Genomic DNA, 144179 nt, shown 5'->3' with positions numbered 1-144179 from the left:
ACATTACCTCTCGGCTCTTAAACTCAATCCCATGGTTGATGAAGGCCAATGCACTGTATGCCTCCTTAACCACACGGTCAACCTGCGCAGCAGCTTTGAGTGTCCTATGGACTCGGACCCCAAGATCCCGCTGATCTTCCACACTACCAAGAGTCTTACCATTAATACTATATTCTGCCATCATATTTGACCTACCAAAATGAATCACCTCACATTTATCTGGGTTGAACTCCATCTGCCACTTCTCAGCCCAGTTTTGCATCCTATCGATGTCCCGCTGTAACCTCTGACAGCCCTCCACACTATCCACAACACCCCCAACATTTGCATTATCAGCAAATTTACTAACCCATCCCTCCACTTCCTCATCCAGGTCATTTATAAAAATCATGAAGAGAAGGGGTCCCAGAACAGATCCAGGAGGTCAGTGACCAGATCACTGGTCACCGAACTCCATGCAGAATATGACCTGCCTATAACTACTTTTTACCTTCTGTGAGCAAGCCAATTCTGGATCCACAAAGCAAGGTCCCCTTGGATCCCATGCCTGCTTACTTTCTCAATAAGCCTTGCATGGTGTAACTTATCAAATGCCTTGCTGAAATCCATATACACTGCATCTACTGCTTTACCTTCATCAATGTGTTTAGTCACATCATCAAAAAATTCATTCAGGCTCGTAAGGCCTTTGACAAAGCCATGCTGACTATTCCTAATCATATTATACCTCTCCAAATGTTCATAAGTCCTACCTCTCAGGATCTTTTCCAACAACCGAAGTAAGACTCACTGGTCTATAATTTCCTGGGCTATCTCTACTCCCCTTCTTGAATAAGGGAACAACATCTGCAACCTTTCAATCCTCTGGAACCTCTCCTGTCCCCATTGATGATGCAAAGATCATTGCCAGAGCCTCAGCAATCTCCTGCCTCACCTCCCACGGTAGCTTTGGGTACATCTCATCTGGTCCTGGAGACTCGTTCAACTTGATGCTTTCCAAAAGCTCCAGCAGATCCTCTTTCCTAATGTCTGTATGCTCAAACTTTTCAATCCACTGTAAGTCATCCCTACAATCGCCAAGATCCTTTTCCATAGTGAATACTGAAGCAAAGTATTCATTAAGTACCTCTGCTATCTCCTCCAGTTCCATACACACTTTTCCACTGCCACACTTGATTGGTCCTATTCTCTTATGTCTTATCCTCTTGCTCTACACATGCTTGTAGAATGCCCTGGGACTTTCCTTAATCCTGCTCACCAAGGCCTTCTCATGGCCCCTTCTGGCTCTCCTAATTTCATTCTTAATCTCCTTCCTGCTAGCCTTATAATCTTCTAGATCTCTATCATGACCTAGTTTTTTGAACCTTTCGTAAACTTTTCTTTTCTTCTTCACTAGATTTTCAATAGCCTTTGTACACCACAGTTCCTGTACCCTACCATCCTTTCCCTGGCTCATTGGAACGTGCTTATGCAAAATGCCACACAAATATCCCCTGAACATTTGCCACATTTCTGCCGTACATTTCCCGGACAACATCTGTTCCCTGCCTGATAACTTCATATTTCCCCTTACTCCAATTAAACGCTTTCCTAACCTGTCTGTTCCTATCCCTCTCCAATGCTATGGTAAAGGAGACAGAATTGTGATCACTATCTCAAAAATGCTCTCCCACTGAGAGATCTGACACCTGACCAGGTTTATTCCCCAATACCAGATCAAGTACAGCCTCTCCTCTTGTAGGTTTGTCTACATATGGTGTCAGAAAACCTTCTTAAACATACCTAACAAACTCCACCCCATCTAAACCCCTTGCTCTCGGAAGATGCCAATCAATACTTGGGAAATTAAAATCTTCCACCATGACAACCCTATTATTATTACACCTTTCCAGAATCTGTCTCCCTATCTGCTCCTTGATGTCCCTGTTACTATTCGGTGGTCTATAAAAAACACCCAGTACAGTTATTGATCCCTTCCTGCTTCTAACTTCCACCCACAGAGACTCAGTAGACAATCCCTCCATGACTTACTCCTTTTCTGAAGCCGTGACACTATCTCTGATCAACAGTACCACGCCCCCACCTCCTTTGCCTTCCTCCCTGTCCTTTCTGAAACATCTAAAGCCTGGCACTCTGAGTAACCATTCCTGCTCCTGAGCCATCCAAGTCTCTGTAATGGCCACAACATCACTGCTCCAAGTATTGATCCATGATCTAAGCTCATCCACTTGAGGACGAAGAAATTCATCCTCATCTCTCTTCTAAAGGATGTCCCCACATTCTGAATTTGTGCTGTCTGGTCCAAGACACTCCGACTGTTGTAAACATCTTCTCCATGTCTACTCTATTTCGGCCTTTCCATATTCAGTAGGTTTCAATGAGCTTCTCCCTTCATTCTTCTGAACTCTAGTGAGTACAGGCCCAGAACCACCAAACACTCCTTATATGTTAACACTATCATTCTTGGGATCATTCCATGAACTTCCTCTGGACCCTGTTCATGCCAGCTAACCCTTTCTTAGATATAGGGCTCAAAACATTTAACAATACTCCAAGTACAGTCTGACCAATGCCTCCAAGGAATTGTTCTCATAATGCCTCAGCATTATGTCCTTGCTTTTAAAATCTACTCCTCTGGAAATCAATTCTAACACTGCAGTTGTCTTCCTTAGTACCAGTTCAACCTGCAATCTAACTTTTAGGGAATCCTCCACTAGGACTCTCAAATCCCTTTGCACTTTCGATTTCTGAATTTGTCCCCTTTTGGAAAACACCCTTATTCCTTCTACCAAAGTGAATGGGCATACCCTTCCCACACTGTATTCCATCTACCACTTCTTTACTCATTCTCCTAATCTGTTTAAGTCATCCTGCTGACTCACTGCTTCTTCAACACTGACTGCCCTTCCACCTATCTTTGTATTGTCTGCAAACCTACCCACAAAGACATAAATTCCACCACCCTGATCATTTACATATAATGTGAAAAGAAACGGACCCAACAGTGACCCTGTGCAACACCACAAGTCACTGTGGCCAAGCGGAAAAGACCCTCTTTAGGCCCACTCTTTGCCTCCTGACAGTTAGCCAATCTTCTAACCATGTTAGCTTCTTCCCTGTATTACTTCCCATAGCTGTTCCTCCCATCTAGGTGTGAAAGTGCAAAGTGCAATGTCAAAACTTACCCAGCAGTCTGAGTGAACCCACCAAAATGCATTTTTCTTGACTAATATGAGCACCTCCAAGGAACTGTTCTCATCATTATCCAATGAAACCTGATGCGATGGCTCCAAAAGAATAAGAAAAGGCTATTACAATAAAACTACATTGCTGATTCATCTGACTCAGAATTATCACAACCTAATTACTGATGAAATGAAGCTAATACATATTGGAGACTTCGAAGTTCTGTCAATTGCTTGACAGCAAGTTCCCTTTCCGTCTTTGACTAGAAAGGGTGTAGGAAACATTTAACTCCAGGCTCACTTCTCTTCATCAGTCAGCTGTTTTTTTTGGGGCAGTCCATTTCCAATCATCTATCTCTCTTTGCTATTTTGAGATTCTAAGATAGGATCAGCAGCTATGACATCCCTTGGGCCTGCTGTGCCAATCAGTGTAATTATGATTAATTTTATCCCAGCCTCAAGTCTGTTTTTCTCTTTGATCACCAACCCTTGATGCTTCTATATTCTGTCTCTCTCAGCTTTGGATACATTCAATGATTTTTCAATAACTCAGTAACTTCACTGCTATCTTCAACAGTGAGAAAATAGAACTCTGGTCAAGTGAGGGAGAGATATCTTCTTGCTGATACAGTCCATTCAGAGAGATTGAGAATGAGTGAGCATAAATAGTGAATGACTAATCAGGATGTGATAGTGCATTGAAGGTGAAGGCTGGGTGCTCCTGAAGATCGAGTGGATGTGAGGAGTGGACTTGTCTGTGGATACTTTACTTTACACTTTATGCTTTATTGTCGCCAAACAATGGATACTAGAACGTACAATCATCACAGCGATATTTGATTCTGCGCTTCCCGCTCCCTGGATTACAAATCGATCGTAAATATTAAAAATTTAAATTATAAATCATAAATAGAAAATAGAAAAAAGCAATACAAAGAGAAATTGGGCCTATAAGTCAAGTCAAGTCACTTTTTATTGTCATTTCAACCATAACTGCTGGTACAGAACATAGTAAAAATGAGACAACATTTTCCAGGACCATGGTGCTACATGAAACAATACAAAAACTACACTGAACTACGTAAGAAAAAACACAAAAACTACACTAGACTACAGACTATCCAGGACTGCATGAAGTGCACAAAACAGTGCAGGCACTACAATAAATAATAATAACTAATAAACAAGACAGTAGGCACAGTAGAGGGTACAATAGGTTGGTGTCAGTCCAGGCTCTGGGTATTGAGGAGTCTGATGGCTTGGGGGAAGAAACTGTTACATAGTCTGGTCGTGACAGCTCGAATGCTTCCGTGCCTTTTTCCAGATGGCAGGAGGGAGAAGAGTTTATAAGAGGGGTGTGTGGAGTCCTTCATAATGCTGTTTGCTTTGCAGATGCAGCAAACATAAGAATCAAAATCAATGTTTTAAATATTTCAGGTATTCAACACAGTTTCATGATTTGTACAGTTTGAATTAAACAAATTTGAGGTAATCATGGAATTACTGAAAACAGAATTGTTACTGCTCAACTACACACATCAAAGTTGCTGGTGAACGCAGCAGGCCAGGCAGCATCTCTAGGAAGAGGTACAGTTGACGTTTCGGGCTGAGACCCTTCGTCCTGACCAATTAGACCACAATGCCCAATTACATCCATGTGATCAATTAACCCATACGTCTTGTGGAATATTGGAGGAGACCAGAGCACACTGAGGAAACCCATGTGGTCACGTGGAGAAGGTACAAAGTCCTTACAGACACTGGCAAAATAGAACCTGGGTCAATGGCACTGTAATAGTGTTATGCTAACCACTACGCCACCATGAGTTCATCACTTGGATGGTTACATGAAGTGGACATTTAAACTTTATCTCACTCCTGTTTATTAAACATGAGTCTGGAAAGAACCAAGTCCTTTTAAAAGCAGATAGTTATCCTGCATTGGACAAGGTACAGTTAAGTTTAATTAGATCTTACTAAGTTTTGAATATAGTGAAGTGAGATTTGTATGATGACTAGCACGTGCAAGGAGGCTAAAATCTGTTTCTGCAGGCGGTGGGGGTGTTGGTGCTGAGAGGGAAATAATATCATAAGATTGTAAGACATAGGAGCAGAATTAGGTCATTCAGCCTATTGAATCTGTACCACCATTCCATCATGGCTGATTTATTCTACTCCCTCAACCCTACTCTTCTTCCTTCTACCTCTAATCTTTGACACCCTTACTAATAAGACCATAAGACATAGGAGTAGAATAAGGTGTGGGATTCGACTGTCTGGAATGAAAGTGGAATGCAAATTAAATTCAGGTACTGAAATCTGAAGTTGGCTGTGATCTGCACGGTTTCGGCTCCATACTTAGTTTGTTATCTTCCTGCTGTTTGTATGGGTTAGTGGTATGCAAATTTGCCACATTTGTCTGTTTTATAGGAATAAACTTCAAGTGCGTTTCATTATCCGTAAAGCACTTTGCAATATCCTGACACAGTGTGAGGTACAATATAAAGGCAAGCTCTCTCTTTTGCTTCCGTCTCTGATAGTGGCAGCATTTGATTACTATAAAAGCACAGACTAAAGGTGGAGGAATTAATAACCTGTCTCCTGATTCACCAGATTTTCAACATTAGAGGAAATGAAACCATCTAGTTATTTGAATTACTTATCAAGGTGGAAGAATGGCAAGATTGAAGCGCCTTTCTTCAAAATTAATCATTGCACTCTCACTTCAGATATAGTCCATTAAGTTACCTCGGTCAAAGTGCTTGATGTAGCTGATTTTAACCAAAAAATGAATTATGAGCTGAGTATTACTGAGATTAGAAAATACCTTAGCATCCTATCATTTCACCGGAATCCAACCTGGCAGAGTTCCAATCCAACTCTTAATGCATTTTTTTATCTCATTATTAGAGTGTGAAGTTTTATGTGGTGCAAAACAAATAAACTCCCCTGAACCTACAGATAAAATTCCAAGCTGGAATAAGTGTCAATATTTACACCTTCATTCATTTTGCTTTAAGACTACTGACTATATGGGTATGTTGGAGAGTGCTTCATTCTAAGCTGCTCTGAATCTTATACAAATCAGATTGTGTTTTTCTGTGTAAGACTATGATGTTTGTTTGAGGAGTCTGACCAACCTAAAAATGTCCTTGCATCCAACAACAACTCGGGAGATTATTGATTAACTTGAATTTGTAAAGGAACCTCATAAGTAAAAGGATAGAGTGCACAATAACAAAGGATAAAGCGCATGTGTAGATGTGAACTTCCCACTATCCAGGACACTTACAAAGACAGGTGTGTAAAAATGGCCTGAAGGATCATGGAGACCCGAGTCACCCCAACCACAAACTGCTCTGTCCGCCGGAGAAAGCAGGATCTCCCAGTGGCCACACATTTGAATTCCACGTCCCATTCCCATTCTGATATGTCTATCCACGGCTTCCTCTACTGTAAAGATGAAGCCACACTCAGGTTGGAGGAACAATACCTTATATTCCCTCTGGGTAGCCTCCAACCTGATGGCATGAACATTGACTTCTCTAACTTCCGTTAATGCCCCACCTCCCCCTCGTACCCCATCCGTTATTGCCCATCCTCTGGGCTTCCCCCCTCCCCCTTTCTTTCTCCCTAGGCCTCCTGTCCCATGATCCTCTCATATCCCATTTGTCAATCAACTGTCCAGCTCTTGACTCCATCCTTCCCCCTCCTGTTTTCTCCTATCATTTCGGATCTTCCCCTCCCCCTCCCCCTCCCATTTTCAAATCTCTTACTAGCTCTTCTTTCAGTTAGTCCTGATGAAGGGTCTTGGCCCGAAATGTCAACTGTACCCCTTCCTGTAGATGCTGCCTGGTCTGCTGCGTTCACCAGCAACTTTTATGTGTGTTGCCAGAAATTCCAGCATCTGCAGATTTCCTTGTGTTTGCGTTTTTAAATTCACCAACTGTTTCAGCTGCTACCATCCGGGAAACGGTACCGCAGCTTAAAAGCCAGGACCAACAGGCTCCGGGACAGCTTCTTCCACCAGGACATCAGACTGATTAATTCACACTGATATAATAGTATTGCTACGTTATATTGACTATCCTGTTGTACATACTATTTATTATAAATTACTATAAATTGCACATTGCACATTTAGACAGAGACGTTTTGTAAAGAGTTTTACTCCTCACGTATGTGAAAGATGTAAGTGTTAAAGTTAATTCAATTTGAATTTTTATTATTTATGCTTGCTTTAGTCTGTGGAGTGTTTTTATTAGTTTGGTAAAACCAGAAATTTTCTGTTATTGTTAAAAATGTACTATAATATATATCACTTTCTAGTCTCTGCAACATGGCAAAATATACTCAGTGGCCACTTTCTGAGATATACCTGCTCGGTAATGCAAAGGTCTAATCAGCCAATCACATGGCAGCAACTCATTGCATAAAAGCTTCAAAATTTGATATGCTACTGAGTGTATAAGACTGAAGGGGAAGAAAGAGACTGTGTGAAACAAGACATTATTGCAAAAGAAATTCGCAGGAATTAGACAAGTCCATAACTGTGGAAGAGGTGGTCCATCTTCGTGACTACATCAACGTGCTGGGTCATCCAAGATGTTAATCCCCGGGAACCTGAAGCTGCCTATTCTCTCCACCTCTGACCCACCAGTGAGAACTGGCACATACTCTCCTGACTTTCCTTTTCAGAAGTCAATAACTAACTCCTTGGTTTTGTTTGCACTGAGTGTTCATCGCCACTTGTGATTGGGCTGATGAATGACTGTAGTGTCATCGGCAAATAGGAGAGAGTTTCGGAGCTGTGCTTAGCCACACGTTTGTGAGCATAATGAGGGTGCAAGAATGAGCTAAGCACACAACCTTGATGATCAATGAGCAAGCAATGTTGTTACTCAATCAATATGTAGGAAATATCTTCCTAAGATCAGTGAGGAGGGTGTGAGGATGGCATGTTTTTCCTTATGGGTCATTGAATGGAAGGTTGTGCACAATAATTAGGAAGTACATAAATATGTTGTCTGGCATCCCGTTATCTACATTATCCTATATTCTTTTAAACACATACAGTGCAGCGTAAAGTCTATATATATAGACTTTATATAGACTTATATATAGAACACACACACACACACACACACACACACACACACACACACACACACACACACAAATATATAGCTATGGTGCCCAGGTTTTTGCATAGTACTATAGTAATTTTATGTATTGCACTGTACTGCTGCTGCGAAAAAAAACAAATTTCATGACAAGCTATATATGAGTGATGATAAACCTGATTCTGATATGGGTCTCTTCTGCGGACTGAGAGTGGCAAGGGGCCAGGGAGAGGGGAATCATGGTTGGGAAAGGGGGAAGGGAGAGGGGAGGGAGCTGGAGGGACATCCTGTAATGATCAATAAACCAATTGTTTGGACCTTGCCTGTGGACAGTGTGTCTGCACCCTTGCCACACCCACCCCTGGCACTCCTTTTCTGCCATCTGTCCCATATCCTCCTTGCGGTGCTCCACCCTTGCCATTCCCAACATCCTTTGCTTCCGCCAGATTTACAAACATGCTGTCCAGTCCGCACTAACAAATACATTACTCCGCAAAAAATTTAGGCACCCTAGCTGTACACACACGTATATACCTAAGACTTCTGTACAGTACTGCATGTAAACCACTGTATCATGCATCTTCTTCAGAAGAGAAAGTTCTTGTGAAAGCATCATGCTCCCGGACATCCAGATATGTCCGACAATTAAGCTGGACAACAGAAGAACACCCAAATTTTTAGACTGAACTGCAGATGGTTTTAGTGTATTCATTGAGACTGCACTCAGCTTCAAAGCACTGCAGTTTGTAAGTGAACAATGTGACCCATATGCCCGTGAGAAGCAGCACTATCAAAGTTCAAGGTTCAAGTTCAAAGTAAATTTATTATCAAAGTGTATATATGTCACCATATACTACCTGAGATTCATTTTCTTGCGGGCATTCTCAGTAAATCCAATGACCATTAATGAAACATTGCACCAACTGGGCATGCAACCAATGTGACAAAGACAATAAACTGTGCAAAGAAATAATAAATAAATAAATGTACAAACAAACAAATAAATACATGAACAAACAATAAATATCAAGAACATGAGATGAAGACCTTGAAAGTGGGAGCATTTCAGTGATAGGGCAAGTGAAGTTGAGTGAAGTTATCCCCTTTAGTTCAAGAGCCTGATGGTTGACGGTTAATAACTGTCCCAGAGCCTGATGATGTGAGTCCTGAGGCTCTTATACCTTCTTCCTGATGACAGCAGCGAGAAGAGGGCATGATTTGGGTGGTGGGGATCCCTGATAATCGATGCTCCTTTCCTGCAACAACGTTCCGTGTTGATGTGCTTAATGGTGGGGAGGGCTTTACCCATGATGGACTGGGTCATATTCAATACTTTTTGTAGGCTTTTCCATTCAAGGACATTGGTGTTTCCATATCAGGCTGTCATGCAGTCAGTCAGTATACTCCCTACCACACATCTAAGGAAGTCTGTCAACCTTTTAGATGTCATGTTGAATCTTCACAAACTCCTAAGGAAGTAGAGAGACTGCTGTGCTTTTTCGTAATTTCACTTATGTTCTGGACCCAGGACAGGTCCTCTGAAATGATAATACCGAGTAATTTCAAGTTGCTGACCCTCGCCACCTCTGCTCCACTGATGAGGACTGGCTCATGGGCCTCTGGTTTCCTTCTCCCGAAATCTTCAGTATCTTTATCTTCAGGATAATGGGAACCAGTCGCTTGGTGTTTAGCTGCTTGTTACATACATCTAGTATAAAAGTTACAGTGATTGTGAGGGAAAAGGGTCTTCTTTTCTGATGTGTTCAGCAAAATCATTAATCAAATGTTACAAAAATTATAACATCATTACTTCAAGTGGTATTGCCAGACTTTATATTTACTTCTTTGTCATGCAAAAACTCTTTTATATAAAAGCAGCTTTCAAACTAAGTCCACTTCAGTGTCAAATCAGCAATCAGAAAGCTTGTATTCCTTATACTCAACTGGTACTCTTCAGGAAGATGTCCACAGGAAAAGTTCCAAAACTCTCATTTCTTACAGAGAAAATACTGTATATTAAAAACTTCTCATGGGCAGGTTGCTTTCATACCTAATCATATTTATGCCCTAAGACATTACTTGTAAATTAATCCAGCTGCTAGGGATTTCTAAGTGAATGCTTTTTAAAGTTTGACCCGCATAATTGCCAATTGACACCTTGGTCTCTATGGCAATCATTTCCCTTCAACTGACGTGGAATCAGGCTGCCACAGACCGGTTAAGGCCCGTTTCCATGCAAACTACTCTAGAGTAGGTTACATGGTTTCTCAACATTGTGGGCCGAAGGGCCTGTAATGCACTGTAGATTTCTATGTTCTAAGCTATCTATGCCATTGATTTATTGATTAATTAATTTATTTATTCATTTAGTGGTACTGTATGGTAGCATTTCCTTCCTGGCCAATGAGCACACACCACCCAATTACCAATGAACACACTGACTCATATGTCTTTGGAATGTGGGAGGAAACCAGAGCACCTGGAAGAAACCCACACAGCATGGGGAGAGATACAAACTTCTTACAGACAATGTCTGAAATGAACCCAGGTCACTGTGCTGTAATAGCATTACACTAACTGCTATATTTGGCATCTTCACAAAAATTTTGTGCAGGTGTTTTCAAAATACATGGTGCCTGATACTTGACAAAGGTTGTCCTGAAATTATGAAGTGTGTTAAGTGTGCACTAAGGACAAGATCACTCTTGGAAAATGCTCCCCTATTAAGTGCAGAAAAATAACAAGTGATGCAAAATAAATCTAGTCTGACAAATTTTTAAACATAGATTGCATTCACTCCATCTTGAGATTTTGTAATCCTTTGTGTTAGCTGACTAAAGGTACGATGCAAGCTGCAGGTCTCCTCTGATGAATTAATTATCTATGGGAATTCCCACTAATTTTATTCATTTGCACATTTGCAAAGGCACGCTGAGAAGTGAACCTTAATCATTTGGATGCAAATCATCAGTATGTACGTTTGGAAAGGATTTGAAATACTTAATTTGCCATGGAATTGATAAATGCATTCCAGTTTAGCTGAAAAAATTGAATGAAATCAGGTCTGTTATAAGTTTCACATTAATTCCGTGCTGTAAAATACTTCTTAAAAAAGTATAAACATATTTTCAGCAGTGTCAACCAATCTTGGCCTTTCTGCCGCTCCTACATAAACCTCACAAACAAGAGAAAATCTGCAGATGCTGGAAATCCAAGCAACACACACCAAATACTGGAGGACCTCTGCAGGCCAGGCAGCATCTATGGAAAAGAGTATATGGTCAACTTTTCAGGCTGAGACCCTTCATCAGAACAATATTATCTCATTGTTCGTTTACTTTTCAAAGTAATTAATTTTTAAAATGTAGCCTTGTGTCAGATTTTGCATCTGATAATCTGAAAATAAATTTGTGAAGAAGCTGTGTGGGGAATAAAAACAGTTTTCAAAACATGTGTAATTTTGGGTACAAATTTCAGCAAAGTTACGCCCAAAGAGGATAATCAGTCCTTAGGTATTTTCAAGATGGTGCATGCTACCTGTGCCAATTTAGTTTTAAAGCCAAATTGTACCTTTGCGTTAAGATGCAGCTTCCCAGGATAAGAATGTGTTAAAATATCTGACAGCTGCAATTGAATAAATGTGTCAAGATAATGAATGTTCAATATAGTACCACTGACCTCAGATTTATTGTGTATAGTTGTACCATGCATCACTAATTTGGAGTGACAATCTCATTTTCATATTAAAAGGTGGCTTCCACTGATCTACAGTATTTTATTTCTAAAATAGGCACATTTTCAGAATTCTCTCAAGCTTGTTGATCATCAGTACAGATCTGTTATTACTGAAAAAATGATTTACATCAAATGTGGAACTTCCAACTGCGCTTCTCCTGATCGGCTCTCATAATTTCAGTGGAAGATCCTGACAAATATCTTTATAGAGCTTCTGCCAAATTTAGTGATCACCAGGCGAATTCCCTGTTAACATTACAGTTTAATGACCTCTCATCAGAATGGTCTGTTCTCATATAAACCGGAATGGCTGGTTAACTTAAATTGGTGAAGTTAAATTCAATGGTATTTTGAAACTGGAGAGATTCCCTGCTTTCCATGGCTAGTGATTGTAAGCCCTGTAGAAGGGCCTGTTCAATAGGATGGGATATCCCTCATGGTTTCTTGTGATTTCAAAGCCAAACACCAGGTTCAATGTTCACAATTTTCTTACTACTCTTTTGTAATTTTAGATTGTACTTGAAGGTTCAAGAGACTGCTAATGCTGGAATATGTAGCACATAAAGCACTGGATGAAATCAGTGGGTTAGGCAGCATCTATGGAGGGAAATGGGCAGCTGATTTATTTTATTTGATCATATTTAGAGATACAGCACAGAATAGGCCGTTCCAGTCCTCCGAGCCATGCTGCCTGGAAACCTTTGATTTAATGCTACCCTGATCCTGGGACAATTTACAACCTACCAGCCTGTATGTCTGTATGTCTCTGGATTGTGAGAGTAAACCAGAGCATCTGGAGAAAACCCATGCATTTCAGGGGGAGGATGTACAACCTTCGCCAAGATTGGACTGTGAACTCTGATGCGCCAAGTTGTAATAGCGATATGTTAACTTCAGGTGGAGAGGACCAGTGATTCCCAGCCTGGGGTCCACAGACCCCTCGGTTAATGGTGGGGGTCCATGGTATAAAAGGTTGGGAACTCCCGATCTGGACTGAAAGAAGGTGTGTGGGGAGACAGTCAATATAAAAAGATGAGAGAAAGCGATGAGGTAACAGCTGGCAGTCGTAAGTGGATCCAGGTGAGGGGAGTGATAGACAAATGGGGGGGGGGATAGGGAATCATATCAGAAGCAGGGATGTGATAGGTGGAAGTGACAAAGGTCTGAAAATGATGGAATCTGGTAGGAGAAGAAGGTGGAGCATGGGATGGGGGGGATGGAAGTGGGGAGTGGAGCCGGTGGGAGGAGTGTGTATGGGTGACAGCAGATGGTGATGCTGGGGGAGAAGAAAGAGATAGCGTGATGGAGAGTAGTGGGTGAGGAGAGAGAGAAAGAGAGAGAGAGAGAGAGAGAGGGAAAAGAAAACGTAAGGTGAAAAGTGGCAGTTCCTCCAGTATTTTGTGCATTGCTTCAGATTTTATTTATATCTGCTCTGATGAACCTTTTGTTATTCAGTGTCCGTTGCCATATTCTGTTTCACCGGCTTCAGCATCAACTTTATCATTCATTCTTTCCAGTCATTGCCCCCCCCCACCACCTCTGGCCACCCCAACCCCCACCACAGACATTCCTATTTTTTGTCTCCACCTGCAGGCACCCCCAATCTCCCCGACCATCATCCAGCAGATACTGAAAATCCAAAGTAAAACCTGAAAATACTGGGGAAAAAAACTCAGCCGTTCAGAACACATCTTGGGGAAGATAAATTGTTGACATATCTGGACCCAAGAGACTCTGCAGCTGCTGGAAATGTGAGCAACACACACACAAAGTGCTGGAGGAACCTAGCAAGTCAGGCAGCATCTATGGAGAGGAATAAACAGGTAAACAGTCAACATGTCAGGCTGAGATCCTTCATTAGGACAAGAAAGGGAAAGGGCAGGAGCTGAATAAGAAGGTGGGTGGAGGGGAAGATGTATGAGGTGGCAGGAGACCATGTGAGGGGGAAGTTGGGTGGTTGGGGGGGGCTGAAGTAAGAATCTGGAAGGGGATGTACTGTCGAGTTAAAGGGCTGAAGAAGGAAGGAATCTCTTGGGAGACTAGAAAGGGAAGGAGGGGTTGCACCAGAGGGAGGCGAGAAGGGGAGGAGAAGAGAAGGGGTGAGAGGGTAACTAGAATAGGGAATGGAAAAAAAGTAGAGAGTGGGAGAAGTGAGAAGTTACTGTAATTTAGAGAAATCAATGTTCAGGCTATCAGATTGGAGGCTACCTAGATAGGGTATGAAGTGTTGCTTATCCAATCTGAGTTTGGCCTTATCGTGGCAGTAGAAAAGGCTATGATTAGGCATGCCAGAATGAGAATGGGAAGTCAAATTAAAATGAGTAACCACAGGGAGATCCTGCCCTTTGCAATGGACAGAGCAAAGGTGCTCAACAAAGCGGTCCCCCAATTTGCATCAGTTCTTACTGATGTAGAGGAGGCCACACTGGTAGCATCAGATACTGCGGATGATCCCGATAGACTCCCAGGTGATGTGTTACCTCACCGAGAAGGACTGTTTAGGGCTGTGAATGGTGGTGAGAGAGGAGTTGTAGGGGCAGCTGTAGTGTTTGTCATGGCTGCAGGGAAAAGTACCAGGAGGGAGGGATGAGTAGACAAGGGAATCCCTACGGAAAGTGGGGAGGGAAATGAGTGTTTAGTGGTAGGATCCCTTTAGAAGTTATGGGAATGATGTGCTGGAATCGGAGGGTAGTAAGGTATAGGTAAGGACATAGGGAACCCTTTCCTGTTATGACAACAGGAGATTGGAGTGTGGGCAGATGTGCAGGACATGGTGGAGATGCAAGTGAGAGCAGCATCAATGGCTAACATTTCTGAATCTGAGTTCTGACAATTTCTTTGGACTTGAAACATTAACTGTTTCTCTTTCTATGGGTGCTGGCTGGGCTTCCATATTTTTCATTTTTACCTAAAATTTATAAGCTTTCCCAGTTTTAATGAAAGAGCTACAGTATTAACTCTGCTTCTGTATCCATGCGTATTGGCTGACCTGCTGAGTCTTTCCAAAACTTATTGACTCTTACAATGACACGGTAAAAGGCCATTTGGTCCCTTGGATATACAATAGCTACTAGGGAAGCAATCCTTTCAATGTTATTCCCTCTCACCTTTTCTGCCTGAAATATGGTCATTAACTTTTCTTTAATTCTATTTACTATCGCTTACACTGGGGTAACTTACTGTAACATATACTCTGGGGTCAATTAACTTACCGGCATGTCTTTGACAAGTGGAGAGAAATTGGAAAACTGCGGGAGACAAGGAGTCATGGAGAGAATTGTTAGCTCTGTACAGATAGCATCCTGTGCCAGGGTTGAACCGAGTCTCGGAAGCATTAATTGCTGTATGATCCTGAATTCCATTGGGCGGACATTATAAACTGCATAATGGTGAGAACTCAACCATGGTTCTTTTGCATGACAGCTCCCTGGTTGGATGCAAGTTGGAAAGTTATTCATTTGGCAATCTCTATCTGGAATGGAGTAACTGGGACCCTTAGCTTCAGCTCTCTCAGTGTCTGTACAAACCATCAGATTTAAGCTGGTTAGTTCCCAGGAAGTTAGGTTTTGAAACTTTGCCATCTTTGGATTGTACATCACTGGGATGTATTCAAATCACATTTCTAGCTCATTTGCATATGACTTATTTTGGTGATGTATATACACATTACTGCAGCTAGTTGGAAGGAAACATTAAAAATGTGCTATGTGCCGCATTCAGAATGTGTTGGTGTGTAAGTCAGATGGTGCCTCACATGTACAAACCAGAACGGAAGCTAACTGGCGAGCTGATTCTGCTCACATTACTTCACACGTTTTCAAAAACTCAGTTCTTATTGTACCTTTTAAATCATCAGGGTCATATTTTATCTGCGCCAAAATTACTGTCACAGTGTAGACTACACATTTCCTACACTTTGAACTGAAAAGTCAATGAAATAGATTGTCACTCATTTTTAAAATTCAGCAACAAATTGGAGTTTCTGGGGAGTGAACTTATTCTAGGCCGTTGCAAACACAAATAGGGTAGTGTGGTCAATTTTCTGTGAAACTCTTTAACATCATTGGCAAAATATTATTTCACTCCCTTTATCGAGTCACAGAGTCATTGAACAGTACAAGCACAGAAAAAGGCCCTTTGGCCCATTTAGTTCATGCCAAACTATTAATCTGCCTAATCCCATTGACCTGCACCCAGACCATAGCCCTCCCATCTATGTACCTATTCCAATTTCTCTTAAATGTTGAAATTGAACCCATATTTTTAAACTCTTGTTCATCTTTGGATGTAATTCTTGTTCAAACTGAATTTTAGTAGGGTACTTTGTACAGGCATATCACATTGTGCAATTATCACTACCAATCTGGAAACAAATTTTTCTTTGATTTTGGAGTGAGGCTCTCTGTTGCTCGAGGTTGACCATGGAAGTTACGCCCGATCTGTCTACATAGCATGCAAACTACTACACAAGCCAGGGCAGTATGATGTGGAGTACAAGCTATTGCCCATGCAGATGATGAATCCAAAGCAAGGGCAGAGACTAGTACAGTTCGGAACCAACAGCATCACAGGAGTTGCCAGTCAGCATTGAACTCAGCACAGGGCTGCCTTAGGGACTCCAGCTCTGGAAGCCCTCCCCATGAGTGGGTATAGCCTCAAGGCAGTGGAGGTTTGAGATCAGAGTTTTCCTTCTCCTAGATGAGCTGCTAGTCATGGCTGATGATCTCCATCTGCCTGGAGCAACTGGTTTTAAGGCACCAATAACTTACCTTTACTCCTTCTCCATTCAGTAGAAACAGCTCCACCAGCCTGAGTGCCTAAGCCACACGTGAAGGTCGGGAGCTGGATTTAGTTGTCAGAGGCTATTTGAGACGCATGCCAATGGGAGCATTTAATAGGTTGTGTGATCTTATACTCACTAACCACCCCCGCCCCTCCTCCCCCGGCAATGCAACCTAAAGGAACCAATTTTATTTATTCTTTGATTTTATTTGATGCATAATTCAAGTAATTATACATTGTGAAATGGAACTCAATAAAACCTAAATTTATGGCCATGATATGCATATCACCAGTTAAAGTTTATCATTTTTGGGGAAGATTGGTCTTGAAGAGGTGGGAAAGTAATTAGTGAAAAAGGAACAATTTAAATTTTGAAATCCTTGGACCTGCTGAATTTGAGTTGTATTTCAATATAAATGATTATCCACTGCTCTGAAGAGGTATAAAGTGGGTGTCTGTTGGATCCTGCCCCATTGTGGATACAGTAGCCTTTCTTCTGACCACTGAGTTAATGCCTTATACAAACAAATACAAACTTTTCCTTTGTTAAGTTTTGGTAACTTTATCTGATTGATTCATGCTGACATGTAGCACAAATAGATTTTGTATTCCCTTGCACTGATTTGGTATGGAGACCAGCACTTTGGTGTGAATAGTTAAACCAGTGCTTAGTGGAAAACATTTCTACTATACAGAATATTGATTATACTAATAAAGTTGAATATTCATTACAGAAGTGTACGAATAGCCACAGGTGAATTATCATGTTATAACATACATATAGCCTCAGAACATCACCCTGTCAGTTTTGTTCCTAATACATTACTCACTTTACACTCCAGTTACCTTAGGTATCCTTGCATCTTCTCTCACTGATCTAATACTAATGCCCTTTGTTGCTCTCAGAACAAGATCATTCACCACATTAGAGAGTAATCAACTCCAGGAGCTGAGCCAGTAAATTTCCATGCACTACCTTCATTTGAAGATATAGTTTGTCAGAACTTTGTCAGAAGCATGGTATCGGTGGAGGCTGGAATATAGGCTTGCAAGTTTCCCTCCTTTCATTCTCATTTAAATGTCAAACTCAATGACATGCATGACAGATTGTTCCTGCTTTCAGACACCAGCCATCTGTCTCGGCTTAGACATACTATCAAATACCAGCACTTCCTTTTCACTCTTTCATGTCTCAGGACAGCTGAATTCCAGTCCATCACTTGGACAGGAAAGCATGGAGTCACCTTGGTCATTTCAATGGAAGTGGTTTCCCATCTCTCGGGTTGTTACACTGTAGGAAAGGTAATCCGGACGCAAACACTGTAGCCTTGCACAAATGTCAGCTGTAGATAAATGAAAGGGGGTAACTGTTTGTGACATCAAGTCTTCAGGAAACATAGATGTTCTGTTTTAGATTGCTGTCTGTAATAGGCAGCTGTCAATCCCAGGGGACCATGAGTTTGTGCCTCTGGTGGACTGTGTCCTCTCCAGGGCGCAAGCCTGGGTGGGACAATTTGAAGAACCGGCTATTGCCCATGCAGCAGGTTCCCCTCTCCACATGATTGATGTAGTCCAAGGGAAGGGCAAGCGCCGATACAGCTTGGCACCAGTGTCGTTGCAGTGGTTGCCAGAGTGAAGTTATAAACAACATCAAACTGCTTTAGGGACCCAGGCTCCCGATTTCTTCCTTGGGGTTTACTACCGCAGCCTTTCCCATGGGTGGATATGGCCGCAAGGCAGCAGAGGTTTAAAATCAGAGTTTTCCTTCTCCTGAGTGGGCTGTCGTCCAAGGCTGATGAGCCCCACCTGCCCGAAGCAACTCATTTTGAGGTGCCAATGGTCCACCCTTGCCCCTTCTCTTATCAGTAGAAACAGTTCTGCTGGGCATAGTAGCTAAGCCACACGTGAAGGCCATGAGTTGGACTTGGTTGTCAGAGGCTGTTAGAGAGCACACCTGTTAGATTGCTGTCTGTAGTTCATATAAATTAGTGTGGTCTCACTGTAGGACACTTGATTGTATTTATTCTGTGCATTTTCTGAAGAATTGGAACAAAATAAGACACATCTTTGAGAGCTACCTCTCTTCCTTATGTATTCTTCTGTATGTTACTTCAATACAGGTTGTGGATACACAATCTGACATGCTGGTGACCAGGATGAGTTGGCAAAGAATTGAAACTGCATGAAGTACAAACTGCACAAATGTTGAAGTTGTATAAAATGTTGGTAAGGCCTGATTTGGAGTACTGTGTGCAGTCCTGGTTACCTTCCTACAGGAAAGATATAAATAAGGTTGAAAAAGTACAAAAAATAATTTTGCTGGGCCTTGAGGACCTGAGTTATAGGGAGAGGTTGAATAGATTTGGAGGTTATTTCCTGAAGCATAGAAGAATGAGGTGTGATTTGTTAGAAGTGTACAAAATTATGAAGGGTATTGATGGGTAAATACCAAAAGGCATTTTCCACCTAGGTTGGGTGAGACTAGAACTAAAGGTCATGGGTTTAGGGTGAAATGTGAAATATTTAAAGGGAACCTGAGGGGGAACTTCTACTCTCAGGGAGGTGAGAGCATGGAATGAGCTACCACTTTCACTGATGCATGCAGCTTCGATTTCAACATTTGGATAAGTATATGAATGGAAGGCTATGGTTCAGGTGCAGATCCTTGGGACTAGGCAGAATAATAGTTCAGTACAGACTAGATGGGCTGAAAGGCCTACTTCTGTGCTGTAGTGCTCTATGACTGTATGTATACTTTGATGGTGGGAAGAGTCTAAAATTCCAACAAGCAAATGTGAGGCAGTGGCATTTCTAACAAGGACAAGGGAAATAAAGTGCATTGCATGCTGATGAGCAACTTTAAGCCTATAAATTAAGAATGATGCAAAAGCGTAGCATGTGAATCGTTTGGTGGTTGTGTCGAACAGATGGGAATTTTCTACAGGATAAACAATGATTAAAACTGTGGATAAGGATGAAAGTGTGTCTGCTAAAGCTGAAGCTGGAAAAGGGTGTGCAAAAACATTTTCCTCTTAGAGCAAGGACTAGATACTTATGCTATTTGAAAATATGTGACATAATGCAATACAAAGATATTTCATTTGATGAAATGATAGAGGGATTGCAGAGTTGACTTTAATTTGGTACCTGCAAGGAACTTACAGGTGCCTTATGCTCAGAATTTGAAATCAAAGGTCAGACGAGACCATTAGTGAATATACAGCAGTTCTGATGACACTAGCTTAAAACTTTAATTTTGACACTTTCCTGAATAACGCATTGTAAAACAAGTTCACGTGCAGATTAACAGTTAAGTAAATTCAATATAAATAATACTTTCATGACCTTGTATGTAAAATTCCACTTTGATGGGGAGTGGCTTTCAAAACTACAAAATTCTTCTGGTGAATGCCTAATATCAATATTAATGTTGTATACAGGCAAATGGCAGGAACCTAAGATAGAAACTCTGATGTTAACCCTTAATGACATGAATGTCATTGGTACAAAAAGGGAGGCTGACAGGAAAAGTCTACTTGTTCATTTGGCAGTCAACGCGTTTCACTGGCATATCTGTGTAGGTATGATCTCCGTTAAAACCATAGTATCTTCAGTGTGTAAGGATTACAAGCCAGCATAGAGACAGCCAAGTAAATTCATATTTAAGATGGGAAATATAAATTGTACAATTTTGAAACTGATGAGTGATGGGAGAAGGGAGGCTCAGTTAACATGAATATCACCTGTGGCAATAATGGAAAGGTAGTGATTTTAAAATCAAAGTGAAAGAAGCACTAATTCTGCTGATAACAGCTGGGTTATGAGCAGGAGTATGTACACCAAGCAGCCAGCTAAGCCCAATTAATGTAAAGCAGACTGAATCTGAAGACACATTCTAGAAGTCAATAAAATTCCCAGGGCAGATATGTTGTACCTCCTAATGGTAAATAAAATGAAGCTAACCATCATAGTAACCGACCAAACAAAGAAATTGAACCCATTAGGAACAGATTGGCTCATAGAATCAAAATTAGGTTAGAAGAAATTAGGTTAGTGCGTAGGACAGCTCTTTACAAACTTGTGTAGACAAATTTGCAGGACATTAAACAGATATATTCAAGTGTTCATATGCAAGAACCCAAAGTGCACGTTCGTGTTAAACTAAATGTCAATCTAGTTTACTATAGGTCAGACCATACAAGGTCTTTGTATGGTTCTTTGTCTCGGCTTTTTATCTAGTAGAGGAGGAGTGGAACAGGTTCAAACAACACTGTTTTGTTCAAAACTGCACATAATTTTGAGCATATGAACTACATGGCACAGCAGGTGCAGTATCAGGCTTACCTTAAGAAGACACATATCAAATATAGAAAATGTAATTATCACCCTAAAGATAATAGAGGATGTTATTCCTGTACACAGTAGTGCAAATAATAGAAATTATGCAGGAAAATCCAGTATTAAGGCTGACAATGATTTTCAGCTTCACATTTGGATAAAAGTGGAAAGACAGGCCATTACAGATATCTACAAATCAAGACCACATCATAAAGAACCATGAGGAAGAATACTGAGCCTACATACCTCTCAGTATGTAGGCATTATTAGCATGATAGCAATGGCTGGTGGCTTTGTCTAGTTTATAGCACTGACAAAGATCTTGAAGAGCTAGCCTGCAAGTACAACTCCTTTAAAGACCGCAGATCAGAGACACTTAGCACATCTTTTCAACTGCCATTCAGTGAAGTTCACATCTAGTTGGAAAGAGATCACACTGTGTTTGTAGCAGCTCTCTACTTCTGAGGAGGACTCAGGTGATGACATTCCATGTAACAGACATCAAGCAGATCTCTTTGCTATTTCAATATCTTAAATGTGTCCTTTCTTGAAGATGGCATGATTATAGTATATATCTAAGGTCTACTGGTATGCTCTGCTCTTGTCAGGAATGGGAAATGAGGTAGCGATGGTATTTCCTCTCAAGCAAGCTATGAACCTTCAACAAACATGATGCTTGCTACTGTAGCTTTGTTGTTTTTCAGTTCAGGAACTTTTTCAACTTCTTGCTGCTTGAGATGTCGATAAGGATGAACTAGATAGCCTGCTGCAGAGTGGAGTGAAAAGCCATGGCTGGGAACTTCTTTGAGATGTTCTTTCCAGACAGCATTGGCTATTTTTCTGTCACTAATTAGTTCACCTGCATTCTTGGCTCTCAGTGGAATGGCCCTTGGCTCTTCCCTTAAATCTAATTTTTTTCCCAATTTAAAGGGAGGCCATTCAGTCCATTGAGAGATTATTGGCACTTCTATATTCCCACTAATTGATCTGAGGGCAAGATACCCAAAAGCAAAATGAGATAGTGAGCTTGAAGTTGCTTCCAAAGTAAATTGTAGGGTTTTTGAAGATAAAGCACAGAGCAGGACTGAAGAAAGTGGAGAGGTGACAACTACATCAACAACATCCATTGAGTCTCCAAGATTGACACAAATAACACCAGCCAATTTATGAAAACTGAGGAGATTTAAAAGCACTGTGAATTGGCTAAACTTGTAAACTTGTAAATGTTGCCAAGCTAATTTTATTATTTTTATTCTTTTAAAGGGGAAAGTAATGCAGCATATGAGAATCACATGACATATCAGGCTACGTATTGCCTGCAGTCAGAGAAGAATTTTGAGTAAGCATCTATAGTTCTAATTGTTTTTGCATAATGCTCTGCATAATCTGCTTCATTGTGGATCATAAGCTCCTAAGAGGCACTGTTGAATTTCAGAATGTGATAAAGGAATATATAGTCCGTGAGCCAGTAGGGTTGGTCGGTACCATCCAAGGGGAATAAAGCTCATAGTGATTTTTGGCAAGGTATACATCTCTAGAGTTAGAAAATATGTGATAGCATTGCACCAGTGGTAGCTTTATTACTCCAAATAAGTAATCACTTTTTGTATATATTCTATATTAACATCAGTACAGCAGAAAATGTTACCCCACCCCCCCAAAAGGTGAAAAACTTCATTTGGAGAGATTTCTGGAGTTGTATCAATGTCCTGATATTTTCCATATTGTTGTATCAAATCGAAACAATCTTAAGCTTTTGTCATAGCATATAGAATTACAGTACAATAATTCAAATGTGGGTTTCCACACAGCCATAACCTAGGCCCCATTTGGTTGTAAAATGAAAATATTTAATCAAAGGCTTTCCATAATTTGTTTTCCATACTTTCATAACCTATTAATAATCATAATAATTTTCCAAGTCTTCCACGTCTTCCACATCTTCGTCTGAATTTTCCACACTCTCTGAGGTGGATGCCTGGTTCTCACAGTCTGCCAGTCTACACATGTCAGTACACCTGAGGCCATTTGCAACACACATACACCTTGGGAGTGAACATTTTTTTGGACAGTTACAGGCCAGTAGATCCAGGACGGCATCGGGTGCTGGCTGGCCTTCCATGCAGTGCACCACCAACTGTTCAGCTTCCCCTTCTCTCTCCATCTTCCATCCTCTGCCAACAGGGCTTGGCACTTGTGGGTCCTTCTCCAGACATCTTCTCCATATACCAGCCTGGTAGTTGGCTCGCTGTGCATGTTTTGTTAAGCAGTCCTTGCATGGTGGGAGTTGATGACTTTCGATTTCACCTTTTTTGGCACAGAAAAGGTGATACCTGACCTCATTGACCTTGGTGGTCGATGCTTTTGGGGCATACAGGAGACATGTAAATGCCTCCAGTTTGTCCATCAGTTCTGGGGAGAGGTTCCATTCCTGACCCAACTCTAGGAATATGTCCTGAGTCTCCCTGTTGCTGGTTAGTAGTTTTAGTGCACTCGTCTTCCCTTTGCTTGCAAAAGCACTTACAGTATCACATCCTGTATATGCATGCAACCTGATGAGAGCCCTACAAGCCTCTATGCCAACAGTGGCAGCAACATTCCTGATGTCTACAAGCCTTGTATGGGTTCTAGTGCCACATTTCTGGAGCTTCAATGGGGCCTCAATCTTGTCACAAAATGCTAAAGACATGATAAAGACATCTGTGTCTTCTGAGCAGATCATAACAGATTGGTATCCCTCTCTTGTGGCATGGGCAGCATGGAGAAGTAGGCGGCCATCTGCTTCTTCTTGTTGACACTGAAGAGCTGACACCTTCTCACTGTCTTGAGGTGTGATTCTGTAACATTTGTCATTCACAGTTGCATACAGAATCTTCTCCTGTATGCTCTGTACTCTGCCTTCCTCCATTCATGGACGATGAAGCTAATGAGACTATTTTTGTTACCGACTTTGGTCAGGAAGCTCCTCCACTGCCTCACCATCTGTGTGCCTGTGATACCTTGCAACTCATGATCAGTCTCTTGACCCCGTAGAGATCTTTCACTATTCTTGATAGAGTTCTCCTTGTATGTGTCGAACACAACATCCATTCTGCTACTCTGACTGCCTTCCCTCAGAGCCATACCCAGAATTGTTGTGGCAACATCTCTGAAAGTAACTTGATCACCTTTCACTCTTTGGACCAAGTTCATTCCATCAACCACTGTAGCAGAGTTTCCTGGGAGTTGATCTACTACTGCTACATTTTTCTGCAAGGTTGAGGCTAAAGTAGCTTTATTTGTCTTTCTCAGCAATCTTTCTGGTGTAGATAGGTCCCAGGGCAATGGTCCAAGGGGATGAGAACGGATATCCTCCATACGTAGACTGTGCCCTTGTGCCATCACTATGATGCGTCCAAACAAAGACTTGTCTGCTTTCAAGATGATCGCCCTCCCATATGATTTCAGTTCTCTGTTCTTACACATATCACTGAATGTTTTCAGCTTGTTGGTTTTCATTGGGTCATGGAATTTCTTTGCTGGTTGGTCTTCCTCTAGTCTCTCGTCCTTGAAGGTTGCATAGCATCGCTCACCAATCTCATATGCCTTCATCAGGTCGAAGCCAATGTCCTTGGGGGCTGCCTTTGCCGTAGAGATGCTAATGAGGTCTCGCTTCTCTGCAAATGGGTTGACCCATTCATGTATGAGGCTAACCAGTGCTGAAACTGCTTCCTCATCTTTCTGGATTTGTGGCTGCTGTAGCTCTGCATGACAAAGCTCTGATTAGTTGCCTTGCACCATCCCCCTTAACTGTCCCAGGAATGCACTGCGGTGCTCAGCTGTTATGTAGTAACGCTTGACAGCTCCAGCATTCAGGCTGAATCGTGATGTGCCTCCAGGAGTCTGTGTGTCTCTGTTCACTGTGGCTTCAATAGCCTGGTCCACAGGGATCTGCCCAAAGGGGTTGTTACTTGACAGTTGCACTGAGAATTGGCCTGTCTTGAAGGCCTCACACACAGAAGGATTCTTCTCTGGGAGGTTCATCATCTGATCAAAGTTAGGGGACAGGTACCTGGCATAATTCATTTTAACATAGGCAAAGCATGATGGGATCATGGTTCTTATAGCATGGAGGTTACCATGCAAGCTACCACCACTTCAATGCTATCACATATTTTCTAGCAGTAGGAGTGTACACCTTGCCAAAAATCACTATAAGAATTATTTCTCCCAAATGGTACCAGTGGCCCAAATTTGGGGTCCTGGCTCACAGACTAATAATGAATTATGTGGAAAGGATAGAACATAGGAAAGTTTTGATTGGGAGATAGACTCTCTTTATAGCCTTCCACTTTCCAGTTCCTGCATAGTGTTTCACAGGTTCTTCCTCCTCTTCAGCTTTCCCTTTCTTTTTATTTTCCTGCTCAAGCTATTCCACCTTTGGCAACTTTCATTTGATTGGGAAACTGTTGGCCATGCAGATAAACAACATCAGATTTAATTCTTTGCTCCATTTACAGAGTAGCCCAGGCAACAGATCAGTTGCTCCAGGACATTAATGTTATATTTAATCAGAGTGTTTGTTGTTGCCTGTCACTCAGAATTTTGTTACTCCACATTTGTGCCCATGGTTTTTGACAGGGTCAAGGTTGGTTAATAAGGACATGCCTTGCAATCTGGTATGTGTTGATCTGAGTGGAGCACAAGGCTGTATGTGGTTTGGCACCATGTGAGAGCCTCATTGCCTTCTGAAGACACAAACTAGATGAGCATTTAGTAAATGGAAGCTCATCGTGTTGCAAAGCAGAGCCGGTTCAGGATGAGTAACCTGTTACTTCCCAGTTTCTTGGAATCAGAATCAGAATCAGGTTTGTTATCACTGACATACAGGTATGTCGTGAAATTTATTGTTTTGCGCAACACATATATAAAAAATAAGTTACAATAAGAAACACAGTAGATTCTGGTTAATTGGGCCATTGATTAATCAGAGCATCTGCTTATTTGGGACAACACTTAAAGAACCAAAACCAGTCGAGAAAGTGGCTGGGATTCCATTTGTTTATTTGGGACACTATGCTGCTTAATTTGGACAGTAGACTTGCTGAACAGTTTCTAACTAGTGTCACTTGTGTGGTTATTAGATACTACATCTTGCTTAGAGCGAACAGTTTTCAATTGCATTAGTTGTGTGGATTTGGTTCAAAAAAAGCAGTGAATTTTGCCACTGATAGTTGGTAAGAAATAATCAATAAGACAATTCAGAACTGTTTTGCTCATTGCAGTGTCAAACATTCAGGCCGGAGATGCTAGAAATGCCTAGGAGTGAAAATGAAGCCATTTCAGTACTTCAGCAAGTTAGGAACTACGGACAATTTGAATGTATCTTGAATATTACAACAAAAATGAAGATTTGGAGGATGCAATCATTGAAAGTATTGTATGAAGACAGTCCATTATCTGCACTAGGTGTCTATGCTGATTTTGTTCATTTTAGAATTTTAGAATTTATCTAAATCTTACAACCATCCCACAAAGTGAGGGAGTAAAAATCTTTGCGTTATGACTTCGTTGCAATGTACAGACATGTGAATTTAAAAGTCCAATGGCTTGTAGAAATAAGCTACAGACAATGCAAAGAACATGGCAGCACACGCTCGATGGGTTCCTCTGTTGATAGCTATTACGAACTAATACACAGTTTTATAGTACTGTAGTAGTATTGGTACTGTTCTAGTTTGTTATGCATTTCATTAAAATACATAATTTGTTACTCAGTTAAATAGTATTATGTCTTTCTTTTATACCTTTTTCACTATTTCCATGAAATTTTGGTCAATTTGAGCAGCTGCTTAATTGGCCAAAATGTACAGGCTCTGACGTGTCCCAATTTACTGGAATCCATTGTACATGTATATAAAAAAGTAAAGAAGTAGTCTAAACAGAGAGCAAAAGGCTAAGTAGTGTTTGTTCATGGTCTGTTGAGAAATCTAAATACTGACTGTGTGCCTTTAGGCTCCTGTACCTCCTCCCTGACTGCAGCAATGAGAAGAGGGCATGCCCTGGATGAGGGGGTCCTTAGTTATGGATACTGCTTCATTCTCTCCACCTCCCCCTTCACCTGGTTTCACCTATCATCTCAATACACACAAAATGTTGGAGGAAAATGAGGAGGTACCCGGAGTCCCTCTCCCAGTTGCTTCCACATCTACGAGATTCTCTCTCCACCGCCTCCAATGGAACTGTCAGATTCCTCCAGCATTCTCTGTAACGTTCCTTTGATTTCCAGCATCTGCAGATTATCTTGTGTTTGTGGTTCACCTACAGTATGATCTGCCTGCTTGTACTCTTCCCCTCCCCACCTTAACTTGCTTCCTCCTCCTTCCTTTCCAGTCCCGATGAAGAGTTTCGGCCTGAAATGTCTACTGTTCATTCCTCTCCATTGATGTGCTCTTGCCTGCTGAGCTCTTGCAGTGTTTAGTGTGTGTACGTTTGACTGCCACGGACCTTTTTAAAATTGACTTTTGTTTTTAATGCTCTTGTATTAGAAAGACTAATCTTTTTTCCTTCATTCAAAACATTGAGGGCCTTTGCTGCAGCAATGTTCCTAATTTTGGAGTTTCAGTGGTAATTACTGCAAAATTTTGCAAGTCAGAAAGAAAAGTCCATGAAACAAGCATGGTACACACAAACCCTTAATACAAATGTATTAAATGAACAGCTGCCAAATCAATAACAAATGTGGATCAAACATTCCTTATAGATATACTTTAAAGATGAGAGCATTCTGTTAAATACCCCTTGTGAAATTGCTTGCTAATTGTTGCAATCATTGTTTCTCAGTCTGCCTTTCTTCTGCATCAACACTTGTATCTAAATAACCCGGAGAGGGAACATACGACATCAAGTCAGTGAGAGCTCACTCAACTGGAGTGCATTGTTGAATTTGGACAATCTTGTCATGTGATTTCACTTTTCCTTTCAAAATTTTTATATAAATTTCAGTTGATTTAAGGAAGATAATTCAATCAAACAGAAAATATGAGAACATAATAGTCAACACACATCAAAGTTGCTGGTGAATGCAGCAGGCAAGGCAGCATCTCTAGGAAGAGGTGCAGTCGACGTTTCAGGCCAAGGCCCTTCGTCAGGACTAACTGAAGGAAGAGTTAGTAAGAGATTTGAAAGTGGGAGGGGGAGGGCGAGATCCAAAATGTTAGGAGAAGACAGGAGGGGGAGGGATGGAGCCAAGAGCTGGACAGGTGATAGGCAAAAGGGGATACGAGAGGATCATGGGACAGGAGGTCCAGGAAGAAAGACAAGGGGGGCGGGAACCCAGAGGATGGGCAAGGGGTATATTCAGAGGGACAGAGGGAGAAAAAGGAGAGTGAGAGAAAGAATGTGTGTATAAAAATAAATAACAGATGGGGTTCGAGGGGGAGGTGGGGCTTTAGCGGAAGTTAGTGAAGTCGATGTTCATGCCATCAGGCTGGAGGCGACCCAGACGGAATGTAAGGTGTTGTTCCTCCAACCTGAGTGTGGCTTCATCTTTACAGTAGAGGAGGCCGTGGATAGACATGTCAGAATGGGAATGGGATGTGGAATTAAAATGTGTGGCCACTGGGAGATCCTGCTTTCTCTGGCGGACAGAGCATAGGTGTTCAGCAAAGCGGTCTCCCAGTCTGCGTCAGGTCTCGCCAATATATAGAAGGCCGCATCGGGAGCACCGGACGCAGTATATCACCCCAGCTGACTCACAGGTGAAGTGTCGCCTCACGTGGAAGGACTGTCTGGGGCCCTGAATGGTGGTAAGGGAGGAAGTGTAAGGGCATGTGTAGCACTTGTTCCGCTTACAAGGATAAGTACCAGGAGGGAGATCAGTGGGGAGGGATGGGGGGGGACGAATGGACAAGGGAGTCACGTAGAGAGCGATCCCTGTGGAAAGCAGAGACCGTGGGGGAGGGAAAGATGGGCTTAGCGGTGGGATCCCGTTGGAGGTGGCGGAAGTTACGGAGAATAATATATTGGACCCACCACTAAGCACATCTTTCCCTCCCCCCCCGCTTTCCACAGGGATCGCTCCCTACGCGACTCCCTTGTCCATTCGTCCCCCCCATCCTTCCCCACTGATCTCCCTCCTGGCACTTATCCGTGTAAGCGGAACAAGTGCTACACATGCCCTTACACTTCCTCCCTTACCACCATTCAGGGCCCCAGACAGTCCTTCCACGTGAGGCGACACTTCACCTGTGAGTCGGCTGGGGTGATATACTGCGTCCGATGCTCCCGATGTGGCCTTCTATATATTGGCGAGACCCGACGCAGACTGGGAGACTGCTTTGCTGAACACCTATGCTCTGTCTGCCAGAGAAAGCAGGATCTCCCAGTGGCCACACATTTTAATTCCACATCCCATTCCCATTCTGACATGTCTATCAATGGCCCCCTCTACTGTAAAGATGAAGCCACACTCAGGTTGGAGGAACAACACCTTATACACCGTCTGGGTAGCCGCCAACCTGATGGCATGAACATCGACTTCTCTAACTTACGCTAATGCCCCACCTCCCCCTCGTACCCCATCCGTTATTTATTTTTATACACACATACTTTCTCTCACGCTCCTTTTTCTCCCTCTGTTCCTCTGACTATACCCCTTGCCCATCCCCTGGGTTCCCCCCCCGTCTTTCTCCCCGGACCTCCTGTCCCATGATCCTCTCATATCCCCTTTGCCAATCACCTGCCCAGCTCTTGGCTCCATCTCTCCTCCTCCTGTCTTCTCCTATCATTTTGGATCTCCCCCTCCCACTTTCAAATCCCTTACTAACTCTTCCTTCAGTTAGTCCTGACGAAGGGTCTCGGCCTGAAACGTCGACTGTACCTCTTCCTAGAGATGCTGCCTGGCCTGCTGCGTTCACCAGCAACTTTGATATGTGTTGCTTGAATTTCCAGTATCTGCAGAATTCCTGTTGAGAACATAATAGTCATATATTTCAAAAAGAGAACAGACAGTTTTTCTATGAAATTGAGAATAGACTTGTGAGGCAAGTCTGAAAGAGATGATTGAAACGCACATACGTAGGTATGAAGTTAATGCCTTTTTAATTGTAGTGCTGGGATCTTATTATCAGATATAAATAATGCTTCTGATTTCTGTAAATAACTATTGCAGGTGCCTACCAAGAAATTGGGTAAATAAAACATCACAATGATGTCTGGCTGTGGGGTACTCATTTTATACTCAGTGCGATTCAACCCAGCTTTTCTCAAGTATATTGAATGTCATTGATGTGAGAGAAAAAGAAAATAAAAATATTATTAAAAGTGACTGATTCTTATTGCTAAAATTTCCAAATATGTTATTTACCTACTGTAAAGATATGTTAGTTGAAAATATTGTTGTCAGATAGGTTGAAACATAATTTTGTGTAGAATTTGTTAAAATTTCAAAATCAAGGTAAATTTTTGTACACCACTTACAAAAGGATGAAGCCACCATCTTAATATTGGCTCTTAAAGCTTTCTTTATTTTCACTTCACCTGGCTGGCACTTCCTCTCAGCTAATTTCTAGCCTTCAGCTATTTAACTTCTGCATCTGGTCAAGGTTCATTGAATCAACAGATACATTTTTGAAGACCTGTGAGATGACCAATGTTCCTAAAAGAGGTCAAATTTTAAATATTGTCATGGTACCATCATGCCTTGCAGAGGTTCTTACTCAGACTGTGACAGCAGTTTGGTCACGTAGATGGTGGAGGAAATTGGCAGTCTGCCAAATGTACATGATCATTTGTGTTCATTGTTACTGTAATTAATTGTGACTGAATAGTTTACAAATGAAGTAGATCAGGAGGGATTGTGCGGCAAAAGCCTTTTACTTCAAGATGGAAATGACATTACTATATTTACTCAAAATTGCAATCATAGGTGTGTGAATAATAAGACTTAAGTGACTATGTTACTGTTTTATTCTGAGAACATAAATGTAGAACTACAAACGTTTGTAGGTACCCTTCTGCTGAGATGTTTCATTTGACTTTCATAATTTAACTAAGACCTTTCCAAAGTTTTCAGAAGGTGTTTTGTGAAGCCAACCCACTTTGTGATATTATAATGGAGGAAGAAACAGGTCAATGTATTTCTTTGTGCAGAATGATCCACGGGTCCTTTGCTACCCTGCTGAGAAGATTGTCGTTAAAAGTTTTTGCTTCTGCATTGGGCTTGACTATGTAGCAAAGAGGTCAGTGAAAAGGTTAGTCTATTTTCCAGGGAACTACATGGAGCTCTCTGCAACTTAAGTATGAGAACAGGAAAGGTCTGCACACATGAAATCACTGACGATAGAGGAATCCACAATATTAAGCTTTTAGCCAAACTGCAGCATTTAAGACAGGTGATATGATGGCTTAATGGATTTTCAAAAGATTCAGTTATGTCCTCAAGGGCTTCTATGACTCAATAGAAGGGATCACAGAGGTCCTTCTCAACCATGTGAACTGAAAGGGATCTTATTCCATGCAGGTGCTAGTGTGACACCACTCAAAAGATCCACTTGGTGCACCTTTGAACTTCTTTATTATATTTATGAGATCATTAAACTAGAAAGAGTACAGAGAAGATTTATGAGGATGCTGCCAGGAGTCGAGGGCCTGAATTACAGGAAAAGATTGGGCAGGCTAAGACTCTTTTCTGTGAAATATATGAGACTGAAGGGTGACAATTTAGAAATGTATAAAATGGTGAGGGATGTATATCAAGTGGACACTTTTATTGAATATCTTGTTGATATCAAAGCAGAACATTAAACAAGTGCAGACATATCTGCCAAGGTGAAATGTTTAAGGGGAACATGAGGGGAAACTTCTTCACTTCAGAGGATGGTGAGAGTGTAAGTGGAGGAATTGGGTTCATTTTCAACATGCAAGAGAAGTTTGGATAGGTATATGGGTGGGAGAGGTATGGAGGGCTACAGTGCAGGTGCAGGTTGATGGGACTGGGTGGAATAATAGTCTGGCATGGACTAGATGGGCTGAAGAGCCTGCTTCTGTGCTGTAGTGTTCTGTGACTCTATAACACACATGGTCCCTTTTCACAGGGAATGGAAACTAACAACTACAGGGCATGGGTTTAAGGTTAGGGGTGAAGGATTTAAAAGGGATCTGAGGAGAAACTTCTTCACACAGAGAGCAGTGCATTTATGCAGTATTGTGAGCAGTTTTGAGTCCTTTATCTAAGAAAGGCTGTGCCGACTTCAGACAAAGTCCAGAAGAGGTTTAGAAGGATAATTCTGGAATGAAAGGGTGAATGTATAAGGAGAATTTGATAGCTCTGGGCCTGTACTTGCTGGAATTTAGAAGAATGAGGGGGGATCTCATTGAAACTTTTCGAATACTGGAAGTCCTAAATAGAATGGATGTGGAGAGGGTGTTTTCTAAATTGAGGGATGGGGTTTGGGACAAGAGGCGTCAGAATAGAAAGACATACCTTTAGAACGGAGATGAAGGAGTCATTTCTTTAGCCAGAGGGTGTTGAACCTGTGGAATTCATCGCCACTGACTCCTGTGGAGGCCAAGTCATTGAGTATATTTAAAGCGAAGGTTGATAGGTTCTTGATTAGCAAGGGCATCAAAGGTTACAAGGAGAAGGCAGGAGAATGGGATTGAGATGTATAATAAACCAGCCATGATGGAATTGTGGAGCGTACTCCATGGACCAAATTGCCTAATTCTGCTTCTATGTCTTATGGTCTTATGGTCTTACATATGTAATGAGCTTCTAGGGAAAGTGATTTTCAGTGATTAGAATATCTTAAAGATATTTGGATAAATACATGAATAGGTGTTTTGAGAGGTATGGGTCAAACATAAGCAAATGGAATGGCTTGGTGTGCAACATGGTTGGCACTGACAATCTCCTTTTCTCCATTTTTGCACATTTACATCAATGGTAGAAACATGTTTGGTGAAGGGGCAAGCTCCTGTCCTATACCCTCTTCCCTTTCCCCCATTTTTCACTTTCTATTTCATTTGAAATCATCCAAACACTTAGTCCGGTGCCATCTGCTGATCCAAACCTCAGCTTGGAGTGCTTTGGCAATGATTTTAATGATGTTGGATTTCAGCGGCACAAGCTAAGTTTGTGACATTGTTGAAGATTAAAGAGAATGCAGATACTGGAATCTGGAACAAAAGTGAAATGCTGGAAAAATCCAGGAGATCAAACATCAGCCGAGGAGGCAAAAGGTGCAGAGTGACACTTCATGTTCGTGTTCTTGCATCAGGATTAGATGCAGTGTCTTGACCTGAAACATAAACTTATACAGCTGCTGCTTCATCTGCTGAGTTATTTTGTTTTGTGTGTGATATCTATCTCTTGTTGTCCAGCAGTCATTTTTCTATATGTGCTTCCTGGTTCAAAGAGACCGGGGAGACTGGACAGCTGAAAGATAAAGGCATTACTTGCCCGGGACTCTCATGCACAGCTGACTAAAGAGTCTCATGGCTGTACAGTGGATGCACATTAAAAGGTTGTAAGCCCTTGCAATTGAGCAATATCCTAATTATTCTGAGGTTGCCTGGCCTGGCTTGCATATGAGGTCATTGACACCCTATGGAAAGCCATCATGAGGGCCCATTTATTCTGACTTGCTTCTTCGCAGGTACCAATCACCTGCCAGATTAGTTCTGTACATTGACAGGTCAGAATCCTCAGAGAATCTGAGGGTAAATGTGCTGCGAGCTGATAGGTGGGTGAACCTACACATTCAAGCATCATTTTATAATTTGTGGATTCAACTCAGATAGTTCTTTTCATTGTTGTTATCCTACATGGAAAAACTAATGCACACCAAACTCTTTAACTTCAGCCACAACTCACACACTCATTGTTTGTTTTGTGCCTTGTTGATTTCATACACTGCTCACCCTGGTGATTGCTTCAAGGAGTCTGTTTCCATGTCAACAGATGATCATTCCATCCGCATTTCCCTTGCAGTTGCTGAGGTTTAACTCTTCAGAAATCTCTACTTTGGAGGCGACGCTCACAAGAGGTATTTATAATGGAATATGGTAACTTTTGAAGGATTGGAGAATTGAGGGCTATGCAGAATTACCATGGAGGAGGGATTAGACCAAGGGCAGACCATCCACGACGATATTGAATGGGGCATGACAAGGATAGTGGGGATGGTGATAGTAGAGGTAGTACTGGCTTGACCGTCCAGGTAGCCTACTTCTGATTTTGTTTTCTTGGGCATACTCTGAACCTTTGTAATTTATTTTCCCACAATAATATAAGGTTATAAGATATAGGAGCAGAATTAGACCATCTGGGCCCATTGAGTCTGCTCCGCCATTTTGTCATGGCTGATCCATTTTTCCACTCAGCCCCAGTCTCCTGCCCCTCTCCCATATCCCTTCATGCCCTAACAAATCAAGGGTCTATCAACCTCTTCCTTAAACATACATGAAGACTTGGCCTCCACAGCAAAATGTGACATCGAATTCCACAGATCCACCACTCTTGGGGCTAAAGAAATTCCTCCTCATCTCTGTTCTGAAAGGACACCCCTCTATTCTGAGGCTGTCTCCTCTGGTCTTAGACTCTCTCACCACTCTATCAAGTCCTTTCACCAGTCGATAGCTTTCAATCAGGTCACCCCTCATTCTTCTGAATTCTAGTGGATACAGGCCTAGAGCTCTTCATATGACAAGGCATTCAATCTTGGAATCATTTTCGTGAACCTCCTTTGAACCCTCTGCAGTTGTAACACATCCTTTCTAAGGTAATGGGCCCAAAACTGCTCACAATACTCCAAGTGAGGCCTCACCAGAGCTTTATTAAGTCTCAACATTACATCCTTGCTTTTATATTTTTGTTCTCTTGAAATGGATGCTAACGTTGCATTTGCTTTCCTCACCACAGACTTAACCTGCAAATTAATATGTAAGGAACCCTGCACAAGGATTCCCATATCTCTTTGTGCCTCAGAATTTTGTATTTTCTCTCCGTTTAGGAAGTAATTAACTCTTTCATTTCTTCTACCAAAGTGCAAGACCATACACTTTCAAAACTGTATTCCATCTGCCACTTCTTTTCCTATTCTTCTAACCTAAGTCCTCTGTAGCCTCTCTACTTCCTCAAAACTACCTGCCCCTCCACCTATCTTCATACTGTCCGCAAACTTTGCAACAAAGCCATCAATTCCATCATCTAAGTTATTGACATATAACATGAAAAGAATCAGTTCCAACATAGACTGCTGTGGAACACCATTCGTCACCAACAGAAAAGGTTCCCTTTATTCTTTGCCTCCTGCCAATCAGCCACTGCTTTATCCATGCTAGAATCTTTCCTGTAATACCATGGGCTTGTATCTTGTTAAGCAGCTTCATGTGTGGCACCTTGTCAAAGGCCTTCTGAAAATCCAAGTACACAACATCAACTGATTTTCCTTTGTCTATCCTGGTTGTTATTTTTTCAAAGAATTCCAAAAGATTTGTCAGGCAAGATTTTCCCTTGCGGAAACCATGCTGACTACTGCCCATTTTATCATGTGCCTCCAAGTACCCCCAAATCACATCCTTAACAATCAACTCGAATATCTTCCCAATTACTGAGGTCAGACTAACTGGCCTATAATTTCCTTCCTTTTGCCTCTCTTCCTTTTTGAAGAGTGGATGACATTTGCAAATTTACAGTCTTCTGGAACCATTCCAGAATCTAGTGATTCTTGAAAGGTCATTACTAATGCCTCCACAATCTCTTCAGCCACCTCCTTCAGAACCCTGGGGTGTACACCATCTGGTCCAGGTGACTTAACTACCCTCAAACCTTTCAGTTTCCCGAGAACATTCTCTCAAGTAACGGTAGCATCACACATTTCATGACCCCTGACATTTGGAACTTTCACCATACTGCTAGTGTCTTCCACAGTGAAGACTGATTTATTCAATTTGTCCTCCATTTCGTCATCCCCCGTTACTACCTCTTCAGCATTGCTGAAAAACTAAGATATATGTCAGAGTTACTTTTCACAGAGAGTGATAACTCTTCAGAAATCTCTGCCTTGGAGATAATGTTCACAGGAGGTGTTTATATTGGAGTAGATTAATTTTTGAAGGATTGGAAAATTAAGGGCTAAGCAGAATTGCTATGGAGGAGAGATTCGACCTAGGGCAGACCAGTTGCAATGATATTGAATTGGGGATGACAGAGATAGTGGGGATGGTGGTGGTTCAGCTGGTACAAGCTTGAAGGTCCAGGTGGCTTGCTTCTCCTTCTGTTTTCTTGGGTGTTCCCTGAGTCTTTGTAGTTAATTTCCCATAATAATATGATAATAATGGGGTTAAAATGCTGTCATATAATCTTTAATTGTCATCACTTTCATGTAAGAGGCTGATATTGTGCCGACCCACTTTCTAGCACACACGAACCGGCGCGCTCCGGCAGAGAGGCTGACCCTGAAAAGGGCGCCAGGCCGTCTTCACCAGCAGGGGGAAAATCCCGTGGGCGGGAAGGGTCTGCGAATATGCATTCCCCACAGCAGTCCCGCCCAGGGAGGGCGGGAACGGGAAGGCTTTAAAGGAGGCCGCGAAGTTTGAATAAATCTCTTATCGCAACTCCAACTCACCGACTGCATTTCGTTATTCTAGCGCTGTGTGTAGCATACCGCTACAATTGCTGACCCCGACGGCCCAAACAATATTTGGACCAGAGATGACTGACGCCACATCTGTTCACGCAGTTTCGTTAAAACTGCTAAGTCTCTGGACGCTACGACCCCGCTTATGGTTCGAACAAGCAGAAGCACAATTCCACATTTGGCAAATAACCTCGGATTCCACTCGTTACTACTACGTGGTAAGCTCCCTCGACCAGGAGACAGCTGCACAAGTTGAGGAGTTTATACAGTTGCCCCTGGAGGACGACAAATACACAGTATTCAAAGCCCTGCTCATAAGGACTTTTGGACTCTCCGGCGCGAACGAGCTGCCTGGATGGTTTGGGAGACAGGCCGCTGTCGGCATTAATGAACTAAATGCTGGCCCTAGCTGAAGGACACAAACCCTGCCTCATGTTTGAGCAGGCGTTCCTAGAGCAACTGCCCGAGGATATATGCCTGCTGCTGTCCGACGCAGATTTCAGTGACCCCCGGCAGGTGGTGGCCTGGGCAGATGTGCTGTAGAATGCCAGGAAAGAGAGAGGGGCGTCCGTCGCACAGATCACCAAACCGTGTGCCCAGTGGCAGACCAGACCAGGCCCGGCAGCAGAACCCAACGAACAATGGTGCTTCTGCCACCAGTGGTGGGGCACAGAGGCCTGCCGCTGTAGACCACCCTGCAAATTCCCAGGAAGCGCCAAGGACAGCCTCCTGTATATCTGGGACAAGCAGTCGGGATGCCGCTCTTTGATTGACACCGGAGCGGAGATCAGCGTCTTATCTCCAACGAGTTACGACACCCGCAACAGAGAACCGGGACCCACCCTGAGGGCCACAAATGGCAGCACAATACGAACCTACGGCACCCGCACGGTGCAGATACAGTTCTGCTCCAGCCGGTTCACGTGGGACTTCACACTGGCCGCTGTGGCCCAACCACTCCTGGGGGCGGATTTTCTTCGAGCCCACAGCCTGCTGGTCGACCTGCAAGGGAAGCGACTAGTCCACGCCAAGACTTTTCAAACATTCTCCCTGGGTGAAGCCAAGTTGCCCGCCCCACACCTGGACTCCATCACGCTGTCCGACGACAAATTCACCAGGGTCCTGGCGGATTTCCCATCAGTTCTGACACCGCAGTTCACGGCAGCCATGCCCAGACACTGAGTAAAGTACCACATCCCGACCCAGGGACCACCCCTCCACGCCCGTGCTCGAAGGCTTCCCCCGGACAAGCTCTGACTGGCGAAGGAAGAGTTCAAGAAGATGGAGGAATTGGGGATCATGCGACGGTCCGATAGCCCATGGGTCTCCCCCCTGCACATGGTGTCCAAGGCAACGGGGGGGCTGGAGACCATGCGGCGACTACCGCAGACTGAACGAGGCTACAACGCCAGACCGCTACCCTGTGCCGCACATTCAAGACTTCGCAGCAAACCTACAAGGCGCAAGGATCTTTTCCAAGATAGACCTCGTCCAGAAATACCATCAGATCCCGGTACATCCGGACGACATCCCCAAAACAGCACCCATCACCCCGTTCGGCCTTTTCGAATTCCTCCAAATGCCGTTTGGTCTAAAGAATGCCGCACAGACATTCCAGCAGCAAATGGACCTGGTGGGACTCGACCCAGACTTTGCATTCATCTATTTGGACAAAATCCTCACAGCCAGCAGTAGTGGTCAGGAGCATCTGTCCCACCTCCGTCAACTCTACTCCCGACTGAGCAAATTCAGCCTTACAATCAACCCGGCCAAATGCCAGTTCAGACTCAACACCATCAACTTCCTGGGCCACAGGATTACTAAAGATGGGGCAATCCCTCTGCCCGCCAAGGTAGACGCGGTCTGCCACTTCCCCCGACCCAACACAACCAAAGGCCTGCAGGAATTCGTGGGTATGGTGAATTTCTACCACCGTTTCCTCCCCTCAGCAGCCTGACTCATGCGCCCCCTGTTCACCCTGATGTTGGGTAAGGGCAAGGACATTACCTGGGACGAAGAGGCCGCAGCCGCTTTCGTTAAAACCAAAGAAGCCTTGACAAACGCCGCGATGCTAGTGCACCCCAGAACGGACGTTCCTACTGCCCTCACGGTGGATGCATCCAACACTGCAGTCGGTGGAGTGCTGGAGCAACTCATCGAGGGTCGCTGGCAACCCCTGGCGTTCTTCAGCAAACACCTACGACCACCCGAACTCAAATACAGTACTTTCGACCGGAAGCTATTGGTACTATACCTGGCAATCTGGCATTTCAGGTACTTGTGAGAAGGTAGGCCCTTCACCGTGTTCACGGACCACAAACCGCTTACCTTTGCGTTCACTAAGGTGTTCGATCCCTGGTCATCCGGCCAGCAGCGACATCTGTCCTACATCTCCGAGTACACGACAGACATCCGGCATGTCTCGGGAAAGGACAACATCGTGGCGGACGCACTATCCAGACCTACCATACAGGCCCTGTCACAGGGAGTAGACTATGCAGTGCTGGCGGAGGCACTGCAGGCAGACGATGAGATCCCTAGTTACAGAACTGCGGTCTCCAGTTTGCAGCTCCAAGACCTCCCCGTAGGCCCAGGTGAGAGGACCCTCCTGTGTGACGTAGCTACAGGGCCAACCCCACCCCGTCGTCCCAGCAGCCTGGCGCCGGCAGGTTTTCGAGTCCATTCACAACTTAGCGCACCCCTCCATCAGGACAACCATCCGGCTGGTCTCCAACAGGTTCGTGTGGCATGGACTTCGTAAACAGGTCAGTGAATGGGCCAAAACGTGTATGCAGTGCCAAACGGCCAAGGTGCAGCGGCACACCAAGGCTCCGCTGCAGCGGTTCGAACCCACCCGCCGGAGGTTCGACCACATCCATGTGGATATCGTGGGGCCCCTGCCAGTGTCGCGAGGAGTGTGGTACCTCCTAACGATGATAGGCCGGTTCACCAGATGGCCAGAGGCAGTCCTGCTCACCGACACCACCTCCGAATCCTGCACCCGACCACTGATCGCAACCTGGGTAACCCGATTCGGGGTACCGGCCCACATTACCTCCGACAGGGGCACCCAGTTCACCTCCAGCCTGTGGTCAGCTATGGCCAGCCTTTTAGGAACACAGCTACACCACACAACTGCCTACCACCCACAGTCGAACGGACTAGTGGAGCGCTTCCACCGTCAGTTGAAGTCGGCTCTCATGGCCCGCCTGGAGGGCCTAACTGGGTGGACGATCTTCCCTGGGTCTTGCTCGGAATCCGCACGGCGCCCAAAGAGGATCTGCACACCTCGTCGGCCGAGTTGGTGTACCGCGCACCCCTGGTCGTCCCAGGAGAGTTCATAACAGCCCCAAGGGGGCAAGAGGAAGAACCCACAGCAGTCCTGGACAGACTACGGGAGAGGCTCGGTTATCTGGCCCCCATACCCACTTCACAGCACGGACAGAGCCTGACCTGCGTACCCAAAGACCTGCAGAACCCTAAGTTTCTTTTTGTACGACGGGGCGGACACCGGGCACCGCTACAGCGGCCCTACGAGGGGCCATTTAAAGTGATCAGGAACAACGGGTCCACGTTCGTGCTGGACATTGGGGGGAGAGAGGAGGTTTTCACGGTGGACCGACTCAAACCGGCCCATGTGGACTTGGCACAGCTGGTCCAGGCTCAGGCACCGCGGCGCAGAGGCAGACCTCCGAAGCAGAGGCCGATCCAGACTCTGGACATTGGGGGATGTATCGCCGGTTCTGGGGGGTGGTGGGGGGTTTATGTGGCGACCCACTTTCTAGCGCACACGAACCGGTGCGCGCCGGCAGAGAGGCCAGTCCCATACAGGGCGCCAGGCCATCTTCACCAGCAGGGGGAAAATCCCGCGCACGGGAAGGGTCTGCGAATATGCATTCCCCACAGTAGTCCCGCCCAGGGAGGGCGGGAACGGGAAGGCTTTAAAGGAGACCGCGAAGTTTGAATAAATCTCTTTTATCGCAACTCCAACTCACCGACTGCGTGTCGTTATTCTAGCGCTATGTGTAGCACATCGCTACAATATCTTCATTGAAGTATGATATTTTTTTTCTTTTTGACAATAAATCTGTGTTTGGACAATAAAGCTGTTAGTCTCATTAAATTACTGTCCTCTAAATCAGTTCCGAGGGCTCCATTCCAATTCTCCAATTTGCAATATGGTTTATCTCAAAGCAAAAGGTGAGAAACAACCTGAAGTCCCCTGAGTTGATGCTGAAGTTAGGTTTTGGCCACTAACATCTCTTCTCTTCCGATGGAATAGAAATCTGCATTTTCCCAACCCGGGCCATCACTGCATCCCACCTGAAATAATTAAAGAAAGTTGAAGAGTAGATTTACCTATTTCTATATTTATTCACTCTGTTGTTCCAAAGCATGCTTTGAACTATAGAATCTGCTGTGCTCTGATTTCTGCTCCACAGCTCAGAGAGAAATGATATGACCCTTCAGTGTCAATACTTCACAATCACATTTTTCTGATATACTAGAGTAATCTGTAGGGAATAAGAAAAAACAGAAGAAAATATCTGAATTAGAGGCAGGTTAAAAGTTCAAAAAACTGAGGATTTTGAACACCAGGATGAACAGCTAGGGGAAAAACATGCTTTTTTTTTAATGTAACCTATTGAATCACTGAAAACATTTTTCAAAAACTGTTGTCATCATTTTTTCTCAGCAACTGTGAATTACACTATTTGCAATAACATTTTAATGTTCACTAAAATTATCGATTTGCTCATTAAAGACTCTGCCTGTTATATCATTGTTTGCTTTACCCATGTTGTATGTAATACATTTTTTCTGATTTCAGAGTATCATATTAAAGCAGCAGGCTATGTTGTACTTCATGCAAATCAATGTCTTTTTCGCTGGTTTGCAGAAAGATTAAATTAAAGTGAGAAGTAAAACTTGGTTGCCATGGGAGATGGTCTTCCCATTGTAATTAAGTTCACAGCTTTTATCTTGAATGCATTTTCCCATCAGTAATCAGCAATTAATGTAATACACTTCATAGAGTCATAGAAGAGTACTGCACGGAAACAGGCCCTTTGGCTCATCTAGTCCATACCGAACCATTTAAATCACCTACTCCCATCGACCTGTGCCCGGACTATAGCTCTCCAGACACTTGCCATCCATGTACCCATCCAAACTTCTCTTAAATGTTGAAATTGAGCTTGCATGCATCAATCACTTTGACTGGCAGCTCGTTCCACATTCTTACGACCCTCTAAGTGATGAAGTTTCTCCTCATGTTCTCCTTAAACTTTTCATCTTTCTGAAGCACCTTCAATTACTCCAAAAGACAGAGGTTTGGTAAAATACTGGAAGGCTTTTATTCGCTGTACAATAGGACCTCCACAGTGAATGTCTGCCCCCGAACTGAGGAGGAGGGGCAAGGCGAACACCTTTATACAGGACTCTGTGGGAGGAGCCACAGGGGCAGTCAGCAGCGGTGTGTGTCCAGACAGGTAACCCAGTTACAACATATATACATGGTTTACCACATTCACCCCTCCTTTTTTTTAAAAAAAAGAGTCCCGCGGGGTGAAGTGACTGACAATATTTACAAGAAGTATATTTACAGGTCAAGTCTATCAAGCGGTCGAGTCCGTCGCTGTGATCTACGTAGCACCGGTGGTGATTGCACCGGCGATGGCGGTTGTGCTGGCTCCGGCCTGACTTCAGGTGTCAGCACGTTAGGCGTCGGTAATCCCTCGTGCGTGTGCGTCACGCCCGGTATGGGAGTGTCGTGTGGTGTCTGTATAGGGTTTGGGGTGCACGGTGTCTCGTAGGTACATACATCGGTGGGTACGGGGTCAATAGTCACCATGGAGTGTTCAGGGTAGGGGCCCGGAGCTCCTGCGGGAGCCAGGTCGCGGATGGAGACCGTGTCCTCCCGCCCATCAGGTAAAACCACGTAGGCATACTGGGGGTTCGCATGAAGTAAGTGAACCCTCTCGACCATCGGGGAGTATTTATTGCTCCTTGCATGTTTCCGGAGCAGCACTGGCCCTGGGGACGTCAGCCAAGATCGTAGGGTGGTTCCAGTGGTCGACTTTCTGGGAAAAGAAAAGAGCTGCTCATGAGGGGTGGCATTGGTGGCTGTGCATAACAGGGAGCGGATGGAGTGGAGTGCCTCGGGAAGGACCTCCTGCCAGCGGGAGACCGGCAGTCCCTTTGACCTGAGGGCTGAGAGTGTGGCTTTCCACACCGTGCCATTCTCCTTCTCTACCTGTCCATTCCCCCGGGGATTATAGCTCGTGGTCCTAATGGTTGCAATTCCCCTAGCCAGTAGATATTGGCGCAGCTGGTCACTCATAAACGAGGACCCTCTGTCACTGTGGATATAGCATGGGTATCCTAACAGAGTGAAGAGCTTGCGCAGGGCTTTTATAACTGACGTGGTAATGGTGTTGGGGCAGGGGATGGCGAAGCGGAACCGCGAGTACTCGTCAATTACGTTAAGAAAGTACACATTGCGGTCAGTGGAGGGAAGGGGGCCCTTAACGTCAACACTCAGTCGCTCAAAGGGGTGGGTGGCCTTGACGAGTTGTGCCTTTTCGGGTTGGTAGAAGTGCGGTTTGCACTCTGCGCAGACTTGGCAGTCCCTGGTCATCATCCTGATCTCCTCAAGGGAGTAAGGCAGGTTCAGGGCTTTCACGAAGTGGAAAAGCCGGGTGACTCCCGGGTGGCAAAGGTCTACATATAGAGGGTATAGCCGGTCAATCTGCGCGCTGGCACATGTTCCCCGGGATAGGGCATCGGAGGGCTCGTTGAGCTTCCCAGACCTGTACATGATGTCATAGTTGTAGGTGGAGAGTTCGATTCTCCACCTCAGAATTTTATCATTTTTGATTTTGCTCTGCTGCTGATTATTAAACATGAATGCGACTGAGCGCTGGTCAGTTAGCAGGGTGAACCTTTTGCCGGCGAGATAGTGCCTCCAGTGCCTTATAGCTTCCACTATGGCCTGGGCCTCTTTCTCTACCACAGAGTGCCGAATTTCAGGGCCTTGAAGGGTACGGGAGAAGAACGCCACTGGTCTTCCTGCCTGGTTGAGGGTAGCAGCCAGCGTAAAGTCGGAGGCATCACTCTCTACTTGGAAGGGAATGGCCTCATCCACCGCATGCATTGCTGCTTTGGCAATGTCCCCTTTTATGCGGTTGAAGGCCGCACGGGCCTCGGCAGAGAGGGGGAATGTGGTGGACTTGACCAGGGGGTGGGCCTTGTCTGCGTAGTTAGAGACCCATTGGGCGTAATATGAAAAGAAGCCCAGGCACCTTTTGAGGGCTCTGAGGGTATTGGGAAGAGGGAGTTCCAACAAGGGGCGCATACGGTCGGGGTCAGGGCCAATGACTCCATTCTCCACGACACACCCAAGGATAGCAAGTCGGGTGGTCCCAAATACACACTTGTCCTTGTTATAGGTGAGGTTGAAAGATTTGGCCGCTTGGAGAAATTTTTGGAGGTTGTTGTTGTGATCTTGCTGGTCGTGACCGCAGATGGTGATGTTATCCAGATATGGGAACGGGGCCTTCAGTTGGCACTGGTCCACCATCCAGTCCATTGCCCTCTGGAAGACAGATACACCATTCGTGACACCAAAGGGGACGCACAGGAATTGATAAAGCCTGCCGTCCGCCTCGAAGGCAGTGTAAGGGTGGTCCTCCCGGCGGATGGGGAGCTGATGGTAAGCGGATTTTAGGTCTATGGTCGAGTACACCTTGTACTGTGCTATCTGATTGACCATATCCGCGATGCGGGGTAGAGGGTACGCATCGAGCTGCGTGAACCTATTGATGGTCTGGCTATAGTCCACGACCATCCTATTCTTCTCCCTGTTCCGAACAACCACCACCTGCGCCCTCCAAGGACTTGTGCTTGTCTCAATGACCCCCTCCCTGAGCAGCCGCTGCACCTCCGACTTAATGAAAGCTCTGTCCCCCGCGCTGTACCTCCTGCTTTTAGTTGCCACAGGTTTACAGTCGGGGGTCAGGTTGGCGAACAGCGGTGGGGGAGGGATCCTGAGGGTGGAGAGGCCGCAAGTGGTGTCGGTAGTGTGGCAGTTGGCATGGTGTTGGGTGGGATGTGCGGGTCGGTGTGTGTGTGTGTGGTCAGTAGCGGGGTACGTGACATATCTCTACAAAACAGGGGATTTATGACAGTAATTGGTGGGAGGGGCCCATCATACTTCATTGTCACGCTTTTCAGGTGGCCCTGGAAGTCCAACCCCAACAGCACAGGGGCACACAGTAGAGGCAAGACCAGTAACGTAAAGTCCCGATATTCTGTGCCCTGCACCACTAGCGTCGCTACACAACCCTCCCGGATGTCTGTTGTATGCGACCCGAGGCCATGGTGACCCTCTGACCTACCGGCCGTATCATGAGTCCACAATGCTGCACTGTGGCCGGGTGGATAAAACTCTCCGTGCTGCCTGTGTCAAACAGGCAGCTTGTCCTGTGCCCCTCCACCAGGATGTCCATCATTGACCTTGCGAGCTGGTGGGGAGCGCTTTGATCGAGGGTCACGGAAACCAGGGTGGGGTCGCTGTCTTGGTCCGGCGCGATGGGGTGGCCCGTGAGCACCCGTTGGTCATAGGCGGTGGGAGGTGGCGCCGACCAAGATGGCCGCTCCCATGTCTTGCACGTGGTGGCAGTGTGCAGGGAAGATAGCGACCGCCACGTCTCGCATGCGGCGCTGCTCGATCCCGCTTGCGGTTTTGACTTACAGACCTTGGCGAAGTGGCCCTTCTTTCCACAGCTGGAACAGGTAGCTTGTCGGGTCGCACAGCGTTTCCGGGGGTGCTTCTCCAGTCCGCAGAAGTAGCACTGCGGCTGGCTGCAGCCGAGGTCGATTCGCCAGCGGGTTGCAGGGTCTGCGGCGCCCATGAGGCCATCGGGGGATCGTGTGCCTGGAGAGCCTCGGAGTTATGCAGAGCGGCCTCCAACGTATCAGCCAGCTCGATCGCCGAACTTAGGGTAAGATCAGCTTTTTCCAGCAGCCGCTGGCGCACGTACACTGACCTGGTCCCCATGACGAAGGCGTCTCTCACTAGGAGTTCTGCATGCTGCGCTGCCGTCAGCTCCTGGCAATTGCGGGCCCACACGAGTGTCTGTAGGGCCCGGACAAACTCAGCACTCGATTCCCCGGACCGTTGTTGCCGTGTCGCTAAGCGATGCCGAGCATAGACGCTGTTTATCAGCCGCAGGTATTGTCTTTTGAGTGCGTTCATTGCGCCGTCGTAGTTCGGCTGGTCTCTGATTAGCGAATAAACCCGTGGACTGACCCTGGAGAGTAGAACTCTGCGCTTCGCTACGGGGTCGGTCGCTTTAATCTCCTCTAGGTACGCTTTGAAGCAGGCCAGCCAGAGTTCGAAAGCGTTTCCAGCATCAGGCATTTGCGGATCGAGGTCTAATTTTTCTGGTCTCAGGGCCTGTTCCATGTTTTAAAACGTACAGCGAATAAAATTGAAGCACCTTCAATTACTCCAAAAGACTGAGGTTTGGTAAAATACTGAAAGGCTTTTATTCGCTGTACAATACGACCTCCACAGTGAGTGTCTGCCCCCGGACTGAGGGGGAGGGGCAAGGCGAACACCTTTATACAGGATTCTGTGGGAGGAGCCACAGGGGCAGTCAGCAGAGGGGTGTGTCCAGACAGGTAACCGAGTTACAACATATATACATGGTTTACCACACTTCCATGCTTAACCCATGACCTCTAGTTGTAGTCCCACCCAAGCTTAGTGGGAAAAGCCTGCTTGCATTTACCCTAATTGTATCCCTCATAATTTTGTATACCTCTATCAAATCTCCTCTCAATCTTCTACATTCCCAGGAATAAAGTTCTAACCTATTCTATCTTTCTTTAAAACTCAGGTCCTCCAGTCATAGCAACATGCTTGTAAATTTCCTCTGTATTCTTTCATCCTTATTTACATCTTTCCTCTAGGGTGGTGTTGAAAACTGCACACAAAACTTCAAATTAGGCCTCATAAACGTCTTATACTACTTCAACATAACATCCCATTTCCTGTACTCAATACTTCTATTTATGAAGGCCAACATGGCAAAATCTTTCTTTATGACCCTATCTACCTGTGCCACTACTTTCAATGAATTGTGGATTAGTAATCCCAGATACTCAGGGCCCTACTGTTTACTGTATAAGACCTACCCTGGTTGGTCCTATCGAAGCGCAAAACCTTGCACTTGTCTACATTAAGTTCCATCTCCAATTTTTCAGTCTATTTTTCCAAGATCCTGCTGCAAGCTTTGATACTTCCTTGCTGACAACTACACCTCCAATCTTGGTGTCATCCACAAATTTACAGATTCAGTTTACCACATTATCATCCAGATCATTGATACAGATGATAAACAACAATAGACCCCAGCACCGATCCCTTCAGCTCTCCACTAGTCACAGGCCTCCAGTCAGGGACACAACCATCTGCTACCACTCTCCGGCCTCTTCCACAAAGCCAATGTCCAATCCAATTTGCTCCCTCATCTTGAATGCCATGTGATGGCAATTTTTGACTAACTTCCCATACGGGACCTTGTCAAAAGCCACATTAAAGTCCACATAGACAACATCCACTGCCTTGCCTTCATCAGCTTCCCTGGTAACTTCCTCAAAAATTCTATAATATTAGTTAGCAATGACCTACCATGCACAAAGCCATGTTGACTATACCTAACCAGTCCATGTCCATCCAAATACTCATAGATTACCTTCCTATAGCTTTCCCACCTCTAATGTCAGGCTCACCGGCCTATAATCTCCTGGTTTATTTTTAGAGCCTTTCTTAAACAGTGGAACAACATTAGAACATAGAAATCTACAGCACATTACAGGCCCTTTGGCCTACAGTATTGTGCCAACCATGCAACCTACTCTAGAAACTGCCTAGAATTTCCCTAGCACATAGCCCTCCATTTTTCTAAGCTCCATGTACCTTTCTGAGAGGCTCTTAAAAGACCATCTTGTATCTGCTTCCACCACCATTCTGGCAGTGAAATTCCACGCAGCCACCACTCTCTGTGTGACAAACTTACCCCTGATATCTTCTCGGTACCCATTTCCAAGCACCTTAAAGCTATGCCCCCTCAAGTTAGCCATTTCAGCCCTGGTAAATCAATACAATCAATGCCTCTCATCATCTTATGCACCACTATCAGGTCGCTTCTCATCCTCTGTCGCTCCAAGGAGAAAAGGCCACGATCACTCAACCTATTTTCGTAAGTTACACCCTCCAATCCTGGCAACATCCTTGTAAATCTCCTCTGCACTCTCTCTATAGTATCCACATCCTTCTTGGAGTGGGGTGACCAGAAGTGATCACAGTATTCCAAGTGGGGTCTGACCAAGGTCTTATATAACTGTAACATTACCTCACAGCTCTTGAACTCAAATCCCACGGTTGATGAATGCCAACACACCATACACCTTCTTAATAGCACTGTCAACCTGTGCAGCAGCTTTGAGTATCCTATGGACAAGGACCCCAAGATCTCTCAGATCCTCCACACTGCCAAGATGCTTACATTTAATATTATATTCTGTCTTCAGATTGGACCTACCAAAATGAACCACTTCACACTTATCTGGCTTGAAGTCCATCTGTCATTTCTCAGCCCACTTCTGCATCCTATCGATGTCCCGCTGTAACCTCTGACTCCCTATCAGACTATCCACAACACCCCCAACCTTTGTGTCATCAGCAAACTTACCACCCCACTCTTCCCCTTCCTCATCCAGGTCATTTATAAAAATCAGAAAGAGGGAGGGGTCCTGGAACGGATCTCTGTGAAATACCACTGGTCGTTGACCTCCATGTAGAATACGAACCATAGATATCCTCCAATCCTCTGGTATCTCACCTGTCACTTAGGATGATTTAAATATCTCTGCTAGGGCTGCTCCACTTACCTCCTTCAGATTCTGAGGGAACATCTGGTCAAACCCTGGGGATTTATTCACCTTAATTTGCCTCAGGACAGCAAACACCTCCTCCTTTATAACCTGTATAGGGTCAATGATCTTGTTGCTGCCTTGCCTCACCTATAATTTCTGTGTCCATCTCCTGAGTAAATACAGAAGTAAAAAAATCTTTTTAAGAGCTCCCCCTTTATCTTTGTCCTATTTTTCTGCTTGTGCAGAACATGACAACTTTGGATGCAGAGGAGTACGAAATGATGGTTGAATAAGCTCCCTCCTGAGCCAAGTTATGTGATACCGTACCCAGGAGGACTGGAACTTTTACAATGCCTTTATCCAAGAAGAGACTGGTTTACAGTAAGGACATGGATTGAAGCCCATGGATTTAAAAACTCTTTTATCTTCAGAGGATGTGTACATAAATTAGTATGGGAGATGTTTATGTGGCATTTGGACACAGCTGTAGATGACTTAGGACAAATAGCCTTTTCCCCTGCTGTGCACAGGATGTAAGGATAACCTTGATGTGATTTAGTAAATTAACCTGCTGCATCCTGGGAACTTTATGTTCTTTGTTCATCTAGTTCATGGCAATCTGAGGGGGTGGGAGGTGCAAAGTGTTTGAAGGCAATGAATGAGTCAGAGGGAGAACCAGGTAACTAGCACAAAGAGGAAGATGAAGAGTCTGCTCACGGTCAGTGAGAGGGCATGCAGTGCTTCAGTGGAGTACAACGGGTGGCACCTCATCCACAACCATATCCATAGCACTCTTCGATCAACGTCAGCAGTAGTGAGATATCTACCATTCACATAAGTGTAGTGACATCTTTGAAGGATTTTCTATGGAGACTTGTGCATGCCAAGCATAGGGTTATATGTCAAGCACCAAAAAGATTATTCTAGTTTATAAAACAGATTTGTAAATGACTTAAAATAGTTCACTAACTTCCAAAAGTTATTTTCAGGTCATTAAAAAAAAAATACCCTGTTCACCCTCTCATGGCAGACCACAGTACATGTGCTTGCAACACTGTGTCTGACAGAGTGATCAGCAGCACTGGGGCTTCACAGGGAACTGTCTTGGCTCCCTTTCTCTTCACCATTTACACCTCGGACTTCAACTACTGCACAGAGTCTTGTCACCTTCAGAAGTTTTCGGATGACTCTGCCATAGTTGGCTGCATCAGCAAGGGAGATGAGGCTGAGTACAGGGCTACGGTAGGAAACTTTGTCACATGGTGTGAGCAGAATTATCTGCAGCTAAATGTGAAAAAGCCTAAGGAGCTGGTGGTAGACCTGAGGAGAGCTAAGGTACCGGTGACCCCTGTTTCCATCCAGGGGGTCAGTGTGGACATGGTGGAGGATTACAAATACCTGGGGATACAAATTGACAATAAACTGGACTGATCAAAGAACACTGAGGCTGTCTACAAGAGGGGTCAGAACCATTTCTATTTCCTGAGGAGACTGAGGTCCTTTAATATCTGCCGGACACTGCTGAGGATGTTCTACGAGTCTGTGGTGGCCAGTGCTATCATGTTTGCTGTTGTGTGCAGGGGCAGCAGGCTGAGGGTAGCAGACACCAGCAGAATCAACAAACTCATTCTGTCATAAGGGCGGTGGCTGGGAACGGACCCAAGTGCAAGACACAGACACTGAAGTACTAGGGACAGGACTAGGATACAGGGCAATGGCAAGGACATGGACAGGAAAACCAGGAACCTGGAACAGGACTGAACAAGGGAGCTAGGAGCCCGGGCTTGGACTCCGAGCCAGAGACTGGACAAGGACCCAGTACCTGGGTCTTGCCTCTGGTTCGGGCCCCAGAACTAGACAAGGACGAGGCTTGGCAGGCAGGCAGGATGAGGCAGAAATCTAGAGGCTAGATGCTAGAGGCTAGAGGCGTGGAAAGTCTGGCTCCTCCTGGGCAGGGCACGGATCACAACCCAACAGAGGCAAGGGACAGGAAGGGGCAGAACCAACCCCGGTAACGGCAGGACCGCCTGGCTTACCTGGGCAGAGGCAAGGGACAGGACGGGACAGAACCAACCCCAGGTAATGGCAAGATGGCCTGGCTTACCTAGGCAGAGGCAAGGGACAGAACCAACCCCAGGTAATGGCAAGACGGCCTGGCCTACCTGGGCGGAGGCAAGGGACAGGAAGGGGCAGAACCAACCCCGGTAATGGCAGGATGGCCTGGCTTACCTGGGCAGAGACAAGGGACAGAACCAACCCCAGGTAACGGCAAGATGGCCTGGCTTTACCTGGGCAGAGGCAAGGGACAGGAAAGGAGCTAGGAACAGGGTGGCTCCAGAACAAGACTGCAGGCAAGAGTTGGAGCTCAGGTTGGAGGAGCAACTCCTCATATACTGTCTGGGTAGTCTCCAGCCCCTTGGTATGAACATAGAATTCACCAACTTCCGGCAATTCCCTCCCCCTCCCTTCCCCTATCCCTATGTCACTCTTCCCCCTCCCCCAGCTGCCTATCACCTCCCTCATGGCTCCGCCTCCTTCTACTACCCATTGTGTTTTCCCCTATTCTTTCTTCACCTTTCCTGCCTATCACCTCCCTGTCTCCCTTCCCCCACCCCTTTATCTTTCCACTTACTGGTTTTTCACCTGGAACCTACCAGCCTTCTCCTTCCCACCCTCCCCCACCTTCTTTATAGGGCCTCTGCCCCTTCCCCCTACAGTCCTGACGAAGGGTTCCGGCCCGAAACGTCGACCGATCTTTTCCACAGATGCTGCCCGACCTGCTGAGTTCCTCCAGTGGTTGTGAATGTTGCTAGGTTAATGTTCTTATTTTTGGTAAAATGGGAAATGTTGCCACAGAGAATACAATGCTTTCTGGCATTGATCACCTAAGGAGGAACAGGGATGGTTTATTAATGTTGTGATGAAGTTCTCCTATTCATTTATGACGATTATGCTGAAAACTGTTGTAACATGAACTCTATTATCAGAAGAGAGATGGGAAATTTAGCTTAAAGCTATAGCTGAAACCTTTCTATTGAAGCAGGCCTAACATCAGACAAAAAAGGTACAACAGAAGCTGCTTTCGTGCATCAGCCCCTGGCTTACTTCAGAGGCTAATGCAGCATTTCTATTGTTTTGGGATAAGCCTGGAATTACTTAGAACATAGAACATATAGAACAGTTCAGCATAGTAGCGGCTTTTTGGCTCACAATATTATACCAAACTTTTTAACCTACTCCAAAATCAACCTAACCCTTCCTTCCTACGTCATCATACAACTTTTGTTTATCATGTGCCTTTCTCATAAATGACCCAAATGTAACTGCCTGTCCCATCACCTGGCAGTGCGTTTCATGCACTTACCACTCTATATGTAAAAAACCTACCTTTGACATCTCCGCTATGCTTTCCTCCAATCACTTATAAACTATGCTCTCTTGAATTAGCCATTGTTATTCTGGGGAAAAAAAAGATGCTGTATGTCTGCTCTATCTATGTCTCTTATCATCTTATTCACTTCTTACAAGCCATCTCTCATCCTCCTTTGCTCCAAATAGAAAAACCCTTGCTCGCTCATCTTTCCCTCATAAGACACCCACTCTAATCCAGATGGCATTGTGGTAAATCCCTCTAAAGTTTCCACAGCCTTCTATAAAAAGGGGACCAAAACAGAATACAATATTCCAAGTGTGGTCTATCCAGTTTTATAGAGCTGCAACATTATCTTTTGGCTCTTCAATTCATTCCACTGATTACTGAAGGGCAACTTTCCATATGCCTTCTTAACTTGTGACTCAACTTTGAGGGATCTATGCACATAGACTTCAAGATCCTTCTGTTTCTCCGCACTGTTAAAATTTTTCCATTAACCTTATACTATGCCTTCAGGTTCAAACTTCCAAAGTGAATCACTTCACATTTTTCTAGACTGAATTCCATATGCCATTTCTAAGCCCAGTTCTGCATCCTGTCAATTGGTACAAACACTGTATTGATGCCACAACCTACAGATGCACTTCCAAGCACTCCAGATCTCATGTTCTCAATATAATCTATCTATCTATTTTTTCATACTTGTACCGTTTACCTTCTTTTATCCATTGGTTGTTTGTCAGCCTTTGTGTGTAGTTTTTCACTGATTCTTTTGTATTTCTTTGTCGACTGTAACTGTCCACAAGAATCTCAAGGTAGCATATGGTGACATATATGTACATTGATAATAACTTTACTTTGAACTTTAATCTATATTCTATAGTTCCTCAGTGACTACACCTACAAAACTCTCCATTGGCTGTAAAACATTCTTGGAATGCAATGGGCATTGAAAGCTTACTCATGAGTAGAAACCTTACTCGTTCAGGTTACATTTGGACATCATGGGACATGAAAGGCTTTGTAACTACATGGAGATGTGAAAGGTGTTATAAAGATACCACGCATCCTCCTTTTATTTTACTATTTAACACACATAAAGTATGATAAAGTACATATGTTTTAATTCTCCATCTCCTTACCATTCCTGAAAGCCAAGACCAGTATAGACAAACATTGAAATACCAGGGATGCCAGATAGCAAAAATATAATCATGTATTTCTGCAGAAATTCACAGTAAAATGAAAAGAAAAACTGAATGTTTTGAACATGGTTCTTCCTTCATTATCACAGAGGAGGATGGTGTGACTATTTAATTGTACTACATGGATCCCACTGTGCTTAAACTGACAGCATACATTACAGTGGGAACCAAATTCTAAATAGTTTGTAAGCTGCTCTGAGATGTCATGAAATTGTAAAAAGATGCTTTACAAAAGGCAAATCAATTCCTTCTTTCCAGCACTTTATTTAAAAAAAACAATATCCATATATTCTACACTGTAAAATACAGAAGCATTAAAGACATATACAACTGTCAAATATACTGTATTCATAATTTAAATCAATTCAATATTAAATGTTCAGATATTTTGTTTAATGCACAAGCCCCACATCTTAGTCTACTGACATTTTTCATTCAGTACGTTTTTTATTCCTAACAGCATGTGATAATAAGAACACAGTAATTTAATTCAAAGACTAATTTCTGTAAAATGCCTGTCTGAAGTATGCAGGAGCAGCAATGTTAAGTAATCCATGAGAGGAAAGAATGTACATAGCGAAACATGGATACGTTCTATTGATAATGTTTTGTTATGGCTCTTCTTTTTCTATCTCTATTATTGATATTTAGTTTACAATTTACAACAGTGGAGTCCCAGGCAATTGGAGGATCCATGAATAATCTGGAGATACCTAGCTGTTATTGATATCTATAGATGTTGATATCCTAATGATATACATCATCTAATGGGACCCTAAAAGGATGTTAATAATATGCTTTCTGTAACTGATTAATATTGAAAAAGTTCACAATTATATTTTATGCCCTTTTTTATATTTTGCAATCAACTTTAAATGTACTCTTTTGGCAACAATTGGAAAAGTCTTTGTTCATTGATGCCAGTACCTTGAAATAATGCAACATAATACTACCCATTTCACATTCTGTTCAATACATCCACAGTATAAAATATGCAAAACATTTAGATCCAAGCATATTGTTATAACGTATTCTGTAAATATATGATATTTTAAACAGATGATTTTAATCATTTAGAAAAGAAGTTCACTATATGCTTATATTTGGTGATTTGCAGTGGGGAGTGTACCAAATGCCAGGTTTTGTTTTAAAATTAAAATATGCACTCCCATCCTGACTGGAAAAATTTCTCTACAGACACAATAGTTAGGTTAGAAAGTAAATTCACATGTTCGGTTCTGATCAAGTTTAAAATGTTCCCAGACTAAAATGATCGAGTTCAATACATGAACAAAAGGAGATTTGAATGTCAGAGAAGTATGACCAAACAAAGGCAATTAACTCTGACTCGGTGTAATTTGTGAAAGTGTAGGCTTTGGTATCTCTTAACAGCAAAAATGTAGCTTATGCGAATCCTATTTCCAAATTAAAAAAATGTTTACAATTAAGGCAATAAAATCATTTAAACTAGTAATAGTAGCCTCTAGGCAAAAAATTAACATTTAGTGAATATATAAAATCTTTCAGCTACCATTCTTTTAAGTTTATTGTGCAAATTGTCATAAGCAAGAATAATAGTGTTCAACAATCACAGTGCATTCACATTACAACCATTATTTACTTTGTTACAAACAAGTATTTAAAGTCTTATTCTCATTTTATGGACGTTGTGAGTACTGGAGAGAATATACAATCTTTTCAACATGTGCAGAACTAAATCCTGTACCCATTCTGCACTATTTCAACCTTTTAAAAATAAGATTACTGGATTATTATGTAAATGGAATACAGATGAGTGTGTTGCAGCAGACTGGAACTACCATTGAGCTCTTTTATTTTCTAATTATAAAATGAGCACAAATATTATACTTCACAATTTTGTAAATAACACGATTACAAAATCTGTACTTCAGTAAATGTCTGAAGTGCTGCTAACAGATCAATCACGTCTCAAGTTTTCAAAGTGCAATTGGTGTTTGCTGACGAACTGTTTCTAATTGATTGTTACGAAAAGTTCAATAAACTCCTGTATTCAGGATAAACAATCAAAGACAAACTCTTTGCCTCTATCTAGAATGTCGACACAACTGTTAAAATACATTCTCTGAAAATGAATCTTTGTCTTTGTAAAACAATAGATTGCAATAAATTGCTGTGCACTGCTCCATGAGCAGCTGTCAACTGTTACTAATTTGCTTAACCTTTCAGAACACAAATTGTAAATGGCTCTGCGACATCCCTTTATATAATTCATTGTTAAAGCAAATTTCTCCGAATTTACAGAAAATACATATTTAAAAACTCAAATTAAAACAGACCAGGCAACACTTTTAAATTTACTCAAATATTTCACCTGAGTGCATCCCTAAACAATTCAAATAACGTAATAAATTGACTATGTAATACATTAGCAGAAAGCATTCTCCTATATCTGCACTGTAGATCCTGACAAATTTCATCAGTTTAAATTGTACTATAAAATCCTTAGCAACTCTAGAGAATACATAGCATACAATCTTTTGGTATATGTTTGTAAATTACGATCTAAGTAAGGTTATGCAGTCTGTTATTAGTTTGCAAGTATTTTTGCTACCTCTTCCACACATTTCTTTTTTGCTCTGTTATTCATGCAAAGATCTCACAGTGACTTCTTGTCAATGCAAATTTGCTCTTGGAGAAGTTGCTATTAATGCCAAATGTGTAGAAGTTGTTAATAGCTCAAAGGTGCACCAAGTTGTGTTATAATGGTGGAAGAGGTAGAAGTTGACATTAAACTATGCAATCATTTGAATGTTAAATGATTGAGTACTGTGATCTTCAACCAACAATTCAGATTAGTTTCCCACTTAGACAGCAACCTTTCAGCTCATGGAGATATCTTCAGAGGCTTTCCATCCTTATCATATTGGTATACAAGCATCTTAATGCAATGGGAGTTGGCAGGTGAGATCCATGGACTGCTGGTGATTGAGAAATTATGGTTTGTATAAAATTGCACCGGCTGTTTCTGGCACTTAATGAAGGCCTTTAGTGTTCCAGCTGCCATTGTGCGGAAACGTTTACTGATGAAGCAATATAGGAAGAAATTGATGGCTGTATTCAGGAAAGCAAGCATGTTGGCTATGTCTGATACTATGTGCACCAACCATCCATTGTTTATAGGCAAAACGTAGAGGTGGTAGAGAATCATCACCATTCTTGGGGCCCAGAGTATTGCAAAAATGGTTGTTATAGTGAGCAAAATAGCTGTTGTCTTCCCTGTGGAGTAGCCTCGCATGCGAAAGTTGCTTTTCCTTTTCAGTTTGTGGATAATGATTGAATTCAGAACAAAGAATATGGAGCATGGGATCAGGTATACGGTAAAACAATGAACCCAAATCAGAATTTGATGCATGGAAGTACTTGTATAGTTTTCAGTCCAAATATTTGGCCACCAGTAATATGGAATACTGGTCAAAAAACATGTGACATAGACACTCATTATAACTTTCCGGGTGCGTGCAGGATAAGACACTGTATGATACTTAAGTGGATGGCATACAGCAATATATCTGTCAATGGTTAAAGGAACCGTTATCCAGATGGATGTGTGATTAGCAGAGAACTCCAGGACTCCGATGATCTTATCCAGAACTTGAGGCATCTGCTGGCCGAGAATGAAGTCTTCGAGCAGAAAATCAAGAAAGACAATGAAGAAAAGGATGAATATGTCAGCTGCAGCCAGAGCCAGGAGATAATTGTAGGAGGACTTCTGTCTCCGAGCTACCAAGCGAGAGAGGATGATCACCGTGAGTATGTTAGCTGGGGGAAGAAACAAAAAAAAAGGTTTATTTACTCATTCATACACTGCAATAGAAATTAACATTTTAAAGATTTTACTGCCTTGTGATTGCTCTATTTACCTGAAGAGGAACTAAAGGGTCAAATGTGTAATGTGTGCATTAAATTTAGAGTGTTTATCTTTGTTTCTGCAAATGGAATTTCAAAAGTAGAATTGTGCTTGGAAAACTGCATTAAAAATAGTACATATCTCCATCTTTGCTTTGAGGTAATGAAGTTTGTTTGGCTGCTCCCTGAAACTGCACGCACTAGAAGGCTAATAGTGGTATTAATTTCTGGGCCCAACGTATTGATGCAATTACAAAGAGGGCACAGCAGTGGCTATATTTTCATTAGGAGCTTGAGGAGATTTGGCATGTCAGCAAATACTTTAGAACATTTCAAGAGATGTCATGGTAAGAGCATTGTAGCTGGTCACATCACCATCTGGTATGGATGGGCTACTGTACAGAGTGGATAAAGCTGCAGAAGATTGTAGGCTCAGCATTTCTATCATGGGCACTAGACGCCCCACCATTGAGGGCAACTTCATAAGGTGATGCCTCAAAAAACCAGCATCCATCATTACGTACACCCACCACCTAGGACATGTCCTCTTCCCATTGCTTCCATCAGACAGGAGGTAAAGGAGCTTGAAGACACATACTCAACAAACGGATTCTCTTCTACCACCTTTAGATCTCTGAATGGACAATGTACCCATGAACACATCATCATCATCATCGTCGTCACCTCACGATTTTTGCTCTCTTTTAGTACTTAGCTCTTTCATATATATTTCTTATTACGATTTCTCACAAATTTTATATATTACACTGTACTCCTGCTGCAAAGCAACACATTTCACGATGTGAGTTAATGATAACACACCTGATTCTGGTATTGTATTATTACCATTAGTGCCTTGGAATATTGGCCTTTCTGTTTATGTAGGTCAGTCTCATATTTTTGGAAATGTTGCTCCAGTTCTCGCTTGTAACTATAACTAACTAATTACTCTCAGCCTAGAAATAATTGGTGAAACAGTTAATAATATAAGAAAAGAGTGCTTAAGAGTGCTTAAAAGAATCCCAGAGTGCTTAAGGAAGTAGCCCAAGAAATAGTGAATGCATTAGTGATAATTTTTCAAAACTCCTCAGATTCTGGATTAGTTCCTGAGAATTGGAGGGTGGCTAATGTAACGCTGCTTTTTAAAAAAGGAGGGAGAGAGAAACCGGGGAATTATAGACCGGTTAACCTGACATCGGTGGTGGGGAAAATGCTAGAGTCAGTTATCAAAGATGTGATAATAGCACATTTGGAAAGCAGTGAAATCATCGGACAAAGTCAGCATGGATTTGTGAAAGGAAAATCATGTCTGAGGAATCTCATAGAATTTTTTGAGGATGTAACTAGTAGAGTGGATAGGGGAGAACCTGTGGATGTGGTATATTTGGATTTTCAAAAGGCTTTTGACAAGGTCCCACACAGGAGATTAGTGTGCAAACTTAAAGCACATGGTATTGGGGGTACAGTATTGATGTGGATAGAGAATTGGATGGCCGACAGGAAGCAGAGAGTGGGAATAAACGGGACCTTTTCAGAATGGCAGGCAGTGACTAGTGGGGTACTGCAAGGCTCAGTGCTGGGACCCCAGTGGTTAACAATATATATTAATGACTCAGACGACAGAATTAAATATAGCATCTCCAAGTCTGCGGATGACACGAAGCTGGGCAGCAGTGTTAGCTGTGAGGAGGATGCTAAGAGGATGCAGGGTGACTTGGATAGGTTAGGTGAGTGGGCAAATTCATGGCAGATGAAATTTAATGTGGATAAATGTGAAGTTATCCACTTTGGTGGCAAGAAAGGAAAACAGATTATTATCTGTATGGTGGCCGATTAGGAAAAGGGGAGGTGCGACGAGACCTGGGTGTCATTGTACACCAGTCATTGAAAGTGGGCATGCAGGTACAGCAGGCGGTGAAAAAGGCGAATGGTATGCTGGCATTCATAGCAAGAGGATTCGAGTATGGGAGCAGGGAGGTTCTACTGCCAACCCCAACTAGGAGTTGAGGATGCCATCGTCTACCTGCTGAACCGTGTCTACGCCCACCTGGACAAGCCAGCGAGCACTGTGAGGGTCATGTTTTTTGACTTCTCCGGTGCGTTCAACACCATCCATCCTGCTCTGCTGGGGGAGAAGCTGACAGCAATGCAGGTGGATGCTTCCCTGGTGTCATGGATTCTTGATAACCTGACTGGCAGACCACAGTACGTATGCTTGCAACACTGTGTGTCCGACAGAGTGATCAGCAGCACTGGGGCTCCACAGGGGACTGTTTTGTCTCCCTTTCTCTTCACCATTTACACCTCAGACTTCAACTACTGCACAGAGTCTTGTCATCTTCAGAAGTTTTTGGATGACTCTGCCATAGTTGGATGTATTAGCAAGGGAGATGAAGCTGAGTACAGGGCTACTGTAGGAAACTTTGTCACATGGTGTGAGCAGAATTATCTGCAGCTTAATGTGAAAAAGACTAAGGAGCTGGTGGTAGACCTGAGGAGAGCTAAGGTACCAGTGACCCCTGTTTCCTTCCAGGGGGTCAGTGTGGACATGGTGGAGGATTACAAATACCTGGGGATATGAATTGACAATAAATTGGACTGGTCTAAGAACACTGAGGCTGTCTACAAGAAGGGTCAGAGCCGTCTCTATTTCCTGAGGAGACTGAGGTCCTTTAACATCTGCCAGATGATGCTGAGGATGTTCTACGAGTCTGTGGTGGCCAGTGCTATCATGTTTGCTGTTGTGTGCTGGGGCAGCAGGCTGAGGGTAGCAGACACCAACAGAATCAACAAACTCATCCGTAAGGCCGGTGTTGTTGTGGGGATGGAACTGGACTCTCTGACGGTGGTGTCTGAAAAGAGGATGCTGTCTAAGTTGCATGCCATCTTGGTCAATGTCTCCCACCCACTACATAATGTACTGGGTGGGCACAGGAGTACATTCAGCCAGAGACTCATTCCTCCAAGATGCAGCACAGAGCGTCATAGGAAGTCATTCCTGCCTGTGGCTATCAAACTTTACAACTCCTCCCTTGGAGGGTCAGACACCCTGAGCCAATAGGCTGGTCCTGGACTTATTTCATAATTTACATATTACTATTTAACTATTTATGGTTCTATTACTATTTATTATTTATGGTGCAACTTTAACGAAAACCAATTTCCCCCGGGATCAATAAAGTATGACTATGACTAGTTGTACAAGGCCTTGGTGAGACTACACCTGGAGTATTGTGTGCAGTTTTGGCCCCTAATCTGAGGAAAGACATTCTTGCCATAGAGGGAGTACAAAGAAGGTTCACCAGATTGATTCCTGGGATGGCAGGACTTTCATATGAAGAAAGACTGGATTGACTAGGCTTATACTTGCTAGAATTTAGAAGATTGATGGGGGGATCTTATTGAACGTATAAAATTGTAAAGGGATTGGACAGGCTAGATGCAGGAAGATTGTTCCCGATGCTGGGGAAGTCCAGAACGAGGGGTCACAGTTTAAGGATAAAGGGGAAGCCTCTTAGGACTGAGATGAGGAAAAAGTTCTTCACACAGAGAGTGGTGAATCTGTGGAATTCTCTGCCACAGGAAACAGTTGAGGCCAGTTCATTGGCTATATTTAAGAGGGAGTTAGATATGGCCCTTGTGACTAAAGGGATCAGGGGGTATGGAGAGAAAGCAGGTACAAGGTTCTGAGCTGGATGATCAGCCATGATCATACTGAATGGCGGTGCAGGCTCGAAGGGCCGAATGGCCTACTCTTGCACCTGTTTTCTATGTTTCTATGTAAAAAAAAAGCTTAAACATCATTGGTGCAGTTGTTTCTCTTTCTTGGACAGTCCCAGTAGGACCACTGGAATCCAAATGGGTTTGGTTACACCTCTCTTAATTAGGTGTAAAACATCCAAAATTCCAGCAGATTATACTGATTTCTCACTGACCCAAAATACGAGAAATCTTTGATGAAATTCAGTGAAAATTGCTAATTAGTTTACAAAATGTTTTGTGGTAGTTTGAAAAATAAATTGGCTTGCGAATTATAGCACTGGCCACATTCCCAGATGTAACTAACGAATTGCAGCTAATTCCTCACACCTTTGCTTTGTCATAGTGCCTAGAAAGGATAAACTGATTTTTCTTGGGCACATATTTATAAAAAAAACAACTGAGTATTATTTTATTTTTACCTGCTCTCAGAATCTGACTGTTGTAAACTCATAACATGCAACTAATTCTGTATAATGTCATAAAGTCATTTTCAGTTATTTAATTCAGCTTCCATTCAGAGATGTCTGAACATTTTTTGATAAACACATTTTAGCTATATTAACCAAACTACACCAAGATAATACACTTAATATAAAGTGAATTTTTGTTTTGCAGAAATTATATTCTAAAACAATAAGCAGGAACACTAGTTTGCAGTGGAAATTGTATCCAGTGATAATGCAATTGCATTTGAGTGGAAACAAGCAATGAAACCACTTATTTTGGCACAGTTGAAAATTAATTAGTAGTTAATGACTAGCTTACCACTGGTGGCCCAAAATGAAAACTCTGTTCTGTTGAAGGAGGAGTCAGCGATGAGGATCCTGAGCATAAATTGAATTTTAAATGGAGCATCAAAAATATATCTCCCAATTTTTCTTTAACAGTCGCATTTTGATAAGACATGAAGTATTTTGCCAAGGGCACCAAGAGTATCAATATAAAAGGAATCACTAGGACTGAAACCTATAATTACTGATTAGCTTTGGGTCTGACAAATTAACTCTAGTTGGCAATTTGCTCTCAAAAGCAATGTATAATTTATTACCAACAATTTTAGTGACAGAATTGTGACCGAAGATATTTATTTGACCGACAACCCAAGTGATCTTTTAGTATTAGTTCAAGTTGAATGTGGAGACTGAGAGAATTGCAGTGAGGGAGGATGAGGCAGGACAGATATTATAGTATGATCATAATATTAACTTTTTATTGGTCCAAGTGGGGAAGTTGTCCCTGTTGTTAGAGGATTGGTGGTCTGTGGAATGGGATGAGGGGAAGGTAGGAGGACCCCTTTCATTCCGCATCTCTCTGGCAGAAGACTGGGACAAGAAAGGTAGGCATAAGTCTCTTATCCAAAATATGCAGAACTGGATGTAGATCAATATCAGTGTGTAGAACTTTATGTAGATAGTCCAACAAGTGGACCTGTTGTAAGGTAATGATCCTGGACAGGTGACTGATCTTTCAGTGGGAGAACAGTTAGGGAACAGTAATCACTACTTGTTAAGTTTTAAGATAGCTATAGATAAGCATATGTGTGAAACTTGCATAAAAGTATTAAATTGGAGCGGGGAAAATATGACAGTATTAGGCAGGAAATAGTGAAAGTTAATTGGGAACGGTTGTTTTTGGGCAAGTCCAAATCTGACACGTGGATGGTGCTTGAAGACCAACAGTACAAAGTACAAGTCAGGTATGTTCCAATAAGAAGGAAGCACAAGGATAGCAAGGTAAGGGAACCTTGGAATTTAAGACAATCTAACCTGGACCCACACCTCCTCACTAGTCAAAAGGGCACAGTAGCATCGACACTTTCTAAGGAGACTGAGGATTGCAAGGCTCTCCACCCCCATCAGTTATAAATGACAATAAACTGGACATAACTTTGACTTATGAGGTTTTGGGAAATCCTTGCCTAATTAGGAACAGCAGCATGTCTTTGTGCAGGGAAGGTCACGTGTTACTAATTTGATTAAGTTCAAGGAAGCGATGAAGGTGATTGGTAAAAAGTAGAATTGTGCAGGCAGAAGAGATTCATTTAGTTGGCATTTGATTACTAATTAATGAGCCCTGCATGCCATTGTCGGACGAAAGTCAGTTCCTGTGCTATTCTGTTCCATGTCCTATGTACTAACAGAACTGGAGGAATGATAATTTAGTAATGCAGCTTAGGGCAATAGTCTTCTGTGTTGGGGAAGGGTGACAGTGGTAGGCTTACAACTTACCAAGAACTCCAAAGACTATTATGATCACTTTTCCCCAGTATTCAGTATGAGAAGTACCCCTGAGAAATTCAGGTGATGTTAAGAGAGTGGAATGCCAACAAACATTGTGGAGAGGACAGATACTGCTGCATGGAAGTTCCATTGAGCATCTTCGCTCCATCCTCCACAACAGGCAGGCTTTCCCGGTGGCTATCTATTTTGATTTCCTCCCCATTCTCATTCCAACATATCAGCTCTCTACTGCCACAATGTGGCATCGGTCAGGTTGGAGGAGCAACTGCTCATATTCCGTCTGTTTATTTGCCAATCTGAACATTAATCTCTCTCACATCTGGTGTCCCCTTTCTTCTTCATTTTCTCATTCTGGCTCCCCTGTTATCCCTTCTCTTCTCCTCACCTGCTCATCAACTCCTTCTCCTGCCCCTCCTCCTTCCCTTTCTCCATGGCCTACTCTTCACTCCTATCAGATCCTTTCTTCTTCAACCTTTTACCTCTTCCACCTCCCATCTTCTCACTTCTTCCCCTCTTCTCCACCCATCCACCTTCCCCCCTCTCCTGGCTTCACTTATCACCTGCCAGCTTGCACCCCATGTCCCACCCCACCTTCTTATTCTTGATTCTTCCCCCTTCTTTTCCTGTCCTGGAGAAGGGTCTCGCCCTGAAATGTCAAATGTTCATTCCTCTACAAAGACGCTGCCTGACCTGTTGAGTTCCTCCTAATTTTCATGTGTATTGCTCTGGATTTCCGGTATCTGCATATTCTCTTGCGTTTGTGCGATTTTCTAGCAAACACAATTTCTTTTCCTCTTTTAGTTTAGCCCTTCCAAGTATTAAAGCAACACTGGAATTTGGGCGCCATAGTAACGTAGCAGTTATTGCGATGTTATTACAGTTTTCTGGAGTTCAGAGTTCAACTCAAGCACTGTCTGTAAGGTGTTTGTATGATCTGCCCATGAAACTCATGTCCTTCCTCTGGGTGCTCCAGTTTCCTCCCAGAGTCCAACGACAGACCGGTTAGTAGGTAAATTGACTATGATTAGGTTAGGTTTAAGTAGGTGAGATGCTGGGTGGTGTGCTCACTGGACCGGGAGGGCCTGTTCTGCCCTGTATCACTAAATAAATAAAGAACAAAATAACTAAGTTAAGTTTGAGAAATCAAAAAAAAGTTTCAGGTGCTGAAAATCAGAAAATGCAGTAAACTCTCAGCAGGTTCGGGTCAGGCCACATGCTGTGGGAAGAGAAATGGAGGTAATATTTTGGACTGAAAGCTATTTGTCAGAGGGAAAAGGAGACAAAAGGAATTTGATAAGCTGTAACTCAGAATCAGAATCAGGCTTAATAACACTAGCATATTTCATGAAATATGCTGTTTTGTGGCATAAAGAACTATAAATTACGATAAGAAATTATATATATTGAATTAAATCAGTAGTGTAAAAAGAGAGCAGAATAAAAAGGTGAGTTAGTGTACAAGGGTTCAAAAGTCAGATGGCGGAGGGGAAGAAGCTGTTCCTGAAACGTTGAGTGTGTCTTCAGGCCCCTGTACCTCTTCCTTGATGGTAGCAATGAGAAGAGGGCAGGTCCTGGGTGATGGAGGTCCTTAATGACAGATGCCACCTTTTTGTGAGCCCGATGAACAGTCTCGGACCAGAACACTGACAATTGACACTTTCTTCATTTCCATCGATGTTACCTGACTGGTTGTGTTCTTCCAGCATTTTGTGTGTGTTGATAAGCTGCAGTTTTCTGCCTTCCTCCATTTGCCTCCTCAACACCCAAATTTGAATATCTCGTATGCAAAGCACCTCTGACAGTATAAACAGTCAGTTTTATTGTGTTTATTTGTATTTTAAATCACATACATTAATTTTTAGTATTTATTATCTATTGTGAGTATTTCATGTTATGTTTAACTCTATGTAGTGTGGTGCTGTGTATCTTCAGTTCTTACCACTGCACAAATGAAGTTCCTCGCGGAAAATACAGTGAATTGAATGAAGGTGGGGTGTCCACAACAAGGCAAATCTGGAATTATTATGGAGATAAGGTAATCAATGTTTATCTGGTCAGTGGGTGAATGGGAACAGTGTCAGGGAGGGAACACAGCCAAAAGAATCTTGTCAACAAAATCAGAATCAGGTTTATTATCACCGCCATGTGTTGTGAAATTTGTTAACTTAGCAGCAGCAGTTCAATGCAATACATAATATAGAAGAAAAAATAATAAATAAATAAATAAATCAATTACATTATTGTATATTGAATAGATTGAAACTCATGCAAAAACAGAAATAATATATACTGAAAAAGTGAGGTAGTGTTCACGAGTTCAATGTCCATTTAGGAATCAGATAGCAGAGGGGAAGAAGCTGTTCCTGAATCACTGAGTGTGTGCCTTCAGGCTTCTGTACCTCCTACCTGATGGTAACAGTGAGAAAAGGGCATGCACTGGGTGCTGGGGGTCCTTAATAATGGAAGCTGCCTTTCTGAGACATCGCTCCCTAAAGACGTCCTGGGTACTTTATAGGCTAGTACCCAAGATGGAGCCGACTAAATTTACAACCCTCTGCAGTTACTTTCGGTCTTGTGCAGTAGCCCCCCCCAACCCCCACCCCAGACTGTGATGCAGTCTGTCAGAATGCTCTCCACTGTACATTTATGGACGTTTTTGCGTGTTTTTGTTGCAATACCAAATCTCTTCAAACTCCTAATGAAGTATAATCACTGTCTTGCCTTCTTTATAACTGCATTGATATGTTGGGACCAGGTTAGGTCATCAGAGATCTTGACACCCAGGAGCTTGAAGCTGCTCACTCTCTCCACTTCTGATCCCTCTATGAGGATTGGAATGCGTTCCTTCGTCTTACCCTTCCTGAAGTTCACAATCAGCTCTTTCATCTTACTGATGCTGAGTGCCAGGTTGTTGCCGCGGCACCATCGTTGGCATATCTCACTCCTGTGTGCCCTCTCGCCACCACCTGAGATTCTACCATCAATCGTTGTATAATCAGCAAATTTATGGATGGTATTTGAGCTATGCCTAGCCACACAGTCACGTGTATAGACAAATGTAGGAACTGCAAAATGCAAAGCAGGAAACCAGGCTCAGCAGGTCAGGCAGGGAATATCCTTCACTCCCAGAAGAAACAAAATATGGAAAAACAAAACTGGCCACATTGCAGCCTTCTGCACTTTATATTGAATTCTCTAATTACAGGCAGCTTGATTTCTCTGCCTTCTTCAGTTCATCTGTGATGTTGACTTAGATTGATTTTTTTACTCCTTTTTTCCAATCTGAGAGTGAGGGACGTGCTCTGTCTGACCTGACAAGCATGTCCTCCTGCTCTGCATTTTGCAATTCCTACGTTCTTTTGTCTTTGTTCTCTCACACTGCTCCTATTGACTCTTTGACTAGTTTATCTGCAAAGTTTTACACTGTCTGACATCCCGCTTTCTTCCATCCTCTTTGCAGCTTTACAGGCTTCTATTCTCTTCTGGAAATGATTAGCTGCTGGAGGAACTCAGTGAGTAAAGTAGGAACTATGGAGGCAAAGGGACAGTCAATGTTTCAGGTCCAGACCCTGCCTTACGCAGGATCACAGCCTGAAAATTTGATTATCCCCTTCTCTCCACAGATGCTGCCTGACCCATTGAGTTCTTCCAGCAGTTGCTTTTTCTTTGCTCCAGATTTCTGCATTCACAGTCTCTTCTGTCTCCTTTAGCCTCCATCCCAGTTTTAATGAAACGTCTTCAACTTGAAATATTAACTTTGTTTCTCTTCTGACAAATGCAGCTGGACCTGTTGAGTATCTTCAGCATTTTTTGCTTTTATACTCAAATGAAGTTCTAGTGGAGATGGCTGACACCATATAGTAGGTGTCTGAAGGATTTAATTGCAAACTGCTTCAAAATAGTTCCATAAAAATGTCATCCCGGTTCTGAACCAAGTGATTTAGATTATTTGCAACAGGATTTAGAGAATAATAGATGTTTAGCAAGGAACAGAAGGCAGCAGTTTGATTGAGCTGTTTAGATGTCCTCATAAACAATTGTGTAGTGTTGAATCAATTTATGAATGCCAGTTCAGCTCTTCGTTATTACTGCATAAGAATGGTTTGCAACATGCGCCATTCAACTTCTTCGATCTCTCTTAATTACAATGGGAATAGTTTGGCACCATTTGAATAATAGTGGTAACATGGAAACAGTTCTTGGCAGAACTCTGAAGAATATAGCAATGTTAATATTTAAAAATCTAGCCAGAAGTTTCTTAGACAGCTTTCAAAATGCAGTTGACATATATCGTATAGCCAGTGAAAAGTCATCAGTCTGAAGTGAACTTACATCCATGTCTCACAGCATGAATATACTGCTAATTATTCAACTGTGTTACTTATATCACCCAGATATACAGTACTGGAAGCTCATACTTACAGGACCAGGGAGCAAACAACTAGAGTAACACACAAAAAACACTAGAGGAACTTAGCAGATCAGGCAGCATTTACAGAGGGAAATAAACAGATGACATTTCAGCCTGAGACCCTTAATCTGATGACCATTCATCCTACTATGGGTCTCAACTGTTTACTTCCCTCCACTGATGCTGCTTGACCTGCTGAGTTACTCCAGCATTTTGTGTGTGTTGCTCAAGATTTCCTTCATCTGCAGAATCTCTTATATCTTTGCCAAACTAGAGGTGAGGCAGAAAGATAGGATATCCATTTGTCTCCAGGTGTTCTATGTTGGTATTGGATCTCCAATAAATCTGAGCTGCCAAGCCCAATTTTTTTACAGAATTTATTTCTGCTGTGGATTTCTGTCCTACCTTCCAGACTCCAGCTTATTTCTTGCTACCTTGACAGAGAAGGAAATATAATCATAATAATCTAGATACCAGAATATTCTATTCAGAAAATATTTTAATTAAGAGCCTGAATGTCTCCTAGACATTCAAAATATCTTAAATAGTTGAAAACATGACAGCAAATGAAAACATAGCAATGAAAATGTGTGTCTAAGACGTACCCTTCTCCCTCACAACCATTCCTCTCCATTCAATGGGCGAGCTGTTGTAACGTCGGTTTTGTGGTTTGGTCCCCAGTGTAACTGAGTGTTTGATCAGAATGTTTGGGACATATGTGACTTAAATCTCCTGATGAATGGCATCAGTTAGATGTAGAATGGCCAATATTTCTAAACAAGTTCTGGCAATATGTTAAATGTACTTAAAAAATAAGATAAGCCCAAGCCGATAATATATTAACACATTTCCATTTAAAGTTCATTAGTTAAAGGGGGAGGTCTATCCTTTTAAATTCCTCCAGAATCAATTTCAGTAGTTTCATGCCTCGAGATAGACTGCAGCCACTCTAGAATTATACAGTGTTACGTACCCCGTAACTGGGTTGCCAAACCAGCAGAAATGGATCACTCAGTTGGAGTCTGGATTACTAGAACTAAGCAAGTTTTATTAAAGAAACAAGCAACACAGTATTCTAATCAAAAGGATAATGAATGCAACAGTTCAGCAATGATAAACATACATGTACACAGAATTCAGATAACAGGATCAATCAAGCTCTATCGTTGTCTAGGGGGTAAATGACCAGTTTCAAAGTGACCGCAAAGTTCAGTTCAATTTAGTTCAGTTCAGTTTGCAGTAATCGCTGCCATGGCGATGGACAGTGGGGGGGAGGAGAGAGAGAGCAAAACAAATGAATATTCAACACAGCTTCCACACAGACCTTCGCAGTCAGCTTTCGGGCGACTCCTTTGTGATGTCATCTGAGGTCACCGACCGTGACCCCTCCGTTTCCCGATACGATCGTTTCTCTGCGGTGAACCTGACACCCAGGCTAGGGTGGACACACACCAGGTTCCCGCCGATCGTGCCTTTCCACCCTGTGCGTCTATGGCCCGGTACTACCCACCGACTTGTGAGAGACGCACCGCTTCCAGGGTCTTGTTACCTCGGGTGTCGTGTGTGTCCTGCCTTAGCGAACCTGTCCCTTTTTATCCCCCTGCTGGGGTATCGCCCATCCATCACTTCAAACAGTTCAGGGTTCAAAGGGGGAGCCGATCTTGACAGCTCTCCTTCCTTCATTAACATCTCCAAATGCTGCTTCATTGTTTTCCTTATCTCTCTCTCTCCTGAAGACAGGTGGCAGACCAACTGCTGATTCCACTGGTGCCAGCACAGGACAACTAACATCTTAATCTATGTGTATTCTTGTCACAACAGACAATAAAGTAACATTGTGGTTATGTTACTCGACTAATAAATATAATTTTTTATTATTATTTATACGATTAAATAGATGCGTGGATGTAAAGTCCAGCGATATGAGCCAAAAGTAATCCCATAATAACATCAGCAGCATTTAATTAAGTAGATTATAAATAAGAGGCTAGTTACCAAGAATTAGTGTATATCTGGATTGTTACCAACCAGTAGACTGTATGGTTACATCGATGCATTATAATGTCACCAAAATATTTAGCTTTGAAGCCAATGAACTGAATTTTAAACACAGAGGATAATTTGCTAAGGATCAGTACTACAAACCAGAAATCAATTTCTAAGCAAATATCAGTGACGGTGACTGTGAATCAAGGATATTGATGTAAAAAAAAGACAGGTTCACTCCTGTCCTTTGATAGTGGAAATCTCAGTCATTATATGAATCCAGGCCTGTAGTAAAGAGATGAATCAGAGCTGCAAGTCATTCAGTTTATGAGCAGCTATGGATAGCTGATTGTTACACACTGAAGAAAAAAAAGGGGAATTTCAGCTCATCCTCCCTTTCCTGCTTTTTGAAAGGCAGACCCAGCCAATCTGTTGGATAGACTTGAGTGATAAGGCTGGCCAAATTGGCATGCACCTGGGCAATGCACAACATTTTTACTTACTTATGTGTGAAGAGGGATTTAAATAAAGTTGAAATAAATAATATTTGATATAGCTCCAATAGTTTCTAAGCTAAGATTTTTTTATTTAGCAGTATAAATATGCCAAGAGGAACATATTGCTCAGATTTCTGCAATCATTTAATGAAACTATCAACCTATTCTCTACCATTTGTCAAACTCATTTATCCTTCATCACAACTATCACCCTCAAACTAGATTTCTGCATCTTCACATCACTAATCCATAACTACTGTATTTCACCCTGACTCATCAAGGGCAGTTCACAATTATAATCTTTAATGGGCATCCAGCTGCTCGATTTCTTAGGAAATGTTAACTGATCACTTTTCCTGACCATTGTCTGCTGGTAATTTTCCACTATTTATTATTCTTCACGTAAACTTATTTCTCTAAAAGTCAAACAATTTTAACTACTTACTTCAAAGTTCAAAGTGAATTTATTTTCAAAGTGCATATATGTCACCCTGAGATTCATTTTCGTGCAGGCATACTCAATAAATCCATAATAGAATAATAACCATAATAGAATCAATGAAAGACTGCACCAACTTGGGTGTTCCACCAGTACGCAAAAAACAACAAACTGTGCAAATACAAACAGAAAAAAACCCAATAAATATTGAGAACATGAGATGAATAGTCCTTGAAAGTGAGTCCGTAGGTTGTGGAAATAGTTTTGTGATGGGGAATGTGAAGTTGAGAGAAGTTATCCCCTCTGGTTCAAGAGCCTGATGGTTGAAGGATAATAACTGTTCCTAAACTGAAGGAGGAGATCCCTGAGACTCCTGTACCATCTTCCCTACAGCAGGAGTGAGAAAAGAGCATGGCCTGGGTGGTAGGGTTCCTGATGAAGGATGCTGTTTTCCTGCAACAATGTTTCGTGCAGCTGTGCTCAGTGGTGGGAGAAGTTTACCTGTGATGGACTGGGCCATATCTACTACATTTTGTAAGATTTTCTGTTCAAGGGCATTGGTGATTCCATACCAGGCTGTGATCCAGCCAATCAATGTACTCTGCAGAGGATGGTGAACGCTTGGAACTCTATACCACAGAGGACTCTAGAAGACAGGTTGTTGAATATGTTGAATAACAGGACTTTTCGACATATAAAGCATCACTTGGTGTGTGGAGAGAGCAGGAACATGGTATAGATAAAGTATCAACCAAGTGGGCTATAGGTAACCCTTGGTAATTTCTAAAGTAAGTACATGTTCGGTATAGCATTGTGGACCGAAGGGCTTGTATGAAGAATAAATGTGCTGTAGGTTTTCTATGTTTCTATGATCATACTGATGGTGGATCAGGCTCAAAGGGCTAATTAGCTTATTTCTACTGTATTTTTCCATGTTTCACCTTCTAAAAAATAGAATTATTCGCAGGTTTCACCTATGGTATGTGTGCTTAGCCTACTGCTCTGCTCTCTCTACACTCTTGACTGTATGGCCAGACACAGATCAAATGCTATCTCTAAACTTGCAGAGTTTCAGATGGTGGCGACAACAGTGTACACGAGCGAGATAGATCAGCTAGTTGAGTGGTATTGTAGCAACAAACTTGCACTCAACATCTGTAAGACCAAAGAACTGATTGTGGACCAGAAAAGGGATTCAGAAGTGGAAAGAGTGAGCGATATTCAAGTGCCAATATCTGTAAGGATCTATCATATCCTACCATATCATATCATATCTATCCTGGACCCAACATATTAATGCAGTTACAAAGAAAGCACGACAGTGACTATATTTACAGTAATTAGGAGTTTGATGAGATATGGTATGTCACCAAAGACACTCGCAAATTTCTACAGATGTACTGTGGAGAGCATTCCAACTGGCTGCATCACCATCTGGTATGGGGAGAGGCAGTATTGAAATAAGCTGCAGAGAGTTGTAAACTTAGTCAGCTCCATCATGGGCACTAGCCTCCATAGTATTCAGCACATCTTCAAGGAGTGATGCCTCAAAAAGGCAGCATTCATAAGGACCTCCATCACCCAGGTCTTGCCTTGTTCTCATACAGGAGGAGGTACAGAAGCCTGAAGGCACACACTCAATGGTCCAGAAACAGCTTCTTCCCCTCTGCCACCCAGTTTCTGAACTGACATTTGACCCACGAACTCTACCCTACTACTTCCTTATTTTCACGTTTGCACTACTCATATATGTATATACTTACTGCAATTCATGGTTTTTCTATTATTATGTATTGCACTGCTGCTGCAAAGACAACACTTATCACAACATATGTCGGTCATATTAAACCTGATTCTGAACCAGTCTTGGATTCTGGGGTCTGAACACACCTATGTATGTATATACATACTTAAGTGTATAATGAACAATGGAATATATTCATACAATTTTTACAGGTTTGCTGAGAGGAACATTGGGAATCTAAAAGAACATGTAAAGTAAAATCATTGAGTTGTTTATTCAGATCCAACACTTAAGAGACTGGCGACATGGGTCGAAGTGATAGTAGAGCACTTCCTAAATTGAGGGCTGCTCTAACTATCCAGTTTTGCCTCCCATTTGGTCTTGAGCCCTTTCAAGAGAAGCTCAAGTATTCAGCGACTCAGGCAGGACTCTTATTAAACTATACATCGTTATGATGTACGTACACGCATTGGACACTTTATTAGCTACACCTGCTCGTTTATGCAAATATCTAATCAGCCAATCATGTGGCAGGAACTCAAAGCACGAGAGCATGCAGGCATGGTCAAGAGATTCAGTTGTTGTTCAGATCAAACATTAGAATGGGGAAGAAATGTGGTTTTGACTGTGGAATGATTGTTGGTGCCAGACAGGGTGGTTTGAGTATCTCAGAAACTGCTTATTTCCTGGGATATTCATGCATAACAGTCTCTAGAACTCACAGAAAATGGTGCAAAAAAATGTCCAGTGAGCAACAGTTCTGTGGGCAAAACAGTGTTAATAAGAGAGATCAGAGGTCAGAGGAGAAAGGCCAGACTAGTTCCAGCTGACAGGAAGGCAACAGTAACTCAAATAACCATGCATTATAATAGTGATGTGTAGAAGAGCATTTCAGAATACCGAACTTTGAAGTGGATGGACTACAACAGCAGAAGACCATGAACATACACTCAGTGGCCACTTTATTGGGTACATGAGTGTAAGATCTCAGTACAATCTCAAGCTTAGACTATTCTGTCTCTGAACTCTCCTTGAGGGAATCCAACAGATAGCATGGCAGCACAATGCCTTGATCATCGCATACTGTATATTCTCCAAGCTCCATCTGCTGTACTGGGCATTGACTGCCTTCAAAAATGATCTTACAGTGACTGATGTTAAATGCTCCTAAAGCAGTCAAGAGTTTTTTCTCTAGCCAATAGCTTTTTCCTGGTTCTCTGAAATTGGAAATGAGTTCTCTTTCCCTCTCTCTCCTCTCTGATGACAAACAGCTCCATGGCATTGCTCATTCATAGTGAGCAACTCGCTGGGAGATGGAACTGAATCTTAGGTTTCTTAGATAGCATGCCTAGATAGCTGGCACACCTGCTGTTTGCTGCCTGCCCATTCCCAACTGGTTGTCAATGTTTCCTTCCAATTGATTTACAAATTTTCATAAGTATATATTTATCTTCACGCATAACAGAAAATTGGCAGCCCATTTTGTATTTTGCCTGAATTTGTTTCACATTTATTTACATCAAGCTGTGTGACTTTTTGCTAGTGCACATTCACACTGGATGAATATATACTTTGCTGGAACACGCCTGACATGCAGAGCATCTTTAGAAACTTGTTAATTATTTTTCAATTTTTTCTGTTTGGAGGTTAGAAATTCTGCTTCTTTGGGCTTATGCATAATTAGGCTCAGCTGACCTCTGTGTTTCCTACAAATGGCATAGCCTTTAAACTTCCCCGTCACAACCAGTTTGCCAATTTAATATAGTTGTTAAAGGTTGTTGGTTGGCAGTCAAGATTATAACTCTTAAAGGGGAAGAAATACCCAGACTGCTGGAGAATAGTTGATCTTTTGGGTCATAACCCTGTATCAGGGCTTTATCCCTTTACGTCCATAGGTGCTGTCCGGCTCACTGAGTTCCTCCATTAGCTTGATGTTTGATCCAGATTTCAGCATCTGCAGTCCATTGTGTCTCCATTATAAATCTTAAAGATGCCTCGTTATTTTTTGAAGTTATTTTGTGGCAAGAAATGGGCAAAGAAATACTTTCACATTGTACAATGATTTTATGCTCCACTTGATTCAATTTTATCAAGAATCTAATTTATGCACGATGACATCACTCAAGCGACTGTTCAGCATATGCTGATACTGGTGATACCGGTATACCTGCACTGACTTGACTCGGGGCCTACGAGTCAGCCAGAGGACCTACAACTTCAATCGTTTTCGATGTTCCAGAGATCATGCATGTTGAACTAAGTGAGTCAATTATTTTAGCTATTAGTGGGCTGGAGGAGGGTTTGCAGGTGCGTGACCCCCATAAACATGCCTGCCTCTGTCAGCAGAAGTTCCTATTTGCTGTACAATTGTTGCTGTAGGAGGACAGTGCTGGTTGTCATTTCACCCTCACCGCAAAGACTGTGGGCAGCTCTGTCCCAAAGTAGCACCACTGGTTAAACCAACTCATTGCTGGAATCCAAGCTTAGAAAAAAATCCATGGTGGTAGTTTGTGGGGTCATTTTTGTGCTTCTATTCTCTTATGTGTGATTAGCCTCTGGGATTTGCTGATCTAGCACCTAAAATGTGTTATATATTATGTGGGGTAAAATCTTTATACATTACACTTTATTGTCGCCAAACAATTGATACTAGAGCGTACAATCATCACAGCGATATTTGATTTTGTGCTTCCCGCTCCCTGGAGTACAAATCGATAGTAAATATAAAAAATTTAAATTAGAAGTCATAAATAGAAAATAGAAAATAGAAAGTAAGGTAGTGCAAAAAAACCGAGAGGCAGGTAGGTCCGGATATTTGGAGGGTACGGCCCAGATCCGGGTCAGGATCTGTTCAGCAGTCTTATCACAGTTGGAAAGAAGCTGTTCCCAAATCTGGCCGTATGAGTCTTCAAGCTCCTGAGCCTTTTCCCGGAGGGAAGAGGGATGAAAAGTTGGTGGGTCATGTCCTTGATTATCCTGGCAGTACTGCTCCGACAGCGTACGGTGTAAAGTGAGTCCAAGGACGGAAGATTGGTTTGTGTGATGTGCTGGGCTGTGTTCACGATCTTCAGCAGCTTCTTCTGGTCTTGGACAGGACAACTTCCATACCAGGTTGTGATGCACCCTAGAAGAATGCTTTCTACAGTGCATCTGTAAAAATTAGTGAGGGTTTTAGGGGACAGGCCAGATTTCTTTAACTTTCTCAGGAAGTAAAGGCACTGGTGGGCCTTCTTGACGATGGACTCTGCTTGGCTGGACCAAGTCAGGTCACTTGTGATATTGACCCCAAGGAAATTTTGACCTGTCCCACTTGCGCACCACCGATGTAAATGGGGTCGTGCGGTCCGCTACTCCTTCTGAAGTCAACAACCAATTCCTTCGTCTTGCTGATGTCGAGGGACAGGTTATTGTCTTCGCACCATGCCACCAGGTTCTTAATTTCCTCTCTGTACTCAATCTCATCATTACCCGAGATACGGCCTAAAATTGTTGTGTCATCAGCAAACTTGCGCCTTCAAACCAGACCGGTGTAGATTTCTTTTATGGGACAGCTTTCAAGCCATTTTCATCCACGAGAAATTATCAAGCCATGGGGAAGTGCAGCAGTTATAGTGTTTGATGATTGATGTTAAAAGGAATGTTGAATGTGGAGTCATGTCGCCTTTATCTCCCATCACACATTCAACTTGGGCTCTGACTCAGCAACGTAGCAGAGACAAGGGGAAATTATTGCAGTACACAAAAGGCTGGTACACATTCTGCAGGAGTGGTATAACCACCCCCTTTTTCAAAGTAATGATAGTTGACTATGGACACTGCAATACTGCATTTCATGCAAACAGTTACTTGGAGCCCCAGGTGAGAGCTGCATGGCAGGTGGGGACCAAAAGTGGACGAGCTGCCTCTGGCTGGAGGATGAAAAGCCCATCACCAGAGGCGCTACCCCTCCCTGGACATCCCACATCCCAGTAAACCAGGTGAGGGTGGCAGGGAACCTCTAACCCCGGTGAGATAGGAATATGCCTACCCCAGCATGCAAAGCCGGTTGTGGCGGACTGGGTGGATGAGGTCAACCACAAGATCCAACAGCCAAAAAGGCGGTGCTGCAACGCTTCGTGGAGATCGAAGGGCATGACAAGGCACAGAAGGTGTCATGGCTATTCATTGCAGCCGAGGAAGTCTCCAGTCATGGTAGAGGCAAGTATATTAGAGGCTTTTAAGAGATGTTTAGATAGGCATTTGAATGTGAGGAAGATGGAGGGATAAGGACATAGGATAGGTAGGAGGGATTAGTTATTTTGGGGAGGGGGTTGATTTATTTTTTGGCTGGTTTGGCACAACACTGAGGGTCAAAGGGTTTGTTGCTGTGCTGTACTATTCTATGTTCTATATAAATGACCTGGATGAGGAAGTGGAGGGATGGGCTAGTAAATTTGCTGATGACACAAAGGTTGGGGGTGTTATGGATGGTGTGGAGGGCTCACAGAGGTTACAGTGGGACATCGATAGCATCCAAAACTGGGCTGAGAAGTGGCAGATGGAGTTCAACCCAGATAAGTGTGAGGTGGTTCATTTTGGTAGAACAAATATGATGGAAGAATATAGTATTAATGGTAAGGCTCTTGGTAGTGTGGAGGATCAGAGGGATCTTGGGGTCTGAGTCCATAGGACACTCAAAGCTGCTGCGCAGGTTGGCTCTATGATTAAGAAGGCATACAGTGCATTGGCCTTCATCAACCATGGGACTGTGTTTAAGAGTCGAGAGGTAATGTTACAGCTATATCGGACCCTGGTCAGACCCCACTTGGAGTACTGTGCTCAGTTCTGGTCACCTCACTACAGGAAAGACGTGGAAACTGTAGAAAGGGTGCAGAGGAGATTTACAAGGATGTTACCTGGATTGGGGAGCATGCCTTATGAGAATAGATTGAGTAAACTCAGCCTTTTCTCCTTGGAGCGGTGGAGGATGAGAGGTGACCTGATAGAGGTGTATAAGATGATGAGAGTCATTGATTGTGTGGATAGTCAGAGACTTTTTCTTAGGTCTGAAGTGGCTAACATGAGAGGGCACAATTTTAAGGTGCTTGGAAATAGGTACAGAGGAGATGTCAGGGGTAAGTTTTTTACGCAGAGTGGTGAGTGCGTGGAATGGGCTGCCAGCAATGGTGGTGGAGGCAGATACAACAGGGTCTTTTAAGAGACTCCTGGATAGGTACATGGAGTTTAGGAAAAATAGAGGGCTATGGGTAACCCTAGGTAATTTCTAAAGTAAGTACACATTTGGCACAGCATTGTGGGCCGAAGGGCCTGTATTGTGCTGTAGGTTTTCTATGTTCAATGTTCTATGTAACACATGTGGCACATTCTAATTCTGTTGGTTCTATTGAAGTCAACTAAGAGTGATTTTTAACCAGAAGTGTTAATCATTGCTTCCAATTGGCCAACCTGCAATCCTTCCTCTGTACTGCCAGCTGAACTTGCACCTTCTAAGCAGAGAGGCTGAAATAATTTCCAGTGTGAAATGATTTTAGATTTAATTTTGAAATATACAATGACTTTGTTCCCATATTGATTTGTATTCAAAAGAAGAACTTAATTTGATGAAATATGAGCATAATTTGTGGGTTCTAAGGATGTACTTTGTGTTAGACAATATGGGATAGATAATTGCTGTATAAATCTGCAGGAAAATATAATTTAATATATTATTAGTCCGACGCTAACCTCTCTGACAATAACGTCTTAATAATTTCTTTCCAAGGAGGGTGATTAAAACTTGTTTATTATTTATCTATGGATGGAATGTGATTTTTACTATCATCCAATAAAAATTCTAATGCAGCAAAAGCAGAGACAGTGTCAATGGATCCATTTTAAATCCAATATTGTAAAAATAAAGTTAAGAAATTAATAGTTCTCTAAGTATTAGATTCTATTTACCTTTTCTAATTGTAGTCTGATCTCTTATCATGAAACACAGTTCGAGGCTTTAATATCTTTTCAAAATCAGCTGGTAGCTTGTAGTTCTGAGGAAGTAAATGAGTCTGCATGTACCTTAGAGTTATCAATACCCTCTATCTCTCTCTCACAACAGGACTGAAATCAATACTGTAGGTGAACTCTATGAAACACTCATTCTGTGCTGGAATAGCCTATTTAATTTTATTTGTGGGAGCCATTCACATTTTCATTTCCTTCTTCCTTCTACCCCCATCACAGAAGTCTTGATCACAGTGTGTGGCTTGTCTGTATGGATCACCAAACATACTCCTAAACTTTCCCGAGATGAATCACACTGATTGTTATCTTTTCTTTTGTACAGCATTGTACTGGTCGATAATTCAGCCAAAGAGGAAAGACTCCTCAGTCTTCCCCAATTCATTGCCAACTAAGTTATCAAATAAATCCCCATTGACTAAGCCAAATAACATTTTTGATTTGAATGTTGTTTTGTTGTAGAATGCTTAGGAGTTTTTGCATTCTTCTGTTTCAATTTTAAAAAGTTATTCTGAATTAACAACGGAACACAGGGAAAACTTTATGCCGCTCGGTTTGTATAAATCCATGTGTAAGAGAATAGGATATTGTTTGAAAGGCAGAGATATGCAAATGTAGAGGTTGAATAGTCAGGTATGATGATGATTTCTTATATTTGCACAGTAATTTTAAATGATAGTTGAGCTGATGTGTAATACAAGATAAAAACAGGCCCTTCTGCCCACTGAAGTTACACTGACCATGAAGTATCTAGCTACCCTAACCTACCAGTTTTGTTTTATTCACCTGCAGATTCTAACAGCAGATTCTATTCACAGATCAGAAGCCTGTGTTCAATCCTGAATTAGGGTGCTCTCTGTATGGAGGCTGCAGAGTCTCCCTGTTACAATGTGGGTTTCTATTTGTAAATGGACGGCTGATGCTGATGTTCAGCATGCATTCAGTAGGCTGAAGGACTGGTTTTCATACAGTATCTCTCCCTGATTACTACTACACTAACTTACACAGTAGAAGCAAATTACGGTCGGTAATTAACCCACCAACTAGTATGTCTTTACCAGGTGGAAAGAAACATGATGCAGGCAGCTCCAGAGGTCAGGACTGATTATATGAGTAGGAAACACACACAAAATTCTGGATGAACTCAGCAGACCAGGCAGCATCTATGGAAAAAAGTACAGTCGACTCGAAACGTCAACTGTACTTTTTTCCATAGATGTTGCCTGGCCTGCTGAGTTCCTCCAGCATTTTGTGTGTGTTGCTCCGATTTCCAGTATCTGCAGATTTTCTCTTCCATATGAATAGGAATAGTTTTTTTTGCTTATCAAATTAAAATTAATAAAGCAGCATAAATTCATGTCACCCAGTAGCTTAGACGTTCAATTTTATAACATTATGTTTTTCTGCACCATGTATTTGAAAATTTTTTTAAGTAAAATGTAATCTTGACCACTTCTGGCCTGGATCACATCACTGTTCCTGGGATAAGTCACTCTTGCATCCTTCATGTGATTTCTGGGTTGAGGATATGTTAAGTCTGGCGAGCCAAGAAGATTTCAGGGTCAAGGGGATTGAAAGAGATGTATGGAGTGATATAATTCCCCATCCTTTTGAAATATTGTGGAGGTGTTCAGATTAATTTATCCCAGGATAGCTAGGGCCTCTTAATGCAACAATGGAGTGGGAGTTAGTCTCTGTCTCTCTCTCAGATACTGAAAGGCAGTGATTCAAATTGACAACAAGGATATTTCAGAGAATTTCACCACGAAGGACAGTTGTAGCTCAGTTCTAGGTTGGCATGTTGCTTCTGCCCAGAACTACTACCAATCTTGAAGAGATAGGCACCCAAGGTTACATAATCTACATGTACTCAGTGGCCACATTATTAGGTACCTAAGTGAATGTTTATGTTCTTCTGCTGCTGTAGTCCATTCAGTTGAAGGTTTGACATGTTTTTTGTTCACACATGCTGTTCTGCACACCACTGTTGTAATGTGTGGTAATTTGAGCTACTGTTGCTTTCCTGTCAGCTTGAACCAGCCTGGTCATTCCCCTCTGATCTTTCCTATTAACAAGACATTTTTGCCAACAGAATTGCAGTTCACTGGATGTTTTTTTAAATTTTTCGTATCATTCTCTGTAAACTCGAGACTGTTGTACATGAATATCCAAGGAGATTAGCAGCTTCTGAGATACTTACACCATCCCGAATGGCACCAACAATAACTCCACAGTCAAAGTCCATTATATAACATTTCCTCTCCATTCTGACGTTTGAACAACTGAACCTCTTGACCATGTCTACATGCATTTATGGATTGATTTACTGCCACATGATTGGCTGATTAGATGTTTACATTAGCAAGCAGGTGTACAGATGTACCTAATAAAGTAGCCAGTGAGTCTAAAATACAAGACAAATTTACATTTCTGGTTTGGCTGATCTCCACAATGCAAAGGTCCTGACCATCACTTGATGTCGCTCTTAAACTCTTGGCAACCTAACTTTGTCCCACAACCCTCCTTCACCCCAATTCTCCAGTTCTTCCTAACTTCCTGGAGCAACTGATACAGGGATCTCTCAAGGCCTCAATCTCCACCACAAATGCCTAACCCCTCCTTAATTCATCATCATAGTGGATCCCAACAACAGATCCCTCACATCTTTGCCTTTCTAACACAATCCACTACAACATGTTGTCCTGACGAAGGGTCTCGGCCTGAAATGTCGACTGCACCTCTTCCTACAGATGCTGCCTGGCCTGCTGCGTTCACCAACAACTTTGATGTGTGTTGCTTGAATTTCCAGCATCTGCAGAATTCCTGTTGTTTGCGGTTAAAAAAACAACATGTTGTTGCTTGTCTTTATCCTAGATCTCAGTTCATGGAAGTGACGATGCTAGATCTCCTCCCCTCCTTAATTTCCAGACCATCTCTTCCCATCCATTGACCCAGGGTTTTGATTGTACTCACCCCTCCCACTTCTTCTCAGAACATGACCTCAGTTCCAATTACCTGGCAGCTGAATATGAAAATATGCAATGCAAGTGCAGTTGCACTATGACCATTAGCGATGTTCATTGAGAAATCAAGTGTCTGGGACATTACTTCTAACCACAGGAAGAATGATGACCTCAGCTCAATAAGGCAATTCCAATGGACAGCAATAGCAGTGCAACAGAGAACCAGAAATTCTGCTTAAGTGTCCAGAAAGGGACTTAAACTTGTTGACAGAGGTAAATGTCATACCAACTGAGTCATGGCTAACTATAATTACTGCACATTAGAACTTGTATTCAAGTAAGGTAAGTTAGTTCATATTTTTTACACTACAGCTCTTGCGAAAGGTCAGAAAAGAGCTTCATACAATATATAGCGATGTAATTTGAAATATTTAAATTACTGTGATTTCGATTAACTCAGCAGTTACTTTGCATGATAATTCCATGGCATCTGTATTCATCTGAACAACTGGACTGTAAAGATAGCAGGTTAGTTAAAAGAATAAAACCTGTCACTTGAACACTGGAGTATTCACTCAGAGATGAAACTCACTCACATTTATCATATCAAGGTTTTTATATATTAATAAATTAGTGCAGAACAATAGCTTTTTAATGCCGATTCATTGGTATAGCATTGGTATCTACAGAATAAAGCAATGATTTTGAATTCTAAATACTGTGAACTATGATGGATTTTGTCCCACCTGCTTTCTCCAAGAACATATAGAGTGTCAATTAGCCTATGCATTTGGAGATTATCCATGGAAATCCTTTCAAAATATGTGCTTCACCAGTTATTTTTTGAATGTTTGAGGAGTTCTGAACTAATAATATTCCATGTTTGGTATGGTTGACTGAATCAGAAAGTCAGCAACAACAAATGAGGAGGAGTTTTATCGAATGGATACCCACCTACTTTAAGTGTCTCCGTGTAATAGGATACTTCAATCTTTGTTTAAATATACATTTGTTGATTTCCTTCATGAGTATATTTTTCCTAATGGCCAAATGTACAGAATTTCAATTATATTAACAGATTGCACTATCTATGATTTTATCTTTCCTTTGGTCTAGAATGGGTACAAGTCCCACAGCAGAGGCTCAAACTTAAAATTAAAGCTGTCACCTTAATAAGCATTGAGTAAGTATTACACTGATGGAACAAGATGATAAACTGAAATCCTTAAAGGGGCATGGCAGTCTTTTGAGAGGGACAGGGAGAACTATTCCTGGTCAATGTTTATCCCCCATTCAACATCACTGAAGTACCACATTAATATTCCGGAATCTTGCCAAGTTCAGCTTGCCAACTGAGACATTTCAGAACAGTGCCTAGTTGGCTGCAAATGCCCTTTGAAGTGCCCTGTGGTCATAGAGCACTCACTAATTATCTACGGCGTCCCCTATCTCATGTCAAAAGCTGAGAATGGACTCCACCAAATAAACACAGCCCTACTGCGCACTGCCATACTCAGCTGAGAGACCTCTAATGAGATTGGTAACAGGGCTGCTTGGTCACTGCCCACTACTTAGTGTGAGCGCTAGCACTGCGCGTTGTGCGAAGTTCAAAGACCGATGTTTATATTTTTTAATCATGATCGCTCCCAGGGCCCCTAGCAACCTTGCGCGGATCCCTAGGCTACATCAATCTTTATTTATATATACATTTGTTGATACCCTTCATGACATATACAGAAAACTTTTTTTTGTGAAATGGTCAGGGAATTTGTGTAATATAAATATAATCATGCTCAGTGTAATTTTGATAATATTTGATAAAAGAAAAGAATGGGAATGGTGGCACTGAAGGATATTAATAACTTTACTCTGATTTTTTGGGGGACAATTTCAGCCAATCATTACATGGTTATTGTGCCTAACCCACTGTAATAAAAATCTGGAACTAGCTGCACATCTCCACATAATACAAAGAATTACTATTTATATACAACATAAGGAAGCTCTAAGCACATCATAATTCAATATGAAGACTATATTTGTCTTACTACTGTTGCATTGCTACTTAATAAAGATTGGTATAATAAAGAAAGGTACCAGAGTAATGTTACAATCTAGAAAAGGGGTTCCCAATCTGGCATCCACAGAGCCTTCTGTTAATGTTGGGGTCCATCGTGATCTTGGGTGAATCTTTAGTTTTGGAGCATGAAATCATTTTCAGATGAAGTATTATTGCTGCTATGGGTTTTCACACGTTTCATGCTGCTTTAAATTGCATTCAGCTGTTCTGCTCTGCTTCCTGACTCCAGACAGTGAGCTGCCTACTGGGTTTCATGCTCTCTGCTTATTGTTCATCAACTGCAAAACAATGGGATCTCATAACAAAATCAATAGTATCAACACTCATTCCACCACGCTGGTTGATTAACATGGTACATCAAAATCAACCCTGCAACATTATAATCAAGAACCTCACAATCAGTGTAAGATTAACTTATACATCTGAATTTATATGAAAAAATAAAAGGCAAAGTAACAAAACTGAATTTCAACAATACTGCTTTTTTCCCTAAAGGCATAAAATATGTTACTATTAATGTCAAATATCAGTTAATGCAATGTTTGAATCTTACCATGATTTCAGTGAAACTTGGCTTAGTGCCAAAATATTTGATTCTGTTTGAGAAGCCAAGGTGCGTACTACACATTTAGCAGGTTACCAACTAATGAGCAAAGTGATAATCTAAAATTTTTGGAAAAGCAGCTGCATTTCTACACCAAAGAAAAACCGGCAGGGTCTACAGTCAGAGAAAGTGAAAACATAAAAATGTTCTAAATCACACTTTTGGCCTAGGTATGTGGGTAGAGTCCATTCATAACATAGAGGTAGGTGTATGACAAATAAACTCTTCTCAGGCTTCCAGCCAGGTACAGGTATTGATTTTAAGCAATGTTTTGAAAGACAAACTCTGCCATCTTCATCAGGAATGACACATGGGCATGTCCTGTCTGATGGTATTTATACCTCTGTTGTCCATTCCTCCTGATGGGTTAGACCACATCCAATTAGGTTTCCACTGTCCCACCTTGTTTACAATCAAATTCTAGTTCTTACTTAGAGTGAGGCCTTCACCTTTGTTAAAATTCTTTCCCTCTAGTTTTATTTCAATGGCTTCCTTTACCAGACGGTCCCAAAAGCCATTGGAGTGGCACAGTGGCTTTGTGCCGTCAAACTCAATCCTATGGCCATTGTGAATGCAAGATTCTGCTACTGCTAATTTCTCCAGGTAACCCAAAAGGCGTGTTCCGTCTGGCTGACATATGATGCTTTGCTTTCACAGGGAATCCTGCAAACACCAGTCGTCTTGAGCCCCAGGTCATCTCTGACCTGCATAAACTTACATCAATGCACTTCCTCTCTGGTTTTTCATATATTGGCCAGATGGGATGCACGGTGGACACCCGCATCAAGGAGCACGGGAGGTGTATCTGTTTGGGTTACCCAGAGAAATCAGCAGTAGCACAACACTGCATTCACAATGGCCATAGGATTGACTTTGATGGCACAAAACTACTGTGCCATGCCAATAGCTTTTGGGAATACTTGATGAAGGAAGACATTGAAATAAACTAGTGGAAAAGAATTTTAACAAAGGCAAAGGTCTCGCACTGGGTAAGAACTGGAATTCGATTACAACCAAGGTGGGACAGCAAAAACCTGATTGGATGAGGACTAACCAATCAGGAGGGATGGATGACGGAGGTATAAATACCACTGGACTAGACATGCCCAGGCATCATCCCTGATGAAGGTGGTAACATTTGTCATTGGTTAAAATCGACACCTGTACCTGAGGAGAGTTTATTCATCATGTACGGTGGGAAAACACTAGATCAAGGGTGGTCAACCTTTTACATTCCATGCATCAATTTTTTCACTCACGAGTTCAGATGTGCCATACAGCTCTTGTACCCCCATTCAATTCTTGTAAAAATATGTTAATGTAGAATTTGTGCATGAAAAAATTGATGCATGGAATGTAAGAGGTTGGCCATCTCTGTACTAGATCCTTTTTCTTTCAAGTGATGATTGGACTTACACTTCCATCACATTGCAAATAATAAAAGCAAGGGACATATCATTAAGGACAGTCCTAGAAATCAAATACTCTTTATGCTTAAAGTGTGGAGAAGTCAGTTAGCACTGTGATTGGTTTTCAACATATAGTGCCTTATTATAAAATAGTGAATCAGCTAAAAAAAGGTGTAAAACATTGGCCTCTTTCTTTCAACGTTGCAAAATTGTGTGTGCCTTATTTGATTTGTTCATCTTCATTCATTTTTCAGGATAATTGTGAAGCTTTAAGTCATTTTAATTAGGTCTGTGTAGATTTTTGCAGTTAAGGCTGTGCAATGAATTCAAAATAAAATTCAAATCTGCATATCTCAGATTAGCATGATATGATCATATTCAGTAAGAAAGTAATGAGGGGGAAAAATGTTAAATATTTACTGAGCAACAATACGCTTGAAAGCCAGTACATGGTCAGAAGGAATTTGCCTTTAATTCTGGCACGGTACTTACTGAATTTAAATTATCTCAAAATACATTTGTACATTGTTGGGACTCCCTTGCTTTCAGAGGTACGCTGTGGAGACGGGCCCAAGTTCGATAAATGCCTGAGGTTTTACTTTAATTAGTTCCCTTTCCATCAGGAAAACCCTGTCCATTACTGTGGCAGCTTTCCTCATATGAAAGATGATGGACCAAAAAAAAATTGCAGTGGTGCAAATGGCCCCACAATAAATGAGGTAGAGCATAATGTCTATTCACTCTGGCACTATGAGGCTGAAACAGCTTTGTTGTGAAGGCTGTGTAAATCCTACTGCGGAGGGTGAGAGATGGGAACGGGAAAAGCAGAGTGTCAGATTCAAGACCAACTTTTCTGTGTCGCAGGCAATAGAGAGGGGGAAATGTAATGCAATAGACGAAATTAACACTTGATTCTTTTGCAATTGTAATGATTTCGATGCAAACAAAATAACAAAGAGCATGGGGGATGGAGAACGTCGACTCAGACCATGAGAGGCCTACGTCAGGCATTTTCATGCCTTACAAGGCGCAGATTGGAAGTCAGTGTGGGGCACCACTCCTCGCACAGACTAGAGCAAGCACGAGGAAATCTGCAGATGCTGGAATTTCAAGCAACACACATAAGTGTTGCTGGTGAACGCAGCAGGCCAGGCAGCATCTTTAGGAAGAGGTACAGTCGACATCCCGAAACATCAACTGTACCTCTTCCTAGAGATGCTGCCTGGCCTGCTGTGTTCACTAGCAACTTTTATGTGTGTTGACAGACTACAGCAATGTGTGATTAAGTGCCTTGCTCAAGGGCACAAACACGCTGCCACAGCTGAGGCTCGAACTAGCGACCTTGAGATAACTAGACGAACGCCTTTAACCACTTGGCCATGCGAAATCTTAAAACATGAGAAAAATACTGATGGAAGCTAACTCATTGAGCTCTGAAAGGACTTGGAAAGAAATATTAATTGTTTAAATCCACTTGTTCTTTTTGAAGACACCTGTAAGTATTTTTTGTATCCTATGAAGCTATGCTGTGATGCAATGTACCAGTCTAATTAAGGTTTCAAGTGATTCTGATTTCATTGACTTTTCAAGGAATCTTTTGAGATCACCACATCTTAAAAATGTCTGGTAATTCTTCCAATGATTTATATCTATATCCCTTGTCTACCACCAGAAACCATTTTCTCTATAACCACTTTATCAAAATACCTTATGATTTTAAATATCTCTCAAATTCATCATTAACTTTCCCTACACAGAGGAGATAACCTGAGTTTATGAAATTTCTCATTCCCAGCGCCATTCTGGTTAATCTGCTGGTGTCCCAACATGAACAGGATACTCTGGCTAAAACGTAACCAATGGCTTGGAAACCCTTAGGATAATTCTATGCATTTTTACTCAATGCTTGTTTTTATAAAGTCCCACATCCCTTTATGTTTTCCTTTAGTAGTAGCTTTTCAACTTATCCAACCTATATTTAACCTATATTATCATTAGAGTGAGTTTTTGGGTAGATGATTCATTTACACTTAAATGACTCTGGCTACCAGTCTTCTGTTCTTTGACAAAGTACTGTGGATTGAGTTCATAACAATGCATTTCCTAAAAACTGTGAATCCAGTTCATTTTTAACAATGCCATTCCTAAAAGCTGTGAATACTGGAATATGCTGCTGGCGCCTGGGGGTATTTTCAAAGACAGCCTTATCTATACTTTGTAAATATGGATTGTCCTTCATTTTAAGCACATAAAATACCAAATAAATGTATTGTGGATTCAGTTTGGAACAATGGATTCCTGAATACCAGCCCGAATGCTGCTGGCACCGGTGGAACGGATTTAATCAAAAGGTGTGAAAGCTTCAAAAGAAAGCATTGTCTATAATTGTAAATATGAATTGTCCTTTGTGTTTAGCAAATAAATATCAAGCCCCATCACAGGGCCGACAGACCTTTCCACCGGAAGCGTCTCCATCTGTATGATGCCTGCTGAACCTTGTTTTGTCGAATAAAGAAGCTGCTTTGTATCTACCAGTAACTTTCCGGTGATTTCATTCATGCTACAACGTTATAACCTGTCGTCCCTAGATTTCCACGGTTTCTGGGAGAATCGCCAGGATCCTGAAGAAATACCGGATTAATACCATCCACAAACCCGTAAGGAAGCTCAAATCACAGTTTATGTGGGTCAAAGGTGACTTGGAACTCAGGTCATCTGGCGTTTGCAGGATTCCCTGTGGATGCAGAGCAGCATATAGCAGCCAGATGGGACGCACGGTGGAAACACGCATCAAGGAGCACAGTAGGTGTATCCGTTTGGGTTACCTGGAGAAATTGGCAGTAGCAGAACACTGCATTTGTAATGGCCATAGGATTAACTTCAACGGCACAAAACTACTGTGCCACACCAGTGGCTTTTGGGACCGCCTGGTAAAGGAAGCCATTGAAATAAAACTAGAGGGAAAGAGTTTTAACAAAGACAAAGGTCTTCCTCTAAGTAAGAACCGGAAGCAAAGTGGGAGAGTAGAAGGAAACCTGATTTGATGAGGACTAACCAATCAGGAGGGATGGAATACAGAGGTTTAAATACTACAGACTAGACATGCCCAGGCATCATCCCTGAAGAAGTTGTCAGAGTTTGTCATTAAATTTAGGTTATAATTGATATCTGTACCCAGCTGGAACCCCGAGACAAGATTTTTTTTATCCAACTTCCTTTAAAATTGTACTAATTTGCCCATATTGTGTTGTGCAATTTTCCTTCCAAAATACATATGTATTTGAATTAATTCAATTGATTAGTGATTTTTCATGACATGAAACAACATGAAACTATAAGTTTATGAGAAAGAGCAGGAAATTCATGATCAAAGGGTTTTATTGATGAACTTCACCCTGAATACTAATTTGGATGCTTTTTGAATTGTGCATTATGCAATAGGATTGTGCATTGATTGGAAGCTGGACAAATTCATTTTTTATTTGTTTTTGTATTCATTTGTATATAAAATTGCTGCTTTGATGGAAATGCTAGAAAAATGCATGCTCGTAAACCGTGATCAGTACAGTTGCATTCTATAGTCAAGAGCTGTCCATGGTCAAGAACATAAAACTAAAACTGAAGTGTAATGGTGAGACTAATTCAGTCAGTTCCTGTCTTTGTAATAGCCATTATTCACCTCAGTTCTGTCAGCCTGTAGATCCAAACAAAGAGAAGGACCATAAACAGAATAAAAACTGTCGTATTTCCAAATGATATGAGACAGGTAGATCTCATAGTTTAGAAGTTCATTCTGATATTGAGAAATGGGAATAGTCAAAAAACAGTGATTGCAGCAATAAGATTTTCGAGAACAGGTGCTGATTAGCAACCAAGCTGTGTCGGTCAATCTGATACTGCCACACCTAGTGCTAATATATCAAGAAACTTACTATTGACAGAAAGCACCCTCACATTAAAAACATATCTTGTATAGATTTTACAAGATCTTGTAGCACAGTCAGGAATTGGCAGGTATGATGTTGTGGGCATCGCTGAGTCATGGCTGAAAGAAGATCACATCTTGGAGCTTAACATCCAAGGAGACACATCATATTGAACAGACAGCCAGGTGGACAGAGCAGTTAGAGCTGCTCTGTTGGTTCACAAAAATGAAAACAAACCCTGAGAAAGAAATGGCATGGGATAAGATGATGTCAAGTCATTGTGGGTAGGACTAAGAAACTGCAAGAGTGAAAAGACGCTGATGGGAGTTATATACAGGCTACTGAACAGTGTGAGGCACATATTTTAAGGGCATATGGAAAAGGCATGTAAAAATGACAATATTATGATTGTCATGAGGGGTTTCAATGTGCAGGTGAATTGAGGGGAAGTCAGATTAGTGCTGGATCCCAAGAAAAGGAATTTGTAGAATGCCCATAAGATAGCTTTTTAGAGCAGCTTGTGTTTGAGCCTTCTGGAGGGAAAGCAATTCTGGACTGGTGTTGTGTAATTAATCCAGATTTGATTCGGGAGTTTAGGTAAAGGAATCCTTAGGAGACAGTGATCATAATATGATAGAATTCACTTTGCATTTGAAGAGGGAAAAGCTAAAACCAGATGCATTATATTGGTATTACAGTGGAGTAAAGGAAACTACACAGACATGAGAGAGTTGCTGGCCAAAGTTGATTGGAAGGCTAGTAGCAGGGATGATAGTGGAGTAGAAGTGGAAGGAGTTTCTAAAAGTAATTCATAAGGTTTCGAATCAGTGCATCCCAAAGAAGAAGAAGCATTCAAAAGCAGAAATGAGGCAACTGTAGCTGACAAGAGAAATCAAAGACAGCAAAAATGCAAAAAAAAAAGCAGAAAATAGTGGGAAGCTAGATGATTGGGTAGCATTTAAAAACTAACAGAATGCAATTAAAAACAGCAATAAGAGAAAAGATTAAATATGAAGGTAAGCTAGCCAACAATATAAAAGAGGGGCCTAATTGTTTATTTCAGATATCCTGTATAAGGAGTAAAAGAGAGACAGGAGTGCATATGGACCAATGGAAAATGGCGCTGGAGAGGTAGTACTAAGGGACGAAGAAATGGTGGATGAACTCAATAAGTACTTGGCTTATTGTCGTCATTATGGAACACACCAGCAGTATGCTAGAAATGTGACAGTGTCAGGGGCAGAAGTGAGGGCATTTACTATTGCTAAGGAGAAGGAGCTTGGGAAGCTGCAAGGTCTGAAAATAGATAGGTCAGCTGTACCAGATGGACCATGCCCCAGGATTCTGAAAGAAGTAGCCGAAAAGATTATGAAAGCATTAGTAGTGATCTTTCAAGAATCACTAGGTTCTGGGATAGTTCCGGAGGGCTGGATAATTGAAAGTGTCATTTCACTCTTTAAGAAGGGAGGGTGCCAAAAGACAGGAAATATAGAGCAGTTATCCATATTTCAGTAGCTGGCAAGATGTTAGAGTCCGTTATTAAGAATGTGGTTCAGAGGTATCCATGTCATGGTCCTGATCGACTATTCCCTGGTTCCCTTTAAATTTCCTTTGTGTCACAATCGGGACAGCTGACTCCTTGTTTTCCTTTAATTCATTGTTTCTCCGTGTTTCTTGGGCTCTTTAATTAAAGGCACTTGATTCTCAGCTGAACAAGCAGTATTTAGTGTCCAGCTTACAGCTATTTGGCACTAGACCGTCATCTAACGTCGTCTCACATCACCGAAGCAAGTGCGAGCAAGTCACCTTGCTGGAGCGAGCCAAGTCACTTCACCGGAGCAAGTCAAGTCTCCTCTCCAAAGCGAGTGCCAGTAAGTCGCCTCTCCTTGCCGGACCCAGCCTGTCAAGTTACCATGCCTGAGCGAGCCTGCTATGCTACATCGCCGGAGCAGGTCCGTCAAGTTAACCTGCCGGAGTGAGTCAAGAACCGCTGTCTGTAGTTCTGGGGCCGAGTCGCGAGCTCGCCGCTACTGTGCCAAGATAAAAGAACTGTCTATCGTTGTGTGGTTTTGTCCCTTCATGTCCTCGCCTCTGCTGGGCAGGTCTGGCCGTTTACCACTACCCTGAGTTGGAAACTGTCTCTTTATGTCCTCACCTCTGCTGGGTAGGTCTGGCCATTTGCTGCTACCCTGAGTTGGAAACTGTCTCTTTGTGTCCTCGCCTCTGCTGGGTAGGTCTGTCCGTTTGCTGCTACGCTGAGTTGGGAACTGTCTCTTTATGTCCTTGTCTCCACTGGGTAGGTCCAGCCATTTGCTGCTACCCTGAGTGGGGAACTGTTTCTTCGTGTTCTGTGTTCTGCGTCCTGTATCCAATAAGAGTCCCGGCTCTGTGTCCTATATCCAAGGAAGAGTCCCGGCTTTGTGTCCTGCGTCCAAGAAGAGTCCCGGCTCTGTGTCCTGTATCCAAGGAAGAGACCCGGCTCTGTGTCCTACATCCAAGAAGAGTCCCGGCATTGTGTCCTGCGTCCAAGAAGAGTCCTGGCTCTGTGTCCTGTATCCAAGGAAGAGACCCGGCTCTGTGTCCTGCATCCAAGAAGAGTCCCGGCTCTGTGTCCTGTGTTCAATAAGGGTCCCAAGCTCTGTGTCCTGTATCCAAGGAAGAATTCCGGCTCTGTGTCCTGTATCCAAGAAAGAGTCCCGGCTCTATATTCCGATGTTCTGAGTTCCAAGTCCAGGCTCCAATGTCCCGAGTCCCAAGCCCAGGCTCCGATGTCCCGAGTCCCAAGTCCAGGCTCTGATGTTCCAAGTTCCAAGTTCAGGCTCCGATGTTCCGAGTTCTAAGTCCAAGTCTGGGTCCCGAGATCCCAGGCCAAGCCCAAGTCCAAGTCCAGGTCCCGAGTCCCAGGCCAAGCCCAGGGCATGAGTCACAGTCTAAGTCCAGGGTCCGAGCCTAACTCCAGCCATGCGTATTCCCGCTTCCGCTTCATTCCCTCCTTGATGTCAGTCTGTACAATCCTTGCTTCCCTGCTTTCCTAGTAACTATTAATAAACTCTATTTTTGTTAACGCTACAAAACGTGTTTGTGTCCTGCGTTTGGGTCCACCCGTGCTCTGCACTTGTGACAATCCAACGAGATGACCTCTGTCATTGAAGCCAAGTGTGCAACCCTGTGAGTATATGTTCACCAATTGAGAGGAGCCTACAGAGCCTCAGGGATGCTAGAAGTAAAATTCAGCAGACTGCAGGGTGTTGTGCCAATGAGTATTGAATGCAACAGTGAAGACATCCAGACCACAGCACTAACAGGCAATATTAGGCATACGAATGATGACATCAGGAAAGCCCTCGGCCCCTCTCAGAGCAAGATGTCCCTGCTCAAGTCCATCAATGGGGAAGTAATCACAGGCAGGGGTAAACAGAAGGAGAGATGGCTATAACATTGCTCTGACCTCTACTCCAATGAGCAGTGTCACCACCTCAGGCTTGGACATCACTGAGTGCCTGCCGACAATGGAAGAATGAGATTAGCCGACCCTAGGTGAGCTCAGCAAGGCCATTGGCAGCTTGGATTCAGGGAAGGCACCAGGCAACGATGGGATTCCCCCAGACCTGATGAAGCACCTCGTGACTACCCTACTGCATGTGCTGTGTGAAGTCAGGTTTGCTGGGAAGGAACTGTACCACAGGGTATGAGGGATGCCAAGATCATTACCCTGTACAAAAAAAAGGTGGGAGAAGCAACTATTACAATTACAGGGGCATCTTCCTCTTTGTTGACAGTGTTTGCTCGAGTCTTCTTGGTCTACCTACAGAAGTTGGCTGAAATTGCCTACTTGGAGTCGCAGAGTGTCTTCCGTGTTGGAAGGTCAACTGTAGACATGATTTTCTCTCTCTTCCAACTCCAAAAGTGCAGACAGCAAAATAAGCCGCTACATTGTCCTTATCGATTTCACCAAGGCATTTGACTTGGCTAGCAAAGTTGGGCTCTTTCAGATCCTTTCCAAGGTAGGATGTTCACCAACACTACAGAGCCTGGTCAAATCGTTCCACAACAACACGAAGGGGACACTGCACTGCAACGGCAGCTCTTCAGAACCCTTCGACATAAGCAGCAGCATCAAGCAAGGCTGTGTACTCGCCCCAACGCTCTTTGGGATCTTCTTTGCCCTTCTCCTCAGGCACGCATTCGGCACTGCATCAAAGCTGATCTGCCTGCACACTAGACCAGATGGCAGGCTTTTTAACCTGGCTGCCTAACAGCCAGAACCCAAGTTTGTGAGGCTGTGATCAGTGACATGCTGCCTGCTGATGCCACAGCAGTTGCAAACACCACTCCACAGCACCTCCAGATCTTGATGGATCGCTTCTGCCAGGCCTGCAAGGAATTTTGTCTGACTATCAGCCTGAAAAATGCAAATGTGTTGGGATAAAACATGGAGGCATTTATACCATTGATAACTTCCATCTGGATGTTGTTGATCAGTTCTGGGGTCCATCATCAATGACAACCTCTCCTTGGATGCAAAAATCGACAAGTACATCAGGAAGGCTGCAACAACTCTTGTCCACTTCACTACATGTGTCTGGGAGAACTCCAAACTCCCAGTCAAAACACTGATGGCAGTGTACAATGCTTGTGTCACCAGCACACTGTTGTATGGCAGTGTGGCCTAGACAACATATGTTAAACAAGAGAGAAGGCTCAAAACTTTCCATTTAAGGTGCCTTCATCACATATTGGGCATCTCCTGGAGAGACAGAGTGTCCAAAGCTAAGGCTCTCTCTCATGCCGGCCGTCCTAGCTCAGGCAGCATAGACTGCGGTGACTGGACCACATCTTCCGTGTGCAGGATGGCCGCATCCCAAAAGACATCCTCTAAGGTGAGCTGGCGCTGGACCTCAACACTGAGTCCTGGAACGAGCTTACAGCTGACCACACTGGTTGGAGAAGCTTCCCAAAGCAATGCCTTAAATCAGGCAAAGAAAAACCCTTGAAAGCTGCAGGAGACTAATGAAAAAGGGAATGCTGCAGATCCAGCAGAGCTGATGAAGTTTATAGGTGGGACCTTTGCAATAGACACTGCCACTCGCACATTGGTCACAGATGCCATTGCACCAACAACATAGTCAGATAGGACTCAACCTCCATAACTGACTTCAACCAATGGAAGACCACCAATGGCAAAGGATTTGGTGAAACACCTCAAGCTGGAATGGAAGAAGGTTTCAGTATTAATGCTTCAGAGTCATACCTTGACAGCATTTTTGCAAATGTATGATAGCAAATAGATCCATGGGTTTCAGTGTACACATTCACATCAGTTTAGCTGCAAAGTCAGTTCTTTTCTACTATCTGTCTGACCCTCTATGCTTCAGCTGAGAAGGACTGGATAGGTCAAAATAAAGTGGTATGCTATTGAAAACCATCCTAGTGGGAGTGCTATGCCAAGAATGTTTTGTGCTGAAGACAGGGAAATGGTATGAAGAGTAGAAACTTAGCTGTAGACAATGAATGTTATCGAGAAGCTGCTTCATTTGATTTGCATGCCAAACTAACTGGATCAAACTTATTTACAAAATTAGATCTTTCCCATGTCTATGTAAGATTGAACACAAACAAAATTGGACAACAAATATTGACTATAAACTTAGTCAAAGGACTCATTCATCTCCAACAATTCTTTATAGAGTCATGTGTTTCCCTAAAACTTTCTAAGCTTCATTTGATAAAACCTTGCCATGACTGTCAGACCTTCTGTCATTTTACGTGCCTACATGCAAAAAAAAAGAATTTGACCTAAGATGTATTACCTCATGTCTATAATCAAGAGCCTCTACAGATCTCTGTCACATGAGGCTTTAAGGCTCAGTTGGTGCATAGATATATTTCTTGCATTCAACATTACATTCCCGAAAGCTTTTATTGAATTCTTTCAAGTCTTTTCCTCATCAGTAGATAGCTAACCCACATTTCTATTATATCATTTCATTATCTCACAAGCACTAACGTCTGTTACATTGCATTATTCGCAAATGACTTCAATTCTTCAACCTGATTCAGTCACCATGAATGCTTTCGGGACCGAGAAGCCTACTGATGGAGCTTAATGAGGCCTGGTCATTCTTTTCTCCACCTGTGGGCTGTAATTACCCTTTCTGCAGTAGTGTTCTCCTACCAGCTTTAGTACCAGCTGGAAATTTGTTGGCTCCATTGAAGTTTATTATTAGGAAAGATAATCACTTGGAATAAAAGAACTTTGCTCTGAGATAAATCTTCTCTTCTGAATGTTTCTTTTTGCTCAATCTTCCATTTATTTTGGTTATTAATTTTAATTGGATGCAGTCATGCTGAATCAGGGTTGCCGGAGAATGAGCTGCTCCTTAAAATATTGGTAATCCTGCAGATTCTTCCCAAAATCCTCATAAACAGCTTAGGTTGTGAGGCTGATTTATTTCCTTGCCACAGTTGCTTCCTGGTCACCCATTGCTGTTTTGTCAATTAAATTACAAAATGTCAAGTCTGCAAAGCTAGGGATGAAAGGCCTGAAGCATATATGATAAAGTAGATACACTTCACCAATATAAATCGGGTTGCATCAGGTTGACTGAAGAAGTTAATTTAAAGAGCATCCATCTCCTGTCATTCTAAAGCAGAGGTTTTTATGTACTTTTAATAACAGAGATATGAGTGAAGACATGAAGTCCAGATGTTGACTTGTTGTCTGAATCTATTAAATCCTTGATGAATTTTGTGGATCAGGTAAAGATGCACATGTGAATTTTAGGGTTATTTCTTCAGCGGTTTGATCAGGACACGACTGCACAAGCACATGGACATCAGCCAGTGAGAACAGCAAGAAGAGTTTAAAAGGAGATGGTTATTTCTTCATCAGTCTGATTGGGGCACAACTGCGCAAGCGCATGGACATCAGCCAGTGAGAACAGAGAGGGGTTTAGAGAGATGACAGCTTTATAGAGCGGGAGACAGAATAGGAAGGCTTTGGCTCAATGGGGCTTAGGCGATAAAGGGTCGAGGCGAGGTAGACTATCTGTGTAGAATACAGACAGAAAGTATGTGTGTGAGGCTGGTTTTCTGTGCTTGGTGTCAGATGTGGGAAGTCCTGGAGACTCTCAGCCTTCCGGACGGCCACATCTGCACCTGGTGCGTCGAGCTGCAGCTCCTTAGGGACCGCGTTAGGGAACCAGAGATGCAACTCAATGACCTTTGTCTGGTCAGGGAGAGTGAGGAAATGATAGATAGGAGCTTTAGGCAGGTATTCACTATGGGGCCTTGGGAGACAAATAAGTGTGTTACAGTCAGGAGGGGGGTGCAAGAGGCAGATGCTAGAGAGTACCCCTGTGGCTGTGCCCCTTAACAATAAGTACTCCTGTTTGAGTACTATTGGGGGAGACAGCGTACTTGGGGGAAACAATAGAGTGTGGCCCTGTGGCTCAGAAGGGTAGGGAAAGCAAAAGGATGGCAGCAGTGATAGGGGACTCTATAGTTAGGGGGTCAGACAGGTGATTCTGTGGACGCAGGAAAGAAACGCGATGGTAGTTTGCCTCCCAGGTGCCAGGGTCTGGGATGTTTCTGATTGTGTCCATGATATCCTGAAATGGGAAGGAGAACAGCCAGAGGTTGTGGTACATATTGGTACCAACGACATTAGGTAGGAAAAAGGAGGAGGTCCTGAAAACAGACTACAGGAGGTTAAGAGGGAAGTTGAGAAGCAGGACCTCAAAGGTAGTAATCTCGGGATTACTGCCTGTGCCACGTGACAGTGAGTACAGGAACGAAGTGAGGTGGATGATAAATGTGTGTCTGAGGGTTTGGAGCAGGGGCAGGGATTCAGATTTCTGGATCATTGAGACCTCTTTTGAGGTAGGTGTGACCTGTACAAAAAGGACAGGTTGCACTTGAATCCCAGGGAGACCAATATCCTGGCAAGGAGATTTGCAAAGGTTATTGGGGAGAGTTTAAACTAGAATTGCTGGGGGGGGTGGGGACCAAACTAAGGTGACGGAGGAAGGGGTGGCTGGCTCACAAATAGAGAAAGCTTGGAGACAGTGTGAGAGGGAGGATAGGCAGGTGATAGAGAAGGGATGTGCTCAGATTAATGGTTTGAGATATGTCTATTTTAATGCAAGAAGTATTATGAACAAAGCGGATGAGCTTAGAGTGCTTGGAGCTAAAATGTTGTGGCCATTACAGAGATTTGGATGGTGCAGGGGCAGGAATGGCTACTTCAAGTGCCAGGCTTTAGATGTTTCAGAAAGGACAAGGAGGGAGGCAAAGGAGGTGGGGGCATAGCACTGTTGATCAGAGATAGTGTCAGGGCTTCAGAAAAGGAGTAAGTCATGGAGGGATTCTCTACGGAGTCTCTGTGAGTAGAAGTTAGGAATAGGAAGGGGTCAATAATTCTACTGGGTGTTTTTTATAGAGCACCCAATAGTAACAGGGACATCGAGGAGCAGATAGGGAGACAGATTCCGGAAAGGAGTAATAATAACAGGATTGTTGTGGTGGGAAATTTTAATTTCCCAAATATTGATTGGCATCTTCCTAGAGTGAGGGGTTCAGATGGGGTGGAGTTTGTTAGGTGTGTTCAGGAAGGTTTCTTGACATAATATGTAGGTAAGCCTAGAAGAGGAGAGGTTGTACTTGATCTGCTATTGGGAAATGAACCTGGTCAGGTGTCAAGTCTCTCAGTGGGAGAGCATTTTGGAGATAGTGATCACAATTCTATCTCCTTTACCATAGCATTGGAGAGGGATAGAAATAGACAAGGTAGGGAAGCGTTTAATTGGAGTAAGGGGAAATATGAGGCTATCAGGCAGGAACTTGGAAGCATAAATTGGAAACAGATGTTCTCAGAGAAATGTACGGAAGAAATGTGGCAAATGTTCAGAAGATATGGAGGAGAAAGTTTTTTCAACCTTTTGTAAGCTCTTCTTTTCTTCTTGACTAGATTTACAACAGCCTTTGTACACCACAGTTCCTGTACCCTACCATCCTTTCCCTGTCTCATTCGAACGTGCCTAAGCAGAACCCCACACAAATACTAGGCAATGATAGAGATCTAGGAGGCTATAAGATTAGCAGGAAGGAGCTTAAGAATGAAATTAGGAGAGCTAGAAGGGGCCATGAGAAGGTCTTCATTGATAGAATTAAGGAAAACCCCAAGGCATTCTAAAAATATGTGAAGAGCAAGAGGATAAAACGTGAGAGAACAGGACCAATCAAGTGTGGCAGTGGAAAAGTGTCTATGGAACTGAAGGAAATAGCAGAGGTACTTAATGAATACTTTGCTTCAGTACTCTCTACGGAAAAGGATCTTGGCAATTGTAGGGATGACTTGCAGTGGACTGAAAAGCTTGAGCATATAGATGTTAAGGAAGAGGATGTGCTGGATCTTTTGGGAAGCATCAAGTTGGATAAGTCACCGGGAATGGATGAGATGTACCCCAGGTTACTATGGGAGGTGAGGGAGGAGATTGCTGAGCCTCTGGTGATGATCTTTGCATCATCAATGAGGATGGGAGAGGTTCTGGAGGATTGGAAGGTTGCGGATGTTGTTCTCTTATTCAAGAAGGGGAGTAGAGATAGCCCAGGAAGTTATAAACCAGTGGGTCTTACTTCAGTGGTTGGTGAGTTGATGGAGAAGATCCTGAGATGCAGGATTTATGAACATTTGGAGAGGCATAATATGATTAGGAATAGTTAACATGGCTTTGACAAAGGCAGGTTGTGCCTTACGAGCCTGATTGAATTTTTTGACGATGTGACTAAACACAGTGTTGAACGTAGAGCCGTAAATGTTGTGTATATTGATTTCAGCAAGGCATTTGATAAGGTACCCCATGCAAGGTTTATTGAGAAAGTAAGGAGGCATAGGATCCAAGGGGACATTGCTTTGTGGATCCAGAACTGGCTTGCCCACACAAGGCAAAATGTGGTTATAGACAGTTCATATTCTGTATGGAGGTTGGTGTAGTGTGCTTTAGTGATCTGTTTCGGGACCCCTTCTCTTCATGATTTTTATAAATGACCTGGATGAGGAAGTGGAGGGATGGGTTAGTAAATTTGCTAATGACACAAAGGTTGGGGCTGTTGTGGATAGTGTGGAAGACTGTCAGAGGTTACAGCAGGATTTCGATAGGACGCAAAACTGGGCTGAGAAGTGGCAGATGGAGTTCAACCCAGATAAGTGTGAGGTGGTTCATTTTGGTAGGTCAAATATTATGGTAGAATATAGAATTAATGTTAAGACTCTTAGCAGTGCAGAGGATCAGAGGGATCTTGGAGTCTGAGTCCATAGGATATTCAAAGCTGCTATGCAGGTTGACTCTGTGGTTAAGAAGGCATACGGTGCATTGGCCTTCATCAACTGTGGTATTGAGTTATAGGGCTGAGAGGTAATGTTGCAGCTATGTAGGACCCTGGTCAGACCCCACTTGGAGTACTCTGCTCAATTCTGGTCGCCTCACTACAGGAAGGACATGGAAACCATAGAAAGGGTGCAGAGGAGATTTACAAGGATGTTGCCTGGATTGGGGAGCATGACTTATGAGTGAACTTGGCCTTTTCTCCTTGGAGCGATGGAGGATGAGAGGTGACCTGATAGAGGTGTACAAGATGATGAGAGGCATTGATCATGAGGCTTTTTCCCAGGGCTGAAATGGCTAGTCCGAGAGGGCATCATTTTAAGGTGCTTGGAAGTAGGTACAGATGAGATGTCAGGGGTAAGTATTTTACACAGAGAATAGTGAGTGTGTGGAATGGGCTGCCGGCGGCTGTGGTAGAGGCGGATACAATAGGGACTTTTAAGATTCTCCTGGACAGGTGCATGGAACTTAGAAAAGTAGAGGGCTATGGTAAGCCTAGGTAATTTCTAAGGTCAGGACATGTTTGGCACAGCATTCTGGGCCGAAGGGTCTGTATTGTGCTGTAGGTTTTTCTATGTTTCTATGTTTCTATGTGTCCCAACTGATGTGGCCAGTCATTATTTCAAAATGAGGACAAATTATTGAAGAAGAAATTAAGTCTATTCCAAAGTGTACCATTAAGTCCCTTTAAATCTGCAGAAAAAAGAAAAGTAAGTTAGAATTAAAAAAAGAGTGGAGATAGCAAAATTTATCACAATTGACAAAATGAGGGAAACCTATTATCCATTGGAAGGGTTATATTCAGTCTGTAATTATTGATCATGCACTGGAGGTGTCTAGACAATATGAAGACGCTGTAAAACAAACTGCCACATCCCAGATGTCAATCAAGGGAGCTTGAAAATTAATTATTCCTTTTCAGTTAGGCAAGGAATTTTATGTGCTATATTTGCCATTCTGCCTTCAGTCTTAGACTAAGCAATTTCCTCTGTAAAACCTTATTAAGAATGGAAACACCATCATTGACTGCATCCTTGACTTCGAGTACCAAATCACTTTTTGATCATCATCCACTGATAAAACAGATTAGGTGACCATGAAGATGAGATGGGAAATGATGGACACTCAGTGAGCAATTTATTAGGTACACCTGTACACCTGCTTGTTAATGCAAATATATAATCAGCCAATCTTATGGTAGTAGCTCAATGCATAAAAGCATGCAGACATGATCAAGAGGTTCAGTTGTTGTTCAGACCAAACATCAGAATGGGGAAGAAAATGTGATCTAAGTGACTTTCACTGTGAAATGATTGTTAGTGCCAGATGGGATGATTTGAGTATCTTAGAAACTGCCCACCCTGTGGGATGTTCACGTGCAACAGTCTCTGGTGTTTACATTGAATGGTGCGAGAAACAAAAAAAATCCAGTAAGCTGCAGTTCCGTTTGCAGAAACAACTTATTAATGAGACATGTCAGAGGGGAAAGGCCAGGCTGGTTCAAGCTGACAGGAAGGTGACAACAGTAACTCATATAATCACAGGTTACAGCAGTGGTGTGCAAAAGAGTGTTTCTGGATGCACAACATTTAGAAGCTTGAAGCGAGTGAGCTCTAGCAGCAGAAGACCATGAACGTACACTCAGTGGCAACTTTAATCGGTACAGGAGGCACCAAATGAAGCGGCCAGTGAGTGTATTTTGTTTAAAATAAGGTAATATTTAATAAATAGTAGATGAATTGCTAAATATATTTGACAATTTGCAAGAAAATTATTTTGTACTAAAGGATAAAGAACTATAAACTAATACATCTATATTAATGAAAGAAAGTGGACATCTACATCAAAAGGTCAACTTAACATCAATGGCAGGAAGCATAATTGAGCTTCCATTAAAGGGAACTCCAGGGATAGTTGGCATTGCTTTAACAAACCTTCTTTGATCTTTCTTTGAATTGGCAATGAAGTGCATGAGAGTAATGTCATGGAAGCAATTTACCCAGTTTAACTAGATTTCTGAAAAGCTCTGTGTAATACAGCAGAGCCTGCAGAGTCAATACGGATGGTTAGTTAGCTCACTGCATCAAGGAAAACAGAGTGCAAAATGTGAAGTGAGAGAAGTTGGAAAGTTCAGCTTCAGGAATAATTTTTCTTAACATTCTTCAATGTGGAATCAGAAAACATTTTTCAAATTTGTGAATCATCCTAATAAGTTGGGTTGCACAGAGAAGAATTATAATGAATTACAAGATCCTATCTTTCTATAAGTCCAATGACAAAAACGATTCACCATGCTCATAATTCATCACTCCATTCATATCTTCAACTCAGACTTACCATTCATAAAGCAAATTTGTACATTTTTTCTGCCTGACAGTTGCATTATAATCTATCATTACCAGCTTATTGTTGATACACTTGGTACAGATATCATGGAAAAAGTAGAATTTCCCAAGTTTTCGTTCAGAGTTTACAAATGTGAAACACATTTAATATAATTTTTTTGTATTAAAATCATTCTTGATAGTAACTGTCTAATTTTAAACAGTGACCTCTAGCCCTTGAAGCCAAAGTTGATAGAAGAAATTCTTATATCCAAATTCTATATACTCATGAACAAGAGAAAATCTGCAGATGCTGGAAGTCTGAGCAACACAAACAAAATGCTAAAGGGATTCAGCAGGCCAGGCAGCATATATGGAAAGGAGTACAGTCGACGCTTCAGGCCGAAAACCTTTGGCCAGACAAGCCGAAGGTGTTTTGGCCCGAAAAGGTGACTGTACTGCTTTCCATAGATGCTGCCTGGCCTGCAGAGTTCCTCCAGCATTTTGTGTGTGTTTCTTTGTATTCATGAGCATTTTAAACACTTCTGTCAAGACTTCTTCCCAGCACTACTTTTGTCAAATTTTTCCTAAACACACACCCGAAGTTCATGATTCAGATTCGTCTTTTGATAGAATTTCTTCCAGCAATACTACTACCTTGCTTCATTTGGTGTCAGAGCTGAATAATATAACCCTGAGGTGGTCTAGTAAAGGGAAAATGCAATTTATTCATCATAATTTTATGATTCTGTGTCAGATCCTTAACTGTGTATCCTAAAATTTAATTTGCTTTTAATATTAAACACCAGATTTCTTGCCTACTCTGAAAGTCAAAGCCAGGCATCATTTAGTTAATTTATAGTCTGGCAAGTTAATTCCATGAATTTAGTCAATCATATCATCTTTCTAAGCTATGAGCGATTGTCAGTTTGGATTAAATCTATTGTAAGATCAGGGGCTAGCTTTACAAATGTAAACAGAGCTGATCTGATGCTGCTCCTAACTAAATACTTATCTTTATAAAGCTTTTCTGGTCAAAGAAAATATAATTGGTCAAAGAGTTCTCTCCTCAAATCTACTTTATGAACTTTGCTTTTCAATTCAGAAGAACATGAATTACGCTTCATCTGCAATAAACCAGGAAACCTACATTCATTTTTGCCTTAAAATTAAAATAAATACTATGAAAAGGTTATGAGTATAGCATGTACCAATTCTCATTCTGAAAAGACCTGGATTAGATTTGGTGGTAAACATTCCTCAATGTCAGGTTTTTGAAAATATATATTGCAATTAAATGATTGTCTTAGGCATTTTTATTGTGACCGCATAACTCTGTCGGACATTGATAATGTAGCATACTGCAAGTCTGGTTCACTGGTTCATTGGCAAGACCATCGGTGGGGGAGTTGCATTGCCTTGGATGATGCCGGGACCAGCCCTTCAGGCTGCAGGGGAGCCTGTTGAAGCCCCCCAGGAGAGGAGATGCCAGAGGTGGTGTGGGAGAAAGCAGAGATCTCTGTGGGTGTGGTGGAATCCATACTGCATTGAGGGCTGTCCCCTCCCATTGGTGCTGCCCCCCCAGTGTTCATTTGGTGGAAGACAAGCTGGACTAGGACAGCAACCCATGTGCCATCAATCTACAGGCCATGCTACTCAAGGACTATTTTGTTTTTTTTGAGACTATATGTTTTTCTTCTATCGTAAGTATGGATCTATTTCTTTTCGAACAATAAACCCCTTAAAACTATGTACTGGTCTATTGACTATGCATCTGCATTGTTTTCTCTCTCTTGCTGCCAAAATGAATACACCAGTTACAGCTATCTCCTGCACGTGTGCCTTTATTTAATTGATACGTAGTTGTGCACAGACAGAACAAATTGGCAACAAGTTTGATCCAGAATGTCGGACAACTTGACCGGTTATGGAAGGAAACAGAGTGTTAAACAGTATGGAGAAGGCCATCACAGACACTAACAAAGGGATATGTGAGAAACTACCTGCATTTCGCACAGTGAAAGGTGCACTGAATTAAAGTGAAAATAATGTGGCAATGGCTTCAGTCAGGAAAGCTGACAAGATTGATAGGTCTAATGAAGGCTGGGAGTCGTATATCGAGAGAGTGGAACTGTATTGTAATGCAGACAATGTGGAGGAGCAAAGGAAAGCCCTTACTCTTCTTAGCTTAATAGGCCCAAGAATGTAGTCTCTTCCACAACTTGGTAACCCCTGCAAAGCCTGCAAGCAAGATGTTTGATTAAATTGTTACGATTTTACAAAATCTCATGAGCCCTAAACTGCTGGCAAAAGCTGAGATATTTAGATTTTACAAAAGGAACCTGTCAAAAGATGAAAGCATTTCTGAATACATTGCAGAACAATACAAATTTTCCCAGTAGCACTCACAACGTGCTGGAGGAACTCAGCAGGTCGGGCAGCATCCGTGGAAACGATCAGTCAACGTTTCGGGCCGGAACCCTTCGTCAGGACTGTAGGGGGATGGGGCAGAGGCCCTATAAAGAAGATGGGTGGAGGGTGGGAAGGAGAAGGCTGGTAGGTTCCAGGTGAAAAACCAGTAAGGGGAAAGATAAAGGGGTGGGGGAGGGGACGCAGGGAGGTGATAGGCAGGAAAGGTGAAGAAAGACTAGAGGAAAATACAATGGGTAGTAGAAGGAGGCGGAACCATGAGGGAGGTGATAGGCAGCTGGGGGAGGGGGCAGAGTGAAACAGGGATAGGGGAAGGGAGGGGGGGGGAATTACCGGAAGTTGGAGAATTCTATGTTCATACCAAGGGGCTGGAGACTACCCAGACAGTATATGAGATGTTGCTCCTCCAACCTGAGTTTAGCCTCATCATGGCAGTAGAGGAGGCCATGTATGGACATATCCAAATGGGAATGTGAAGCAGAGTTGAAGTGGGTGGCAACCGGGATATCCTGTCTGTTGTGGCAGACGGAGCGGAGGTGCTCGACGAAGCGGTCCCCCAATCTGTGTCGGGTTTCACCAGTGTAGAGGAGGCCGCACCGGGAGCACCGGATGCAATAGATGACCCCAAAAGACTCACAATGAAGTGTTGCCCCACCTGGAAGGACTGTTTGGGGCCCTGAATGGTGGCAAGAGAGGAGGTGTAGGGACAGGTGTAGCACTTACCCTTACAGGGATAAGTGCCGGGTGGGAGATCTGTGGGGAGGGACGTGTGGATCAGGGAGTCACGGAGGGACCGATCCCTGCGGAAAGCAGAGAGGGGTGGAGAGGGAAAGATGTGTTTAGTGGTGGGGTCCTGTTGAAGATGGCGGAAGCTGCGGAGGATAATGTGCAGGATCCGGAGGCTGATGGTAAGGTAAGGACAAGGGGAATTCTGTCCCTGTTGTGGTGGCGGGAGGATGGGGTGAAGGCTGAAGTGCGGGAAATGGAGGAGATGCAGGTGAGGGCATCAATGATGACAGCAGAAGGGAAACCACGATCCTTAAAGAAAGAGAACATTTGAGATGTCCTGGAATGGAAAGCCTCATCCTGGGAGCAGATGCGGCGGAGACGGAGGAACTGGGAAAAGGGAATGGCATTTTTGCACATGGCAGGGTGGGAAGAGGTATGGTCGAGGTAGTTATGAGAGTCAGTGGGCTTGTAGCTTGTAGAAGATGTCAGTGGACAGTCTGTCTCCAGAGATGGAGACCGAGGGATCGAGGAAGGGGAGAGAAGTGTCCAAGATAGACCAAGTGAATTTGTGGGCTGGGTGGAAGTTTGAAGTAAAGTCAATGAAGTTGACGAGCTCAGCATGGGTGCAGGAAGCAGCACCAATGTAGTCGTCAATGTACTGAAGGAAAAGTTGGGGAGCAGTATCGGAATAGGTTTGGAGCACAGACTGTTCCACATAACAAACGAAGAGGCAGGCATAGCTGGGGCCCATGCGAGTGCCCATAGCTACACCCTTGGTCTGAAGAAAGTGGGAAGAGCCAAAAGAGAGGTTATTAAGTGTGAGTACCAGTTCCACCAACCGGAGGAGGGTAGTTGTGGTGGGGAACTGGTGAGGTCTATTGTCCAGAAAGTAGCGGAGGGCTTTGATGCCTTCTTGATGGGGAATGGAAGTGTATAACGATTGGACATCCATAGTGAAAATGAAGCAGATGGGACCGGGGAACTGGAAGTTATTGAAGAGGTGGAGGGCATGGGATGTATCCCAGACGTAGGTGGGGAGGGACTGAACTATAGGTGACAAAATGGAGTCCGGGTAGGCAGATACAGGTTCGGTGGGGCCAGTGCAGGCAGAAACTATGGGTCTACCGGGACAGTCAGGCTTGTGGATCTTGGGGGGGAGGTAAAACCAAGCGGTACGGGGTGTGGGAAATATGAGTTTAACAGCTGAGGATGGAAGGTCTCCGGAGTTGATAAGGGCAGTGATGGTACGGGAGACAATGGATTGATGTTTTTTGGTGGGGTCCCGTTCCAGGGGTAAGTAAGAAGAGGTGTTAGAGAGCTGTCGTTTGGCCTCAGTGAGATAGAGGTCCGTCCGCCAGACTACTTTCCCAGTACTGTGACTCTAGAAATGGACTTTCTAATACATTAATGGACAGGCTTGTGTGTGGCAAAAAAGGCTATTATTCCAAAAGAGACATAGAAGCATAGAGACATAGAAAACCTACAGAACAATACAGGCCCTTCAGCCCACAAAGTTGTGCTGAACATGTCCCTACCTTAGAAAATACTAGGGTTACCCATAGCCCTCTATTTTTCTAAGCTCCATGTACCTATCCAAAAGTCTCTGAAAAGACCCTATTGTATCTGCCTCCACCACCGTTGCCGGCAGCCCATTCCACGCACTCACCACACTCTGCGTAAAAAACTTACCCTTGACATCTCTTCTGTACCTACTCCTAAGCACCTTAAACCTGTGCTCTCTTGTGGCAGCCATTTCAGCCATGGGAAAAAGCCTCTGACTATCCACACGATCAATACCTCTCATCATCTTATACACCTCTATTAGGTAACCTCTCATCCTCCGTCGCTCCAAGGAGAAAAGGCTGAGTTCACTCAAACTGTTTTCATAAGGCATGCTCCCCAATCCAGGCAACATCCTTGTAAATCTCCTCTACACCCTTTCTATGGTTTCCACATCCTTCCTGTAGTGAGGCGACCAGAATGGAGCACAGTATTCCAAGTGGGGTCTGACCAGGGTCCTATATAGCTGCAACATTACCTCTCGGCTCCTAAATTAAATTCCACGATTGTGAAGGCCAATACACCATATGCCTTCAATAACCACAGAGTCAACCTGCGCAGCTGCTTTGAGCGTCCTATGGACTCGGACCCCAAAATCCCTCTGATCCTCCACACTGCCGGGAGTCTTACCATTAATACTATATTCTGCCATCATATTTGACCTACCAAAATGAACCAATTCACACTTATCAGGGTTGAACTCCATCCGCCAATTCTCAGCACAGTTTTGCATCCTATCAATGTCCTACTGCAACCTCTGACAGCCTTCCACACTATCCACAACACCCCCAATTTTATGTCATCAGCAAAGGTGCTAACCCATCCCTCCACTTCCTCATCTAGGTCATTTGTAAAAATCATGAACAGTAAGGGTCCTAGAACAGATCCCTGAGGCACACCACTGGTCACCGACCTCCATGCATCCATGGAGAATATGACCCGTCTACAACCACACTTTGCCTTCTGTGGACAAGCCAATTCTGGATCCACAAAGCAATGTCCCCTTAGATCCCATGCCTCCTTATTTTCTCAATATGCCTTGCATGAGGTACCTTATCAAATGCTTTGCTGAAATCCATATACACTACATCTACTGCTCTTCCTTCATCAATGTGTTTAGTCACATCGTCAAAAAATTCAATCAGGCTCGTAAGGCATGACCTGCCCTTGACAAAGCCCTGCTGACTATTCCTAATCATATTATGCCTCTCTAAATGTTCATAAATCCTGCCTCTCAAGATCTTCTCCATCAACTTACTAACCACTGAAGTAAGACTCACTGGTCTATAATTTCCTGGGCTATCTCTACTCCCTTACTTGAAATTAGGGAACAACATCCACAATCCTCCAATACTCCGGAACCTCTCTCGTCCCTATTGATGATGCAAAGATCATCGCCAGAGGCTCAGCAATCTCCTCTCTCACCTGTCACAGTAGCCTGGGGTACATCTCATCCGGTCCTGGTGATTTATCCAACTTGATGCTTTCCAAAAGCTCCAGCACATCCTCTTTCTGAATATCTACATGCTCAAGCTTTTCAGTCCGCTGCAAGTCATCACTACAATCACCAAGATCGTTTTCCATAGTGAATACTGAATTCATTAAGTACCTCTGCTATTTCCTCCGGTTCCATACACACTTTCCCACTGTCACACTTGATAGGTCCTAGTCTTTCATGTGTTATCCTCTTGCTCTTCACATACTTGTAGAATGCCTTGGAGTCTTCCTTAATCATGCCTGCCAAGGCCTTCTCATGATCCTTTCTGGCTCTCCTAATTTCATTCTTAAGGTCCTTCCTGTTAGCCTTACAATATTCGAGATCTCTAATATTACTTAGCTCTCTAAACTTTTCATAAGCTTTTCTTTTCTTCTTGACTAGATTTACTACAGCCTTTGTACAGCATGGTTCCTGTACCCTACCATAACTTCCCTGTCTCATTGAAACGTACCTATGCAGAATTCCACACAAATATCCCCTGAACATTTGCCACATTTCTTCTGTACATTTCCCTGAGAACATCTGTTCCCAATTTAAGCTTCCACGTTCCTGTCTGATAGCCTCATAATTCCCCCTACTCCAATTAATCACTTTTCTAACTTGTCTGTTCCTATCTCTCTCCAATGCTATTGTAAAGGAAATAGAATTATGATCATTATCTCCAAAATGCTCTCCCACTGAGAGATCTGACACCTGACCAGGTTCATTTCCCAATACCAGATCAAGTACAGTCTCTCCTCTTGTAGGCTTATCTACATATAGTGTCAAGAAACCTTCCTGAACACACCTAACAAACTCTACCCCATCTAAACCCCTTGCTCTAGGGAGATGCCAATCGATATTTGGGAAATTACAATCTCCCACCATGACAACTCTGTCATTATTGCACCTTTCCAGGTTTTGTTTCTCTATCTGCTCCTTGATATCCCTGTTACTATTGGGCAACCTATAAAAAACACCCGGTAGAATTATTGAACCCCTTCCTGTTCTTAACCTTCACCCACAGAGACTCCGTAGACAACCCCTTCATGACGTCCACCTTTTCCGTAGTCGTGACACTACATCTGATCAACAGTTCAACAGTTCCATGCCCCCACCTCTATTGCCTCCCTCCCTGTCCTTTCTGAAACATCTAAAACCTGGTACTTGAGGGAACCATTCCTTTCCCTGAGCCATCCAAGTCTCTGTAATGGCCACCACATCATAGCTCCAAGTACTGATCCACAATCTAAGCTCATCCGCTTTGTTCACAATACTCCTTGCGTTAAAATAGACACATCTCAAACCACCGGTCTGAGCGCGTCCCTTCTTCTTCACCTGCCTATCCTCCCTCACACACTGTCTCCAAGCTTTCTCTATTTGTGAGCCAACTGCCTCTTCCCCAGTCTCTTCAGTTCGGTTCCGACCCCCAACAGTTCTAGTTTAAACTCTCCCCTGTAGCCTTAGTAAACCTCCTCGCCAGGATATTGGTCCCCCCTGGGATTCAAGTGCAATCTGTCCTTTTTGTACAGGTCACACCTGCCCCAGAAGAGGTCCCAATGATCCAGAAATCTGAATCTCTGCCCCTGCTCCAGTCTCTGAGCCACGCATTTATCCTCCACCTCATTCTATTCCTATACTCACTGTCACATGGCACAAGCAATAATCCCGAGATTACTACCTTTGCGGTCCTGCTTCTCAACTTCATCCCTAACTCCCTGTAGTCTGTTTTCAGGACCTCTTCCCTTTTCCTACCTATGTCATTGGTACCAATATGTACCACGACCTCTGGCTGTTCTCCCTCCCACTGCAGGATATCGTGGACATGATCTGAAACATCTCAGACCCTGGCACCTGGGAGGCAAACTACCATCCGAGTTTCTTTCCTGCGTCCACAGAATTGCCAGTTTGACCCCCTAACTATAGAGTCCCCTATCACTACTGCCTTTCTCTTCCTTTCCCTACACTTCTGAGCTACAGGGCCGGACTCTGTGCCAGAGGCATGGCCACTGTTGATTCCCCCACGTAGGTTGCCCCCCCGCCCCAACAGTACTCAAATAGGAGACCTAACCTTAGAATGGGCATTGACCATTGCAATATCATTAGGGACTGCAGCAAAGGGTGTTGGTGAACCACAGAAAAGGAGGTTAGAATTTGAAACACATAAAATGTCTCTGAATAGTGCATAAAACCAAAGATGTTATTGATGTGACAAATCCTCCCATGATGCAAATGACTGGCGGTTCAAAGAAAAAGTCTGAAGAAATTGTCTCAGACAAAGTCACATAAAGAGAGTGTGCAAGGAGGACAAAAAGCCCAACCAAGTGAAAAGTCTCAAACACAAAATGAAGCAAATGCATAAAGTTACTGAATGTAAAACAGAATCAGACAACACAGAGTCTGACAAAGGTGAGCTGTCATGCCTAGAACTGCATTGTATAACTGAAGCAGACAACAAAATCACCTGGATTGCAATAGTTGTGTCCAGCGTAAAACTAAAAATGGAGCTGGATACAGGGTTTGCTTTGTTCATAATTCCAGAGGCTGGCTGCAGCAGAGTGTTCCCTAAGATACCTTTAGAGAAGACCTCAATGATGCTAAAAGACTTACACAAGGGAAAAAGAGTCTCCCAAAGGCAAACTGAAAGTAAATGTAACATATGGAGGCTAAACCTAATAATTAGAGCTTTATGTACTGAGAAGTGGAGGGCCAGCACATTTCGGACGTGAATGGTTGAGAAAAATCCAACTGGACTGGCACAATCAAAGCTCTCAGTATGACTTCACAGGCAATGGCAGCTCAAATGGTAACACTCACCAGGGACTGGGAATAGATAAACAGATTGAAGACTTGGCCAAAAGCAGTTCAAGATGTTAATAAGTTCAAAATGTACCCTCCACAGGCACTGTTACACCCGTGGGAGTGGCTGTCATCACCATGACAAAGAGTACCTATTGATTTTGGCGGCCGTTCATGGACCCCATGTTCCTGATGGCTGTGGATTCTCATTGGAAGTGATGGGAGATCATACCAATGATGTCAACCACCTCAGCAAAGACTGTCTCTGCTCTGAGTACTACCTTTGCGGGAATGGCTTACCAGAGCAAATTGTGAGTGACAATGGACCACAATACATGTAAGAAGAATTCCGACTGTTCATAAAGAAAAATGGCATCAGACAATTCAAGTCAGCTCCTCACCACCCAGCAATGAATGGGTTAGCTGAAAAGTTTGTCCAAATCTTCAAAAAGTCCATTAAAATAATGGACAAGGGGGACATTTCTTTACAGCACAAGGTAGTCAACTTCCTTTTTGTGTGTCTGAACTCTGTTTATGCGATGAAAAATCAAACACCTGCAATACTGTTCATGAGCAGGAATCTGAAATTGCGCATAGACCTTCAGAAACCAGACCTCCAGTGGGAAGTGCAGAATAAACAGTTCAGCCAGTTTCCAAGTGAAGCACCAAGGAGTTTCGAGATTGGATAGGAATTCCTAGCACATTATTACCGAGAAGACAAGTGGACACCTGGTAAGATCGCTACAAGAACTGGACCACTGGTGTACGCAGTGGATGTTGGAGGTCAGACACTGAGGTGTCATGTGGACCAGATACTGGATGCTCAACTGAAGAACACACCTCAGTTAATTGAATCCAACAAGACAGACATTGCAGTCACTGGACTTAACTTCCAGTGATGAGGTCACTGACAGCGATGTGACGCCAGAAACCGAACGTTGTCTTAGACAAGACATCTACTAAACCTGATGCACTCCACAGGTCCAGAGGCTCTATCCTATGAGAAACAGAGTGCCACCCAAAACACGGAATCTTTAGAACTGTGAAGTTAGTTATTGTGACTGCTAATTGAAAGCATGTTTATGTGGCTTATGGGTGTATGAAAGGGAAATTGAATGTTTTGTATATATGCAGTTTTATGTTGCATTAATCTAAAGGGGGAGGAAGTGTAATGTATGGATCTATCTATTTTAGAGTAATGACCCCCCCACACACCACTACATATTGATCTGTTGTCTGTGCATGTGCTGTTGTCTACGCATGTGCATTGTTCTCTTTCGCCTCTTGCTGCGATGTGAATGCACCAGTTAAAGTCATCTCCCATGTGTGTGCCTTTATTTGATTGATATGTAGTTGTGCATAGGCACAAGAGTAAATATACGTGCTATACATGCTATGTGTGTTATGTGCTGTTTTCACTATGGGCCCTGAAGGAATTTTGTTTGTCTGACCACATTCATGTGTATGGCTGAATGATAATTTAAACCTGAACTTGAACTTGTAGCTTTGTCAATATGTGTCAAAGCTGGGGACTGCAGCATAGCTTGTTTGAATTGGTAATAAATATGATTAAGACAAGACATAGCAGGCATTTAAAGTTGTAAATGGAGGCTTAGTATCCAGCTGATGAAATCCAGGAAGGGAGAGTGGATTTCTTCTATGCCTGATACTACAATATGACTGTACAAAGTTGGATTTTGCAATATGGTTCATTGACTGCAACTCACTATACTTGCAGTGATGCTCTCTTTGTTAAATGAAGACGTAAATATCCCATGCCCTGTCCAAATTAAGTTTAACCTGGTCAAGTACTTACACTGTAGAAGGAAAACTGAATGTTTGATAACTTTCAGTAAGATCTGGTGCTCTCCATTGACATTTTATGGATGCTGATACTGTTGACCAAATGTTATCAGCACTCAGTATCCAGACCAGGATTGCCAGTTGACCACATGACCAGAAAACTCTCCTTGACTTAAGGTTATTTCTCAGTGACTTGGAGATGCCTTTATACAGAAGAAGTACAGAGTTAAATATTATTTTTCTTTGTGTTCTCAGAAAGCCAAATTAATGTAATAAATTATAGTTCTACTATACTTCATTTTCCTGCCCATTGATTCAGAATATCCAAAAGTTTACTCGTCTCAGACTAGAATGTGATGAAAGGCAAACCGTTCACACATCTCATCAGCAAGACTTTATGGCTCTTGTACTCTGAACACCCTGTAGTAAAATCTACTTGCCTTCCAATTTGCTTGCTTTATGTGTGTGTGAACTTCATATGTTTCATGAACCCAGATCTCTATGCAGTTTCTCACAATTTAAAAACTGCTTTTCTATTCTTCTTACTAAAATGAATAGTCTCATATCTTCCCAAATTATTCTTTATTACCCCATGGTTCATCTAAAGTGTGTCCATAATGGCTCACTTTCCAATCTAGTTTTATGTCATCAGCAAGCATTGTCTTTTCATCTGCATGCATAAACACCTTAGAATATGAAAGTTAAAAATGGAATGATTTAGCTGTCTCCCTTATGAGGCAGTTGGAGAGTCCCATAGCTCAAATATTTCTTCATCCTTTTTCTCTTCATTGACCAGCATTTTTTGCTTTTATTTCTTTTTCTGCAATATTTTGTTTAGATTTTCCCTTCCTGGGCTGATAGGCCTCCATTTGTGCTTTATTATTCTGCGACTCTAAATAACTTGTGCAAATGGCTTCACGATTTCTGAGATCTGTAGGTAGGTTACTTTTTCCTCAGTTATGTAAAGAAACAAAAAACTTGTATTTATATGGAGCTTTTCTTGTTTTCAAGACATTTCAAAACAAGTTATTACTACATAACTTAATTTCAAATTATTGTCAATGTCATTTTGTAGGGAAAAATGAGATCCAATACTAATAAAACACAGACACAACCAGAAAATGAATCAATGATTTGATTGTTCACTCTTCTTCAAAATACAAAATTCAGTAGATTTTGGTTTAATCCTACATCTGGAACATGGCTAACAAGAGAAAATCTGCAGATGCTGGAAATCCAAGTAACACACATAAAATGCAAGAGGAATTCAGCAGGCCAGACAGCATCTATGAAAAAGAGTACAGTCGACGTTTCGGGCTGAGATCCCTAATCACAACTGGAAAAAAAAGGTGAGGAGTGAGAGTAAGGAAGTCGGCTGAAGGGGGTGGGGGGGGGAAGAACCACAGGGTGACGGGTGAAACTGGGAAGGGGGTGGGGTGAAGTAAAGCACTGGGAAGTTAATTGGTGAAAGCGATACAAGGCTGGAGAAGGGGGACTCTGATAGGAGAAGATAGAATGCCATGGAAGAAAGTAAAGGGGGAGGACCACCAGAGGAAGGGAGGTGATATGCTGGTAAGGACTAAGGAGACAAGGTGAGAGGGAAGTGGGAATGAGGAATAGTGAAGGGGCGGGGGGACATTACTGGAAGTTTGAGAAATTGTTGTCTTCCTTAAACAGTGTTTGTTAGATTAGGCACTGATGTGCTGTAATTAGACATCCATTGAAAACATCGATAATCATAATCTTTAAATATATGGTGAAATTGTGAACTGTACAAATGATGCTTCTGGGCTATGGACATCTCACATTAATTGTTATCTGTGCCTATGCTTGCACAGCAATATATCCAGTCATTTGGGAAAGGAAGCCGGAGAAGTTGTCCTATGAACTTAGCCCAATCCAAAAAAAAATGATTATGATATTTGCTTGGCTTTATTTTTGGAAGTTTAAGTACTTGTAGACTTGATTATTGTCTATTCATTGTGACTTTCCTGCTCCCAACCCCCAATGGCGCTCTATTGACGTGCATCTTCTGTTTCAATGTATCGGCCTTCAGTGTTTAAATGGATCTTTATGGAGTCCTCTATTTAAGAGACCTGGTGCCAATTGATGTGGTTGTCACTGTGTGGTTAGATTCCAGCAACCAGAGGTTTTAGTCACGGATAATCAGTTTTTATCTACAATCATACACTTCTCTATTTGGTGGTGATGTAATTCACCATCTACCCATGACACTAAGGCTCTGGAGTTTAAAAAGTATACAAGTCAGAATAGAAGGGACAACAAGACATTCAATACATCAAGCTACTTCTGCTTGGCACCTGCAGTATATTTTGTATCCAACCCTCATATGGTTAATTTCCTGAGAACGATGAAAACATTAAAATAGAAGATCATTCAAAAATCCTCTTCTGACTTCCTAAAACATGAACATGGGCAGTATTATATTTTATATTGAAGGTGACTTTTTCATCTCCCTTCCATGTTTGGAACCTATGCTGTTCCATAGTTTATGGTTATCTGTGTGAATGCTAATAAACTGCAATCATTTTCTTAATCAGATATTAACCATCATCTTTTGTAAATAAATAATCAACATGCAATTCTTTTCATGTGGGTCTGTTCTATATACCTTTTACTCTTATGGGGAGGGAAAAATACTGCTGTCTGTGATCCCTTTTAAAATTAGCTTGTTAAGTATTCAGTCTTTTTAATGCTCTGATCAAAGTTTAACTTTAGTATCTTGTTTGCATTTGCATTATCCAAACCGTGAAGCATTTAAAGACTTCAATCATTCGTTTTAAGCTTTGACCTTTTGTTCTCATTGCAAGCCCATCCCCATGTTTCTCTGAGCCTCTGATCATTTATTCATGTCCTGCTGTTGCCTTATATAGACTTAATGCTCTTTATTTGCAATTGTATTTTTTGAAGTCATGTTATTTTACATATGCTTGATTATTTCTTTAAAAGCACCTGAGTCGTGTCTCCCCTTTATCTTTTTTTCCCAACAATGAAAAAGGGTCTCAGCTCTGTGAAGTTATTGTGACAGCTCATGCATGGGAATTATCTGTGGGATACTAACAAAAGGTGTAGTTAAATCACATTAATTCTCTATCTCACCTGCTCTGACCTGTAAGTCTGTGGCCTTATTCAATGTTCAAACAAAGCTCACCAAAACCTTGAGGAAATGCCCCCCCCCCATTTTCTGTCTGGGCATGTTGCAGCCTTCACAACTCGATAATGAATTTGACAACTTCAGACAGCCAGCTTTTCCAGGTTTCTGTCAGAACTGGCCTCTTCTGTTTTAAGACAGTTATCTGTTATATGAATTTTCTTCTCTCTCTATCACTCTCTAGCTTCCTGTCTCTATCTTTCTTTCTTTATCTCTCTCTGTCTCTATCTCTATTTCCAGGTGTTACCTGATCTGTTGGATATTCACAGCAATCTTCATTTGCTATCAACTCTCAATAGATCCCTCAAAGTTGCTGCGCACGTTGATAGGGGGGTTAAGAAGGCGTATGGCGCGTTATTCTTCATTCGTCGGGGATTGAGTTGTGTCTGCCTAATTGATTAATGCTCATGAAGAAATCATTAATGTGTTTGACTCCCTGCATCAGCTGCCTCTTTGTGGTTTATCTCTCCTGGTGATTAAAGGTGGAACTTCAATTACTCCTCCATCTCCTTATCACGGTCGTCAGAGCACTTCTGGTTTTTCTTGGTAAAAGAGAAGTAAATGTGTTTTCAATGCCAATTACTACAAGCTTCAGAGCAGTTGTGGACATTTGGTAGCTCCTGTGAGCGGGGACTTGACAGGCTGTTCATTGAGCGCTGCCTGATATCAGCTGCCTCTGAGAGGTCTTTGCAAACTTTGACATTGATCTTCTCACAACCGCACTCACGTTGAGGTTGATGTTTTAAGGTGAGCTGGAACAAAATAATAGGGAGGATGACCAGTCCAGCAGTCATTGATGCCTCTCAAGGTGAAGGCGATGAAAATAGCTGTGGATATTTGCTCAGATAATGATGTAATCTAACATGTCACAGTGCAATGGTCTCTAGTGTTGCCATGGCATCTTGATCTTCCTCCTCTAGTGAAATGGGGTGTGTATCTGGTCAGGTATATTTTTAAGGAAAAAAAAGCTCAGTTATAGTCTTCACTACTCCTTTCTGACTCATCATGCCATGCCATGGGTTTATCCCCTTATCCCCTGATTCTGAAATCGCCCAGGAGGATTGGATTCTGAAAATCCACCTGGTTCACTGGATGGATGTGAAGGATAAGCTCAACAATGACAGTGTTGTCTCCCCGGCCTACATCCTCAGCAGTCAGGCTCTGCGGCCCTGGTTACTGTCAAGTGACTACATAGGACTACATTAGGCTGACCACATCATTCGCAAGCCCATCACCAGGCTCCTGACACCAACACCCTACCCTACCATAACTATGTTATGAGCTCTTACAGAGGTGGAAAGAGAGAAAAATAATTTAAGGATGTGTCAAAGCATTCTTGAGGAACTATAACACTTGCACCAACTGCTCGTAACCTCTGGCCCATGACAGTTCAATGTGGAGAAGGAGCCTTCAGGATGGTGACAAGAACATTGATGCCAAGCATCAGGAGGACACAGTAAGCAGTGGAGGGAGTTACCACCTTCCATGTTAACCATGCACTCACTACCAATCAGCCATCTTCTATCCCATCTGTGAAGAGTACACATCGACTCATCAGCCACATCACTGCCCACAACGCTGAAGTGGAAGAGAGTCACCATCTGTCCTAAGGGATTGCCTAAGTGGAAGAACGTCAGCTGCTAAGATCTCTACTTTGTTCTCTGTGTTGTTCTGCTTTAAAAATGACTTGGGGTCTCCTTGACAATTGGAAGAGAACGCATAGATAGAATAGTAAAGGGCAAGGAGCATGGCTAGGCCTAGAGTACACACGTGGCCCTCCCTCCCTGTGTATTTCATTCTCTGTGTGGAAACCACAGTTAATGAATGGACAGTGCACTTTCAGGTTGATATCCACTCAGCTTTGCATCAATAAGTCATTCAATTAGCATCAAATATGAGGCAACTGTTAGAAATTGCATAAATCTTTTTTAGCTTGGCAGAATAGGGGAAAATGGTTTCAATAATAGTCGAAGTTCAATTGGTCCAGGGATTTTTAGGTACAATCTGTATCACGATTTTCCTTAATACATGTCATCTGTGGAGTCAAGAAACATAAGTTAAAATTGAAATTATTTCTTAATTTTTTCATATAAACTCTGTGATAGTGAGTTTTGGAGAGACTTGGAGAGTGATCAGTGAATTCTACAAGGACAGCTTTTCATTATTCAGATAGCTGTAACATGGAGGTCGCCTGTATTAGCCTTTTGCAGATCATGCATCTGACCACACAGATTGTTCAGCAGCTTAGAACTCTGCAACTGTTCATCTTTGAGATAACCGGTGTTTATTTTTACTTTTCATCTGAAACTAGATTTTTCCCCATTTCCCACGTTATCTTCATTTTGTTAGATATTTGCCCTTCACTTAACCTATCCATATCCATTTAACAGTCTGCTTATCTTCTCTTCACAACTTATTTTCCAAGCAACCATTACGTCCTCAGTAAATTTAACAACAACCCCTACAACAACTTTGGTCAAGTATTTGCAAACTGTGAAAACTTGAGGTCTCGGCACTAACCACCCAGAAAGACTCATCAAAGAAAATATTCATGCCAGAGGTAACTCTAGGCTCAGTATTCACATGGCCCAGAATTAATTCAGTATGGTCCGGGATGAATCATTAATTCCTTTTACAATATGCCCAAAATACTCAAAAGTTTCAATGATCGATATCACTTGAACTTATTCAAGAGTCCATTAGGGCCAGTCTGAAGCCACGGAGGTACTCACTGAAAAGTGGTCCTTGAGCCATAGTGACTGATCATTTGGAATGGGGCTCATGGTGTGGGTGAAGAATGACAAACAATTTTATTGTGAAGTTAGATGGGACTGATGGGACTGTCCCGATTCTCTAAAATCCACTTTAAATTATCTTAAGGACAATTAATTACCAGTTCTCAAGATAGCACAGCAAGTTCATGATAGAAAATCCCAGGGATCAGGATAAACAGTGCACACACAATTTTACCAAACTTGACATAGACCTCCAAAAATCAAACCTGATTGACCTGATCTAAATTGGTGTACAGAACACTAGTCAGCCAATTTTATCAGCCAATGCACATATTCCCTCTGAACTCTTAAAAAAACTCATTTAAAATGTTTTTTTCGTAATAATCAATTCTTCTCCTTTTGGTTATAGATCTCACTGCTTCCTTCACTATGTTATTGCTTTTATAATTAAAATTCATCTGCCTTTTCTCAGTCCTTTGCCTAATTCCTCTGAGGCAAACTAAGAAAATTCATCATTATCAGCTTTTTTTAATGGTATATCAATCTTTATTTAATTGTTATTAGTGGGCTTCAATTGTCTTAAAAACCTGTAAATGCAGACATTTATAAAAAGACCTTTGTAAAGTTCAAATACATTGTATACTAAATAGATTTAATTGAATAATAGCTATTCTCCAACAAACTTTCATTTTAGAAAGTGCTCTTTCAAAAATGTTGCTACCTATACAAAAAAATAAATAAAGATAGTGTTTTTCACAGGTTCAGTGTATCCTCACCTCTATGCAATCAATAAAACACTCTTGATGTGCAGTCATTGAAGTGATATAGTAAACATCACCCGTGGACTCCAAGAACCCACAAACAATAAAAATCATCGTGAGCAGAAACTATCTTTAACCATATAGGTTGAAAGATAAATATAAGACTAGAGAACTTTCATGAGCTCCTTTGAAGTTGTGAGAAAGGATCTACTAAATCCATACAACTCATCCAAAATGGAGGAACTCAGCATCTGCAGCTTTTCTCCTGTTTCTAGTAAATCAATGAATAGTTTAACTTCTTCTCAGAAAGATCTTACCGGTACCCTTGATAGTTCAGCAGTGTCCTGGTACTGCATTGAGTTCCTTTTTCTTAGAGATGCAGCATAGTAACAGACCTTGCAGCTCAATGAGTTTGTTCTGCCTGATTACAACCATGGGACCAGTTAATCTACTAATTCATTTGTCGTTGGAATGAGGGAGGAAACTGGAGCACCTGGAGAAAACCCATCAGTCATGGGGAGAACATGCAATCTCCTTACAGGCAGTGGCAGAGTTGAACCCAGATCACTGATGCTGTAATAACATTACACTAACCACAACACTACTGTGCTGCCCCACCCCACCTTTAAATTATGCTATTCAGTAAAATGCTCATACACATTCCTCCAAATATCAATATTAAGTTAATCTGCTTTCATAAAATTATTCTTTAACCCAATTTCATTTTTGATCACAACTTAAGCCAGAATAGCTGTGGATGAAATGAAGTTAAGAGGACTCTCATTTCATATTATGCAAATGCATGCTCAGCCGTAATATTGGTTACTGTCTCCTAGCTGAGAAATCTGTGCCTTTGCATATCCTTACTTATTTAGTCATACAGCGCAGAACAAGTCCTTCCAGCCCAACGAGCCGCACCACCCAGCAACCCATCTATTTAACCCTAACCTAATCACAGGGCAGTTTACAATGACCAATTAACCTACTAACTGTTGTGTCTTTGGAACGTGGGAGGAAAGTGAAGCACCCGGAGGAAATGCACACGTTCATGGGAAGGACGTACAAGTTCTTTAGAGAGGCCACAGGAAATGAACTCTGAACTCCAATGCTATAATAGCGTCAGGCTAACTGCTATGCTATTGTAGACCCCGTTTATATAATAATGTGGTGCAAACTGCACAGATGCCTGAATTTACCTTTGGGACAGGCATATGCAGATGGCAGGTGCATCCAGGTAAGATGACAATCAGTGGTTGATGTTTATTTTGGAAGCAGACCTTGCTGGAGGTTTTACTGGTTCAAGGAAAGCTGGGATGAATGTAAGCTAGTGGCACTGGAAATGAGAGACAGCTAAAAGAAGAAATCAAGCAAGTGCTCTTTGAAGTGTTCCGGGATTTTCACTTTTGCTCTGTGCTCATTCTGAAATCTAATGAAACAATAGATTTCTGACAGAATAGCAAAGTTCAAAGCTTTTTTTTTGAACATGAGAAATGGATCTTCATTTAAATATAGGCAGAGGTTTTTATGTTACAAGTTTCTACAATCACTAGTTCCTGAGCATATATGGGAGTTTCGATGAAATAGTATGTTTTCACGAGAAGCATGAACAGGAAGTTCTAGAAATACTTAGCAAGTCAGGCAGTGTCTACGGAAAGAGAAGCAGCCAAAATTTCAGATCTGTGACTTTTGTCAGCGTTAGGAAAGAGAGAGATGCACGTAGCTTTGCAGTGGGAGAGAAGATAGGCGGAGGGATGCGTAGAACAAAGGGAATGTCTATGATAGGATTAGCAGAAATGGCTTAATGGGGGCAGTCATCAGCATGGAGCTACGGCTTTTCGGTGCAAAACATTTGGTACGTGAATTGATGTAACTGATTAAATTCTTTTAATCAGATACTTTGAAATGACTAAACCCGAAATGTAATTTTGCAAAATATGTTTTTTTCCCTAAGGAACTGCATACCTGCTGGAAAATCAGTTGCAATACTCTTTGAAGGAATGGTGAGAGATGGGTGCTGGTTGAAGGCTCCATATCTATAATTTTCCTTTTACTGTCAGTATTTTCAAAAATAGACAAGATGGTGCTGAAATTTAAAGGGTGCGTGAGTGTGTTATTACTTATGTAATCTGTCAGTTTTAGTGTGGTTGTGTGAAGTCCCTATCAATCTTAAGCCTAAGATGAAGAAACAGATCTAGACTGCAGGAGCATAGTCTCACAGGGTGCATACTTCCAATCTGTAAGGAAATATCATTGACATCCATCTGTTCAGAAAGTCAATGCCAGAGAGTTCCCTCTGTGACAAGAGGCCCAAAAGGAATTTCCACTTTCCTAACAAACTAAGAAAACTCTCTTTGGAATGTAAAAATTTTCCATGGAAGATCTATTTTATTGCAGTTCCTCTTGTAGCTGCCTTCACTTCCAGGTGTGAGATCTGCTGAGGCTCATGGCAAACATAAAGGACAGAATTCCTCAAGTAACCTGGAATTTCCACCTTGACAAATTGAGCTGAAGATCTGTCCACAACTTACTGGAATGTAATAGGCCACAGTCAATGGGTAGAATTCTGATCTGAAAATTTGCTGGATTAAATTTATGGTATAAAGGCAGAAAATGGTTATTCAGTTCTGTCCAATCCCAGCAAAGCAAAAAACTGTGACTGCTGGAAAGGTGAAGAACTACTGGAAACACCAAGAAGCTCAGCCAGCATTAAAGAATGAGAGACAGTTTCATGTTGGTGACTTTTCTTCAGAACAGACCCACTGTTTTTATGTCCATAACTTTAGGCCTATTATTTGGATAGAAGAAAGAACCTGTTTCCGTTGTTGCAAATTTACCTGTACTTTGATACCTTTCACTGATGCTCTCAAATTCCTTTTAGAGAAAATTAATGAATCTACTTCAAGCACAGTTTATGTTTTGGAACCTGTCACAATTTTCCAACAATCTGAACCCTTCCCATCCATAACAGGCTGTTAGTCATATACCCATGTTTAAAAAATTTTTGAAGATTTTTTTTTCCATTTAAGTACATCTATCTGATTGCATTTCTGTAAAACAGTGTTATTGTCTTTTTTCTTTCTACTACAAAATCACTTCCTGTCATCCCAACAGCATAAAATATTTTCTTCCAATTTATTCTCAGGCTCTTGTGTTGTATGATCTGACCAGTCTGGTCATGACTTTGCAGTCAGAGAATCAGGGCATGTCATATCAGCTTTGTAAGGAACTTCAGTTATGGAGATGATGCCCTGACATCTGATCTTCATCTATTCATGAATTTGAATCTCGTCAAATTGCTAATAATAATTAACCTGATAACATTTCTAACATTACTAAATTTGAGGCCCAAATGTTAAATCTACCTGTAACTCCTGGAACGCTTAATGCAAACTCTGAATCATATTTAGATTTTGACAAGTGGCATGACTTCTGATTAACCTTCACATTCCAATTGTTCTGAATGCTCTTTATTTTCTTCACGGTATTTGAGAATCCTGTTTACAATGCTAATGAGTCTGTCGCTCCTATTGTGTTCATACTCATGACTCCCCTTCATACATAACGCACAGATTAAAAAATCTGCTGAGGCTAGAAATGTAAATTGAAACACAATAAATTGGATGGTATTGTTTCAGATTGAAAATCCCACCAATTCCTTCAAATTTCTTTTATTTCCTTTTCAATTCCCACAAAAGATACCCAATCTGAAATGTTAACTCTGATTTTTTACCCTCAGATGTGGCCTAACCTGTTGAATATCTACAGAATTTTCTGTTTTATTTTAGTTGTTACTGGGCCATTGCTTACAATTTTCCTCTTTTTCATTCTACCTTCATGATGTTCTGAACTGTAAATCCGCCCAACATCATCAGACCTCAAGCTACTGATTGTTTCTTGGGCTGTCTCTAACTGAGTGCTTCTGCCTACCTTGAATGGGTGCCTCCATGTTCCTCTTCACTTGTATGCATTCCATAAACTCAGAAACTTCAAACTCAATTCAGTCCATTTCCAGAGATTTCTAATCTTTCTCTGTGACTGTCCAGAACATTTCACAGAATAAATATTCATAAAGTACTGAAGCTCAAACAATCTCAAATATCACAGAGTTAACTGTGTTCTGTATCAAACACTATTTCAGGCAAAAGTTCTGTATTTACCCAGCTGCCTTCTAATTCTCCCATCTCGAACATCTATCTCTTGTTTATACAATTTGCTTCAACGCTTTTGAAAGAATGACTAGCATAGACACACCCTTTCCTGCTCTAAAAAAACTTAGTCAGGTCAAATTCAAGGATGCACGTTTAGTGGCCACTTCGTTAGTTAACTCCTGCATCTAACAAAGTGGCCACTGATTGCACGTTCATGGCTTTCTGCTGCTGTCACCCACCCACTTCAAGTTTTGCCATGTTGTGCATTCAGAGATGCTCTTCTGCACACAACTGTTGTAACATGTGGTTATTTGAGTTACTGTCTCCTTCCTGTCAGCTTGAACCAGCCTGGCCATTCTCCTCCGACCTCTCTCATTAACAAGGTGTTTTTGCCCACAGAACTGGTGCTCACTGGAATTTTTTATTTGTTTTTCACACCATTATCTGTAAATTTTAGAGACTGTTGTGTGAAAATCCCAGAGCTTCTGAGAACCTCAAACCACCCTCTCTGTCACCAACACTTATTCCACGGTCAAAGTCACTTAGACCACATTTCTTCCCCATTCTGATGTTTGAAGTGAACAACAACTGAGCCTTTTGACCATATCTGCATGCTTTTTATGCATTTAGCTGCTGCCACATGATTGGTTAATTAGATATCTGCACTAACAAGTAGGTGTACAGGCCTACCTAATAAAGTGGCCACTAAGTGCATTTCTCTCAGCAGTGACCATTGGTTATACTCCATAATCTCCTGCGAGCTTTTGTAGAATTGCCAAGACCTAATGGATTAACACACACAAAATGGTGGAGGAACTCAGCAGGCCAGACAGCATCGATGCCAAAGAATAAACAGTCACCATTTTGGGCTGAAGTCCTTCTCCAGAAGGAGTGGGGAAGATGCCAGAATCAGAATGTGGGGGTGGGGAAAGAGGCTGGCTGATAGGTGATAGGTGAAGCCAGGTAGGAGGGAAAGATTGAGGGCTGGAGAAGAAAGAACCTGATAGGAGAGAATGGACCAGAGGAGAAAGGGAAGGAGGAGGGGACCCGAGGGAAGTAATAGGCAGGTGAGAAAGAGTAAAAAGTCAGAGCGAGGAATAGAGGAGGGGGTGGGGGGTGATTTGTCTAATCCAGACTGCTGAAAGAACTCAGCAGCTCTGGCAATGTCTGTGGAGGAAAATACTTTCCTTGAAAAAAAGTGAATAAAAGAGCTATTCAGAAACAATGCACCACAAAGCAATGTCAGATCCTGCTGAATATTCCTGACGGGAGCCTTTCCTGCAACCGAACCCATATTCAGCCACGTGACGTTAAAAGAGTTTCAGAGTAGGTGACATCAAGACCTGACAGGCTTTCATCATACCAAAGCACTCTCTCCAGTATAGAGGTGGCATGATTCACCCTATATTGTATGTGCGAAATATATGTTTCACCTGGAAGAATGATGTGATCTCACAGCATTCAGAAAATGAATGCTAAAAATACCACTCTGTCATTGAAAATTCTAATTTCTTCAAAAACCACAATTCCATTTAACAACTATATTTCAGTAAATGACTTTCAAATAGCAACGTGACTATAAAGTGCAAGCATTAGCTTTAAATAGCAAATCCGGCAACTATCACAATTTTTGCCCATTCTATAAGCTACTTTATTCTAATTAAAAAGTGATGTGAGAAACAAGGGCTGAGTCTTTGAAGGAAATCTGCAGGTCTGTGGTGACTCATCAGTTTTGGATTATTCATTGGCCACAGTTATGAGCAGATATGAAGTGTGCAGAAAATTAAAGGAACTGAAAATCAGTTTGGGACCACGAGGGTGCTTGGTGTTGGCTGGGGACAGACTGGCATTCACAGATGCTTTGAAGGTATATACAGCCACTTGCCTGTCCTCTATATTGAGGTCCAATTTGCCTGGGGTGGGAGAATACAAAAATATTAGCAATAATGAGTGATAAAATAAAACAAATTGAATTAATTTTGTATCCAATTTTCACACTTTGTGCTTTTCTCAAGAAAGACAAAGATCAAAAAATATAATACCTTGATAGAATTAAACTTTAGTAAAATCAAAGGTAGACAATATTTCTGTTAATTTAGCAGTTCTTTATGCTTCATGGTGGAAGCAATTTTAAGGGAAAAGGCAAATACATACTTGTAAGGATTCGAAACTGAATATTATTTACTGTGTGTTCAATGCTAAGGCTTGTAAATCTTCCCATTCTTTCGCTAGTGGCCAGTGAATGCTTCAGCACCTTTTCAATAACCTTATCTACTAAACAACTAAAACATTTTCAAATTCTGGAAACCTGAAATAAAAACAGAAAATAATGGTAGAGGTGAATTGTTTTAATGTAAAACTTTTTTTATGCCATGGACCCTAACCATTAACCGAGGGGTTGGGAAGCCCCGATGGAGAAAGACGTGAGATTATGCTGAGATTCAGCATGTGTGCATAGTATTGAGGAGTAACCAGAGAAGTCTGTGATAGGTCAGATTCGTGGCCTCAGTTTTGATAGGTTTAGTTTCTAACCAAAACCTTCATTTCCTTGTAGTGATCACAGTTTTGGTGATATTGTAATTTTTCTTCACAGCCAATGGCAATGGAAAAGGTGTGAGTTTGTAATTGGGAAAGGATTCCTCTCAACGTCCATACATGGCTGGATGTTTAGGGTGGTATGCACCAATCGGGGTCTCTGCAAAATGGGAGATTTCTCCGCTCTATTACATTTTCAAAGTTTCCTTACTTCTTAGATATTCGGCTAGCCTATTTGCATCTCAGCTGGACCAATCTTACTTTCCTGTACATGTCATTTTGTTGCTCTTTCACTCTATTCAGTCATGTACCATCATTACTTCAGTCATTTAATTCTTCCTGCCCTCTAACCAATCATAGACCTTCCCTCTTTAAAGGTGAAGTACAGCTTTGCAGCAAATACAAACCTATCCTTTCTCCAGATGTGCAGTTGCTATGAAGCTATACCTCTCCAGTTCTTTTCATTCCCAAAGGAAGGTCTTCAGAATGAAATACTGACGGCTGAAGCAGTTTATTGCTCGTGAATGGAGCTAAGGTAATTCAATGTTAGAAGGAGAATGTAGGTTTCAGTTTTAAACAAAACTGATTCATTGTTCAGGAAAAAATTATTTAAATCCTACCAGGCAATAGAGCATTCAATTTTTGAAGCATTTAAAAGTCTTTTGAATAATGAAGGAAACTAATCTTATGTATTCATAATTATATGTCTTCTTTGCCTTGGAAAAACATTGAAAAACATATCCATATTGGTGAGGTCTTTTCCCATTTGCAGTAATTCATACTTTATCTTTTAAAATATAATAAAATATACTGGAAGAACATAATTTTCAATTTTGAAAATACTGACTTGGGTCATTCATATATCAATATATTAGCCCATAACAACTACGTATTGAACACACATCTTTTTTTAAAAAAATAGAACAAATACATTTAAATACGAACTTTATTTTCAGTGACTATGTTGGTCCAGATAAAGTTGAAGTACCTTTTTCATTATAGATAGTTTGTAAGTAAAAGTAAGCCTAAGGAATCCATGTGTGTTCAGGGTTTTATCTGCATGGCTCCAGTACAATTTGAATCACCTGCTGAGCAGACTGTGCTTTGGAACTCTCCACTTTATTGACAAGGAAGTAAATCATAAGATTATTCTTTTTGTTGGGGGAAAGATTCTCTGAAATGGAGTAATGTGAGTCCTTACAGCTCTGAGAACTCGCATCACTGAAGTGGTGCATCCCAGCAGCTCACCTCCATCCCACTTCCCCTGCTCCCCAGTTCAGAGCCCCCATAGCTTTCAGCTCCATCTTCTCAAGGGACCAACTAGGTGCGAGGCACATTTGCATGTGGATGTTAATAAGGTCCACTCTTCAGAATGAACAAAACCTCAGGTAACCAGCATAGAATCATAAAATTAAGATAGCAATGAAGGACACCATTCAGCCCATCAATTCTGTAAAGGCTCCTTTGTAGAGCAATCCAGTTAGTTCCACTTAGTTTTTGTGTTTGTTTTCCATGTACTGCAGTTACTTTTCTCCTTTTCTCTTTGACTTGGCTGACCAATCCTATATTGAAAAGAACTATTGATTCTGTATTCGCAATCCTATGAGGCAGTCCATTTGGAATTCAAATACTTCTGTGAAAAAGATTCACTCAGCTTCTGCAGTTCATAATATTAATAGGTCCACTGCCTGGGTGTTAGAATGCATCCCTTAACACCATTGTGTCTGATCTACCAATAAGGTATATTCAAGAAATAACAATATCTGTCTTCTGTGAAATTAACTACTTAAATAAGGTAAACATAAATCATCCCTTTATACTGTCCTCTGGTGCTGTAGAATTTTAATATTAAATGAAACCAATGAAATGACGATCAATTTCTATGTCATTATGACCATTTATACCAACAAAATAATCATGTAAATGAAACTAATTACATTTTTACTCTGTTTTTACTAATGAAAAGATCAGACTCAATATGCTGTGATCAGCAATTCATGTCACATCTCCCAGCCTGATGGTTGCTAGAATTATTAAAGCTTTTCTCTGTTTTGCACTGATTGCCACCTCTGCCATAAATTACTTTTACATATGTCATCTTTCATGCATGAAAACAGAGGGTCATACTCCCTCTGTAATGTCTAAATCTGAGGCACATATTATGTTTTATTGTTAAGCAATTATTACCATTCATGAATTAAATTAGTTGTATGTTCACTATTATTCAGTCTATGTCTAAAATTTTGCAATGATTTGAAGTACCCATGTACTAATTCCGCAATGTGAAATGTTCTCTCTAATAGTGAAAAGAAAAATGCATCAATAAATGGCAATTTAAATCATGCTGGGACTTCTGATTTTCAGAGATCTAAAAGAAAACCCTGACCTTTTATTAAGCTTTGACATTTCCTTTTAAATCTTCTATTCATTAATCGGATTAGATTTAATTGAAAATGTAGTGCTTTCTGTAACCTTTTATAAATTATTTTATCCCACTTAATGATTTCCAATTTAAATGAAATGTTCATATTTTATAAGAAATAAAATAGAGACTGACAAACATATTTTATAGGTATATTTCAGACCATTAGTAAATACAAGTTTCTATTGTAAAATAATGGATTTACAATCTTAATCACAATTTCTAGCTAAGGTAAAATTCATGTAAGTGTTAGCACAGTAAGGCAATATTATATGTGAAGGTTCTTTTGCAGACACACTCTTCCCAATCAGATAAAAATGTGCACTCACCTGGCAAACCTAAACAGAGAAGAAAACTGTAGTAGATAACACGCACATATCCTAAACCGCAGCCGTACTGCTTTCCATTGTGGGAGAGTAGAGTACTGTTGATGGTGAAAATGTGATTGTGCTCCATGGACTTTTCTTGTCAGCTGGCTCAGACTGAAGAAGAACATAGACAATGAGTGCCGGCACTTTCGCTGAGGTTCTGTATCCAGTCTCAACCTCTATCCTTCAGCACATGTTTATCTTTGGATTCTTCCACCTGCTGCTTGCTGCTAGTGTGGCATAATTAGGAGAAAGTGCAATGGTTTAGCTGTCTCACTCTTAAGGGAACTGCATTGAAGTGTCATTAAAGAAGGTAAATTAATAAATTAAAATTTGATGATGTATAGTCACTTGGCAGCATCTCTGGAGTATAATTCATACAGTGCTGAAGCAGTACCTCATCTTAACTGGTTTGCTGCTTAGTAAGCTACACGGTACAGTAATTGGAATACGGGTTGTGGTTTAAAAACAGTTCATTCATTTCCTTTGCTGTTACAAATGCTTTTAACTGAAGCACTTACCTTAAGGCAGTGAAGTAGGCACTGAATGTTTATAAGAAAATAACAATTTTCCTTAAAACAAGTAAAATGAAATAAATCTTTCTGAAGATTGTAGGGCTATTATACATTGCCTACAGCAACAGTAGACTTCTATCAAGTGTCATTCTCACTGTGTCTTGCCTATCCACGTGACAAATGGTTTGAGAATGGTAAGCATGAAAGATTACAATGACGTACCACAGAAACACGTTGCAGCTGCAGATAATAAACTATATGCTTGTTTGCACAATTTCTGTGGCCACGACATATAGAATAATTAAGAGTATTCACAGCATTCTTTGGCCCTGATTTTATACTTAATACTGGAATAAATGGCAGAATCAACATGAATTAAATGGATCAAAAGTTCTTAATTTTATTTTTTTAAATATGAATTTTGTCACTACAGAATTGTTCTGGAAATGGAATTGGCAGTTCTCATCCCAACAAGGTTGCCCTCTCGGTGTTTGACAGTAAATGTGTAATTGAAGGAACGAGGCATCTATTTTGTGCCCTTGTGTTATCTGGACTCTTGCTTGTGATGGTTTCGTGACAGTAATGTGGGGCTGAATCTGTCTCTGATTTTTGTAACATCTTCTTTTAATGTAAGTCATTAAGCTGAGTGTTAGGATGGGTTTTCAACTTCTGTGCAGGTACTAATGTAGAAACATCGAGTTAGGTATTTTGGGGATAAAAGGGATTTTTTTTTCTCTCTGCTGTTTTGATTTCCTAGCAACATTGTACAAATAGACGCTTCTAAGATTTATGGATTTTTGAGTGTAACATTTTGTTGGCAGTAGGCAGTTGAAGTCTGGCAGAGTACTTCATCAGCAGCAATAAATCTTTAAAGTGTTTCAGGTAGCTAATTGTCTGGTCAACTGGTATAAAGTTCATTAGTTCTGATGTGGCATGCACATGCTATTGCTAACAATGCTTCAGTGTCAACTAGAAAAATTTTGACTTTTACTGAGGAGTCCCTATATGAACTAGTAACTTCTGCTGTAGGGGAAAAATGAAAAGAAGATATACATGCTTCCTAATCATGTTTTATATCCCTTTCAGACATCCTAAAGAAATAGGGCCATTTTTACAATGCAGAAAATACAGCAGTCAGTTTTCATACAACAATCTCCTGCAAACAACAACATGGTAGCAAATAGAAATTATGTTATAGCAATGTTGAATGAGGTGAGAATACTCAGCTTAACTTGCCGGCTCTTGGAAACGATTCCATGAAATATCTGTGATCATTTGAGCAGGCACAAAGTTAACAGCTCACTCAAAAGTTCCCAATTATGTGTATCATATGTTCCACTCTGTTGAAAAATTGTCATTTTAAATAGGTCAATAAGGTAACAAGGTGGGAATAAAAGTAAACAAAAACACTGCAAAAGGTGGAAATTCTCAATAAAACAACTGCTGGAGAGTCTGCATCTATGATAAAATAAACCAAGTGAACATTTAAGGTTAAAGATCCTTGGTCTGGGGGAATGAACCATTTACATATTGAACTACATATCAGTTACTCGATAGAATGAGATATTTGACTTAAAGGAAAACACAAAGGTACAATTTCAACATTATTTACTCTAAGCATGCTTTATTTACTCTATACATATGTCCTGTGTTCCTCCTATGCAATAACATATAATCACTTGGTTGTGATGTAGTTATGCAAATCAAGATGGGAGAGATAAGTATAATTCTGGATTGAAACCCTGCATACCACCATAACCACAGTCACCCTCCCCCCATCTGGTTCTACCAACCCACCAGCTTCTCTCCATCTGCTTCTGCCTAGTAACCACCAGCCTCCACCTCGGCAACAGCCACCACTACACTGGCAATCTTTGCTCTTCCCTTGCTGAGGTCTCGATCCAAAATGTTGATTTACTCCTTTTGGCTCCCGAGATTGTGATTGATCCACTTAGTCTTCCAACATTCTATGTTTTGGTTCAGTGCAGTCCTAACCTTGCCAGCTTCTTTGTGGAAATATTCTGGCCATTCGCTGCAGAACCGTCTATATTTATTAGCACAATGTGGCCTCAGCCATAATTGTGCATCAATTTGTACTGATGTAATATTTTCAAAGCAGAACAAATGCCCAAAGCTTGTCATAACTGTATTATCAGAAATACAGGATGACGAGTTGTGCAGTTTGTTAACAAACATAGAGTATTTGGTTTTAAAAAGTAGATTTTCAGTGAGATGTTAAACAAACATTGGGAAGGTGAGAGTGCACTAGAATCAGGGTTATTATCCCTGTCTACAAGTGCTAAATTTGGCAGTGGTACAATGCAAAGACATAAATCATTATAAATTACAGAATAAATAAATAGTGCCAAAGAAAAGGAATAACAAAGTAATATTCAAGAAATGTTTAGAAATCTGGTGCTGGAGGGGAAGAAGCTGTTCCTAAATTATTGAATCTTCAGCCTCCTGTACCCCCTCCCTGTTGGCAGTTAACACGATGAGGCCATGTTCTGGATGGTAACGGTTCTCAGTGATGGATGCTGCCTTCTTAAAGCACTGTCTGCAGAAAATATCCTTGATGGTGGGGAGGGTGGTGCCCATTATGGAGTCTGCTCAGTCTACAACCCAAAGAATGAATGACAGATAAACGTAAGAACCCCAAAGTCCTCCCAGCTTCCCTCCTTCCTGCGCGTAAACGGCAGCGAGCAACAATCCCCCTCCCCATGATAAAAAAAGCAGGCATCAGCACCACAAACAAGCATTCAAGTGTGAGCAAAGCAATAGCATAGACACAGACTTGCAGTTACCCCAAAGAATTCATGTTACACCCAGCATTCGACATACCGCAGATCCTCTCTCCCTAATAAGGGAGAAGAAGGTGTCTCCATTTATAACAAACAACTCGCTGGTTTACAATGTTAAAAAGTCCATTATGTTGCTTTTCATGGATATTTGCAAAGAAAAAGCATTTCGGGATGTATATTGTATACATTTCTCTGGCATTAAATTGGACCTTTGAATCTTTGAAAGTATATTGCAACCAACAACGTACATCTGAAAGCGCAGTCTTTGCTTTAACATGTGATGACAGATTTGGACAGGAATAAGATGTTGATCAAGTAATCTATTTTTTATGATGTTGGCTGAAGGATTAATATCAGGCAGGACTAATTTCCCTGCTCTTTTATCCATAGAAAAAAATGTTACTGAGCCACCTAAGAGAGAAGTTAGGACCTTGGTTAAGTGTTTGATTTGAAAAGAATTTTTAGGCAATGCTGTACTCTGTGATTACTGGTTTCAGCGCTTAGTTCTCTGGCGCAGGGTTTGACCATGCAGAGATTTGATTTGGAGATGAGAGCACGACCAAGTGAGCCCCAGCTGACAACACTATTAAATGTGAAGCATTGTAGGGAAGGGAAGATATACCAGTGGGATATGACACAGGCAGCAAAAGTTTAGATGAGATAATGTTTACCAATTGTAACAGGTAGGACTCTTGCCAGGAGAGTGAGTTACAACTGTTAAATTTGAAAATACTGGAAGTATAGATGGGAGTTTTGGCATCAGATGAACTGAGCAGGACAGCGGGGGATGATTACAGGGATAGTCTCACTCATTGTGAGCATATGAATTTGGAATCTCTGCTCTGCATCAATAAAAAATGTCAATGTTGCAAAGAGTCTGGTTCAATCTAAAACAGTGATAATTGGAGAATGAAGTTACTGATAATGGATAATAGTGTAATGTTTACGTCAGGGCAGTAATTACAGCTATTTTTTCATTTGTTCATAGAAAATTGGTTTTGTTGGCAAAGACAGGAGTTAATTTCCATTGCTAATCGTTCTTGAACTGAGTGATTGGCTTGTGTTTCTGTTACTGTGGGTTTAGTATCACAAACCCTGAAGGTTTACACTCTTTGTTTTAGGAACAGCATCTTCCCCTATGCCATCCGATTAATGAGTGCTACATGAACCCACGAACGCCACCTTATTATTCCTCTTCGGCACTCTCTTTTGTGATTTATAGCAATTTCTATGTCTTGCTCTGTACTGCTGTCACATAAAAACACATGTCAATGATTATAAACCTGATTCTGTTTCTGATTCTGACATGGAGGTAAAATCAGGCAAGGACAGCAAATCCTCCCCACCTCCCCACAGGACCTAAGTGAACAATAATCCAGCATTTCATTCATGATTACCATTCCAAATTATATTTAATTAACTCAATTTAAATGCAATCATTAATATAATGGGATTTGAATTTATCTTTCTAGGTCATCAGTTCAGACCATTTCCATTGCTACCGGCTGAATTATTTAACTAAGCTATACATACTCCATTTGGGTTTTCCATTGTTTACTAGGAAACAATTATGAGTTATGAAATGCTGAATATCAGATAATCAGAGCAAGAACAGGGAGCAATAGAGAGTACAAAAGTCCTGGGCATTACAAGTGTTACTACATGAATATTTATCACTGGTCAGCTCAGTTAAGCTAAATGCCCTGGACATCAGGGAAGTATTCAACTGGGCTAGCTTGAAGAATTTGCACCAACATGTCACCTGCAGAACCAGAGGAGTCAACACACTCAATCGATAATATACACTTTAATAGGTACACCTGTACACCTGCTCATTAATGCAAATATCAAATCCATTAATCATGTTGCAGTATCTCAATGTATAAAAACTTTCAGATATGGTCAAGAGGTTCAGTTGTTGTTCAGAACAAGCATCAGAATGGGGAAGGGATAAGTGACTTTGACCATGGAAGTATTATTGGTGCCAGATGGGGTGGTTTGAGTATCTCAGAAACTACTGATTTCCTTGGATGTTCACACACAATAGTTTCTAGAGGTTACAGAGAATGGTGTGAAAAATGAAGATTCAGTGAGCAGCAATTCTGTGGGCGAAAATGCTTTGTTCACGAGAGGGGTCAGAGGAGGATGGCCAGAATGGTTCAAGCTGGCAGGAAGGCGAAAGTAACTCAGATGATCATGTGTTATAGCAGTAGTGTGTAGCAGAGCATTTCTGAATGCACAACACATCGAACATTGAAGTGAGTGGGTTACAAGGGCAGAAGACTCAGTGGCCACTTCATTAGATATGGGAGGTACCTTATAAAATATCCACGGAGTATACCACCACCAAGAATTCATATACTCAGACCATTTTATTTAAGTACCTAATAAAATATCCACTAAGTGTACGGCCATCTTAGCGTGCCTGTACTTTGACAAGTCTGATCACCTGCATTTACTTCTACACGCTGCAGAAACTGAAAGACCCCAGTGCCCACGGTGAGGATCATGATCAAAGGAGGTGGAGGAATGTTTGCAGGACTGCTTTGATTTGGTGGACTGGATCATATTCAGGGATTCATGTTCAGATCTGAATAAATATGCCACAACCATCATCAACTTCATCAAGACCTCTGTGTGACTTTGAGAACATATTAAGTCTTCCCAAATCAGAAGCCCTGGAGGAGCCAGCAGATTCAGTCCGCTGAGGGCTAGATTTGTGGCATTCAAGAATCCCGAATCCTACAAGGAGTCTGGATGTGACGTGAAAAGGCAACTCTGAGTGAAGCTAGAGGCAGATTCACCTATATGGCAGCTGTGGCATGCTATTACTTTCTATAAGGCAAGGTCTGACAGCAGAAATGGTCATTGATGTTTCATTTTCTGATGAGCTCAGCACCTCTTATGCACACTTTGAAAGGGAGAATAACTACTACACCTGTGCAAATCCCCACAGCATCTGGTGACCCTGTGATGTCTGCCTTGGAGGCCAATGTCCAAACATCCTTAAGAGAGTGAATGCATCAAGACATCAGCCTCCAATGGTATACCTTACCAGGTACCAAAAAGCTGTGCTGACCAACTGGTTAGAGTACTCAATCTCTCACTGCTGCAGTATGAGATTCCCACCTGCTTCAAAAAGGCAGCAATCATTTCAGTGCCCTAGAAGAACAGGGTGAGCTGCCTCATTGACTATCACCCAGTAGCACTCACATCTACATAATGATATGTTTTTGAGAAGTTGATTGTGACTTCAAATCCTGGGCCTCTGTATCTCCCTTTGCAGCTGGTTTCTTGACTTCCTTATTGGGAAGTAAAAGCAACTCCCACTCATTGACTATCAACACTGGCAAAATCCATGGATGCATACGCTGCTCTGCTCACTCTAAACAGGACAGTATGGCTAAGCATAGCTCAAATGCCATCTCTAATTTAGCAAGGACACCACTGTTCTTGGTATCATCTCAGAAGACTCATGGGAGTGAGGTAGATTGGCTAATTGAGTGGTGTCACATCAACAATCTCCCACACAACAACAGTAAAACCAAGAAACTGATTGTGAACTTCAGGAAGGAGAAGTTGGGAGAACACACACCAATCCTCACTGAGGGGTGAATGGTGGAAAGGGTGAGCAGCTTCAAGTTCCTGGGTATCAACATTTCAGAAGGTCTATCCTGGACCTAATGCATTGGTGCATTCATATCATTGACATGTTAGAGCTGCCAATATCATGGCAAGACTTTTATGGCTTTGCACAGCACTGTAGCCACAAAACAACATATTTCATGTCATATGTCAGTGATAATAAATTTGATTCTGAAATCAGCACTTGTACTGTGCCTCAGAAATTTCCAGAGTAATTCCTTTATTTGGCCAGTTGTGAAAACTGAAAATTCTCTTTTTTGGCAAGTTGTAGACAATCAGCGTTCTAGTTCAGAGGTCAGAGGATCTTTGAACACCAAATCAATCAAAAGATAATGGAAGTAGGGGACAATTGGGTGGAAAATTAACTTGTGAAAATGAACTGCCTTGGAATTGGCTCAGAACTCTTATGTATCCAGTATATTTGATCAGAAGCATGTAAAAAAGTAAGAATCTTATTCGTGTTTATCATATTTGCTAAATATGTTATGATGTTAAATCTGAATTTTTGCTTTGTGATATCGTTATGAATACAGTAAGTAGATTCTCCTTCTTTGACATGGTAATAATGTGACCTGGTGACAATGCAGGATGAACTAATATCTTCTCCACCTTCCATATCCTTGCCACTTTCACCTGCTACACACTATGATGCTTAAGAGCAATTGCTTTCACCAGAACACAGACCATCAAACGAGTTTAATTCAGAGTAATTTAACTATCTGTCTGCATAGGACCTGGAATGCCTTTGAGTTGTACTTCATAATCTGCATTTATAATTCAGCATGGAAGACTCACACCACTTTCTGCCCTCTTATGCATAAGATTAAGTTAGTACAGAAATTGCAGTTGTATACAATGTGAAATTTAATGATTTCTTTAAAGTTAGTACAAAGATACTAACTTATACCACTTTCTATAACTGAACATAACAAATGATTATTTAAATTTAAATTGTTTCTTTGTATTTTCTAATCCTCTAGATGCTGTATTTAAATAATGCATGACACAATTTATCATTTCATAATTGTTTTACTGTACTGAAGTGATGTGATGAATTATCTATATGATGTGTTTCCTGAACTGAAGTGATTCATATTGAAGATAATTAAGTTCTGACTTTATTATAATTGTAGTTGATCTTACCAGAACAAGGAATATAAACAGGGTGTAAGGATAGTTAATTTGACAAAGATTCATTTGGATGATCAATAGCTCTGCTCGTTTCCCTATTTTGGTTGAAAGCAAATGTTCTGTTTGGAGTGGTCTTCTGATGTTTAAAGTTAAGAATTTTATTATAACTTGGAATGCTGGCATTTTTCACAGTGAGGATCCACTATGAAAAAGAAAGGGCAGCTTATACCATATAAGCCATGATTTTAGCAACTCTAGAGTGTCAATGATATGAAAAATGCTGTTGTTCAAAGATTTCTCACCAGTTCTTCAGGGAATGATTAGGGGTGGACATGATATAGTGTAGAAATATGCCCTTAATCATATACACTGAATTGCAATGTAATTGCACCAGTTGAAATTTCATTGTATTAACTACAATGGAGCTAGATTTCAGTACAGAGTGTAATGTGCTAAGTATCTTTTTCATTTAGATAAACCAACTGTGGATAAATTCTACCTTATTATGTATTCTATTTGCTGTACTATAAGTGGGTCTTTTCCCTGAATCATCTGTTAATCTGCAAGCTGCAAGCGGAAGAACACTTCCCGCATCGGAATGACTGTCACAAGCTGTCAAGGTTTTAGTCTTTTCCAACTGTATTGTGGCAGAATGCAGTCAGGACTAACCTTCAGTGTACAGATGTAGCAAACCAATAGCTGGCACATTGTCTGTCAAAGGGCAAGGAAATCACCACACTGAGAACTTCAGAGTGATGTACAGGACCAGAAAAGACCAATTTGATTCACCTAGCCAATGTCAGTTCAGAAACGGAATACAAGCTTCACTATAATTTCCAGCAGCCAGCAGTAGGAACCCCTGCTGCAAGGTAGAATTATCATCAGCATAGGAAATAATTGACTGTACTCATAGGACCTTGCATGCCCTCCAGTCTGAATAGTACACCATTCATTATGGGAAAAGGATACAATTACATCGATATACAGAGTTTGTACCGAAGGGAACAGAATCAGAGACATGGATGCTTGCTTCCCTATTATCCTTCAGCAGCCAAAGCTACTAACATTATTTGAAATGCCAAAATGACTCCAGAGGTTATTGTTCCTTGTTATGTAGCTATGGCTCATAGCCTCAAGGTAACACCTCACTCAGTTGATGTAACCAGGGCCCGTCAAACACATATCCACTAGATTTAAATTACCTCAGTTCTGATCTCTGGATAGGGACCAGATGAGCGGGACCAAGAGAGGTGGCAACCATTCCAGACCTCAGCACTGCAGTTCACAGCAGCTTTATACTCCTCGGGCTTTATTTCTTTAGCTTCTGTTTAGCTTCATTCCCTAAATGGTAGAATGTTGCAGTAAGCTGCTAGGATAATGCTAATGAAGGAATGGATTTGTTTATTGATTTATTGAGATACAGCATGGAATAGGCCTTCCCGACCCTTCAGCCCACATTGCCCAGCAACCCCTGATTTTAAATGACCAATTAACCTATCAACCTATCTTTGGGGTGTGGGAGGAAACTGGAGCGGCCGGAGGAAACCCAGGCAGTTACGGGGAAAACATACAAACTCCTTACAGGCAGCGATGGGAAATGAACCTGGGGCACTTGCACTGTAAGCTGTTGTGCTATCCACTACACTGCTGTGCTGCCCTCTGCAGCATTTAGAAGATAAAAAGGCTCAGCAGTTACCTCTGAATCGGTGAGTAGTAGGAGACTTGGGGCAGTTTCAGGAAATCCTCACAAAATGCGAAGCTTTACTTGTGTTGGGGGTCACATCCTTGCTCCGGATGGCCTGACATATAAAGTTCAAACAGATGAAGTTGATCTCATGGTATTTTCCTTGCCTAGGACAAGGGTGTTGATAATGCCAAACAAACAAATTAAAATGCCTGCCCATTGGTTTTACAGAGCAGGCAGGGTCAAACCCATTGCTTATATCTGTATTGTCAAGCATTGGAACCGAAGTGTCATTGCTTGGACCAATCAGGCAGATGCTATATTATGGGCTGACTGTTGCTGTCAGTTGCCTCCAAATCAAAGCTGAAGGGGGAAAAAAAAAACACATCAATGTACAGAAAGGACAGCAGGGAGGCAGAGGAAAAGATGAGCCAAGCACAACCAGAAAGTACTGTCTGCACAAGTGACTGCAGTCAACAGACAAGACTGAGCAGGTTGTATTCTCCACAACACGCTTCTCTATGGTTAAAGGTCAAGAGTGCAAAGATGCACTCAGTAACGTCCTTTTACTCTGGATGCCACAGTATACACAATCCAGATCAGCCAGAATCCATTTGGTAAAGTATTGGTGTGTTTTCCCCTTAACAGCCACCACGAGCTTGCAGAAAAAGAACAGATTATGCCACTGTGTTCACCCTCTGATTTTTGATTTCTACTCCCCACTCTAAACTAGAAGCAACATTAAGGACACACTACCAGTGCTACCCAAAGGGATAATTCACTACTCATCTAACTGCTTTGTTTTTTTTAAATCACAGATTCACTTTCAAGGATTCTTTGTAACTCGTTCTCAGTATTATGTTTGATTTGCATAATTTTGACTTTTGCACATTGCATTCAGATTCATATCCACATCCATTTATTTATCACATGTACAGTGAAATCTGTGGTTTATGTTGACAAGCAACATACCCAAGGATGTGCTGGGCGGTGGCCTGCAAATGTTGCCACACCCTCCAGTGCCAACATAGCATGCCCACAATACTTGGCAGAAAGCAGAACACAATAAGCAACAAATGCAAAACAAACCCCTTTCCTCCCTCCTACCCACCCACCCACATACAGACAGTACTCTAAGCCTAGGCCTCTGTGTCTTCAGTTTCCAGGCTTCAGTCATTGGGATGTCGACCTTTGGGCTTCGATCTTCAGTATTGACCCCTGGACTAACTGATGATGGGCCTCTGACTCACTGGACCTGATGCCTGCTGTTCACATGGACATCTGATTGCAGGACTCACTGACCTGACATACACAGATGTCCTTTGTCACCCATCCACGTCACTGGTCTTTGAGCACAGAGCAGACGCCTGGACTTTGGATGTCCTTTGTCACCCATCCACGTACTGGCCTTCGAGCACAGAGCGTAGGCCTGGACTTTGGATGTCCTTTGTCACCCATCCACGTGCTGGCCTCCAAGCACAAACTGGAGCAGCAAAACCCAGAACATTGGTGTTTGACATTGGTTGTTGGTCAGTCGTTGCTTCTATGTTGATTTTTATTTAGCTGTAAATGCATGCAAGAAGATGAATCTCAAGGTAGCATACGTTAACATACAGTATATGTACTTGATAATAAATTTACTTTGAATTTTGAACATTGAATTTTGCTGCAATGATACTGGTGTTTGATGCTTTCTAAAGTTGTTTCAGTTTCAAGAAATAGAGTGAATGAAGTAGCAAGCATTAATGCTGCAGATTAAGGCTAGTTATCCCCTGACATGTGTGTTTTAATGGACTTTCCTCTTGAAATAAAGCATAAGCTGTTAATGAGCAGAATTCATGCAGATTCAGACAAGCTGGAAGGACCGTTAGTAGGAAGTCAATTCCACTCGAGGTTTTCAGGAAGCAAAACATCTAGCAGAGTCCCAGTGAAGAAAACACGTGAGGTGGCTATGTATCCATAAGGCCAGACATACTGATCTGCCATCAGTCACAAGATTTTAAAGCAGGACTAGGGCTATCTTGTCAGTGACTGTCAATCTGGTCACTTTAGTGAATGTTGACATGGTTGACATCTGCCCACTCATTTTTCCCACCTAATCCTTACGACGTCGCTGAAACACATTATTCAAAGAGGAGCACCTTAATGCTTTATTCTTTTTTCCCAGGAAGCAGAGAGTGTGCAGATCTTTACAAGGATAAGAGGCTTTCCTTAGAGCACAATGTTTCTAATTGCTGGTTTTCACTTGGATCATTGCCAAGGGTATTGGAATCACTTGGATTTTACACAGGGGATCTTAGAGTGCAGCAGTCTCAAAGTGTAAGAACATAAGAATTTAAGAACATAAGAAGTAGCAGGAGTAGGCCATCTGGCCCATCGAGCCTGCCCCGCCATTCAATATCATGGCCGATCTGTCTGTAAACTCAGCTCCATCTACCTGCCTTTTCACCATAACCCTCAATTCCTTACTATGTAAAAACCTATCTAACTGTATCTTAAATATATTTCGTGAGGAAGCCTCAACTGCTTCCCTGGGCAGAGAATTCCACAGATTCACCACTCTCTGGGCAAAAACAGTTTCTCCTCATTTTCGTCCTAAATCTTTGCCCCTGAATCTTGAGACAATGTCCTCTAGTTCTAGTCTCACCTACCAACGGAAACAACTTTCCTACTTCTATCCTATCTATCTCTTTCAAAAGTTTGTATGATTCTGTAAGATCCCCTCTCATTCTTCTGAACTCCAGAGAGTATAGTCCCAGGTGACTCAATCTCTCCTCATAGGTTAATCCCTTCATCCCTAGAGTCAACCTGGTGAACCCCCCCCCCCGCACTGTCTCCAAAGCCAGTATATCCTTGCTCAAGTATGGAGACCAGAACTGCACACAATACTCCAGGTACGGCCTCACCAGTACCCTGTATAGTTGCAGCATGACCTCCCTGCTCTTGAATTCAATCCCTCTAGCAATGAAGGCCAACATTCCGTTTGCCTTCTTAATAACCTATTGTACCTGCAAGCCAACGTTTTGCTATTCATGAACAAGCACTCCCAAGTCCCTCTGCTCAACAGCATGCTGCAATCTTTCACCATTTAAATATTAATCTGCTCTTCTTCCAAAGTGGATGATCTTGCATTTACCAGCATTGTATTCCACCTGCCAGACCTTGGCCCACTCATTTGACGTATCTATATCCGTCTGCAGACTCTCCACATCCTCTGTACAATTTGCTTTTCCACTCAGATTAGTGTCATCAGTAAATTTTGCTATGCTACACTCAGTCCCCTCTTCCAAATCATCAATGTAAATGGTAAACAGCAGTGGGCCCAACACGGACCCCTGCGGCACCCCACTCACCACTGACTGCCAACTGGAGAAATACCCATTTATACCAACTCTCTGCCTTCTATTGGTTAACGAATCCACTATCCATGCCAATACACCTCCTCTGACTCCATGCATCCGTCTCTTATTTATAAGTCTCTTCTGCGGCACCTTATCGTACGCCTTCTGGAAATCCACGTATATGACATCCACGTGTTCCCCTCTATCCACTGCACTCATTATGCCCTCAAAGAACTCCAGTAAGTTTGTCAAACAGGACCTGCCCTTTCTGAATCCATGGTGCATCTGTCTAATGGTACCATTCCTTCCTAAATGTTTCGCTATTTCTTCCTTAATGACAGCTTCAAGTATTTTCCCGACTACAGACGTTAAGCTGGAGGGTGGTGAATAAAGGATTTCAGTGAGGAGGGTGATGGCTGAATATTAACAGGAGGGTATTTCTACTCTTTAATTCTCTAAATAGAAAATTAAGGTGATTGGAGGAAAGTACACAGAGGATGTCAGAGGTAAATTCTTTACTTAGAGAGTGTAGAACTCTCTGCCAGGGGTACTAGTAGAGGCAGATATACTAGGGGCATTTAAGAAATTATTGAATAGACACATGAATGATAGAAAAATGGAGATTTATGTAGGAGGGGAGGGTTACATTGATGTTAGAATAGGTGATAAGGTCAGTTCTAGATCGTGGTCCAAAAGGCCTCTACTGTGTTGTAATGTTCCATCCTGAGTTCTAAAAGTAAATGAAAGGGCTTCCAGTTGTAGAAGGTTTTACTCTGAGTTAAGTAATTAGTTATTCCTTTTAATTTAGAGTGCTAAGGTAATTCAAGGATAATCTACGGCCAGGGAACTCAACTACAGTGTGGGATGTGTGTCCAGATGCAGCTCCTAACTGGCCGTATAATGCATCTGGAGTTGTGGATGAATTCAGGAAGGAGTATGTTGAAGTCATGGTACACAGCATGTTTACTGGACTGGCGGCTGCACATGCTGAAAAATCACTGGGTGACTATCAGCTCGTGTCATCGGCATGAGCAGGTTATGCAGCAGAATCTGCAGTGGCTGATCACTCCTCAAAGTGACTTTTGTTTTTGGGGCAGCGTGGTAGCTTCGTAGTTAGTGTAACACTGTTATTGCGACAACAACCTAGGTTCAACTCTGCCTCTGCCTGCAAGGGGTTTGTGTGTTCTCCCTGTGATCTCATGGATTTCCACTGGGTGCTTCAGTTTCCTCCCACATTCCAAAGTTGTACGGGTTAGTAGGTTACATGGGTGTAATTGGACAGGATGGGCTCGGTGAAACAGAAGGGGTTATTACTGTGCTGTATCCCTAAATAAGAAATAAAATAAAATTATATCATGCTGTGGATACTTTGGGGGTGAGGAGTTGAAGGGAGACTAGCTTTCTACAGGAAAGTGGCAACCGTCAAGGTTGAGACACCACAGTTGGCTCTACTGCTCAAGAAGGATATCATTCCTCTTCACCTTTGTCATTAGTAGCTATATGGACCATGACCTTTGTCCCTTTGCCTTCCAATTTAGAGAGTAAAACTAGGTGATTCCTTTGGAAAAGTAGCAGCCAGGCTTTTTTTTTACGACTGCAAATGTGATTCTCAAACAGAAATTTGCTTCTTTAGTGTCAGGGCTAGAGATGCTTCAGAGTATCTGCAGGGGAAGGCAAGTAGCCGAAGATGATGGTCTATATGGCTGTGTCATAAGGGGTGCATCGGTGCAGACCCAAATGTAAGACAAAGACACTGAAGTACTAGGAACAGGACTTGACTAGAGAGCTGGGACAATAACACAGACTTGGGCTAGGACATCAGCTAGGCAAGCAGGACCAGGACCAGAACTGGGAACCAGGAGCCTGGGCTCAGACTCTGAGCCAGAGACTGGACAAGGACCCAGAATCTGGGTCTGACTCAGGCTCCAGGACGAGTGGCACATGGCCTTGACTTGGTACTCAGGAACAGCCAAGCCTTGGACTTGGGAAGACAGGAACCTCATAACCTTGGATGACAGGAACGCAGTACACAGAGCCTTGGTCTAGAGCACAGGAACATGGAACCTTGGACTTGAGAGACAGGAACACAGGGACATGGAACAGAGAGCCAGGACCCCTCCTTGGGAACAGGATTTAAGGCCAGGACTCATACACAGAA

At 42.2% G+C, this 144179-nt stretch overlaps 1 protein-coding gene across 1 annotated transcript; it reads right to left on the bottom strand.

Annotated features, from left to right (window-relative positions):
- Window positions 1-56176: 56176 nt before the first annotated feature.
- gpr139 (G protein-coupled receptor 139) lies at window positions 56177-128992 on the bottom strand. The gene is made up of 2 exons (XM_063057452.1): window positions 128866-128992; window positions 56177-57111 (listed from the first exon to the last, which is right to left on the bottom strand). Exons 1-2 carry the CDS (start codon window positions 128990-128992, stop codon window positions 56177-56179), a joined length of 1062 nt encoding a protein of 353 aa, XP_062913522.1.
- Between the last annotated feature and the right edge of the window lie 15187 nt (window positions 128993-144179).

Source organism: Mobula hypostoma, chromosome 9 (assembly GCF_963921235.1).
Source record: "Mobula hypostoma chromosome 9, sMobHyp1.1, whole genome shotgun sequence".
NCBI lineage: Eukaryota > Metazoa > Chordata > Chondrichthyes > Myliobatiformes > Myliobatidae > Mobula > Mobula hypostoma.
The sequence above is the reverse complement of the archived record's forward strand: the minus strand, read 5'-3'. Positions and strand labels throughout refer to the sequence as shown.

What these genes read in the sequence shown, in the direction of transcription:
- gpr139 (XM_063057452.1), bottom strand. Translation starts at nt 128,992, where the DNA reads ATGGAGCACAATCACATTTTCACCATCAACAGTACTCTACTCTCCCAC. An exon ending in TCTCTGTTTAGGTTTGCCAG is followed by an intron (nt 57,112 to 128,865) that starts GTGAGTGCACAT and finishes TTCTTCCCCCAG; the next exon opens with CTAACATACTCACGGTGATC.